This window comes from Eleutherodactylus coqui, chromosome 12 (assembly GCF_035609145.1).
Source record: "Eleutherodactylus coqui strain aEleCoq1 chromosome 12, aEleCoq1.hap1, whole genome shotgun sequence".
NCBI classification, from domain to species: domain Eukaryota; kingdom Metazoa; phylum Chordata; class Amphibia; order Anura; family Eleutherodactylidae; genus Eleutherodactylus; species Eleutherodactylus coqui.
This window is the reverse complement of record NC_089848.1, coordinates 88,028,351-88,150,246: the sequence shown is the minus strand read 5'-3', so window position 1 is coordinate 88,150,246 and position 121,896 is coordinate 88,028,351. Positions and strand designations below refer to the sequence as shown.

The following is a 121,896-nucleotide window of genomic DNA, read 5'->3' as shown; positions in this document are numbered from 1 at the left end:
AAGTTACATTACATAGTGGTGCACTTACTTTTCCACTTAGCATGAATAATCGAGTTGTAATGAAAACAAAGATCTGGTACCGTGTTAGCCAGTAGAGCAAAATGTGATTGTTCTCAGTAAGAGAAACGACGTAGTCTTGTAGATATGATACCTTTTAATAGCTAACAAAAATACATGATGTAATAATAGCGAGCTTTCGTACCAACGCAGGGTACTTCTTCAGGCTTATGGATTGGATCTGAAGAGGCATGGATATTTATACACACTTATAACATGCATACTTATGACAAGGCACAGATATGGATGTGATTGGTTCGCACTTAAAAGGAATTCTGCAACAGCAAACAAACTTTTTTTGTCTAGGCACTGATAGCAGAGTGAAAGTTTTATGGTCCCTGAATTACTGTTGATGGGGGTCTTATCTGTGCAATCAAGTCTCACACTTCCCATTCACGCATAAATCCTGGGGAATAATTTAACCCCGTATTCAGCGTGTCAAAGGTTGTTATCAATTTATATTCCCAAATTCTTCTGTGGCTTCGTGACTTGAAACCACCCTTCAATATCAAAACTCTCATATCTCCTATGTCATGTCCATGGTTAGAGAAGTGCTCGGCCACCGGTAATTCTCTTTATCTGTGTTCAATTGTATGGCGATGAGATCTCATCCTGGCTTTCAGTTTCTGTCCTGTTTCCCCAACATAAAGACCCCCAACAGTACATTTACTGCACATGATCAGGTACACAACATTGGACGAGGAACATGTAAATGTCCCTGGGATCTTATAGTCCTGCTGTGTGTTGGGGATCCGTATCCTGTCTGCAGTCAGTATATGTCAGCAGGTCTTGCAGCTCCTTACATTACAGGGATAAGTTCCTTTTTGTGTGTCAGAGGGTAATGCACTCCTGAATATAAAGTTCCTCAAGTTAGGAGGCTGCCTGTAACACAGAAGCGGAGGGCCTGGGAATATGGTTTTCAGACGGTCATCCTTGTGCAGGGTATGGTGGAGTTTTCTTGCGGTTTTCCTTAGTATCTCTAGTTGCGGATTGTAGGTCACTACTAGAGGCACACAATTGTTTCTTTCCTTCTCCTTGTATTGGAGTAGTTGATTTCTGGGTATCCTGGTGGCTCTGGTGATTTGGTCATCAATTGAGGTGGGATGGTAGCCCTGATTTATAAATGTTCTTTTAAGATGGTACAAATGTTCCTCTCTGTCCATTGGGTTGGAGCAGATCCGGTTGTATCTGATGACACCAAACTGAATCAAGACCCGACTCAGAAATATGTGAGGGAATTGAGAAGGGTCATTAGAAGCCTGTCTGTGGGCTCCACAAAACTTCTGGACTTGATACCGGAGGACCCCAAGGTGGGAACATTCTACATGCTTCCAAAACTATACAAAGTTGGCAACCCAGGAAGGCCGATTATCTCAGGTGTGGGAACCCTCACTGAAGGAATCTCAGGATGGGTGGAAGGCATCCTCAAACCACTGGTGAGAAACACAACCAGCTACCTGCAAGACACCACGGACCTACTGAACAAACTGTCAACCGTAGGTCCCCTCCCCAATGGCACCATCCTGGCCACTATGGATGTGGAATCCTTATATTCCAACATCCCACACGAGGATGGACTGACTGCCTGCCAGGCGCACCTTGAGGCCAATGGGGTCGCCTCTGATGCAGTGCTGCAACTCACAAGATTAATTCTCACACACAATTATTTCTCCTTTGGCAAAGAGAAATTCCTGCAACTCACAGGGACTGCCATGGGCAGTAAAATGGCACCGCAATATGCCAACCTTTTTATGGCAAAACTGGAGAGTGACTTTCTGGCCTCTTGCCCCAGCAAACCATTGGCCTACTTCCGCTACATTGATGACATTATAATCATCTGGACCAACACCGAACAAGAATTAATAAAATTCCATGAAAGATTCAATGCATTCCACCCCACCATAAAACTGACATTAAGCTACTCGCATACAGAAATCAACTTTTTGGACACCACCATAAAAATTTCAAACAACTCAATACAAACATCCCTATACTGAAAACCGATTGATCCGCCCACATACCTCAGATGGGACAGTTTCCATCCTAAACACATCAAAAAGTCCATTGTCTACAGCCAGGCCATCAGATACAACCGGATCTGCTCCAACCAAATGGACAGAGAGGAACATTTGTACCATCTTAAAAGAACATTTATAAATCAGGGCTACCATCCCACCTCAATTGATGACCAAATCACCAGAGCCACCAGGATACCCAGAAATCAACTACTCCAATACAAGGAGAAGGAAAGAAACAATTGTGTGCCTCTAGTAGTGACCTACAATCCGCAACTAGAGATACTAAGGAAAACCGCAAGAAAACTCCACCATACCCTGCACAAGGATGACCGTCTGAAAACCATATTCCCAGGCCCTCCGCTTCTGTGTTACAGGCAGCCTCCTAACTTGAGGAACTTTATAATCAGGAGTGCATTACCCTCTGACACACAAAAAGGAACTTATCCTTGTAATGTGAGGCGCTGCAAGACCTGCTCACATATACTGACTGCGGACAGGATACGGATCCCCAACACACAGCAGGACTATAAGATCCCAGGGACATTTACATGTTCCTCGTCCAATGTTGTGTACCTGATCATGTGCAGTAAATGTACTGTTGGGGGTCTTTATGTTGGGGAAACAGGACAGAAACTGAAAGCCAGGATGAGATCTCATCGCCATACAATTGAACACAGAAAAAGAGAATTACCTGTGGCCGAGCACTTCTCTAACCATGGACATGACATAGGAGATATGAGAGTTTTGATATTGAAGGGTGGTTTCAAGTCACGAAACCACAGAAGAATTTGGGAATATAAATTGATAACAACCTTTGACACGCTGAATACTGGGTTAAATTATTCCCCAGGATTTATGCGTGAATGGGAAGTGTGAGACTTGATTGCACAGATAAGACCCCCATCAACAGTAATTCAGGGACCATAAACTTTCACTCCCTTATCAGTGCTTAGCTAAAAATGTTTGTGTATCTCTTGTAGAAAGTCAAGCCTGATGACCTCCCCCCCTCCAACAGTAATTTAGGGACCATAAAACTTTCACTCCGCTATCAGTGCCTAGACAAAAAAAGTTTGTTTGCTGTTGCAGAATTCCTTTTAAGTGCGAACCAATCACATCCATATCTGTGCCTTGTCATAAGTATGCATGTTATAAGTGTGTATAAATATGCATGCCTCTTCAGATCCAATCCATAAGCCTGAAGAAGTACCCTGCGTTGGTACGAAAGCTCGCTATTATTACATCATGTATTTTTGTTAGCCATTAAAAGGTATCATATCTACAAGACTACGTTGTTTCTCTTACTGAGAACAATCACATTTTAATCGAGTTGTGAGACCTTTACTTTTCCTATGTAGTGTTAGGATGTGCTGCTGGAATCTGTTGTACTATAATGTTCCTAGCAGCACATCTCACAGGTGGGGTGAATGATTGAGCTAGCTGGGTGTGGTGATCTCCTGCTAGCCAATCCCCTGGGTCTGAGCTCACATATAAAGCAAGCTCCTGGCAGTGTCTGTCTGGGATCCAGGGTGAGCAGTCATGTTACTTCTGTTCTGTGCAACTTGCTGTCTGTTCTCTCTTGTGTAACTTGTTATCTGTTCTGTGCAGCTTGTTCCCACTCAGATCTGTGTTGCATGTAGGTTGGTTGTGTCTCTCTGCTTCTCCAAGATGGTTTGGACACCTGTAGTCCTTGTCTGTAGCACATACAGTGCCCCTTTTCCTTTCATGTTACAGGTGCGGCCTCCAAACGTCTTATGTCTCTCTCTGCATGTCAGTTGGTGGATCCCTGACACAGTTCCCTATGTCAGCTCGGTGGCTGACTGTCTATCCCCCCTGTATGAGGACACATAGACTTGCTGTGGAGTGTGATCTGTGCTCTGTTCTGTCCTGTTGCAGCTTGCTCTGTGATCTGTGCTCTGTTCCTGTCTTGTTGCAGCTTGCTTTGTGATCTGTGCTCTGTTCCTGTCTTGTTGCAGCTTGCTTTGTGATCTGTGCTCTGTTCCTGTCTTGTTGCAGCTTGCTTTGTGATCTGTGCTCTGTTCCTGTCTTGTTGCAGCTTGCTTTGTGATCTGTGCTCTGTTCCTGTCCTGTTGCAGCTTGCTGTGTGATCTGTGCTCTGTTCCTGTCCTGTTGCAGTTTGCTGTGTGATCTGTGCTCTGTTCCTGTCCTGTTGCAGCTTGCTGTGTGATCTGTGCTCTGTTCCTGTCCTGTTGCAGCTTGCTGTGGGATCTGTGCTCTGTTAATGTCCTGTTGCAGCTTGCTGTGGGATCTGTGCTCTGTTCTTGTCCTGTTGCAACTTGCTGGGGGATCTGTGTGACCTATGTTCTGTTCCTGACCTGCTGCAGCTTGCTGTGTGACCTGTGTCTGGTGCCGCTGGACTCCTGGTTAGTGTAGGGAATAGCGGTATAGCCAGGAGCCGTGAAGTGGCCCGCTAGCTTCCATGTTTTGTACAAAATGTCAACTAATACCTGGTATTTATATATAGCTTATCATCTGTTACTAGTGGTTGCATTTTGGCTGCTGTATGCTGTGTGTTCTGGCTTTGTGTGTCCTTTTATTCTGTCCCTGTCGTATGGTATTTGTATGTGTCCTGTTGTGGTGTGTGGTTCCTGAGATCAGCTAGGGCCCAGTTCCAAAGACCGCTGGGCCGCCCTTATTGGGGCGATGTTCCTGCTCAGGTAGGGCCATTTTGTCATTCCCCCAGTAGCACAGGGTAAGTTTGCCTGAAACCCGTGTGTATCCGTCCCTATTAGTCTCGATCGCGTGGGCACTGTGCTTAGTTTGTCCACACAATCATAACATGTAGGACCTAAAGAATGATCGTGCCAAATTTCAAGTCTGTACGACACTGGGAAGGTAGAGAATTAGAGTAGGCACATTACATAGGGGTGCACTTACTTTTGCAATTAGCATTGAATAATCGAGTTGCGACCGACCCCATTACTTTTCCTAGTTAGGACCTAAAGAATGCCCATGCCAAATTTCACAATTGTACGACATCGGGAAGTTACATTACATAGGGGTGCATTACTTTTGCAATTAGCATTGAATAATCAAGTTGTGATCCCTTTACTTTTCCTATTCATGAGCTAAAGAATTCTCATGCCAAATTTCACGCATGTACGACTGCAGGAAGTTAGAGAATAAGTGGCCAATCAGTCAGTCAGTGATATATACAGATTATGTAATAAGGCATACCATAATTGCATTTCTGCATCATCATAAATATGGCTGCTTCACAACATACGGTAGTTATAGAGATTTTCATGTATTCACCTTAGGGGGTATTCACTGCATAATTTTATAGCTACCACTGAGTTCAGTAGTAATTGTATAAATCTGTATGTAGTGAGACCCCCTAGTGGTGGATTCAGGCAGCAGCATTTTGAATGTATTTAGCGGTTTTCTGAGTTTTAGGGGAAAAAAAATGTACAGAGCGCAGGCAATGGTTAAAAATACCAATTACAAAAATAACAAAACGATTTTTTTCTTTTTTACGTACATCGGTCCGCATGAAGATGCACATCTGAATACACCAACTTACTTTGATGGGTCCATGAGCTGTTCATATTCAGTCAGAAAACAAGCCGCCTGTGTGAATGGGCACTCACCTTGTTATTTTTATCCATTGCCTGCTCTATGTATATGTCTTTTAGGTCTTGGAAAACCCCTTTAAGTGTTTGAGGCACATTTATTATTGGTTCTGGGCCAGAATGCCTTTTTTGGTGCAGACAGATTGACAGATTAGACAGATTTACATTTGTTGCAACCTCACCCCAGTAGCCAGGTGGGGTACAAAGTGACTCCACATCTCTAGACCTATGTAAAGATGCAACAAATGTATCAACAATGTGCAACATTAAATAGAATGGAACAAAAGTACGCCAGAAAAGGGGCATCGAAAATCCCCTTGATGGTATATTCCCCACATTGCAGTATTTGTGGAGCACCTGCAGCACTTTTTCTGCTGCAGACATTAACTCTCAGTGAAGAAGTAGCGCCCCCTGTGGTACTCTAAGATTTCTATGTAGATAATGAGGGCAGTGCAGCAATTTCTGCAGTGATCTCCTAACCAAACTCAAAAAAGGAGTAAAGATACCTGGTGGATGAAGTAATCAACAGTTTATCTCCTCTGTTGATGGAGATGTATGGATGTCTCTCATGGATATCATACAGCATTGTTTGTATACAAGGCCATACATAACAGAGGTAGCCAAGACGGTTGCTACAGGGTCCATGATGGAAGAAGACCCAAATCAGGTTGCACCATCATTCTTCTCCACGGCTAGTGTGAACACAAGTTTGCTCTTCACGTTAGCAAATAAGGAAAGAGGAAAGCAAGCAAAGGGTCACAATTCCCCATTGTTGTGCATGAGGGAATCCCAGAATATCTGTTCTCACCTGATCAGCAAGCAGAGTGGGGGCACTATGATACTGCTAACCAGACCCATCGGGTTACACATTAGCATTTTGATATTTTATTTGCACCTAAATTTTTTTTAAAAATACGCAACATTTTTGTTGGTTTCTGGTTTTATTTATGTTTGTATTCTGTAAAAGTTCACAGTGTTAGAATTAGGAAGGTGCAACGTTTCATCATTCACAGGGAAAGGAGCGTTACTCCAGCTGACAGTGCATGGCTCGATGAAATACAGTACCCACGAGGAGCTGCCCCTTGTATACGGATGCACAGGATCCCCCCTGAATCACGGACCCGTTGTTTGCATAGACTGTGGTGACGATGGGATTATCTGAGTGAATATTCTGCACACGGACCACCTGACATGGGAAACAATAGGGGAAAAAAGTGAGTAGACCCAGATAAGAAAGTAGATCAGAGACCACCTATAGCCTACATGTGCCTGATGGGGCTCAAGAGGAAGCAGTAGTCTAATGGTGGGGTAGATTTCCTATATGACATCCCCTCCTGACCATAGAGGGGGTGTTATATAGTTTTTTCCTCTCCTGAACCACCATTAGGGGGCAGCAGTTATGAGAACTATCTATGATACCACACAGCAGTGACTGCTAAAAGGTTAAATTACTTGTAGTAACGTCTTCATGTAGGAGAACAAGTTGGAGGAGGAAAATGTCCACTTGTATCTGGCTTTTGTTGGAGCTACTCTGGTTGTCACTGTTATGGGGGCACTGTGGATGACTTTGTTATGGTGGCATCTGTGGCTGGCCATGCTCTGGGGGCATTGGTTCTGCTATTGAGCTCTGTGGGTATGTTAGCTCTGTGGCTCTTGTATAGTGGACATTGTGACTGGTTATGTTATATAGGGTACGGTGTCTGTTATGGTGCTCTGAGTTTTGCCGTGTTATGTGGGCACTGTGTAGTGCTATGGGGGGACTTTGATGACCCTCATTAAAAGGGCACGGTAGCTTATGGAAAATGCTGTTTCATTTACCAAGATTGTCTTGTCTCCAGATTGTCAACCTGTGGTATGTGAACCCCAGAGGGCACACACCATGTCTTTAGGGGGTACCTTCACTGTCCTCATATTGTGCTTTTTAACAGGTGTAGTAAAATACATGACATAGCCAGGGGGTACTTGGATGTCATTTATGGCTAAAGAACATGAACAACTGTTGATTAGGACTGGAGCCGGTCTCTAAATAACCTATGTTCCGATTCTTCCAAGGATCTTTGGGGGGTTGGAAAAGCCTTGCTCTGCTATTATGTAGAAATGGTATCACAACTCGCCAGCCGCGTATGAGGATCGAGAGTAGGGTGAGGACATGGTGTCAACCCTGGCCCGTGTGATCCTCATGCTGGCGCATGCTCACTGACATTGGACGCCGATAGGGATGCTTCTCTGCCAGTATATTGGTTAGCTGGAAGGTGGGCATCCCAGCCAGCCAATCAGCTTTAGTTTGTGTACATTTAGTCTTCCTCATTGAGGATGCTGGTTATAAGTCAGGGTTGCTCCAGGTTCCTGATGTGGGGTCGCCCTTATCAGGGTGAGTGCTCTGCTGGTAGGTAATGTATTAATTTTCTAAGAATTTAGGGATAGTTCCTGTCCTCCTAGTTAGTGTTTCCTTATTACATTTTTGCTTTATCCGCATTTATACTGTGAGTGTGTATATAACCAGTATGTCCAGGTAGTACAAAAGACATGGTCTGTTATTTCCATACCTTCCTAAATTCCCACTTTTTAAGTGACCACTGTACGATATATTAAATGACAAATGTAAAGGCACAGAAATTAGATAACTTAGATCTTCGCTAATTTGCTAAGGATGGGGTTAAATAGATCAGACAGGCAGGACCTTTGCTTCCCACATGTCCACTAACCACTTGTGTAAGATCTTCCAACCAATAATGATGGCAGCACCCAATCTTCAGTGTACTTTATAGACTGTAGCCATTCAAGTATTTTGCTTAGCAACTACCTGACTTTTGTGTCTGGATGACCACTGGAGTACATGTTACTGCATGGCCAACTACATATACCACTAAGTAGTTACATATCTATCATTACTGATGGACTGACCTCTGAGCCAGGGAGATCTTCTGGATTGTACACAAAGACTTTAAAGAGGTTTGGATGACCTGCTGTCCATATATCCCCAGTGTCTGGATCCACTGACAGGTTATCCAGAAGCATATTCACTTTCACCGACTTGTATAGAAGTGGAAAAGAAAACTTTGTGAAAACTTACATAACTTGACTGTAGAGATTAAGATTTGCTATCATGTGTGATTGAAAGAAAGTTAGAGCGTGGCGTATACCGTGATCGCGAAGGAAGATAGGAAGGAAGGATTGATATTTTTTTACCTTCACTGGGGTGAGCGACCAATCTTTATGCTTTTCAAAGACATTAAGTGTATGGCTTGTGAGATCAACAGCATAGATGTATCTAAAAGAAGACACAAATGTTGCAGTGAAACATTGAAGCATTGAGTTTTCATCCTCGCGAGGCATCAAGAGCCATAACTTTATTTTTTCTCAACATCGCCATTTGTAGGCTTGTTTTTGAAATGGTACCATTAAGTGTGTTAGAAAACTTTAAAATATTTTGAAATGGGGTGAAATAAAAAACTAAAAATTGCAATTGCGACATTTTCGGAGGCTGGAGTTGCTTTTGCCACCATTTTTGGATTCATATGACTTTTTTATCGCTTTTTATTCCATTTTTATTTGGATACAGGTGATAGGAAAAAAACGCAATTCTGGCTTTGATCGTTTTGTCTTTTTTTTTTTACTGCATTCACCATGTGAGGTAAATAATGTTATTTAAGCCAGCTTCACACAGGCGATTTTCTTGTGCAAGATTTTTGCGTTGCGAGATCAGAACTTTGCTGAAGTGATGCGAGGCGGTTTTGTCACAAAATCGCCTCGCGTCCGCAGCAAAATTGTATATTGGCAAGTGTGATATCGGGCTGTGATTCACGGCTCAATATCGCACTCGCCCGTCTGAAGTTAGCCTTAGGCCTCGGTCAGATGAGCGATTTTGTAACACATCAATAGGTGCTAAAAAATAAGCTCTTTTAGAACCAATGCTTTCCAATGAAAGCGTTCACATGTCCGATTTTTACAATCACTAAATTGTCACACCTGTAAAAGATAGGACAGCGTTTTAAAAAGCAGAGCCTTCCTCTCTGTTTCCTCACATGAAAACCGTGTAGAAAATCCTACTGTTGAAGCCCTTAAATAAGCCCTAGCTGCAGGAAAAAAATAAAAATACATCACCTAGAAGCGCTGTCATCTCGAGTGCGTCTTCTCCACGGTCCCAGACATGGTTCTTCTTCATTCCTTCTTGCTGGGGATAGAAGTTCTGTCTCTGATTGGCTTGTCACTGTGTCACTGTGACCAATCACAGCCATTCAATGAATGAATGTGATTGGACACAGTACTCAGCCAATCAGAGGCAGCTCTTCCAGAAGGCGGGGATTTTTCAATCCCCGGCCAGAAGAATTGAAGGATAACAGTGCCAGAGACTGGGAAGAAGCCAGAGCCAGACAGCGCTTCTAGGTGATGTATTTTTCTTTCTGCAGGACTTATATTTCAAGCCCCTTCCCCCGGAAAATACTCGCAAGTGGTGAGCCTTGCAGGCCTTGTTTGCCTTCATCCCATCGCTCTCAATGAGGCGGCAGCAGTGCCAGTCCCATTGAAAGCAATGGGAGGAGATTGCGCTCGTCTGCCACTTCTGTGATAGCTGTGGCAGAGGATTCCTTCATTCCCATGGGGAGTCCGGTGGCTCTACCAAACTCCTCCCCAGAGGGACGCATACAGCCTGAGCCAAGGCACCGCTAGGCCTCTTCCAGGCAATGCTGGGACCGTTATTAACCAAATATAGATGGGTAGTGGACTGAAGAACTTGTCACTTGTGACACCACCGTTGATTGTCCGGCGGGAGAATAATAGAGTCCACACACAGTAATGTTTGAATACCTCAATAACTGGGAATGAGCAGTGACTGGAACTTTACTTCTTAAATGTAACTTTCACACACCAGTGCAGGGAGAACAGTTAGGATGGTCGGGTGGAGAACACAGGATAAAATCAGGCCTACAGTCTTAGTTATCTGTAGGACTCCGCTCCTGGGCACACACACTAGAGGAGCACAAAAACACCCCACTTACACTCAATTGGAATTAGTAGCTTGAATACTGCACGGCGGGCTCCTTTTTCCACTCACTCTATAGGTAGGGTTCCTGGCATGGGGGCATCAGGATACCTCTCCTCAGCTTCCATCCTTCACCACATGAGGGTTGAAGGTACCCCCATGTGGCCGGCACTCTCCCTCCACACTCTTACCTGTTGAAGCACTGGAACTCAGACTCCTCATACCAACCTTTCACTCATATTTATACCTTACATATCTACGTGACATGACAATTGGTTACAATTTCCAGACATTTACCGACATTAACATCTTACATGCTGCAGCTGTGCAATACACATAACTAAAGACAAAACTATTTGCACAGTGCATCCACACTGAAGACATGACCTGTATGACAATTATGGAGGGGCCAGATATATAGACTTCGGCCCAGTACACTGCAATTATTTGATAGCTTCTACAATGTACTGCAATACTTCAGTGAGGGCTTATTTACACGAGCATATATCAGCCAATATTTTCACGCCCGGCCGATATACGCTTCCATCTAAGCAGTTCCCCCCTTCCCTCCCCCTCACCGGCTCTCTGTCTCTCTCCTCCACTCCGGCATTTGCAATGGGAGGGGGCGAGATGGGGGCAGAGCTAAGCTCCGCTCTGTCCCGCCCACTCCTATTGCTGGCTGTGGACAAGGGGCGGGATCTTATCTCCGCCCCGTCCCACCCACTCCCATTGAAAACAGCCAGAGGGAGAGAAGAGAGGCAGAGAGCAAGTGAGGGGAAGGGAAGAAGGGGAACTGCTCAGATGGAAGTGTATATTGGCCAGCCATGAAAATGCCGTCCAATATACGCTTGTGTAAATAAGCCCTAATGCAGTATACTGTACTTTAACATTCACCTGTCAAGCGCAGCTACTAACCGAGCCTAATATGGTTAAATACATGACAGTCCTGGGAGCTTTCATGGGGCCCAGGGCTATCACAGCAACTATTGGCACCTCACGATTACATCACAGGGGCCCAATGGTGTGTTGGAGGTGGAAACCCTTCCAGCTGACATATGGTTAACACACCTAAGCTTTCAAACTGCCATGATTGGAGCCAGCGCTCACGGCTATTGGGGTGGGTATCAATTGTTTCAAACATTCAGTATCCGCCAGGTATGCAGCAAGTTTGGCTCCAAAGCCCACTCCATACCCAACCCCCACCTTTGGTCATAGAGGACGGACGGGTTAGGTGATATGCAGACTTGTGCACCCATTCTATTTGTATTGCTGCAATGCATTAAAAATTGAAAATAGTCTTGATTAAAAAAACTATAATAATATGTCTACAGTTCCTCTTCAGTCCTATGTGTCTCCATAACTACAGACTACAAACAAACCCTGTATAGTCTGATCCTGTAGTCCTACTCCTTGATATTTGCCATTAATTGCTGCGAACACACAGTACTAAGGTACCTTAGCAAGACTTAAGGGATAGATTGAATGATGTATGACTGCAGGATCATATTATGGACTTTCAGCTGAGGGGCTTGCACAGTAATCACAGGGATCCGTGGATATATTTACAAAAACTCTGCTCTTTTTGTAGCTCCGTTAGACCATTTTGCAGTCCACACTCTCTTGGGGTATGAAAATTGGGGCAGTAAGCCCCCACTATGGGAGTTACATCCTTTACATATCTATGGTGCAGATGTTGTCTCCCACTTGGACTTCCATGACTGACCAGCAATGAGAAGATGCAGTAGACGATCACTTACTTTCTGTCATTAGAAATTGCCATTCCATTCCCACTATAAAATCCTGTGGCCACATGTCTGACGTCACCAGGGCTGTAATACACAATGCCTGTCCACGATAGCCCAAGAAGAAATTCCACAAACTTCATGTTAAGATTGGAAAAGTAATAATCGTTGGTAGCATAGAAACTTTCGGGTCCAACGGCGACTATATCATTAACACTAAAGAAAGACAAAAGTGAAGAGCAATTAAAGAGGTTGTCCAGGAATAGAATAAGGGATCTTCTTTTCTTCCAGAAACAGCGCCACACTCATTGATAGGCCATGTCTGGTATTGCAACTCATTGGCTTATTGGGGAAAAGCTGTAACCGCAGACACAGTCTGTAGAGAAGAGTAGTCCGGTTTTTGGAAAAAATAAAAAAAATGCACATCCATTCTTTAAATCCCTGATGATCCCTTTAACAGCCATGTCATTAAAGTTCAGATGTCAAGTCAGTTCATTTATTACTAACTCATAACTAAACAGCTGGCGGCTCATGAAGTGGGCAGATCGATATCTGCAAATAAAAGGTTGTTGTCTAGGACTTTACCATTCATGACCTATCCTCAGCATAATACGAAGTGTTTTGTTTGTATTGGACTATCTGCAGGATAGGTCATCAATAGTTGATTGGAAGGGGTCCGCCGCTCAGGAGCCCTGCTGATCGGCTGTTCTCCAGGCCTGCTGCCATTGTGGACAGAGTGGGCAGCAGACAGGTTCCATAGAGCTGCGCCTGAAATACCAACCCAGGTTGCTGCACTACAGACAGAGCCGTCGTCTTCCCGCCCTGTCCATAATGACAGCTAGCCCAATATGAGCTGACCGGCGGGGAACCCAAGCGACAGACCTCTGCCGACCAATGACTTTTCCTGAGGATAGGCCATCAGTAGTAGAGTCCCGGAAAACCCTTTAATCCCAGCTTTATGAATAGTGATTTGGCTCCACACAAGGACTGCATCTGACAAACCAGAAGATGATGTCATTAGAATCTCTCAGTAGTGCAGCCTCAGGCTTTGGGCCTGTAACTTTAACAGATCGTATCTCAGCATACCCTCCCAGAATATCTGGAAGTCTCCCAGTTGTCCTGTTCTAAGTACTTACCTCTCCTTCTTCCTGGAATTCCCTTCACTCCTGGGCACTGGCGCAGACCACATTCTGATGTTGGTCTCAGCTTCAGGATGTTGGCCTCAGTGACCACCCAGTCTAGGAGCAGTATTTATTTAGGGGTTTTAATCTGGTTCTATATTAAGGTCTTTTTTTAGAGGGACGAATGATGGGTGCTTAAAGGGGTAATCTGGTTATAGGTTATTCTTCAAGTTTTCCCATGAACAGTTGAAAAGTGATAGAATGGGGGAACCCGTGTCTGTACTATTTCACAGTTAAAGATGCATTATCCCATTTCTGTAGTGTAGTGGAGGAATAGCTGTTGGTCGCACGTGTGCAGCAGCGGCTCCATTCCTCTTAATGGGGCAGACACATAGCCAAGTGTTGCACTAGGCTAGCTCTGTGTACCCCATAGAAACGAATGTAACAGTACCACTCCATTCATTTCTGTGGGGTAGACAGAGATAGCCTAGTGCAGGGGTCCCCAACTCCAGTACTCAGGAACCACCAACAGGTCATGTTTTCAGGATATCCTATAGTAAGAACCCCTGTGGCAATGTCTGAGGCACTGACAATAATTACATCACCTATACAATACTGAGGAAATCCTGAAAACATGACTTGTTGGCGGTCCCTGAGGACTGGAGTGGGGGAATACTGGCCTACTGCAACGCTCAACAATGTGTATTATACAAGCAAATATCGTCTGATGGGGGAGAACTTGCCATGTGATTGGTTCTTGTACCTGTTGAGAAGTTTGTGTCTGACCGATTTCAGATGGACGAGAGTATTTTCTTCCTGTTCAAACTTAAATATTTCAATAATGCTCTGCAACTGCGGATGATTCACCACAAAGAGGTAGACCGAACCATCTGAAAGAAGAACGACAGAATGAAGGACACATGGGGTTATACAATAGACGATGCTGCTCATGTATTCTGGACTGTCCCTTCCTCACCTACTTCTTCATCACTTGTTGAAATTGTAGCAAAAAGTCTCAAAATTATTGGGCAAATATTTGCGATTTTTTTCAAAAGCCAGAATTATGTTGCAAATTAAATAATGCATTTCCTGATGTAAGTGACTAATATATGTTACTAAGTCACATACATGCCCCTTACCCACTGTTTTCTACATATTATATGTAAGTGACCAAGCCCAAGCTTATGAACATGGGAAGATAAATTCATGTCACCATTACATACATACTACATGGGAAACCACAGGGTAAAGCTGGCATGGAAAAGGACTTAAAGGCGTTGTACCATCAAGCCTAAATGTTTTACGGGGAAGGAGGGGGTTATCGCTGAGACCCCACTAATCCTGAAAACAGAAGTCCCATTTCCCCTCTCCTTCTCACTGCTGGCTCACAGTGCCACCCGCAGAGAGGAGGAGGTTGAATGGAGCAATGGTGGAGCTAGCGGAGTACAAGTCCCACTATTTCCGTCAGCCCCACTGAAATGAATGGATCGGTACCAGCACATATGTAGTCATCGCTCCATTCAATCTAACGTCACTGCAGGTGGGAAAAGTGACCCCACAGTGGTGAAAAGAGGGGGGCACGGGTGCCGGGATCAGTGGGAGTCTCAGTGGCGAGACCCACACCGATTAGAGTTTTATCACCTACCTACCCTTTGAATAGGTCATAAAAGTTAATTCTGACACAACCTTTTTAATATTGGTTGGCAGTAAACTGATAGAGTAGCTGCACTTTAAAAACACTTGACACGCCAGAGCATCAACATTTTTGATCAGTGGGGGTCTACAGAAGTCTATGCGTCCATCTTCAGCTGCTGAGAGGAACTGACAGGGAACAATGACAGCCAAAGGGGCACATCCCTCACTCACATCAACCGCTTTACCTAAGTGATCTGACACATCACAAGTTTTTAAAAAGTGCAGTTACTGTTTAACCATAGCAACTAGTGTCAAGCAGCTACTGCCCAGGGGTAAAGGGCTTACCCTAAAAGGTCAGTGGGTTATAATGGTGATGGACAAAGATGTAACAAAATGTGCCACAAATTGGTTGCGTGCAACAATTTTGTGACAATTAGAACTAGCATGGCTAGAAGGACATTCAGTGATTGGCCAATAAAGGAGAATTGTTTGCTGGAACACAAGAAGAAGTAGCTGAGACTGCAGTATGTGCTGAGATGTCACATGACTCGGAAGGAGGCCGAGAGCGACAGTCTGCAGAAACACTATCTTCTCTCCTTAGAGAGAGCACTTAGGCGGTAAGTGAGGAGACTCAAATGGCCATGCACGCCCCTCTGGGTAATATGCAAATAAGGGAGATGGAATAATACCTCCACAGCACCACCTAGCAAAGCCAGACTCCTACTGAACACTGATGAAGGGCAAATACCCTGAAACAGCTGTCTATGCATGGAGTCTGGCTTTGCTTTTAATTCCCAGTCATTGTTACAACGTTTGTATAAAGGATCTGACTTTAGCTTGAAGGAATGCTGCCTTCCAATAGGTGGCGCTGTAGAGGTTTTATTCCATCTCCGCAGTCTGCAGAAATCACAGGGAACTGTGAGAGCAGGAGCTGCTCAGCATCAAGTCAGGACTAGGGGAATACTTGAAGCTACAGCCATGTCTCTTATCTCTGGAGGAGCCATTGGTCCGGGTTCAACAAGCTGTGGGAGTGAGAGGCAGCACATTCCCAAAAGCAATTGCGATTTTCCGCTCATGGAGGAAAAAAATTGCAGCATGCTCTATTCTAGTGCAGTGTCCGCATGGACGGCTTTCATTGAAGTCGATAGAAACCGTCAGACACTGATATGAACCTGCAGTATCACCAGCATTTACTGTGACCTGTACAATGATGATAATTAGTCCTAATAACCTGCTCAAGAACCACTAGCCTACCAAAAAATTCAGGGACACGTCTATTTTTTTCATGGACACCAGAAAAAAATGCCCTATTTTTATGGACCGTCCATGAATTTCTGGGCGGTTGGCATCCCTGGTCTGGAGCTATAGCTATAGCTTCTTTATGAACACCGATGTTGGTAGCTCCTCTACTTTTTACCTAGTTTCTCTACACGAGGACCTAGTCTTTACCCTCATTTGAACTTGACTTTGGCTAGTCTCCAGTGTTTGACTGGCTGCCCAGATCTGGGATATTGATGTGCCCTATGGTACAGTTTATCTTGAACACGTGTATAACTGGGGTAGGCAGTGAGATATGTTGTAATAGGCGCTCCAGCCTGTGAAGACATGTCTTCTTCTTCGCTCCTCGGATATTTACATGATTGCATTTTAAATACATTAAACAGGACCTTGCATCCTCCGGACATGACTGTTTCAGCAACTACTCTATGAAATAACATTGCCGAAGCGTCTGCCATTCCCTTGTTATTTCTCCTCGAAATGTAGAAATAAACTGACAATTGGTTCTGACCAACCAGTGAAAACACCGTGGGAGATAGTGTAAACCAAAGGACCGTCTCTATGACTTTGATATGGCCTAATAACATATGTAAAGGGGTCATCTAACACAGACAACCCCTTTAACTCGCATTATATATATGTTTTTTGCCTCCCAAGGTCTACCATCAAAGCTTGCAGAAATGTCAATTAGCATAAACCCCAGAGATCTCGCAGGACAGTCCTTGCCAAAATTGGGACTGTTGATAGCTACAGATGTAACATGAATGGCGCATTGTAATAACTCGAATTAAAGCTTTGTAGTATATTGTAGTTATCATAATGTATTAAATGTCAAGTTAATATTTGCTGCATCTGTATGCATCATATTAGACCACAATATGGTTAGCTAAAGGGGTTGACTAGCGTTAGAAAAACATGGCTGCTTCCTTCCAAGTACAGCACCACCTTGTTCCTTGGGTTGTGTCTGGTTATTACAGCTCAGTTCCCATTCACTTCAATAGAGCTGAGCTGCAGTACCACAGACAACCCTATGGACAAGGGTGGCGCTGTGTTTGGAAGAAAGCAGCCATGTTTTTCTAACGCTAGACATTTAAGGGCTTTTACCCCCTAGCGTTTTTTTTCTTGCGCTGCGAGAGCGAGTAAAAATACTCGCCTCGCAGCGCAAGAAAAACGCTGCAATATCACTCAGTGTTTTCAATGGGGCCAGCGGCAACAGCGCTAGCCCCATTGAAAACAATATATCGCTGACTTCTGCCACAGCTGTGACAGCTGTGGCAGGGGGTTCCTTCATTCCAGCAGGGACCAGGGGAATGAAAAAATCCTCTGCCACAGCTGTTACAGCTGTGGCAGAAGTCAGCTATATTATACCATTGCTTTCAATGGGGTTGGCGCTGCTGAAAGGGCTGTGCTGATTGGCTGAGCGCTCAGCCAATTACAGGCTGCGCTTAGCTATTCATCAATGAGAGCTGCAATCTGATTGGTTTCTGTCCACTTCTCCTTTGCACCAGTTTTGATAAATCTCCCCCCAGTAATGAACATCTTACCCTTCTCATCAGTGTATAAGCTGATCCCATGGGGGTTGAAAGAAGCCACATCAAACCCTTCACTGAGGCGCAGCGGAGATGCATTGAGGCTGCCATCATTCAGGTCTAAAAGTAATATTTCTCCAGGTTTATCGGGTGTAAAGCTCACGACGCCAGGATACTTCAGTCCCTTAAAAGATGTGGAAGTGATAAGTAGAAATTCCTTTTTATACAGAACCTCACCAAACACCAAAAATGGTAACATTAAAGGAGTCATCTTCATTTGCCAACCATTTTCTCAATTGAATTGGCCCAATAATCAGTTGATCATCATGGGCTTGGATACAAAAACTCCCAGCTACACATTTCCATTACAGCGGCCATTAAAAAGAAAATGTAGTATTAAATGCTGCTCATTCATCTAATTTAAGAGCTTCTCAATTAGGGTTTTTAAAGGGGGTGTCCAGGTGAGGACCATTTTTAAACATGGATACAAATGTGTTAAAGCAATAAAAGCAGCGTTTTTCACCTATTCATGCCCCCATTGATCCAGCGCTGCAGCTCCTGCGGTCCTCTGATTGGTTCATCGAGTGCCGCGTCTCAGCCAATCAGAATAATCACTTGCTGGAGGCGGGGTTTGCAAACCCCGTTACCAGCAAGCGATGTTCTGTCGGCGCTGAGAACTGCAAGCAAGCCTGCCCAGAACTGTGGAGACCAGCGGGAGGAACCCAGACGGCAACTGCTAGGTAAGTTTTTTTTTTCTTTTACATAGTGTAGTTAGGGCTTATTTTTGGGGTAAGGCTTATATTTCTAGCCCTCTCCCCAAAAATCAGGGTAGGACTTACTTTCAGGGGAAACACTGTACTGATCACCTACCACCATACAGCGCATATAATGAGCATTTTATCAACCAGGAAATATTCTATAGATAGGGATTAATAATTTTATCACTAATTGATGATGTTATTCTCTGGGCTGTCTATCAGGTAATGCCAAAAACTCACTGTACTTAGGAAGGCCAAACCATTAGGAAGAACATCAATGTCTTCAGAACCAGATTCTGGGAAGGAAAATTAAAGAAGATAAGGTTAGAAGGGATTCTATGATTCACTGCAAGTTGATCACATTTTTTACAGTTTACAAACACTGAAGAATGAATCTATATCTACAGGTTGAATCATTTTATGAATACATTACTTGTACTCATCCTGAGTTCTATCCTGTATTATACTCCAGACCTGTACTCACTATTCTGCTGGTGCAGTCACTGTATACAAATATTACATTACTTATCTTGTACTGATCCTGAGTTACATCCTGTATTATACTCCTGAGCTGCACTCACTATTCTGCTGGTGGAGTCACTGTATACAAATATTACATTACTTATCCTGTACTGATCCTGAGTTACATCCTGTATTATACTCCTGAGCTGCACTCACTATTCTGCTGGTGGAGTCACTGTATACAAATATTACATTACTTATCCTGTACTGATCCTGAGTTACATCCTGTATTATACTCCAGAGCTGCACTCACTATTCTGCTGGTGGAGTCACTGTGTACATACATTACATTACTTATCCTGTACTGATCCTGAGTTACATCCTGTATTATACTCCAGAGCTGTGCTCACTATTCTGCTGGTGGGGTCACTGTGTACATACATTACTTATCCTGCACTGATCCTGAGTTACATCCTGTATTATACTCCAGAGCTGCACTCACTATTCTGCTGGTTGAGTCACTGTGTACATGCATTACATTACTTATTTTGAACAGATGCGGAGTTACATCCTGTATTATACCCCAGAGCTGCACTCACTATTCTGCTGGTGGAGTCACTGTGTACATACATTACATTACTTATCCTGTACTGATCCTGAGTTACATCCAGTATTATACTCCAGAGCTGTACTCACTATTCTGCTGGTGGAGTCACTGTGTACATACATTACTCATCCTGTACTGATCCTGAGTTACATCCTGTGTTATACTCCAGAGCTGCACTCACTATTCTGCTGGTGGAGTCACTGTGTACATACATTACATTACTTATCCTGTACTGATCCTGAGTTACATCCTGTATTATACTCCAGAGCTGCACTCACTATTCTGCTGGTGGAGTCACTGTGTACATACATTACATTACTTATCCTGTACTGATCCTGAGTTACATCCTGTATTATACTCCAGAGCTGCACTCACTATTCTGCTGGTGGAGTCACTGTGTACATGTATTACATTAGTTATCCTGAACTCCTCCTGATTTGCAGCCTGTTCTATACTCCAGAGCTGCTGGTAAAATCACTGTGTATATACGCATGCAGCGCTGTGCAAAAGTTTTAGGCACGTATGGGAAAAATGCTGCAAAGTAATGACACTCTCATACATGCGTTCAGATAAATGCTGCTGGAGACCCTTGCATTTCACCAAGATATCGAGCGGTGTTTTGAATGGATGTCCCAACGTTTGACAGCGCTTTTTATCATTGTGATGGGTGATGAGGCGCTTTAAAAAACTCAAAAAACGCAGAAAAGTAGAACAGACAGCACTCGAAAATTGCAGCATTAGAAATGTCACATTCGAGTGCAGGTTTGTGAGGCCCCTCTGAAATCAATGGGAGTGTTATATCGCAATTAGGACGCCACAGTAATTGCAGTGAAAACCGGCCGGTGTGAGAGCGGCGTAAGAATGCTTTAAAAAATAGAAGTGATCACAAAATGCAAAGTGACTGAACAAAATAGAATTCCAAATCAAACAAAAAGCTGGTGTGACCCTCAAAACAGCATCACTGCTTCTGGGTGCACTTGTGCAAAGTCAGGGATTTTGTAGCATTAGAGCCCGATGTGTGAGTAGACCAGACAGGTGAAAGTGATAATCATTTTCATATGTAGGTTGAAACGCAGTCATTAACAGGAACAGATGTGTAGGAGGCTTAAGGCCTCATGTCCACGGGGACAGATCCGTAGCGGGTGTCCCGCACGTGTGATCCGCGCCCCATAGGGATGCATTGGACACCCGCAGGTAATTAAATACCTGCGGATGTCATTTTCCCCTAAGGCGCGGATTGCGTGTGCGGGAAAATACCTGCAGCATGCTCCATTTTAGTGCGGGTCTCCCGCAGGGACGGCTCCTGCAGGCTTCTATTGAAGCCTATGGAAGCCGCCCAGATTCGTGGCACACCCGCAGCCGAATTCCTGCTCTCCGGCGCGGGAGGGCAGGAGACCAGGAGTTCAAAAAGAGAGTGCATGGCGCATGCGCGCGGCACGCTGCCGTCGTGCCGAGCACAGCTACCAGGCCGAAGTCAGAAGATCCAGCCGCGAGGGCAGATCCGCAGCGTCCAGACAGGTGAGTAATTCTTTCTCTTTTTAGGCCACATGTCCGCGGGAAAGGAGAGACCCGCTGTGGGATTCTCCATGAAGAATCCGCGGCGGGCCTGATTTTCCCCGTGGAAATGAGGCCTGAGGGCTTCTACACACTAGCATTTTTTTAACGCTGCGATATCGCTGTGTTTTTTTTAATGCAAGTGTCAGTGGAACTTTCCGATGTTAAAATGGTTGCATTGCACAAAAATTGCAAGTTTGTTCTTTTGTGATTTTTGTCCGATGCGATTTTAACATTAGAAAGTCTCACTGACATTTGCATTAAAAAAACACAGCAATATCACAGCGTTAAAAAACCCTAGCGGGTAGGAGCCCTAAAACTGGGTGAGGAACAGCCAAACTCTGCTACAGAGGTGAGGTTGTGGAAGACAGTTTCATGTCACAAGTCATACACCACAGCAAGACCAAGAACTGCAATAAGACACAAGGTAGTTACAGTAAATGTGACACATTTCTAGGGCTCGGTCAGAGGAGCATATGCTTTGCGCCCGCATAATTCACGCTTCTAAAAGAACCAATAGGCTCCTACAGAAGCGTTCATATGCGCAGAATTTGAGGCGCAAAACAGCGCACACCTAAAGAAGATAGGAGATGGTGCGCACTGTTGGTGCGCGTTATGCAGGAGTTTCCATTGACTCCTATGGAAGCAGGAGTTAATGGAATCTCCTGTGAAGGGAATAGCTTTCCACGCTGCTTACAGCAGGACATTTAAAAGGTGATTTTGGCCAGAACCACCTTTTAAATGTCCTGCTGTTAACCCCTTAGTCCCTGCGTGGATAATGGGACTCCCAGAGGGTCCTATTAATCCCCATGGGGAGTTCCCTCATCACTGAACACTGTGACCTCTCTGTCACAGTGTTCAGTTAAGAGGAGACTGCAGCGGCGACAAAAGAATCCCCTGACACAGCTGTGGCAGAGGACTGCGATGCAATCCTATTGCTTTCAATGGGGCCGTTGCTGCTGCTGCCCCATTGAAAGCAATGGGATGAAGGACACCACTGCAGGGATGATTTTCAGGGGAGGGGCATGGAATATAAACCCTACCCCGAAAATCATTCCTAGCTGTAAAAGAAAAAAAAAAAGTTAACTCCCCTAGAAACGCTGTCCGGCTCTTCCTCCCGTCCCTAGCAGTCTTCTTCTGTATTCTGGTGGCCAAGGATTGAAAAATCCCCGCCTCCAGAAAGCACTGCCTCTAATTGGATGAGTGCTGTGACCAATCAGAGGCAATGCTCAGCCATTCATTGAATGACAGCTGAGCGCTGCCTCTGATTGGTCACAGCGCTCATCTGACGGAGCCCTTAAGCAGTTTGTGCACCACAATATGAATTATACTCAAGTTATGGACTGGCATAGATTTCATCTATAATTTCTTCCAGTTTTTGATGGCAATGATCAGAAATCTGACACCTCAGGAAGCTTGGCCTGTCACACCACAGCCCTCCACTGACCACTTTTCAGAAGCAGCAAGAAAAAAGTTAAAATTGCAAATTTGGGTGCACATATGCCGTGTGCCGAAATGGGCGACTTTTATACACCAGTTAAACTGGTGTAAATAGTTTGTTAGGTTCCTCCATTGTGGATTTGATACAAAGTAACATTGCAATGCTTTGCTGTTCACTTACCTAACCCTTTCAACAGCTGACAGTTTGGAAGTTCTACAGGATTTACCTCTGCGAAAATTCTGGCTCGGTGGCTGCCAAGATTAAAAAATATATATTAAATCATGTTTGGAAAAATGTCAGCATCTGCACTAAACAATTGCTAGTAGTTTCCGTATGTTGGGTCCTGACTGTACTATCTATTACATAGTAACATAGTATGTAAGGCCGAATGAAGACAATGTCCATCTAGTTCAGCCTGTTCAACCTCTTTGTTGATCCAGAAGAAGGATATAGATTTACAGGACACAGCAGCTACTTGGTCCTTTTTGTTCCCATTTTACCTTTTTTACATATAGAGGTTCAGTATTTGTAAGCTTATGCATATCCATGCTATTACATTATGGACTAATGGATCTATAGTGGAGAAGCTTATAGCACTCAATGTCAGTCTGCTGCATCAAAGGCAAACAAAACCTTATCTTAAATTGGAAATGGCATGGCTTTAACAGAAGAAAATATTATTTTATCAAGCACTTGTCAGCTCACATTTTCGCCCTTGTTTAGGGCATCAGATGATAAAAGTATTAGTTTCCAAAACACATAACACAATGTTATCTTCATCTGGTTAGTAGGTTATATTTACCCCGTTTGACTTGAAGGTTTTCAGGTTCTCAGGCTGACCGGGAGTCAAACGGCTTGAATAGCAGCGACAAAGGAGAAAAGCCGGCTCCTTTACCCCTTAACGCTGCAGGGCGTGCAGTTATGTCCTGCAACATCAGGATATGTATAGAGGGAGATTGCGGGGCGACCTGCCTTCATACAATGCGGGTGCCAACTGTTTCTCATAGCCGACACTCGCCCCCAACAGCTACGATAAGCCACGCAGCTCATCAGAGCTGTAAACCCTTTAAATGCTGTACATTTTGACAGCGGCATTCAAATCCCCTAACCAATGTTACGAGGTCCCGTAAAGCCCCCCGCGATGAGATCACGGGTTGCCGTGCGGGTATCATGGCAGCCAGGGGTTTCTGAAAGGCCCAAGGGCTGTGGCAGCACAATGCCTATCAAGCCATGCCTGTGGGGTGGCTATATAGAATGCCTGTCAGATCGCCGTATAATGTAATGCTATGGCATTACATCATACTGCAGGAGCGATCAAAGCATCGCAAGTTCTTGTCCCCTCTGGGGACTAAAGAAAAAATGGGCAAATAAGTTTAAAAAAGTTTTACTAATTTCTACAAAAAACAAAAGGTAATAAAAGTTAAAAAAAAAACACCTTTTGGCCATATTTGTAATAGAACAATCTAAATAACAAAGCAAAAATACATATTTGGTATTGCTGCGTCCGTAAAAGTCCGATCTATCAAAGTAATGCATTATTTACCCCCACGGTGAACGTCAGAAAAAAAATTAAAGAAACCCCGGAATTGAACTTTTTTGATCACAAAGTTGTATGTACTCCAGAGTGGTACCAACAGACATGCAGAAGCAGGAGAGGGCCTTGTTCCTTGCTGCTAAAGGTAGCAGAGAGCCTGGAGCAGTGACTGAGGGCTGCAGTGAGCGGTCTCTGGTCATGTGATCGCAGTTATCCAATGGGTAATGGCAATCACGTAAAAGTTAAAAAACAGTTGAAGTTTGATGCTCCTTTTGGTTTGGGCCCCGTTGTGCATACAGACAGAAGATTAGGGCCACAATGGGTGTGTTTCTCAACACAGGACAAACAGGGGTATCCATTTTGGGGTGAAAGTCTTCATTCATGTGTGTACTGTACAAAAAAAACGTGTATTTAAAATGACATCATTGACAAATCAATGAAAATTGTAATTTTTTCCTTCTGCTTTGCTACGATTCATTCAAAAACTGTGGGGTCAAAATACTTGTATGTAGTACACCCCTTGATGAATTCGTTAAGGGGTCTAGTTTTCAAAATGGGGTAATTTGTGGGGCTTTTCCATTATTTTGGTTGCTCAAGGGCTCTAAAAGTGGGCAATGGGGCCTAAAACACCTTCAAGCAAAATGTCTGTTCTGAAAGCCACCGGCTGCTCCTCTCGGTTTTCGCCCCGTTGTGCATACAGACATAAGATTAAGGCCACAATGGGTATGTTTCTGACCACAGGACAAACAGGGGTATCCATTTTGGTGTGTAAATCCTCATTTTCATGTGCACTATAGAAAAAAATATGTCTTTAAAATGACATATTTGCAAAAATAAAAAAATTTTTTTTTCTCTTCTAAATTGCATTAACTCCTGAAAAAAAAAACTGTGCGGTCAAAATATTCATGACCCCCTCAGTGGATACATTCAGGGGTGTAGTTTTTCAAATCTATCATTCTGACACCTATGAATCTTTGCAATCTTGGCTTGGTGTAGGAAAACAAAGTATTCCTCAAAATGTGGATATGTAATGTTAAATTTGTACGTCATCTTAAAAAAAACTAAACTTTTTCAAATGTGCATCCAGAATAAAGTAAACAGATAGATGTCTTATGAAAAATTTGTATAGTATGTTTGCATATATTTGAAATATTAGAGTTGAAAATTTGAAAAAATAACAATTTTTTCACAATGTTCCCAATTGTGACGCTTTAAATAAATATACACAAATTCTATCGATCTTTTTTTCACCACCTGAGTCAAGTACAACATGTGGCGAAAAAATCATTTGGATATGCAAAACCTTTACAGAGTTTTTCTATGCTAAAGTGACACATATCAGATTTCCAAAATCTGTCTCCGCCACTAAGGCGCAAACAGGCTTTGTCACTAAGGGGTTAAATAGTACCGTTGAAAAATACAACTTGTCCCGCAAAAAACAAGCCCTCACACAGCGACGTTGATAGATAAAAAAAAGTTATGATTTTTTAAAAGGGGGTGAGGAAAAAACGAAGATGAAAAAAAAGGGCTGCGTCCTTCAGGGGTTAAAGACACTTTTTTTATTCTTCTTTTATTACAAAAAATCCATAAAATTATAAATGGACACCATGTCTGAGACGCATTTTGAAAGACACTTGATTTAAGTGTTGACGTGTATTGACGTAAGTGTTGTTCCAACATTTGGCACAACCGGAAGGATATCCATCTAGATGAAGGCAACATCTCGATTCCCCTGAGGGACTGCTTGAATTGTGGGTCCAATTATATTACTTACCTATTGGAATGCCCATGCTGTTTAAAGTACATGGACCGGACCATTAAAGGGGTTGTCCCGCGCTGAAACGGCTTTTTTTTTTTTCAATAGGCCCCCCGTTCGGCGCGAGACAAACACAAGGGATGGGTTAAAAAAAAAAAAAAGTTTAGTACTTACCCGAATCCCCGCTCTGCGGCGACTTCTTACTTACCTTACCAAGATGGCCGCCGGGATCTTCACCCACGATGCACCGCGGGTCTTCTCCCATGGTGCACCGTGGGCTCTGTGCGGTCCATTGCCGATTCCAGCCTCCTGATTGGCTGGAATCGGCACACGTGACGGGGCGGAGCTACGCGATGACGCGTAGAAGGGGGCGGAGCCAGAACGCCGCTCGTGCCGAGACCCAAGAGAAGGGAGAAGACCCTTCTGCGCAAGCGCGTCTAATCGGGAGATTAGACGCTGAAATTAGACGGCACCATGGAGACGGGAACGCCAGCAACGGAGCAGGTAAGTGAATAACTTCTGTATGGCTCATATTTAATGCACGATGTATATTACAAAGTGCATTAATATGGCCATACAGAAGTGCTGAACCCCACTTGCTTTCACGGGACAACCCCTTTAACTCTTTAAGGATATGAGCAAATAAACACTGCTCAAACATCCCGAAGGGGTCCGCACTGCGCAGTGTTTCCAGACATAACAAGGACCCCTCTGAAATGCGTCTAATCCCCCTTCCCTAAAGAAGATCCCTCAAGGGGGATTCTCTAGACTGAGAACAACAGAGATGTTTTGGATGTCCTGGTTGAATGCACTTACACCTAAGGGCTTCAATGAGATACTGGAGAAGATATAATTTAAGTGGGGTGCGGCGAGGACCTGGCAGAGGGTATCTGTACTTATCGAGTCTTTTAAAATATCTGTATTCGTTTTTAATCCACTGATGTTTTCCAATATATTTTATGCTTTCTAAGGGCTATGTCAGACGAGCAATTTTTTGCGTGTGCCTATGTGCGCAAAAAAAGCTAATCTATTAGAACCATTGGTTTCCTATGTAGAGTTCACATGCCCGTTTTTTATAGGCGCAAAATCTTTGCACCTGAAAAAGATAGAACATGCGTACAGCGCATAGGTCTGTGCTGCGCATAAGGATTCCCCACGGAGAGTCCCCTCATCACTGAACACTGTTACAGCACTGTCACAGTGTTCAGTGATGATGGGAATCTCCGCAAGGACAAAAGAATCCCTTGCCACAGCTGGATGCGATAGTCTTCTTATGCCATCATTTTTTCCTGTTCTGATCTGTCCTTGTGGTTTTCCAGGGACTTAGAGTTTTTAGGAAGTTTCTAAAATAAAAGATTCTTGTTTGAAGCCAGAAGAATCATGTACAGCCCATTATATTATGATATCATCACTATGCGAGTCGCCAACTAGGCTCCTAACACATTCGCCCTTTGAGAGGGAAATCCCCGGCCAGACCACGTCCCACAGTGATTTTCGGGGAAGGTCTTGAAAATCATACCTAGCTGTTGCAAAAAAAGTATATTATATATATACACACAACTCACCTTCCACCGCTGTTGGAGCTCTGCTGGCCGGGGATATAAAAATACCTGTCTCCAGAAAGTGCTGGGTCTGATTAGCTGAGCACTCAGCCAATCACAGGCAGCGGTCAGCCATTCATTGAACGACAGCTGCGCGCTGCTTGTGATTGGTCACAGCGCTCAGCCAATCAGAGGCAGCACTCAGCAATTCTGCCTGCCTCTCTCCTCCTTCCCTTCTCCTGTGCTTCAGCAGGCTTCCTCTCTGGCTTGCACTGTAGGCTGCACCACAGCAATCATGCGTCTGGCAGTGCGACCAGCCGATAATGCACTGTATGTGCATAAGTTTATGGCTGAGGGCAGCCTCTAAGCCCCCTCAGTGCAGGGGCCCAGTCACCATTGTGACCCCTGATGATACGCCAGTAGGTATACCCTACAAGCAGAGAAGCCAAGAGTGTCACATGTACTAAAAACAATGCTGATGCAGTAGAGACTGCTCTCGTTTCTCCCGTGTTTCCTCCCTGGCGCTTCACGTGTTCTGATCCCTCACTGTTCTGCCGGTGGATGTAAAGAGGACTGTTGTACGTTGTTATTTCAAGTTACTCAGTAACCATCCGTTTACCGACCGTCCCCGGTTTGGCCTTTGAATTATACCCCGTGTGTAGACTCTTATTTAATCCCCAGAGAGATTACCGCGGAGGAAGGAACGGTGGCGTCACGAGTGACAAGAAGAACTCAGATAATCAACTTGTGGGTTTCCTTATTTAATATAGTCTGCCCACGCCCTTGGACGTGTCCCTGGTTACCCTCCAGGTGGGAGACGGTGGGGCCACCATGACAAGTGAACTACTCTACCCCGCTGTCTCCTAGGCTGGGGCCCGCTTCTCGGACGCTGCACAGGAACGTAAAGACCTTACAATACTTTGCTTGCTCTCAGCTTCTGTGTCTTTCTCCCTTTTATTTTCAGAACTGTGTTTGATACAAAATATACAGTGCTTACAAAACAAAAGGATAACGTCTACAACTTTGATAAATATGTATCTTGTGGCTCTGACCCTAAGCCTTCAGTGGTGTTAACTCTTTCATTGCTGGAGAGCAGTGTGGGTGTATGTATGCAGGTCCCTTGGCTTTCTCCAGGGCTAGTAGCAGCAGGAGTTGGGGGGTGTCTATAGACTGTGTTGGGGTGTGATTTATGCTCACTTGGCAGCCTGAGTGGAAGGTTTGCACAAAATTGAGTGGGTGAGGCAGATTAATCGCTTGCGGTTGCACCTGAGCCGTGTGTTGTGTGAGTATGTATGTGTCACCAAGCGTTACCGATTGTATTGCCAAAGTATTCAGAACTGTCTTACAACATTCTGAAACTGTGTCACAAGCTAAATTGACTATACCAGGTTGGCCAACCACCCAGATATTTCTGGACAGTATGCAAAAATCCGGCATTTTTTATCAGTGTTTTTTCACTGCGGAATTCGCAGCGTTTTTTTTTTCTGCAGGGGTCTATGGGACTTGTAATGTTAAAATTGCGAACATGCAAAATTGCGATTTTGCGGTAAATTGCGATTTTGCGTGATTGCGGACTCCGCAAAGCAAATGTGCCCATGTGCAGGAGGCCTAAATGAGTTCATATGACCTATAGCTATCTACTAGTAATATTTACAATCTTTATCATCCATCAGGGCTTTAAAATGTGTACACAAAAAATGTTGGCTGTCAGTGGTTTTTTGATAAGCTGTCCAGGTACAAAGAAAAATTTACACACGGAAACGCAGATGTGAGGAATGGCTAATCAGTTTTAAACTGGTTTACACAAGTTAGAGGAAATTTACATTTCAAACGTCGGTTCTAGTATGATTTTCGGCGCGCATAATGTGTCTAATATATGAAAAGGTGGACACCTCTTCATATATTAGCCGTATCTGGGCTCCTCCGTGCACTGACACAGATAACTACACCAGCTAGGAACTGGCATAGATATCTGGTATCATTTACACCAGTTTGAATTATACATAAATCTGTCAGACAGGGATGGCCACGCCCCCTACTGACATGACACGCCCCTTTTCAAGAAAGTAGTGAGGGTGAAGTAAAACAAGAAAAGTTGCAACATTTTAACGCCAGAATACTGGTGTTGAAGTCGTCATATATTCCCCCTATCGTTTGAAAAGTCAGTCCCTTGGAGGACTTGCATGGTAGAAACGGTAAACCACGGGTAGAGGGGAAGGGGGGCGGGTGGAATTTATTATGAGGGATTCTTTTCCTAAGTCAGTTTTGCAGGAGACCACGTTGCCCTTATTTGCTATAAATTTATCAAAGGGTTACACACTAATGATAAGTTAGTTACATCTTTAAATATATCGCGAGACGTGTTGTTACTTTTCGCGCCACGCTTTTACAGGAGTGTGATTGCAACAAATTTTGCGACGCTGTAACTCATGTCCACGGCACACGCAGATTTCTGCAGCGGAAGACTTGCGTGGCAGTGCGGAAATTATTTTTAGATGCTTGCTGGTGATCACGGATGCAATTTTTTTGTCCGCGTGCATGTATGCAGATGCATTTTGGATCGTCCGCATGGGGAAAATCGCAAGCCCAAAGTGCCTGCTTTCCCCTTCCTGCTCACATTCCTGCTTGGTCTCCAAGCAACCAGAAAGGTATCTGCCTGCAAATCTGCAATTGAAATGCAGATGCATTGCAGCTCGCTCTCTACCATAGAGCTCAATGGAGCCCATCCGCGGTAAAATGGAGCGTGCTGCGATTTCTTCTCTGCATGTGGCATCCGTATATCACATCCGCAGGTGTTAATTGAAGTGTGGACGCCGCATGCTTCCCTACAGGTGGCTTGAACTGCGGATCGTCCCATCATAAGTCAAAAGTTTTATAAAGATGCAGTTACACTTTAAAGAACAAGGAACATTTCCAAACTACCAGGGAAGAAAAGGTTAAAGTCGCCCATTTTAGGAGCGCAGAAGGCACCCCAAAATACACTTACATCTTATATTCTCTGAGAGGCTATGTTATCTATATAAAGCCTTCACTGACTGACTCGCCACCAATTCTCTAAATTCCCAGTGTCGTAAAAACATGAAATTTGGCAGGAGCATTCTTTAGGTCATGAATGAGGACAATGGGAGGGGTGGCACATTCTGCAGAGGGACATCGGTACATGCAGCCTGAGGAGAATCTAACGCTCTTCTATGTGTATACATATTTTATTCTTCAGTTCCTCTGAAGTAACCTTGACTTCATAAAATTTTCTGTTTAAACAACCCCTAAACACCTGCATCAAATTAACTTGGGCGAGGCTGGGTATATCAGCTAGTATTCCTATATAGTGGTCTTTCACTGGACCCTAAGAGCATTTAACCCCTATAGTACCAACAATTAGACCTAACTCTTCCAGTACCAGGGAGCTATGCTGCTCATTGTCTGTAAGTTATGGAATATCTCCATCAATTTTCCATATTCTGTGGTAGGAGGAGAAAATTTATCAAGGCATTTGTGCCACTTTTGCACTGCACTTGGCAATTTTTTTTAAAAGTGCGTGGGGCTTGGCTAGAGGGTGTGGCCTCCTGTGGCTTAACAGATTTGCTGTCATTTACGGCAAAAAGTGTCGTAAGTCATAGTATATATTTACGACAGCCATGATAGTAGATTTCCCTTTCATGTGCATGGACAAGCAAAAGATGCGCCAAATTTATGTGTCCCTAATAAATTATGTACATATTACCCACTTCGCCCTTTAAATTAAGAGAGATGGATGAAATGCCTGTCTTCGGGATCATTCATATCAGCATTTTGATTTTAATGGAATGGATAGTAAAACAGAAATATAGTTTCCGTTTTTTTTTTTTATGGCTCCAGTAGCCTCTCTAACCTTCTGCGCATGCTCACTTAAAAATGGATTTGTCAAGCGGACATCAAAAATAGAACCAAACAGAAGCCTTTCAGTTCAGTTCTGCCACCCATTGATGATAAATAAAAAAAACGTTTGATGTTCGTTTTTAAAAAAATGGAAGTAATAGTGCGGACTGCTGCGCTATTGTTTCTACAAAGAAATAGAAATCAAATGGAACGGAACTGAACCTCACTGAAGCTCAGAAAATCCCATTAGAATCAATGGGACTTGGGGGAGCTGCAAAATGGCAAAAGGGCTCCTTTTTGCCAAAAATGCCCTTGATAAATCTGGGCGGATCTCTATGCAGAGGATTTGAAGCTTTATATTGGGAAAAAAAGTGTAATGAACTCCCATCCACTGCTTGGATGGGAAAAAGATCCATTAATGGTGCTTATACCATCCATTATAGACTTCCTAGTGTCATCTCACACTTACTAGGAAGCACCATAGATACAAAAGAATTTCTTGGTAGCAGCCCTTGATACTTCCTCTATGCCAAATCCCAAATACCGTCCTGTCATTAATGATAGAAGATGGAATTCAGATAATATTGATGAACACTCCAGGATACGGTCACTATATGGCTGGGTTCACACAACGCGGATATGCCGCGGTTTTGCCGCAGATTGCCGTTGCATATCCGCACTGCGGCAAAACCTCTGCGTTTGCAGTACAGTGCAGCACAAATGAGACTTGCCAAAAAGCTGTTCTCACAGTGCGGATTTTTTCCGCACAGCCGCAGTGCGGAAATGCAACTGCGGTGCGGTTTTAAAAGACGCAGCATGTCCATTCTTCTGTCTTTTCCGCAGCGCTTTTTTGTCCATAGACCTCTATGGACGCAGCCAAATCCGTGGCAAAAAGTAAAAAAGCGCTGCGGAAAAAACCGCTTGTGGATTTTTCCGCAGAAAAATCCGCAAGCCCAAATTAACCTTTGAAGCAGTTTTGCCACAGAAGCGGTTCTTCTGCGGCAAAACCGCAACGGAAAAACCGTGGCACATCCGCCCTGTGTGAACCCAGCCTATATCTCCATGAAATCCCATAAACTTACAAGAGTTAATGCTACGAAGAACAGCAAAAACAAGGCACTTACCATAAATTCATTATCCTCTCCCCCAGGAGGGCCAGGAGCAGCCCAACAATGGTGATTTTGAGCAGTGTCCCCATGTCTCCGGTGCTGTCCCTGGTGTCCTTGCTGAACGTCAGTACATAAGAGCTGAAGAGCAGAGGCTTGATAACTATAAGAGCTACAGTTGTGCAAATGTCCTTGTACTTGTGGACCTGCTTGGCACGACTATTTTGTGCACTTTATTGATGGTTGTATATACAGCTCGCACTGCTCTAGGCAACTGGTCAGTTCACTGAATACGCCTCCTACTGACTCAATGAAGGACACGTATAGGAGTAATCAGAAGTGACTGCACTGCAGGATGAATGCCACATGTGAGAAAAAGAATACTTTTCTCTTGTGTCTTGGTGGTCAGTTGTGTGGGATGTGCTCCCTAAGGCCTCTTACACAAGTGTTGCAATTTTCGCCCCAAGTCGCGGCTAAATCTTGTCTTTTCTCGCTCATTCACACAGGCAAGTGTGGCGTATAGACTCCACAGCCCGGAATCCTTTCAGCTGACATAAGTACTTCAACTGGCTCAATAGAGCCAGCTGACATAGTTTAGTAGTACTAACCGCTAGTAAACTCCCTCCCTTTGCCAGCAGTTCCCATAGAAGCCAATGGGAGTTGCCTGCTGATCTCCGCTGAAAGATAAGGCACGACCTATCTTTTCCGGATGCGTCAGAACACTGGCTGGCGTATTTAGTCACCGATGTCCTACGCTGGCCGGCTATTTCTACAGGGCTAATAATCGGCCATGTGAATGAAGCATTGTAATTAGAGATGAGCGAGCGTACTCGGTAAGGACAGATACTCCAGTGAGTATTGTCCTTACCGAGTACATGCCTGCTCGCCCGCAAAGATTCGGGTGTTGGCGGGGTGCGGCGTGGGAAAGGAGGGGGGGAACGGGAGGGAGAGCTCTCTCTCCGCCCCCCGCTCCCTCCTGCAACACAGCGCTCATCGACGCCGGCACCCGAATCTTTGCGGGTGAGCAGGCAGGTACTCGGTGAGGACGATACTCGCTCGACTATCTGTCCTTACCGAGTACGCTCGCTCATCTCCAATTGTAATCCAATGCTTCACATGCTCGCGACTTCTTTTATTGCGACTCAATTAGCCGTGTAAAGATGTACGTGTGAATAAGGTATAAAGGTGGCTTTACACGGGACACATTTTTTTGAATAATTGCTCGAAATACTCTTTACACCAGACTATAAGTAAATCGACTAGTGACTACTTTTAGGTGAGCTGACTAGTAAACAAATTCTCTCACGCCACCTACTTGTTGGCCATGTTTGCACGGAATAACTGTTGCATATCTTCACTTCTTGAGCAAGTAATTGGACGATGGTTGTCCCACGTAAATTCAACCCAAAGTCACCTTCGCACACGCCGTCAATGCTGACGAATTTCTGCAGCAGATTTTTTTTAATGGAAAGTCCATAGCATTTGCACGTTTACAGTACGGGCCATATCAGCGAAATTGGAAAAAAAAAAATCTCGTCCACATAGAATGGGAAATTTTCACATAGAATCCTCGGGGTAGTTGAACTACAGATTCCAAATCTGCAGCACGTCAATTTAGGGCTCAGGCACACGTTTGTATGCATATTTGGTGCATGAAAATCGCACTGTTTTCACTGCGTATTTCGTGTATGTATATTACATGCGTGTTGCCTCCATATTCGCTGCATTTTTTCATGTGCACAAAGAAAAAAAAAAACAATTGATGACAGTATTTTTTACCCACTGGCTCCTGGCAACATGTGTAAAAACGCAATGAATATACAAGCAACTGTGTATTTACTGCATTTTTTGGGATCCCATAGGCTTTAATGGGCAATTTTGCTCCATGATTACGGAGCACAGTAGGATACGCTGCAAATTTTTTTTTCCCCATGCAACTGGTTGGTGCATTTAAAAAAAACAAAAAAAAACAAAACTCGCTCATCTGTATAACCCCAATGCAAATCAGTGGGGTTTATGCTGGCCATACTATGTCCATAAAACATATGGACAGAAAATATACCTGTGTGAATGAGCCCCTATGTTGCTGATTCTGAAATGCAAACGATCAAACCCACAGCAAATCCCCTCAAAAATCCACGACAATCCGCCTAAATAGTTCAGATTTGGGCGCTGTGAATTTGCTGAGTATTCACTGCTGTTGAAAGCATACAGAGGATATAGAGAGTATGAAGACCACTTTAGAGTTGTGGTCTCTGTTGGAGAACATAATGAACAGTATACAGTAACTTGACCTGCAACCTGTATTAACACCACCCTGTTAGGGAAATTCAATGTTCCGTCAATATGCTGTGAGGCTCCAAATCAGACGGCGGCCGTCGTGAGAAAGCAATGGACATCATGACCGTGTCTTAAAGCAATCTACCTTTATTACAAAACATCTTTCTTTATATAGTACTAGCTTACCCGTCGCGCGTTGCTGCGAAGACAGACAGACATACATACATTCGTTTTTATATATCTAGATAACAACCAATTACAGCGCAGCTTTCATGTTACCTCAGCGGTATGATATATAAAAACCAATCACAGCGCAGCTTTCATGTTACCTCAGTATAATATATAACAACCAATCACAGCACAGCTTTCATGTTACCTCAGTATAATATATAACAACCAATCACAGCGCAGCTTTCATGTTACCTCAGCAGTATAATATATAGCCACCAATCACAGCACAGCTTTCATACCTCAGCATTCTCAATATCCAGCAGTTGTCTTGCGAAACGGTCGGCGGATGCATCATTTTGTAGTTGAACACTCATCCCGTTGCTCGTAATGCCTTTTGCTTTCGTGCTTGAGATGGAAATCGAATGATCCTTGTCTGGGGGGCATAACTGTCGACAATGCTCGCACGCGCGCCACCTATCGTAGGATAGTTGTACTATGCCAGTAATCTTCCCAGGAGTGTACTCAACAACTTCCCAAAGTTTCATGGCGATCGGATGAATGGTGTAGTAATGCATAAAGGACGGACAGACATTCATTTATATATATATATAGATGACATCAGGAAGTGAGAGAATTAGATTCCATAAGTAAAATTTGGACGCTAATTGTTTTGCGCTTAGAATTGAATAATTGAGTTGGGACCCATTAGCTTTTCCTATTTATGACATAATCAATGCTCGTGCCAAATTTCAAGTTTTATTACACCAAGAAGTGAGAGAATTAGATTCCGTACGTAAAATTTGGACGCTAATTCTTTGGCGTATAGAATTGAATAATCGAGTTGGGACCCATTAGCTTCTCCTATTTATGACATAATCAATGCTTATGCCAAATTTTAAGTTTCTATGACATTGGGAAGTGAGAGAATTAGATTCCGTACGTAAAATTTGGACGCTAATTGTTTTGCGCTTAGAATTGAATAATCGAGTTGGGACCCATTAGCTTTTCCTATTTATGACATAATCAATGCTCGTGCCAAATTTCATGTTTCTACGACATCGGGAAGTGGGAGAATTAGTGGCAATGATGGAAATTGAACGATCTACATGGGGGGGGGCGTAACTGTCGATGATGCTCGCACGTGCGCCATTTATCATAGCATAAATGTACTATGCCTATAATCTTCCCAGGAGTGTACTCAACAACTTCCCAAAGTTTCATGGTGATCGGATGAACGGTGTAGTAGCGCATAAAGGACAAACACACAGACAGACAGACACGCAGACAGACAGACACACAGACACACAGACACACATACATTCAATTTTATATATATATATATATATAGATTTTAAAGGAGAGTGGTCTATTGTCAATAAGTGTACATTTAAGTCAGTCATATGTTTTACATAGATAGCAGTTACTCATTAAGGCCTTGTCTTTACTGGACACTATTCCGCTGACCTTTGAACAGTGTAACAGAAGATAAAGAAGAATGAAAGTTATATATACTTTTGCTGAGTACTATTCTCTATTTCTAATTCCTGTAACAATGCAATCTTGCTGTGCAAACAACACATGACTGTACAAGCGTATATCAAAGATGTTCATAGGAGACAGGATGAAATATATAAATATATATACACACACATACAAGTTTTATGCTCATAGCCTTCACAACCCCCAAAGAGTTAGCCCTGTCACAAGCACCAATCAATATAATACCTGTATACTATACTAATCTGTACAGGGTGTAGTCAAAAAGCTGAATCCAATGCTATATCTCACTACTGGGGTCCTATATTGAAATAACACTAGTGTACTATAATAGGAAGGCTACACGAAGGTATGATGCATGGGCCCTTATGGGTCCTGGAACATGGATTTCAATTTTGTGTTGTGGCCCCTGTAAGAGTGTAAAACCCAATTGCTAAGTTGGAGAGTAACGAGAGAAACAGAAATCTGCTTTCCGTATCTTTCATTCAGTTACCAGAGTCTGAGAGGTGGCGCATTATCGGAATACGAGAAGCTGGATCGTCGTATAGACAAATTGCCCCCCACCTGGGCCATACTGAGCAGGCTGTTAGAAGGTGTTGGGACCAGCGGATGTGTGAGGGCACACAAGGTGACCAGGCTCAGGATGACCCCTACAGACCACCAGTAGAGAGGCTCACCTGATCTTCTGACAACCACCAGCAGTTCACTTTCCTTGCCCGTCATCCATAGACAGGTGGCAGTATTGTTACACCCCTGTGTCTGTCAGAACTATTTGCAGATGCTTGACTGAAGGACATTTAATCTCACGGCGCTCATTACGTGTGCGGCATTGGACATCAAGAGTCACCTCCGTTTGCAGTGGTGTTGTGAACTAAACTGAACTGCTATGCACTGGAACCAGGTTATCAGCCATGAATCCCAGTTTAGCTTTGGTACTGACGACGGCTGTGTTCGTGTCTGGAGACTTGGGGGTGAAGTCATCATGGTGGTCTGGGCCTGATCAAGAAAAAAAAAAGCTAAAGTGTATGACTCCAGTCACGTTACTTGTGATCACTGGATGCAACTGTACTGTAAATCACTCACACAGTCTGTGTAGAGCTGGTATCTACTGTGATATGGCTGTCATATTTCATCTTTGTATAGTGGACTTTATTCGGTAACAGTATGGTGGTATTATTCAGTCACTGTGGTGTAATATGTGAGCAGTGTGTGACAGTATTATTTGGTCCTTGTACTGTTTTGTTCAGTAACTGTTTGGAGGTAATATTAATGGTGATAATATATCTACTGTATATACTCAAGTATAAGCTGAGTTTTTCAGCACCAAAAAAAAAAAAAGTACTAAAAAAGCCCCCCTCGGCTTATACTCGAGTGAGGTTAAAAAAAAACAAAAAGAAAACCCCTTAATACTCGCCTATCAGCCAGCGTCTGGGTCCCCAGCGCCATACTGTCCCCATCACGCTGCTGCAGTCTTCTCCCTGGCTTGCTTTTGAAATCCCTGCTGTCAGCGCTGTGATTAGTTCAAGCGCCGGCCAATCACAGCCATGGCTCGATAAACCAATCACAGCCATTCAGTGATGTCATTCTGAATGGCTGTGATTGGTTTATCAAGCGCTGGCTGTGATTGGCTCAATACAAGCACAGCGCTGACTGTGGGGATTTCAGAAGCAAGCCAGGGAGAAGACGGCGGGAAGAAGACTGCCGCACCATCGTAGACACAAACGCCGGGTGATAGGTTAAAAAAGAAAAAAAAAAGCAATACTCACCTACTATATATGCTCGAGTATAGCTCTGATTATACTCAAGTCAATAAGTTTTACCAATTTTTTGTGGTAAAAAAAAACAAAAAACAACACTTATTGACTCGGGCCGGCTAGTACTCCAGTATATACGGTATCTTGTTTGTAGTATTATATCCATGCCTAGCTGTTTCTTACACGATTCCCAAACCTGTAAAAGGTTAAGGATACAGCTACACCTTCAGGGAATTGTGTCCTTACATGACTGAGCCAATCAGGGGGCAGGTCTGACTCACACCCCCTTCATACCCACTGCCGGCCGCGCTGAACTCCGTCTGCCGGGACAAGGTAAGTATATATATTTTTTTTATTTTTACACATTTCTGGATGAATTGCAGGGAAGGGCTTCTATATTTAAGCCCTTCCCGACAATTCATCCCGCGATCGCCGGCAGCCCATTGCTTTCAGTGGAACCTGCTGTATTGCCGGCTCCATTGAATTCAATGGGCAAACATCGTTCTTCTCTGCCACAGCTGTTACAGCTGTGGCAGAGAAGAATGATTTGTCGTCTATATGTTCTCAATGGGGTCGGCGCTGCTGCCGCCGGCCCCATTGAGCGCATATAGAGAAGAGAACAGGAATCGCAGATCGCAGATAGGTGCGATCTGCGATTTCTGACTATGGCCTAAGAAGGACCGTTGGGGTTCTTGAAGCCGAAAATCACTCTTAATGCTCTCCCTATAGCAGCTCCGGCACCAGCAGCACTGTCCCTGATCTCTGTCAGAATGCATCTGTGGCGAGCCGCGGGAGGGGCAGATTTTAATACTCGGGTGACACCTGATCTCGCCAGCCACTCACTGCAGGGGGGTGGTATAGGGCTTGAACGTCGCAGGGGGAAGTTGTAATGCCTTCCCTGTCTTTCTATTGTCCAGAAAAGCGCGCAAATTTCTCAGGGAAGAAAATGAAAGTGACTCGAACACCGCGTGGTGCTCGTCTCGAGTAACGAGCATCTCGAACACCCTAATACTCGAACGAGTACGCTCGCTCATCTCTATTTATAACCAAAGAGATTGTCAGTAACCCGAATCCATTGCTTTAGATGCATGGTTCTGTTGTTCCAGGGTGAAGATCATCTCATTTCCCAACTCTTCCTTCTTAATGTCCACCTAGGCTTCCTGTGAAATACTGCAGGCAAAATGGTAAGAAATATTGTAGGTTTTTAAAGAATCCCTTCATATGGACCCCCGGAGAGCCACCATTTACCCCAAGAGTGTCTCGGGCTGTAAGGCAACTGGCTGCCGCAGAAGCCCTGCCCCAATGCTCCTAGCAGACCAGAAATGTATCTACTCGAATAGCTCCATCCAATGTACATTCTTCATCCATCTACGTAGTTTGCTCAGTAGAGATGTTATAAATGTGCTTTCACTGTCAGCAGCAGCCTGTGAAGAACTGGGAGGGTCAGGAAGCCTAAACTGGCTCTTTCAGTATGGCCCAATGTCCACAGGTGAATTTGAATTGGGAAATCCGTGTGGATGATCCGCAGTTCAAGCCGCTCATAGGGAAACATGGGCGTCCGCAACTGAATTAAACCATGTGGATTTGATTTGCGGACGTTTTGGTCCAGAAAACAAGTCGCAGCAAGTTCCATTTCAGTGCGGTTCCTGCACAGGCGGTTTCCAATAAAGTCAATGAAAGCCGTCCAACCCGCGGCCCATCTGCAAATGACATTATGGACGAATTGCGGGTTCTGCTAGAAAAGCAGGAGGTTATATATATATATATATATATATTACACACACACACACACACACACACACACTGCGCATGTCCGACAACGAGTCATGTGGACCATCCACGGTACAGATAGGCTGGAAGAGGGGCAATGCCAGCACACATAGGTAAGCAGGGTCTCCCGCTGCAGAATCAGACCTTCCCGTTCACATGAGGCTGAAGGGTGCATTCACATGGGCGATTTTCACGCACAATCTTTGACCAACTGCAATATGGTCAGATATCATACGAGAAAATTACTAATTTCTTTAGATATTTTTTTCCCCCAAACAATAGTCTGCATGTCCTATTTTTGGCGATTCTTGTTTAAGTATTGCCCATTATTTCCTATAGTGGGGGGTGAAAAAACAAACAAACCGCATAACACTTGCATGTAGATGCTAGTTTCATCTGAGTGCCATGCGATTTTCAAGCATGTGAAAAATGCAATAGCAGGCATAGAGCTCAGGTTTGTAAGTGCGATAACAGTCCGAGTTGCTCGGACCAATAGCTACATAGTAAGGTCAGCAAGGCCCCCTTCACACAGGCATATATGCATGCGCACTACTCAACGTATAGAACCCATTCATTTCAATTGGTTCGTTCACATGCGTGGATTCTACCTGTGCATTTCTGTTGCACAAACAAAAATACCCCAAAATGCAGCTTATTCCGTTTTCCTCTGCATTTGTACACTGGAAGTTCCCATAGAAGTCAATGGAGTTGCACAAATGTGCACAACACGATAGGCGATGTGTGAAACAGTCTGTAAAAGCTCATGTCCACAACTGCGTTTGTACCACATGTTACATGTGCTTTGTATGACTGCGTGATTCGCTGTGAAGTCAATAGGAGACCTCCAGCGTTTTACTGATAGCCCTCATGTCCACGAATGTAATTGCGCAAGGAAAAAGAACCCATCTGGAACTCATTAAACTTTGTAGCCATTTTAATCTGTATCTTTGTTTGCCACGCACAAATGAACATGCTTGGCGGGTGTAAAAAGTACAGTAAGATACGCCGATTCGTGCGCAAAAAAGCATTTATATGGCAAATACGCAGCGCTCAGGCATGTGCACATTCGCATGCGCTTGTGTGAAGAGGGCCTGAGCTGCCGCATCTGTGCACACTACATATGTCAAAGACGGGCAATTATGGGAACTATGGGAGATGGATACTTAACTGCCATATAACTGATGGGACAAACAGGATGTTCAGAAATTTAATTAAAAACTTGAATTTACAACCCAATTCTCCAGCGTTACAAGTAATTTATTTGGTTTCAATTAACAAAATAAAGCTAAAAATCACACATAATACAAGATATAAAAAGCCAGAAAAGTATCAAACATACAGAAATCACCGATCTAGAAAACCTGCTTAAGACAATCACTAGAAAAAAAATATAACAGGTCAGTATCAGAGCTGTAAAACTACCTGGTGTGGGGGGGCAGTGGGGGCTATTGCAGGGAACGCGGAATTTTAAAAATTCTATCCCGACCATGCAGATGAAACCTCATGTATGTACGGACAGGACTGCTATATGGAAAGCTACACAGACAGGCTTCAATCGTGATTTTTCAGTAGGGAGCGTGGCTTATTTGTCACAGCACTGAGAGGACTTTAGCAATGTCTAAACACCCCCCCTACCCCGCCCCGCACACACATTCAGTTTCAGCTCATTTGAACTTTAGGAATCACACTGCAAAGTGTAATGTCAGAGTTCAGCCCAAGTCTGGACCCATTAAAGTGAAGGCAGTCATTCACATGTTCAATTTTAGTCAAAGACTGATGGTTTTCACAAACCAAAAATCACCCATGGCACACTTGTACGGCTCCCCCCCCCCCCCCTCCTACTCGCACTGACTTCAATGGAAGCTTTAAATGGCAACAATTGGGCCACTTTTGTTTTTTTTTGACATGCGTGAAAAACTAATCACCCCCGGATGACACTCATAGTAATGCCAAAATTCATGTGGATTCGCTGTGAATATGGCCTGAAAGCGCAGCTGTACTGCAGCCACCTGACACTGGTGTTTTAAAAGTGAAGCAATGAGCTGCTGCAGAGCATGAACATGCTTGTAATGGTGACATGAGGTCATCCTCAATTTAGGGCACAATTCTGGTAAAGTTTTGATATAAACTTACTTTAAGGTTTCCCCAATGAGAAAAAGTTAGAGTAGCCACACTTTCAGATTTCTCTACAACAGGTCAAAAGTTATGTCAGAGGTATTGAACAGTGGGGGTCCCATTCCTGAGACACCCACAGATCGCTAGGGGGCTTCGGCACTCACTCGGATGCTTTGCCACCGCGGCTGTCTTTGCTGGTTTTCACATCCCTCCAGCAGCTGAAGGCGTCCATAGAGGTCTATAGGAAGCTTCCATACTCCTATGAGGGCCATCTTCAGCTGCAGAAGGAACCGAAAACTGTCAAAAACAGCTGAGGGGACCAGAGTTATCTGTAAGTGTAGCTACTCTTTACAAGTTACAGTTGATGATGACAAGGTAACTATAGACTTTCCTGTTATGTTACTGTGGGTGACGCCATAGCAGTGTTTAGAATGGATCATAAGACATTACTCTATCAGATATCATTGGAATTTACAGAACTGATAAACCTCCCCCACTAACCATGAGAAGGGCCACAAAGATGAAGAAAATTAAACAAACAGACTAGATCCATCATATGAATTAGCACCTATAGAAAAAATGTTGAAATTGTTAAAAAGTATTGGTTTCATACATTGTCAGCAGCACAATGATACACTATACATTCAATTGTCATTTTATCCTTCAGGATTATAGTAGGTTTTACCTTGTGACAACTATTAAAAACTGTTGATTTTTGCTTGCAGCACCAAATCTCACCACAAGGTGTGCTGTTATAAAAGTAGTATCTTTATGGGCAACTTAAAGGAAAGTCGTCAACCCCTTTTGAGCCCTATACAATATGATATGGGACTCAAGGTGAGGGCATGGGAAGGGGGGGCTGTATCTCATACTCACTGGGGCCCCTGTTGCACTACTGAACCCCCAATAAACGAGTGGGACTTTTTTTCAGATGGCTGTGTGAGCATTTTTACTAGGGGCACAGCATCGGAACAGGGGACCCAGTGAGTATGAGACATAGCTCCCCAGACCCCTCACCTTGAGTCCCTTACACTACATTAGAGGGCTCAAAAGGTGCTGACAGGTTCCCTTTAAAGCACTCATTTAGGCACATGTAACGCAGTACTCTATAGCACCAGCTAGTGGTAGAAAAATACAGTGCAAAACATAAAAACACCATAAAAAGTTTTCCTTTAAAGGAGTTCCTCCATTTTTGATAAACATTACAGTATAAAGTATTAGAACTATGTGTCAGTCGACACTACTTAACCCATTGTATTATCACCCCTTAAGGTGCTTGAAAGCTGCAGAGAAATGATGATGCCCTGTATTAGAAGATGACAATTTCATTCATGCTACATCAGTACTTGTTTATACTGACCTGATGAGCCTCAACTACAATCAAAATTGGATTTGATTTGGTAGGAAGTCCTACATTAAGGAGTCGTCCGGATTAGAAAAATATGACCGCTCTCTTCCAAAAACAGCACTACATCTGTCCACAGGTTGCATGGGGTATTGCAGCCCAGCCCCATTCACTTCAATGGAGCTGACCCGTAATACCCGGAGCAACCCATGGACAGATGAGGAGCGGTTTCTGTAAGAAATGTTTCCATTGGCCACTGGTAGCAATGTTCTATCTCTATACCACTATAGACAATGAGTGGTGCCAACCAGTTTAGGAATCAAGTATTGTATGTGCCCTCTTCATGCCATGCGAATGATAGCTTTCGGTCTTCGGTGCATTTGAAAAGGTTCTGGGCAAGAGTGGCATCATGTTGAATATTCCTTCCAATTACACAAATTGCATGTTCTCTGATCAAACGTGGTTCTTCAGCCTCCGGAGCAGCATTCTGGTGTCCAAGTCCTTTGTTACAACTGACAGTACAGAGCTTTGTGAAATACTGTACCCACAAGAAGTTTATTGTCATACACGGCCGCACAGCTTGACGCTTGTAGGACCGAGCCATTGTTGGCATATACTGTGGTCACGATGGGGTTGTCCGAGTGAATGTTCTGTATGCGGATAACCTGTAAAAGATAAAAAGTGATTAAAAAGTAGAGAAAATGATAAATCAAGAGAACAATATTACTGTTAGGTTGTGCTGCTGGGACCTGTAGTACTATGGTTTCTAGGAGCACATTTCCTCAGGTGTGGCATGATTGTGCAGGCTGGGTGTGGTGATCTCCTGCTAGCCAATCCCCCAGGTCTTTGCTCACATATATACCCAGCTCCTGTCAGTGTCTGTTTGGTGTCCAGGGTGTGCAGTCATATTTCCTCCTGTGTTGTAGCTTGCTGCGTGACTTGTGTCCTGTTGTTGCTTGCTGTGTGAACTGTAGAAATATGCAGCAAAGACTAGGCAGCATCAGATGGATCTTCAAAACAATTTTCCAATCTTTATTCCTCCAACAAAGGTAAAACCTGCGACGTTTCGGTCACAGTTGTGACCTTTCTCAAGCATGGTTAACCAGTACAAACTGACACATATAAATACACCCACTACACATTAACAAACACAATTCAGGTGTGGACAAACCAACCCACCATTTAACCCCATAAGTGTATATACATACCTCACATAATTGTGGGCTACTCCAAGTGAGGTATGTATATACACTTATGGGGTTAAATGGTGGGTTGGTTTGTCCACACCTGAATTGTGTTTGTTAATGTGTAGTGGGTGTATTTATATGTGTCAGTTTGTACTGGTTAACCATGCTTGAGAAAGGTCACAACTGTGACCGAAACGTCGCAGGTTTTACCTTTGTTGGAGGAATAAAGATTGGAAAATTGTTTTGAAGATCCATCTGATGCTGCCTAGTCTTTGCTGTATATTTCTACTGATTAGTTGGTCGTGATCCTGACTAAGCTGGGCTGTTGCATCCACCTGCTCCTCACCTGCATTGCTTGCAGTGGAATGACTGGGACTGGTCTGGAGTGAATCCATGTGAGCGCTGCTGTTGCCTTTATTATTCACTTGCTGTGTGAACTGTGTCCGGTGCTGCTGGATTATGTGTCTCTTTAGAGTAGGGACCGCGAGACACGAGGACCCTTGATCGCTGGGCTCACGGCTTAAGTGGCCTGGCCAATTCACGAACTAATCCCTTGTATTTAAAATTTCAGCTATGAACCAATCACAACCATTCACTAAGTGCTGGATCTAATAGGCTAAGCGTCAGCCATTTAAGGCAGTGCTTTGCGTTTGTGGGGATTTTGCAAGAAAGAAATGAAGAACAGTGCCGGGGACCGGGGAGGAAGCTGCAGTGGCACTGGACAGCGGTTTTAAGGTGATGTATACATTTTGTAAAATTTTTCCCTGCAGCTAGAGCTTAGGTTATAGCTTTGACAGTAGGATTTCCTACTGTAAAAGTTGCATTGCATGAAAACAGTGTTTCATGTGATTCAACAGCGAGGAAGGCTCCACAGGGAAACATGGGCTACAAAACCTTGCTTGTCGCATGCAACCAGTGAGGTTTTGGACTAGCAATGTTGCATGCTACAAAACTGCACAAAGGTGAAGGAACCCATAGGAAAGCATGGGCTTCACATACATGCGATTTGTAGTATTGTCGCATCACGAGAAAATTACGCGACTTTGTCGCACGTGTAAAGGAGGCCGTACGCTCAGCTGCCCAGCTCTTTTGAGGAAAAAAATTTAAAAAAAAAAATCACTGCATGCAGCACTTTTTCCTTATTTTGAGCCGGATCTCTGAAGGAACCTCCGCGTGGAGGTTCAAATGCAAATGTGAAACCAGCCTGGGATGATCAGAAACTGGCATTTTGTTTAATTGAAATTTTTCTTGCTTGACTAATCATATATTATTTTATAGCTTGGGCTGCTATGGATGTGGTGATACCACTTGTGTAGGTTGTTTTTTGTTCTTTTCATTTTTTTCTGTAAAACTTTAGATGCCATAGTAAGAAATAGTGTTTAAAAGTGATGATATGAGCAAGTCCTCATAATTTCACTCCTTTTCTGGGAAAAAAACCCTGTATGTGGCAATCAGAGAGCAAGTGTGCTTTTTGTTGATTGGGGAGGGGGTATATCATGAACAAAAATACATGTCATCCCTGCCACGGGGTATACAAAAGAATCACAGATCTTCTTTGCTGCCACTGGTGGTCTCTCTCCTTCCCTCTCCACACATGCTAAAAATAAGAGCTGTAAACGAAACCCAAACTACAGCTTCTTAAAGTAGAATGAGCTAGTCATTTTCCTACAGAACTTGTCCAAAACTGCTGGGGGAGGAGGGTTAACCCTTTCCAATCCAATGTCTGACGTCTAAAGACATTATGATTTAAGGCTGTACAGCGCCGATGTTGGAAGACATCCGTTGGGGTTTTCTTATTGTATGTTGCCAGCCTCTCTGCTGTCGGAGCCTATCCAATGGGTGACCTCATGCAGTACTGGCTTTAGCCAGCCGATAGTACCTTTCTATAACGGCAGAAAAAGAGTAAGCCCCCTAGGAAAACCGGGATCCAAAATTGAATTGGAAAGGGTTAAAGAGACTTCGGTTTAGAAAACCTATTGTATATACTATTAGGGAATTCTGGGTTAATAAAGGGAGATCCTCTGTTCAGGATCCTCATTAATTGAGTAGAAAAGAAAATGAATACAAAGAATGCCTTGTGTTCTGGAGAAACTGTACTGTCTATTGATAGGAATGGCAACCATGCAATACTTAATTTCTCCTGTGATGGCACTGTAGGGAAATCGAACACTTATTGTCAGGTCCCAGTTGACCGCTGGAGATCCCAGATATCATACTCCTATAGTTTCTACACTGACCTCTGATCCAGGAAGATTTTCGGTGTTGTAACTTAACAGCTTTAAGCCATTTGGATGAGCTCCTGTCCAGATATCTCCTGTAAGTGGGTCCACGAAGAGGTTATCAAGAAGTGTCTCCAACTGCACCACCTGGTATAGAAATCACAGACAGTATAAGGAGGATTGCTCCATTCATACATAATGGCACCAATCTAGGACAAGTAGGTATAACGCATGGTGTGGTGGGGTAGATGCACCACAATATCATTTCTAATGTTCTCATAAGGAAGATGGAACAATAACTCTGCAGCACCACCTATTGGAAGGCAGCATTCCTGCAAGTTAATGTTAGACTCTTTATACAAGCCTTGTAACAATGACTTATACAAAGTTAGGGAAGCGCCAAAGATAGTCTCACCTGGCACAGACAGCTTTGTACCCTAGGGTACCAGCGGTCTCACCTGGGAATCGTTCCTGGTGTGATCCTAGGCATGATGGCGTCCACTTGAACAGGGGAGAGCTGCAGGAGTTACAGGGGTCCTCCCATGGAGCATACCCCCGTACAAAGAAAGATATACTAGATTATAAAAAAGGTCCTGCGCTCATAGGATCCACCTTTTAGATGGAATAATATAATTGGAATTGGTCCCAAGTATTCAAGACTTACTTTGGAGGAAGGGGGTATGATGTCCACAGATCCCCCTCCAATGCCTAGTTGTCCCAATAGATATGATTAACCCCAAGGTTTAGGTATTCTTCCTCTTTATTCACGGTTTAAAAGATAAGGCAACGCGTTTCGGTGCCACAAGACATATTTACATATGCATAGTGTCTGTATAAATAGTCCTACCTGTTTCCAGGAGTGGTTTCCCGCGCTCGTCATCACGCCGCTCTCATGTGTGCGTCATTGACGTCATCACGCTACTCACGTCTTTGACGTAGTCGCGCTTCCAGTCATGTGACAGCGTCAGTGTTATCACATGATCGCGTCACTATATACTTCCGTTTAGGTGTTCCATTTGACTGATTGTGTATTCCATTAGATTTATGATGAGACTGGCGCCGTGGCTCTAGAGACAGACCCTTAATACATCAGTTAAGTTCTTGTTCATTCCTCCTGACTAGAGATGAGCGAGTAGTGCCTTAGCCGAGTATCTCCGCACTCGTCCCTAAAGATTCGGGGGCCGGCGCGGGTGACAGGTGAGTTGAGGCGGGGAGCGGGGGGGGGGGGGGGGGGGGGGGGGGGAGGGAGAGAGAGAGAGAGAGATCTCCCCTCCGTTCCTCCCCGCTCTCCCCCGCCGGCCCCCGAATCTTTAGAGACGAGCGGGGAGATACTCGGCTAAGGCACTACTCGCTCGAGTAATGTGCCTTAGCGAGTATGCTCGCTCATCTCTAGTTACGAATAGTTACTTTGATTTTAACCGTTGTCATGCAAAAAGTTGGAAGACTAACATTCCCTACGGCCAATTTGCCCGAATAAAACGCAACTGCACTGATATAAAAGAATATAAGGAACGAGCATTAATTTTGAAGAAGCGTTTCAAAGAAAAGAAGTATCCCCCACACCTAATAGAAGCCGCATATCAGAAAACTTTACAAACTGGACCTCGAGTAACAAGAACTAAAGAGAAGTTTGAAAAATCCTCAAAAGAATCCAGATTCATAACAAAATAGAATTCCCAACATAAAGAAATAAAAGCGGTTATAAAGAAACCTTGGAATCTCATTAAAGAGGATCCCTTTTTAAAGAAGACCCTATCGACAAACCCCATTACGTTTTGAAGGAACAAAGCCATTAAAAACTATATTGCCCACATTCCAATACAAATAAGTTACTAGGGAAGAGGGAAAAGGGAAATTTTTTAGATAAGGAAGCCTATACAAGGCTCGTATAGATGGAATACACAACCAGTCAAATGGAACGCATAAACGGAAGTATATAGTGAGGCAATCATGTGATAACACTCACGCGGTCAAAGACGTGATTAGCGTGATGACGTCAATGACGCACACGTGAGAGCGGCGTGATGACGAGCGCGGGAAACCACTCCCCCCCCCCCCTCCGTTCCCCAAGACCGGGATGAGAGGAGGACGCTGTGGTATCTGGAAACAGGTAAGACTATTTATACAGACACTATGCATATGTAAATATGGCTTGTGGCACTGAAACGCGTTGCCTTATCTTTTAAACCGTGAATAAACAGGAGGAATACCTAAACCTTGGGGTTAATAGTCACATCTATTGGGACAACTAGGCTTTGGAGGGGGATCTGTGGACATCATACCCCCCTCCTCCAAAGGAAGTCTTTAATTCCAATTATATTATTCCATCTAAAAAGGTGGATCCTATGAGCGCAGGACCTTTTTTTATTATCTAGTGTATCTCTTTCTTTGTAACAATGACTGGGAATTAACCCTTTCCCATCCACTGTCTGACCTCTGAAGACATTATGATTTAAGGCTGTACAGCTCCGATGTTGGAAAACGTCCGTCGGGGTTCTCTTACTGTATATTGCCAGCCTCTCTGCTGTCGGAGCCTATCTAACGTGTCACCTCATGCAGTACTGGCTTTAGCCAGCAGATAGCGCCGTTGTATAATGGCAGAAAAAGAGTAAGCCCCCTAGGAAAACCAGGATATAAATTGGATTGGAAAGGCTTAAAAGCCAGAATCCACAACAGATTGGGGTGTTTGCCCCTCAGCGTTCAGTTGGTTTCTGGCTTTACTAGCAAGAGGCCTGTGATGTGAGTCATGAATGCTATCTTTTCTACTTGAAGAGAGCACCTAGAAGGCGAGTGAGGAGACTTAGAAGACCATTCATGCTTCTCTGGATAATATGCAAATAAGGGAGATGAAACAATACCTCTGCAGCGCCACCTATTGGAAGTCAGCATTCCTGCAAGTCAGTGTTAGACTTATTATACAAGCCTTGTAACAAGGACTGTGGATGGAAAGCCAAGCCAGAAAGCTATACACAGACAGCTGTTGTGAGGTGTTTGGATGAAAGATTGAGGGTGTGCAGTAGATATTCTACATCAGGCATTTCTATCCAACATTTTACTACTAGAAAGAAAGTCAAAACTTTAGGGCTGTTTATCAGTAAGGTGAAGGGTCTCAGAATGGCCTGTGCTCTGGCTGAAGAGAGAAAGTATGCAGATAAGCAAATGAGCTTCCCAGGGGCCAAAGGTGACACATGACTGGTGTGGCGCCTACAGAGACAGAAGCGGTTGGCTTTGAGATCGGCATCTGCTATATCCATAACATCTATTACAGGTGGAATCAAAGATAGTACGCCGCCTGTTATACTCAGTATTACCTTCACTGGAGTCAGTGACCAGTCAGCACGCTTTTCGAAAATGTTAACGGTGTGACCAGTGACATCAGCGACATAGATGTACCTGCAAGGAGACAAATGCTACCGTTACCTGGTTTGTGGGACTCTAAGATATCTGCAGGCATCATGTACCTGCTGCTTCCCCCTCCAAACTGAGACTCGTCAAACTACAGATATAGAAGTGAGATACTCTCCATGTCTGATCTGACATCAGATGCAGAGAGACGCAACATCACTCTAGGTGCTACAGTTGTCCAGGCTATATCTTGCACTGGGTCCCCTTAAAGGGGTTGTCCCCTCGCCGAAACGGGTTTTTTTTTTTTTCAACCCCCCCCCCCGTTCGGCGCGAGACAACCCCGATGCAGGGGTTAAAAAAGAACACCGGACAGCGCTTACCTGAATCCCTGCGCTCCGGCGACTTCTTACTTACCTGCTGAAGATGGCCACCGGGATCTTCTCCCTCGGTGGACCGCAGGGCTTCTGTGCGGTCCATTGCCGATTCCAGCCTCCTGATTGGCTGGAATCGGCACATGACGGGGCGGAGCTACACGGAGCCCCATTGAGAAAAGAAGAAGACCCGGACTGCGCAAGCACGTCTAATTTGGCCATTAGACGCTGAAAATTAGGCGGCTCCATGGGAACGAGGACGCTAGCAACGGAACAGGTAAGTGAAAACCTTCTTAGAACTTCTGTATGGCTCATAATTAATGCACAATGTACATTACAAAGTGCATTAATATGGCCATACAGAAGTGTATAGACCCACTTGCTTTCGCGGGACAACCCCTTTAATTACATTAGGACCTGTGCAGGGGCACAAGCTAGAGATTCATGGGCCCTGGTGAAAAAGTTCAATTTTGCAACCAGACTGTTTGTTTAGGGGGAAGCTCCGGACTACACAGTCAGACTGTTATAGGGGGCACTCCAAACGCTGCAACCATACTGCTATTACAAAGGGCACTCTAGATTATGCAGCCAGACTGCTCTTACAGGGGGCGCCCCAGACTATCCAACCAGATTACAGTTATAGGAGGGCACTTCAGGCGATAGTCCCTTTTTATTTTATTGCAGACAAAGCATTGCATGAAACAAATGGCAGATCTGTAATACTGAAGGGTAGATACCTTTTGTCGTTTGACATGGCAATCCCGTTGGCGCTGTGAAATCCAGTGGCAACTTGTCTGACCGCTCCTGGACTGTAATACACCACATTAGTCCATTTTAAGCCAAAGAACATCTCGAAAAATCTCATGATGAAGTCTGTGAAGTAATGATCATTCGTGGCATAAAAGCTCTCAGGTCCAACGGCAACAATATCATTGACACTGGAAGACAAAAAAGAAACATTACTAAAAATGTATCAGTCTGAAGCTTCTTCATTCCTCCACATGTTCCTATAAATAAGTGCAGTCCAGGGTAAATACCCGGATACCATTGTAATACATGGTGAGCGCTGCTAAGGGTCGTTTCACATCAGCGGAATTCTTGACCGATCTAATGAGGTGTCGATTGGCACTGTTAATTTTTTTCACATGGGCCAAGAATCGGTCTATAGGGACGAATGATCATATTTACATTAGTTTGTCTCCATAGGCTGGCTATACATTTTCCCATTCACATGGGGAGATGTCCAGACAATCAGCAAGCATTTTCATGCTTGCTGAAAGTCACCGATCAGCCAATAAGCATTCACTTATCCGTTGGGTGAACTTTGGCAGTTTTACACGGCTGACTTGTAGAGCGAACAATAGGACCTTAAGTGTCAAACAAAGCTGTGCAATAGCTGAGCCTTTCAGCTTTAACTCTGCTGCATTTTGGGGCAAATAATGGAATACTCGACTTATTTCATTGCCATTTTCCAGAAGATCTATTGGACAAGAGTTTCTAGTAGCGCTCCCAGCAAACAGATGATTTTGCTGGAGACTACTGTAATCAAACAGGCATTTCGACTACAACAGGTGCTGCAGGCAAAATGTATTATATTACGCCATACAGATGAATAGTCATCCATGTATCATAAGGACAGCTTAGGTCTACAAGAAGTAAATGTCCTGGGTGTAGGAACATTAACTTGTACAACAGTTCCCACTTTTGCTGGTTTACAGTATTCTAGCAAAATATTAAATTAAAGGGGTTCTCCACTTTGGATAAAGCCTTGTTTAAAAAAGGTCACCAAAAGAGAGAAAAAAAGCCTCATCACTGGGAGTCCCATTGTCCTAATCAGCAATATAAGGAGGGAGCCTGGCAATAAGTGACTGATTCCTCTACAGCACTCCAACAGGGGAAATGAAGCATTACACATTGAAAACTAATGTAAAGTATTGATGAGCAGGGTCCTGCAGAGAGATGTTCTTTGTAACTATTCTCTACTCTGGCTAATAGATAAGAATGCAGAAAGGTGGATCCTCTTTCACTAACAGAGTATGTGTACAATACTTGAACATGGGCTTTCTAAACCAGAAAAACTACATTTTTATTTCAGTCTTTCCCGTACTTGTACAGCGCTGAGTGCTTAATGGTTTTCAGGTGCACAAGAACATTTTCCTCCTCTGCAAACTTGAATAATTCAACCGTAGACTTGTAATGTGGATGATTCACCACGAAGAGATAGACCGAGTCATCTGAAAATAGAGAGGAAGAATAAGACACCTCATAAACCACTAGAATATTAAAGAGCACATTTAGCTAAGGGAGCCTACAGGGCCCCATGCTACATATTATTTTACCACCACGAACAGGCCCTGGGTGGCACTTAACGAGGGGGGACCATTACCTGGGGCAGCCAGTGGCCAATTCCACGTTGCAGACTCCCCCGGCACACAATCTTCTCTTCCACTGAGAGACTGCAGCCTATCAGTGCAATGCCAGCTACGTGATTGGTCTGATAGCGGCGTTGGCTGATAGCGGATGAGGGGAGTGGACCATTCAGTGTAACAAGATATGTGCAGTATATACTTATAAATGTAAAGCTGGTATAAGCTATACTGTATAACTTATACCAGCTGTACATCTATAATTATATACAGGAGATACCCAGGTTATACCAGCATGCTCCAGATCACTATATAGAGTGAGATGTAGATCTCCCTGTATATAGTGATCTAGAGAATTCTGGTATGAATTTGGCATCTCTTGTATACTGTATAATTATATGTACAGCTGGTATAAATGTATACATCTCCTGTATATATAGTGATATGGACCACGTTGGTGTAACCTGGGTATCTCCTGTATATTATATATGTACAGCTGCTATAAGTTATAAATCTCCTGTATATAGATATCCTCCAGGAAAAGGGCTGATAACAGGGAACAATAGATTAAATTTATCTACATACTGTAGAAAAGAATATCAACTTTTGGTTCAGTGTTTCTTCTGCTTCTGTGTATTGATAGAGATACAAAGTATGAGTTGTGTCCCCGGACATGGGACCCTGTGATTTGCAGACCACTGGTCATGAGCAGGAGGTAATGTAAATAAAACCTGCGGTTTTACAGTTTATTCTCCACCCAATCTATAAAGATTTCGGTATTTGTCTGTAGGAACAGGATTTACACGTTCTGCAACTATGAGAGCCAACAATATGAAGTAGAAATCAAAGAAGACCGGGAGACCTTGGAACGCTGACAACAATCGCCTCACCTTTGAACAGCAATTCATAGTCTACATAGTGAGCTAAAAGAGTTGTGCCAAGACTTACAGTATCTTTGATATTGTAAGCCTCAGGTTAAAAAAAAGTTGATAGACCCAAGTCTTTCGTTTGGCACTTCCTGCAGTCAGCAGAGAAAGCCAAAGCCATAGCCAGTCTGACATCTCAAATGCTGCATAACAATGGCAGAAGGTCCACCAGGACAAGAGACGCTCTTGCTGAGTGGTTCTCCATTCTGGAACACAGAAAGGGGTAATAAGCTGAGGACTCTATCAGGTTTATATGCCCTTAAGGTGCGTTTAGATGGAATGACTATCATTCAAAACGAAAATGAACAATCATTCAGTCTAAATGCGAGCTGAGGACTGAGTGACGAATGAAAATGATGCGCTTTTTGTTTGTCGTTCAGTTTCTGCAGGACTATAAAAAAAAAATCATCGTTGGCTCATTTATTTATCGTTCCGTTTAAACAGTTGTCGTTCAGTGCTTCACATAGGAATGTGAAACCGTGAACGGGAAGTGAATAATTCTCAGTAACGAATCTGCCCGTCTTAATGAAAATCATGTAGTTCTCATTCAGTGTAAAAGGAGTATTATAGGGTATATGAACAGGGAATGCCAACTTAGAACAAGCCCTTTAATCTGCCAAAAAAAGGTTAGTATTCACAATTCTCCAGGTTTCAGAGTTGAAATATCTCGGCATTCCCTGCTTGTTCAGTGTCTGCAGAGCTTGCTATGCTGACTGGTATTGTCTATACAAGACACGGTAAAGTCAGTTAGGGATAAACAGAAATCTATCAATATAAGGCTGCAGTCATACAGCCGAATGAATCGGGCACAAAAGGCATCGAACAGCATACAGACACCATTCATTGGGTGTGTTATTCTGGCCCGTGAGAACAAACAAGAATACAACATAAAGCAGTTCTTTTTCATATGGACCTTCAGTCTGTGTGAGAAACCACCATGTAACTACAGAGGACACATGAATCAAAAATACCCCAATTGCAAGAGCATTTTTTGCGATATGTAGGGTTCTTACCCTTCTCGTCAATGTATGTGCTCATTCCATGAGGGTTAAATGTAGACAAATCAAATCCTTTACTGATTCGCAGAGAGAATGGATGGATTTTCTCATCATTCAAGTCAAGAAGGAATATTTCTCCATGCCTTTCAGGGGCAAATTGCATGAGTCCGGGATATTTCAGACCCTGGGAGAACATGCAATGGATTAGTATGTACCATACAATATTTTAAATAAGCTCACAACCCACGTCAAGGGTCCTCGTTTTCTAGTCCCTACACTGTCATCAATATAAAAAAAAAAAGGTCACAGAAAGCTGCCAAATACTTAAAACATCACATCTCTCAACATGCAGACAGCCAAACTGCTAAATGTAGGAGCCACCGCACAGGTGCAAGGTACCGATGGACAACCACTCACACTCCTTCCTTATATTAAGTGGGTGGCTGCTTAGTACTGTTTTTGCACAATGAGTTAAATGGGTATCCTAAGATTGACTTTTAGCAGACAGGTCGCGAAGAGTCACTTGAATGGGGTCCAGCAGGTGGGACTCCCACTATTGCCAAATATAAGCAGGTCTTAGAGTTGATGACTCTCAGATTCTCATAATAAACACAGATTCCCACTATAGGTAGCCATGTATTCGTTTTTATGTTACCAGGACCTATTCAGTCTCACTCACTAGATTGACCCCACTAATGTGACCCTTATACCATTTCTTATAGAGGTGTCATTAATGTGCATCTATTGTTACGAATTTTCTGTATAACTCAGTAGTACATTTGAATACATAAAAATCTGTAGTATCCCTTAGGGCGGTTCACACCAACCATGCGGTTGCTCCAGGTTTAGTTAAGCTGCAATCAGCTGTTGAACTTTGTTTAAGTTAAAGGCATTACACCAACACTCTGATCTAAGATTTGCAAAACCAAATTCACTTGCTCTACAATCAAAGGTTGAACCTAGAAGTAATGCATCGTGCACGGCGATTGGGGACTATAGTCAGGTGAGCATGCTACCATACATAGAGATAGTAAAAACCTGACCGCTACCAACACTAAACGTGGGTGTAATTTCACCACCCAGTAAAAGCCTATCAGGCCATCAGCTGAGTTCTTTATCTTGAATTTCGGCTGCTAAACTTTCAACTAGTTTGATCAGCCGAATTGGGCGATCAAATTGCACATAGATTTGAACTAAGATCACAGGTTACACCGTAGTAGTGCAAACTTTTCCTACTAGATCGTAGATCAACTCTTGTTGATATCAGATTAAATTTTTGGTGCAACTGGCTCTCTGAAGGCGAAAGTGGAATCTCCCAGCGGAACGTAGGTACAACACACGACGTCCTGGAAATCGTGGGCCATGTGGCCTCCTCTATGGTGGTTCTGCCACTGCTGAGGTTAATGAACATTTATAAAGAGGTTGCAGGAAGGGAAATAGGGACTGGTGTTTGGCTTCTACATATCAGTGTATAGAGCAGTGATGGTGAATAGAGATGAGCGAGCACCAAAATGCTCGAGTGCTCGTTACTCGAGTCGAACTTTCAGTGATGCTCGAGAGTTCGTTTCGAGTAACGAACTCCATTGAAGTCAATGGGCGACTCAAGCATTTTTGTATATCGCCGATGCTCTCTAAGGTTTTCATTTGTGCAAATCTTCAAAAGCTACGAAAGTGATGGCAATGACACAAATACGGATAGGGCAGGCGAGGGGCAACATGCTGGGCTGCATCTCAAGTTCCCAGGTCCCACTATTAAGCCACAATAGTGGCAAGAGTGAGACCCCCCCCCCCGCACTGTCAGCATAAAGATCGTTCTCCTCTGCCACAGCTGTGGCAGAGAAGAACGATGTTAGCCCATTGAATTCAATGGAGCCGGCAATACAGCCGGCTCCATTGAAAGCAATGGGCTGCCGGCGATCGCGGGATGAATTGTCGGGAAGGGCTTAAATATATAAGCCCTTCCCTGCAATTCATCCAGAAATGTGTAAAAATAAAAAAAAAATATATACTCACCTGGTCCCGGCAGACGGAGTTCAGCCGTGGCCGTTGGCAGTTCTCCTGAACTGCTCTCTGTAGTATTCAGCAGCCGGGGATTTAAAATCCCCGCCTGCTGAATGAGCTGCCTCTGATTGGTCACAGCCTGACCAATCAGAGGCAGCCCTCACTCACACCCATTCATGAATGACAGCTGAGAGCTGCCCCTGATTGGTCCCTGCGCTGAGCCAATCAGAGGCAGCACTCACTCACCCATTCATGAATTCATGAATGGGTGTGAGTGAGAGCTGCCTCCGATTGGTCAGGCTGTGACCAATCAGAGGCAGGTCATTCAGCAGACAGGGATTTTAAATCCCCGGCTGCTGAATACTACTCACAGCTGTTCAGAGCAGTTCAGGACTGCCGCCGGCCGCGCTGAACTCCGTCTGCCGGGACAAGGTGAGTATATATATATTTTTTATTTTTACACATTTCTGGATGAATTGCAGGGAAGGGCTTATATATTTAAGTCCTTCCCGACAATTCATCCCGCGATCACCGGCAGCCCATTGCTTTCAATGGAGCCGGCTGTATTGCCGGCTCCATTGAATTCAATAGGCTAACATCGTTCTGCCGGGACGAGGTGAGTATATATTTTTTTTTATTTTTACACATTTCTGGATGAATTGCAGGGAAGGGCTTATATATTTAAGCCCTTCCCGACAATTCATTCCGCGATCGCCGGCAGCCCATTGCTTTCAATGGAGCCGGCTGTATTGCCGGCTCCATTGAATTCAATGGTCAGTGCTTGTTTAATCGAGACGAGTACCGCGTAGTGCTCATCTCGAGTAACGAGCATCTCGAGCACCCTAATACTCGAACGAGCATCAAGCTCGGACGAGTATGCTTGCTAATCTCTAATGGTGAACCTTTAAAAGGCCAAGTGCCCAAACTGCAACCCAAAACACACTTATTTTATCGCAAAGTGCCAGCATCTCAGGGGCCGAGGGTTATCACGACGTATCATTTTACCTCCGTCGTTCTAAAAAGCACAGGGCTGCTTCAAAATAGACAGCGTGCAGATTTTGACAGCTTCTTGGATGCTAAAATGCTGCAATTTCTGTGAAAATCTGTAGCATTTTCGCATCCAAAAAAGCAGTCAAAACCTGCACCCTGTCTATTTTGAAACATCGCTGCCCATTTCTGCCACATATAAACATACTCCAGCGGTAATAGTGACCCCACCCCAGTGGCCCCAGCAGTAATAGTGACTTTCCCCCAACAGCGGCCCACAGTAGTAATAGTGACACCCACATCAGCCCCCAGTAGTAATATTGACATCCCACAGCAGCCCCCAGTGTAATAGTGACACCCCACAGCGGCCTGCCGAACCCTCTCTCCACCCCCTAAGACCCACATACTTACCCTCTCCTCCTCGTGGAAGCTCCGCTGCTCCTCTGCTCGGTGTTGCTAATCCTGGTGCACACTATGACGTCAGTGTGCTGCCGGATGCCTCATCCCCCTGCTCTCACAAAACCAAGTAGGAGACATCAGGGGAGGGGGGTTCCCGGCTGCACACTGACGTCACAGTGTGCGCCGGGATCAGCGCCGCTAGCAGTGCAGCTGAGTGAATGCAGGCGCTCTAGGGGTCAGTGTCCAATGGTGGCGCATGCCAGTAGGGAGGGCTCTGTGTGCCGCCTCTGGCCACACTGTGTGCCATAGGCTCACCATCAGTGGTATAGAGCAAGCTGCAATATGTTGATGTTCACTAGCACAACTGTCAATAAGCTACTCTGACAACTCAGTCACCAGGCCCTCTCTCTCTTGAAGCGGATTTATGACCACAACAAAAACTTTGATCTGGTCATAAATCCACTTAGAAATTCATTCAGGAGAGGAGAGAGAATGGCTGGAGACTGAGCCATCAGATAAGACCACCGACAGATGGATTAGTGAACAGCATTCTGCAGCTTGCTATAGATTTGCAGCTGTTACATCTATCACAAAGCCAAACAGCGCAATATTTATAATAAAATCTAAATGCAAGAGTAAGTTTAAAAAAAAAAAAAAAAGCCTCCGAAGGTTTCCATGACCTTTAATGTCACTACATGGATTAGTTTAATAATATAAAGTATCAGTTTTATTAAAGAGGTTGTACCCAAGTTACCTTTTATCACCTGTCCACAGGATAGGCGATAGAAATCTGATCAGTTTGGTTCTCACCACAAAAACCCACCCCCCTTTCCAGCAGTGGTGAAGGAGGCGGGTCCCATGAGGAGGAGAGGGGACTGAGGACCCCCATTCTTGGTACTAGTAGCTTTCTGAGTGGTTTGACCTCCACTGATTAACTTTTATCACCTTTCCACAATATAGAGGGTAAGTTTGATCTTCATTAAACCCCTTTAGCTCGATAAATGACAATTCTCGGTGCCTTCCCCAAAAAAAACAGAAATGCAGAGGACAATATGGTGGTCGCTAGTGTTTCATGGACCTTGGCTTCACGTCTAGAGGATCAGACTCTACGGATGACTCGGTGAGACCAGCAAAAGAGGGGATATGGAACCTCCGTTTTTTTAAATCATCTACCTCCCAGAGCGAGGAATGTGACACAGTCACGAGGAGAAACACAGAGGAGGACACAAACAATCGGACAGGGAGGAACCAAGATAGTAAGGAGAGCAGCATCCAGGGTGGCTCCTTCCCAACAGAGACACAATTAGTGGAAAATATCTCATCTAGATCTTTAACCGATATCAAAATGTCTGTACTATCAAAGGGTTTATCTTTCCGTTTCTGTCCTAAAACAGACTGGTTCCAACTTAATTTGGATTGTGAGTGCTTTTTGCGAAAACTGAGATGTAAAATGTTCTTCTGTAATCAAACAGAAGATGTGGTTAGCACTGGGGCACAGTCCAACTCCGTGAGGTTTCTACCTCGAGGGAGGTTGGACTGCGTCCCAAGAGCATGTTCCAGCCCCCTAATGTCGATCATACTATCGAGACTTATGGCAAACTAATCAAACATGATATAGAAAAATTAAGAAGAGCAGGTGGTAAACATCGGCCGTACTCTAACTTGAATAGAGCAGAAAGGAAAGCCATGTCAGTGCCAATGATGAGTCCATTGTGATCAAGCCCGCCGACAAAGACAGGGCGATGGTCATAATGGACTCTCATAAATATGTGAGTGAAATTCATAGGCAAATTTATGATCCTCAATTTTATGAACAGTTGAGGAATGATCCAACTCCACAGTTCCAAATTCAGCTCAAAATTTTGATTAATGAAGGAGTCTAAATGGGCATTATAGATAAATCTTTGGCTGACTCTTTTTGTACAACATCAAGTTGTCCCCAGTACCTATATTTTACCGAAGATACACAAAAATCTGAGGGAACCACCGGGCAGACCCATTATTTCCAGTAAGGGTTCATTGTTTTGTAACCCATCTCGTTTTCTGGACTGCGTTCTGCGTGGCTTCGCCAACGGTGCAGCCTCTTACATCCAGGATACAAGTGACTTTTTACACAAAGTAAATGAGATTGTGGTAAATGACAAAACCATTCTTGTCACGATGGATGTGGTTTCGTTATATACTAACATAACACATGAAAGGGGAACTAGTGCGATTCGTGAGCATCTGAGCGCTTCAGATTGGAGTAATGGATGTGTGAACTTTGTTATGACTTTGTTAGAGTAGATCCTACAAAAGAATGACTTTATCTTTGGCAAATAATTTTTTCGCCAAAAGTGTGGTACTGCAATGGGCTCGAACGTGGCCCCGACCTATGCCAACATCTATATGGATCATGTTGAATGAACATATGTATATACCTCCCCATCCTGGCAATTCATATGCGGATGGTGGAGGTATATAGATGATGGCCCCGACCTATGCCAACATCTATATGGATCATGTTGAATGAACATATGTATATACCTCCCCATCCTGGCAATTCATACGCGGATGGTGGAGGTATATAGATGATGTATTTAAGATATGGGAGGGGCCACGTTCAGAATTGCTGAAGTTCCAAGCGGAGTTAAACAATATTTATACTGAACTGAAGTTCACAATGACATACTCCACTACTGACATACAGTTTTTGGATGTTCAGGTCTACAAGAGGGGCACTGGGCTGGGTATCGACATTTTCACCAAGCCAACAGATCGTAACAATGTATTGACATATGACAGCTACCATCCCCAGGGAATGCTCAAATCGCTTCCCTGGAGTCAATTATTGAGGGTACGTCGAATTGTTAATGATGAGCATGTCGATGCCCGCCTAGATGAAATGTGCAATAAATTTACTGCACGAGGGTATCCCCCCCCCCTCACTCCTCTCTGAAGCTACACGGAAGATGAAGTTACTAACACAAGAGAGTTTACTGAATCCTAGTAGACAGAAATCTGAGGTTAAGAGAATTCCTTTTGTCTCGACGTGTGAATGCATTTCTAATATCTTGAGAAAATATTGGCCTATGATCACAAAAAATTGTTCACAAGTAACTCAATTTCAACAACCACCAATGATGGCATATAGACGGGCCCCAAATATGTGAGATCGCTTGCTCCATTTATATACCCGCAACAACATGATTGATAGACAAAGGGTCTGGGCCCCTCTCAAAAATGGGATTTTCCCATGTTTAAACTGCGGCAATATGAACAAGGGGAATACATTTTTCCATCCATGGAATGGACAAGCCTATGACATCATGGCCCGCTATACATGTAGATCTAGTTTTGTGATCTACTTGATTGTGTGCCCTTGTGGTCTCCCCTATGCGGGTGAGACCACAATGGAGGTACGTTCTCGAATTACAAATCATAAGTCTACTATTAGGACTAAAAAAAAATTGATCTTCCTGTTCCTAAGCACTTTGTTGATAAAGGCCATAGTGTCAGTCAGCTTAGGTTCAGAGTAATAGACCATGTACCTCTAAACATCACAGGTGGTGATCGTCTTGGGTTACTGAAAAAGGAAGCCAAATGGATCTATGAATTAGACACACTTGCTCCCAAAGGTTTTAATACTGAGTATAATATTGTTCTGTTTTTGTAAATAAGATGTCACTACAGCGCCCTCTCTTTTTTATAATTCTTTCCTTTTTTGTTGTTTACGTTTTCTCTATATGTAAACTGTATCTTGCTGTTATGTTTTTAGACTGTATTTACATCTAACTTTGTCTCCATAGGCATATGGAGACTATATTTCACTGCAATGGATTGCTCTCTGCTTGCGCCATAACCAGCTGACACACAGTGATCAAGCATAAAATTATTGCTACAATATTGAACATGCATATTGGTTCCCAAGAAATATTTTATTTTTGATAAGATTAATAAAGATTGGAAGGTTAATGATTATTGGTGTAGTGTCAGGTTTCATTCAGGGACTACAGGAGAACTATTACTAGACTGAGATAAAACAGAGGAGGTTATTGTATGAGACAGGGGTATGGTATCAGTGGTATAATGGCAAACAAACATTCAGGGGGACGAGTAGTGAGGCACATTATATATACTCAGATATATGTAGAATTTGGGGCACCCATCTATGGTTTATATGTGGTCCAGGATGGTTACGGACACGTGACAAAAGCCTTTTTTTGCCCCCTCTCCCCATCTCCATTTTTTTTTGTCTTTTTTCCTTTTCTTGGTCTCCCTCTCTCTTTTTCTATGTCTTCCCTTCTTTCTTTTCCTTTTCTCTTCTCCCTCCTTCCCTTCCTTGTCCTCCCCCCTCCCTCTCCTTTTCTGTCTACTTTTCACCTTTTCTTCCCTTTTTTTCTGCTGCATGTCTTTCTTTTTTGCTTTTTTCTTTGTCTTTTCTTTTCAGATCCCTATTTTTTTTTGTCCTTTTTCTTTCCTCGTTTTCTGTCTCCCCCCCCCTTTTCTTATATACCACACAACTCCTACTACATAGAAGATGTGTAGTATTGCTCTAATTTATCACAGTATCTATTACTATTTGATTGGGGCTGCTGGAGTATAGAGGGCTGCAAGTAGCAGGACATTGGCGGTCTGATAAATGGATCATCAGTGGTGTATCTATGGTAACCGGACGCTAGCCCCCGTCTCCTCACGCAAGCACTTGTGTATTCCCACGCATGCGCTGAAGGGAGATGACAACGGAGGGGGCCGAGAGTACTGTGTGAGATGCAGGGTGATTCCTCGCGATACTTTGGGATCCCCATACATGTCAGTGTCACACAGCAGATGCTGGCAAGATGGAGGACGGGGAGTGAGAGTGTTGCACGGTGGAGGTATATCTACACATATGTTTTTAATTCATTATTTGTATGGGATACTAGGTGATTGGTGGAGGATTATGTTAAAGGGCAGACTGTACACTATTGTGGTGAGCTTGACAAAGACTGCGGCTGTGCAGTCGAAACGTCACCTGTTTTTATGCCTTTGAAGAAATAAAGAGACATCCTTGGGGATGTAAACTTTTATTATTGCACCCAAGTTGTGCTGTTCATACTTTGCCTTACTTGGAAGTTTTATTAAAGAGGTTGTACCCAAGTTACCTTTTATCACCTGTCCACAGGATAGGCAATAGAAATCTGATTGGTTTGGTTCTCACCACAAACCCCCCCCCCCCCCTTTCCAGCAGTGGTGAAGGAAGAGCGGGGTCCCATGAGGAGGAGAGGGGACTGAGGACCCCCATTCTTGGTACTAGTAGCTTTCCGAGTGGCGAGACCTCCACCGATCAAACTTTTACCCTCTATATTGCGGAAAGGTGATAAAAGTTAATCTTCATTAAACCCCTTTAGCTCGATAAATAACAATTCTCGGTGCCTTGAGCCACCACTAGGGGGAGCTAATTGCATACAGTGAATGGAGTTTAGGGCCACGTTCTTTCCCACAGGTACTATAACAGTCATGTGCCCTACCTCTATGCTACATATATCAATCCTACATTGAAAAAAAACCCCAAAAAAACATATTGGTTTTCACTTTTGAAGGAGCTGCTAAGAAACACAACTGATTGCCATTTTAACGTTTTACCATCAGTTCTCGAATTAATTGAAAGGTGACACAAATATGGCTGCCCTTCTTTATGGACTTCATATAAGCAGATTGTTCCCACTGATTGGTTGCCATAACTTTTCTGAGAAGACCCTGTATACTTACAGAGCTGATCAAGGCCAGACCGTTGGGCAGAATCTCTATATCTTCAGAGCCGTATTCTGCAAAAGTAATCAGGGAGTAACAGTCATCAGCGATATATTATTATACTGGTGGATGAAACATCATATCTAGCAGAAAGAAAATGTGTCCGTGTGGTTTACGGTGAAGCTCCACCTGTGATTAACATTGACTGAATCATTAGCAGTTATGAAGTTCTGCACCTCCGTAATTCATCTCCATTGTGCTTGTTTTACTATGGAAATAGTCAACAAGTAGGACGGCAACAAACCAACCTTATTATGACTAATTGTTTATTCTAACTCTGTAACCTCAAACATCCTGAAAAATCAGATGATAACGGATAACAAAGGGGAATAGTAGCTAATATTTGCATCTCTTATCCAAACCTTGTATTCTGGGTGTGCTAGGTTACAGCAGGGTATCTAGAAATTAATAAGACCTACTGCTGGGACCACCACCGATCATAAAAATGGGGGTCCTGTTTACTCCTGAATGAAAGGAGTGGCGGTTAAGCATGGGACTGCTGGATATAGTCAAGTACAAGTGCTCTGCCGTCTCTGGCAGTCCCACTGAAATGAATGGGCCACACCATGCATAGTCCACTCCAATACATTGAATAGTATTTCATAAACTTAAAACTTAGAAAATACATTAAGATAATTGGATCAGCCAACATCAGCTTACTGATGGTTTCCAGGTGTCAGATTTTTCTCTCTCTACTGCACAGTAAAAATGAATATAAATGAAGGGATGAGTGATAACAAAAACCATAAGATAGATATATCACAAAGACAATAACCAATTGCTAGAATGAATGAGCAAAAGCACTTAGCTTTGCACTGTGCCCATTTGGTTTTCATTGCAAGTGATGTATGGCCTCCATGGATTTCTATGAAGCCCATGCACCACTCCGAGCAACAGAAACTTCTGAACAGGCACAGTGCTCGGATCAGTGCTTCTGCCTATTCATTTTAGCGGTGTCAAAAGTTTTTTTTTTTTTTAAAGTTAGTTTAAGTAAAAAGAAAATGCATTTATATTTCTACTTTGAGCAGGATCTTACATGGCAGCCACCATGAGGCAACACTTTTGCTATAAGCCCCAAGCTGATGCAGTCTGCTAGTGAGTTGGGTTGGGGCTAATGAAGTGATTGTTCAGCCCTGTGTAGCTTTAGGCAACGCATGCTGCCATTAGCAATGCAAATCCAAAGAGTTAGATGAGGTCAATTAATCTCTGCTACATTTTGATAGGTCAGTGGGAATTTTACATACCGATCCCTTTCAACAGCTGACAATTCGGAAGGTCCACAGGGTCTATCTCCCTGAAGAAGTTGGCTCGATGGCTATAGAAAGAAAATAATTAGAAGTAAGAAATGCTTGGGAAATAAATTAAGTTTTTACAATGTTTGGTCCCGAAGATACTTTAGATTCAGCTGTACATTTGTATGCCTTGCCCCTTCAAGTGGTTGTCCAGGACTTCACTATTGATCAGCTGTCCTCATGATAGGTCATCATTACTTGATTGGTGGCAATTAACCATTCAGGATCCCCACCCATCAGCTGACATCGGGCCAGCTGTCATTACGGACAGATCTGGAAGCAGATAGCTCTGTCCTTGCTGTAGCTGCCTGGATTGGTATTGCAGGTGCAGCTCCCATTGAATTCAATTGGAGCAGTGTCTGCAAAACTAAACTGCAATAGTGCACAGAGTTATCGGCTTCTGTCTCTGTCCATAGGATCAGCTGATCAGCAAGAGTCCTGAGGTGGACCCCTGCTGATCAACTATTCATCAAAAGTAAACTTCTCGGAAATCCCTTTAAAGTATCTATACCATAGCTGCTCCAGAGTACTATAAATGACACCATGGCTGCATGATTGCAGGGGATCAGTCCCCAAAAAGACTTCTATATCTCTTGATATTAGGACACTGGTGCAATATCAGCCATCTCTAACCAATCACATGACCAGCTAACCTGCTTTCTTTGTATGATCAATTCATTGGTTCTGGTCAGCTGATCACTATGGGCAAGAAGGACATGCCATGTAGATACAACACAAAACATATTGGTAAAGGGGTGATCCCATCTAGTAATGTTATGGCATATCAGTTTTTGATCAGTGGGGTCTGACTGCTAGGGACCCTTTCCAATCCGTAGTATGAAGGGGCTCGGGGCCCTTTGTTCTCAGGATCAGTGAAGTCCCAGAGTTCAGATCCCACCCATCACAAAGTATTGCCATATTCTAGAGATGTGCTATTATCAGGAGGGGATATTCTTCAAAGTCCGCTGATGGGAATCCAGGGCAGGGATTTTAGCAGGTGCTGTTCTATCTATTAGTTTGCACCAGGAGGCCATCTTTTAGATACTGTTATAAAAGGTTTGCTTGGGAATAAAGCGATTAGTGATGGCTGTTTAAGGTGAATCTACACGGAATGACTGTCGGGTACATAAGCGCCCAACATCTGTCCCATGGACTACTGCTCTACTATCGCTCCTGCGCTCTACATAGGAGCTATAGTTATTGAAGTGAATGGAGTCGGAGCAGCCGGTGTCGTTTTGGCCACCCACCTCCTTTAACAGAAAACGCTCAAAGAGTGAGCGGCTCCTATTTACGCAATCTATTACTACCCAGGACTGTAACAAGGGGGCGCCCTCTATATTTAGAGTAAAGAAGGTCTCTACATCAACATAGAAGAGGGTTCTTTACTGTAAGAGCAGTAAGACTATGGAACTCTCTACCAGAGGACGTGGGGATGGCAAATTCGATAAGAGTACAAGAGGGGCCTTATGATATTACAGGTTATATCACTGATCCGGGGATTATTCTGATTGGCAGATTGGAGTCGGGAGGGAATTTTTTCTCCTAAAATTGGCTTCTACCTTATTAGAGTTTTTGCCTTCCCTGGATCAATATTGGAGGGGGAAGGAGATATATAGCCTGAACTGGACAGACTATCTTTTTACAGCCTTACTCTATGATCTTTCCTCCTGCTCTCGCTCCTCCCACAGGCTCAGAACCGAGAAGTAGAATTTTTTATTCTGCACCCCAATTTTTGTTTTAAGTTCATATTCTGTACTTTGGCCCTTATATTCTAGCTGTGGAAATAGATATATTTGTCCTGTTTAGTCGGGATGTTAAACCTACTGCAGAATTGCATATTTATTTAAACTGAAAACATGTTGAAACAGTCTGTTGGCATATTCCCCGAGGGCCCTTTTATACGTGATAACCTGTAGGGCGCAGATGCCTGGCAGGTCGTCCCAGTGATGATCGATCCTGTGCCTTTACATAGGAATGAGCATTGCTGACTGAATAGAGGTGAAGCAGGAGGGGAGGAAAAACAGCAAGACTGAAACAAAACCCGCAATAACAGATATATACGTCCACATTGGAGCTGTATACATAAAACAGGTGATTTTCACTTAAAGGGAACCTGTAGGGTTCTTTCTGCTGTGCTCACTGAGGGCAGCACATTATAGTGACAGGATGTGATTGTTCTCAGTAAGAGAAACCAAGTAGTCTTGTAGATATGATACCTTTTAATTGCTAAACAAAAATACATGATGTTACAGCAAGCTTTTGGGAATATCTCGCCCCCTTCATCAGGCTAACGAATGAAATTAGTTTGGATGGCACATAAAATATGCAGATGCAGAGGGGAGGGGAACACACTCCTCGATCTAAATAAATGTTCACACACAGAATTTGAGACTGTTTTGCACTCAAAACAGGCAAACTGAGCTGAGAAATCGTAAATCAGTCCACTGAGCTCAGGACAGTTTTATGATGGGTCTTATCTCTCCTTCAACCTGCACATGGAAGGAGATGCAGCACTACCTATTGGATGGCAACATTACTACAAGTCAAGTTCTGAATTTTTATGAAGTTTTAAAGAATTATGATTGGGAAGAGGACATCTTTCTTGACCTCCTTCAGACTTTTCATATTTTCCACTTATGCAAGAATCCTAGGCTGAGGTTATTGCCATTCTTGAAGGTATCAAACATGGCCATAAATTTGTACTCAAAAATTCTTCTGTGACACTGCGACTTGAAATTGCCCTTCAGTATAATAACTCATCTGCTCTATGCTGTGTTCCTGACCACAAAAATATTTTGCCACAGTTAGTTCAGTCTTTCCCTCTCTAATTGAGTGATGATGAGAGCTCATCCTGGCTCTCAGTTTTTGTCCTGTTTCCCCGATATAAAGCCCCCCAACAGGTCATTTACTGCACCAGATCAGGTACACAACATTGGACGTGGAACATGTGAATGTCCAAGGGATCTTATAGTTCTGCTGTGTGTTGGGGTTCCATATCCTGTCCGCAGTCATCAGGTCTTGCAGCTCTCTACCTTACAGGGACAATTTCCTTTTTGTGTGTCAGATTGCCCTCTGTTTTTAAATCCAAATGGGACTCCCTTAACCCTTTTAGTGGCACGCCCAGAAAGTCTTTAAAAAAAAAAAAGTGTTGAAATGTGCTATAGACTACCTAAACCTGCCACTAAAGGGGTTATTCTTGTTAATTCTGCCAGAGGTTCCATAATCATTATGAACAATGAAGAAAGAGGATAACCCTGGCAAGTACCATTTGTAATGTAAAAGAAGTGTATAAAGCCCCATCCACGAGAATGCTAGCAGACAGTGAGGAGTATAAGGCTTGAACCGCTTGCAGGAACGCATCTCCTATTCCAAATTTCTCAAGGGTAGTAAACGCAAACCCCCAGTGAAGTCTATTGAATGCCTTCTCTGCATCCAGGGCAAGGAGGAGAGGAGGTGCTCGACTCGACCCCAGAGATGGAAGCAGATTCAATGCCCTCCTCGTACCTTCTGCAGCTTGTCTTCCCTTAGTAAAACCCACTTGATCTTTGTGTATTATTTCTGGGAGAACTTCCAAAATTCTTGTGGCTAAAATTTCTGAGTAGATTTTAGTATCTGAGTTAAGAAGAGATATTGGTCTAAAATTAGCCAGGGTAGTAGTCGCTTTACCTGGTTTAGGTAGAGTAACAATGGTCGCTTGAAGCTGGTAGGGTCCCTCCTGTCATTGTACCATTAAATGTAGATACCAGGTATGGAGAAAGGATGGGAGAAAAGAGTTTATTATATTCATTTGAAAACCCGTCTGGCCCTGGGGATCTAACATTTTTTAGACCATTAATAACTTTGGATACTTCTGGAAGAGAAATTGGTTTGCCTAGATTCTGTACTTTATTACCTATGGTGAGAAGGGACATTAAAAAAAAAAAAAAAAAAATTATAGAGCTGGGTTTGCACGTAGACGAGTCATCCTTTAGATTGTACAACTAAGCATAGCTGAAGAATTTAAAACTTTGTATCTGCTAGGGATGTGTAATTTTTGTTGCAGAACCGTTATCTGTAACTATGAAAGGTATTTTAGCTTTAATGAACTTTTTTCCAATGCCTGCCATTAATTTCGAAAGTTTGTCCACATAGAATACAGATTAGCTCTCCAGTAAATGGAATTTCTATTATTTTCTTCCAGTAGGGTTGGTCTCAAATTTTGTCTTTGCGCCATCAAATCAGACTGATAATTGCTGGCCAAGGAGTTCTGCAACTCTTGTTCCTCCTTTTGTATTTTATGTAAGTTAATCTATGTGTTTTCTTTTGTTTCTATTTTGTTGCGCACCAAGCTTAATCAAAGTTCCTCTAATAACTGCTTTATGTGCATTCCAGAGAGTAAAAATGCTAATTTTTGGGTTTGAGTTTAGGTTAAAATATTAATTTATTGCTTCATTAATTAGTGATTGATAAATGGGAGATTTAAGTAGAGTTATATTGTTTTGCCAGATCTTGGTTGTATTATGTGAAGGGCCTAAAGCAAGTCTCAAGTAGATTGGTGAGTGATCAGACCAGCTACAACTGGCATATGTATAGAAGGTAAGCTAAATTAGCTCAAGTAGGAGGAACGTGACCCCAGGATCTGGGGGGGTCTCTTTCTTGAATCAACATTTATTGACTTTCAAATATTATACAGACAGACACTTCACAGTATCGACATCTGGAGATCTAGGGCAGTGATAGCGAACCTTTTAGAGACCGAGTGCCCAAAGTGCAACCTAAAACCCACTTATTTACTGCAAAGTGCCAACACATCAGGGGGCGGGGCTTATTACGACGTACTATTTTATCCCCGTCGTTCTAAAAAGGACTGGGCCGGTTTTGACAGCGTGCAGATTTAGACTGCTTTTTGGACGCAGAAATACTACAGAGTGTCCTCAGCAGAAATGTCAGTCGCAAATTCTGCATCCAAAAAGCAGTCAAATCGGCACCCTGTCTATTTTGAAACAGCTCTGCACATTTCCGCCACATGTAAACATATCCCAGCAATAATAGCAACCCCCCACAGCAGCCGCCTGTATCAGTGACCCCTCCCTCCCAGCGGCCTCCAGTATGACAGTGCCCCCCCCTCTCCCAGCAAGTCCGCAGTATCACAGTGCCCCCCCTCCCAGCAAGCCACCAGTATCACAGTGCCCCCCCTCCCAGCAAGCCCCCAGTATCACGGTGCCCCCCCCTCCCAGCAAGCCCCCAGTATCACAGTGCCCCCCCTCCCAGCATCACAGTGCCCCCCCTCCCAGCAAGCCCCCAGTATCACAGTGCCCCCCTCCCAGCGGCCTCTTGTATCACAGTGACACCTCCCCCCAGCGGCCCCCAGTATCACAGTGCCCCCCCCCACAGTGGCCCCCAGTAGCAATAGTGACCCCCCCCAGTGGATCCCGTCACAGTGTGCGCCGGGATTAGCGCCGCTAGCAGCTGATGCCGGCAGGGGAGCCGCAGCCCTTGCCAGTATTCACTATCGGGGTGAGCGGCCAATGGCAACGCGTGCCAGCAGGGAGGGCTATGCGTGCCACCTGTGGCAAGCATGCCATAGGTTTGCCACCACTGATCTAGGGTCTCTATAACCCCCATGAGAATATACTTTTAGCGATAACCTGCAATAATACTAAAACCCTTCTATCAGGGGGTGATGGAACCGCGTCATTGACATACATAATTTCTCCTACATGCGATACCAGAAACTGCCAAATAAAAACAGAATACAACTAGACAGACATGGAGGAGGGGGTGGGTAGGAAGAAAGGGGAAAGGGGGGAGGATAACACGTCTGTGATAACACGTCACCAAATCACATCACAGGTGCGTGTCACTCCTTCCAACACATCCCATGACTGCTACGTCACGACCTATCCATGTGACAGTACGCTACTATATTCCTTGACAACAAGTCATTACATTATATCCACTCCCCCCAATTAATCACGTGATTGCCATGTTACTTCATACGCGATCGCGTGATAGGACGTCATTACGTTCATGGCCGCTTCATATGACCTGTCCGAATGACGCTCCAGTAATTCTCCTATGAGACGCAACCACGCGACTATACGTCACCACGCGCGTCCTAGCAACTTCCCTATGAGACGCAGCCACGTGACATCGGCACCGCGCAGGACGTAAGCGTCACGTGACGCCTCCGGTGAATCCGGAAACCCCATCTGTTACACTTGCACTTATCCTGTCAGGTAATTTTACATTTTTATATATATGTGAACGATTTTAAGCTTAATGCAAACTTGAAAAAGGCCTCTAGGCCGAAACGCGTTTTACATCATTGTGAGTATTAAACTGTGGAATTTTCATCGCTACCGGTGTCCACTGATCCCTTGATACGCCATCCTGGATTAGGAGGCGCCTACGCATAGGCGCCTCCACGAAGTAAGTTATACATCTTATTTCTTTACTTTATCCAATCTTCTTGCTTGGTAGAGCGCTGAGGACTTTTTCTCTTTTATTTGTAAGTAATTTATAATGATTTTCCTGCGATAAAGTACAGGGAGAGTGTCCGAAAGCGGTCCTCAGGGTTAGGCAAGTATCATTCGCGGAGAGTGTAATGCCGAGCTCCTCCCACGAGATTATGAAAGTAGGTTTAGAAGTAGCTGAAGGGGTAACAAAATTTTTCCTTAGATATGCAATTTTCCTCCAACTTAATCTATTGTCTTCCAGAATTTTCTCAAAGGGAGTTAATGGTCTGGTGGACTTGGAGACTGATAAAGTCTCCCAACACCCTAGTAATATGGGACACCTGTAAGGACAGATTATGGCAAGGCAAAAGGATTGGTAAAATTTAGAGATGACCGAGCGTACTCGTTAAGGACAGATACTTGAGCGAGTATCGTCCTTTTTGAGTACCTGCCTGCAAAGATTCGGGTGCCGGCGGGGGGCGGCAGGGGAGAGCGGGTACGCTCTCTAATCTCTAGTAAAATTTCTTCTGCTTTCAGGTGAGCAAGAGCTTGTAGGTCTTTAAGCTGAAAACCATCAAATTTACTCCAAAGAGCTGTCGTACAGGGGTCTAACTTCTTCCCTACAATCTTTAAGGGGGTAGCTGGGGAGGGGTTGTCTTTCGATGAGGCAGGAGTTTCACTGGGTCCCCCATTTTGTCAGAATGCTTTCTCCATCTGACAGTGTTGTTATAACATAAAGGGCATTGTGCTTGTGGATAAGCAATTTCGTGGGGAAACCCCATCTGTAGGGAATGCTAGCCGCCCTTAGGAAGCAGGGTCCTCTTGAACACGTGGCCTGCTGCTGTCCCATGGTCTTCATTCCAAAGAAGTTGGAGACTCTCTGTGGCTGCTGTTTTGATGGCCTCCTCTTCGGCATGGTGGGCACTAGGTAGGACTGTGTTACTGAAGAAGTAGCTTAGCAGGCTGAAGGACAGCGGAGCTCATGGGAAGACGTCCGTCTTGTCTGGCTGTCAGGCACTTAACTCCACACACCCTGTAGCAGGGCGGGTAGCACCTAGGACTGATTTTGTCTCATCAAAGCACTTTGTTTCCGCTCATATGCTGCCAGTAGAGGGATTTCCCAACTGTTAGGCCTCCTGCGTATTTGCATTGCCGAGTCCGTGGTGGGCGTCCGCCGCTGCACTCCACAGTAAACACAGCCCAAAGTATTCAATAGCAAAACGCCTTTTAATCTCCACGAGCGGAAATAGATGGCGATTTTACACCTGCTAAGAATAAATCGCAGTATGCTACAATTTTGTGCGGGTTACGCACGTCCGGCTTCTATTGAATGGAAGCCATCCATTCCGTGGCACTTCTGCAGTGAGCACTTCGGAAGTATCACGGGATACATGTCACCCCCCCCAGCGCCAGTGGCTACTGCGAATGCGTAACGGAGTGACGGCTGGCACAGCCACAACATGTGCAGAAGCCGCTAGACAGGTAAGCTGGGGTCACCGGCCAGGCACCGGGTTGAACTCCGCTGTGGGAAGATGTCTAAAGTTGGCCATATACCTGGCAGTAGTGAGAACAGAAGATTCAGCATACTGAAATCCAATCGGCTTGATCCTTCTTTCCCACTAGCATTTGTCATGGTTGGTCAGTCCCATCCACACACATTAGAGGGATGGTCAGTCCTGCCCAAATCAGTAGGTCCAGCCAATATTCATCCAATGTGTATGGCCATTCCACTTTAAGACGTGTGCAAGAATGTGTGCTGCTGGACGCCCAGCTCATTCCATATCTCCATCTGTGACCTTCCATTTGTCTCCTCACATCAAGGCAGGCTAATATTATTGCACAAGTGGACAAGTCATTGCCTCCAACACAACCAGCACACTAATTTGCTGAAATAGGCCGCCTGCAGACAGCTGGGTTGGATCCTGCTGCGAGAATTCGCCAGCAGCTGCATAGGATTGCATTTTGTAATATAAGCCCTACCCTGAAAATAAGCCCAAGCAGCGGTAAAAAAAAACAAACAAAAAAACCCCAAAAAACAAAAATACATCACCTAAGAAGAGCTGTCCGTCTCCGGTGCGGGTCCCCTCTTCACCTCCGCACTTGTCTTCAGTCTTCTGCCAGCCCTTCCTGGATTGGAGGATCAAAATCCCCACCTCCAGGAAAGGCTGGCTGTGATTAGTTGACGAGCTCCGTGGCGCAGCCAATAATTGGTGGCTCTTGATGAACCAATCACAGCCGTTCATTCAATGGCTGTGACTGGTTCAATGAGCACTGGCTCCAATTGGTTGAGCCACAGAGCTCGTCAACCAGTCACAGCCAGCCCATCCTGGAGGCAGGGATTTTTATCCTCCAATCCAGGAAGGGTTGTGACAAGACTTCAAACAAGTTCCTGGGAGCTTCAGGGGAGACCCGTGCTGGAGAGGACAGCGCTTCTAAGGTGATGTATTATTATTTTTTTTAAAATTTCTGCAGCTTGGGATCAATTTAGGGCTTTGACAGTAGGATTTCCTATTGTTAGGCTGGGGTCACACAGGGCGGATTTGCCGCGGTTTTGCCGCGGATTGCCGTTGCATATCCGCACTGCGGCAAAACCGCTGCGTTTGCAGTGCAATGCAGCACAAATGAGATTTGCCAAAAAGCTGTTCTCACAGGACGGATTTTTTCCGCACAGCCGCAGTGCGGAAATGCAACTGCGTCGCGGTTTTAAAAGATGCAGCATGTTCATTCTTTGGTCGTTTCCGCAGCGCTTTTTTGTCCATAGACCTCTATGGACGCAGCCAAAACCGCACCAAATACGCGACAAATACGCGACAAAAGTAAAAAAGCGCTGCGGAAAAAAACGCTTGCAAAATCCGCAAGCCCAAATTAACCTTTGAAGCAGTTTTGCCGCAGAAGCAGTTCTTCTGCGTCAAAACCGCAATGGAAAAACCGCAGCAAAACCGCAACAAATCCGCCCTGTGTGACCCTAGCCTTAAAGTTGCATCACACCACATGAAAATAGTGTTTTCATGCAATGCAACAGGAAGGAAGGCTCAATAGGGAAACATGAGCTACAAAATTTCGCAAGTCACGTGCATATTGTGAAACCTGCAAGGTTTTTGACTCGCAATGTCGCAGGCTACAAAACCTTGCAAATGTGAAGGAACCCATAGAACAGCTATTTGTAGCATTGTCGCAACGTGTGAATGAGGCCTTAAGGGTGTATTCACATGCGAGATATGCAGTACACTGAATGCTGTACTTTTGTGCGCATTTACACACCAAAGGTCTCCACGCAACGCGCAAATAGATTCGCTGTATGTTGCGCAATTCTGCAGGGAAAAGGCTAAATAGGCTCATTAGGTTAAATAGCCTTTTAAAATTGGACGTTGTGTCCTGTGTGCAACAACATGCTCTGCGAGCACGAGAAGTACAGAAAAATGTGCTGATGTGCAGGCAAAAAAGCCTTACTCATAGCGCAAATACATTTTGAATATATAGGTGAATCACGACCCAATTTCGCACTCACCAACATGCGATTTTGCCGCGGATGCGAGGCTTTTGTCGTGCGATGCTGCTGCGGCCCCATTGAAAGCAAAGGGAGATGTGATGGAGGGCACGCATAAGATAGGATGTGCCGCCATTTGTTTCTCGCATTGCGATACAGGAAAGCATCGCTCATGTGTTTGATGCATTCGAAACAATGGGGCTCATATTCGTGCGGCTCACAACCCGCGATTTTCTAGCTGTGAGAAGACGGCCAACATTCCATATTGCAGTCTCAGACGACCTCTGTTTTTCAGATAGGTGGAGCTCCCGGAGGTGGCAGCATGGGCTTCTGGGATGCCAGAATATTTGGTAATCCAGCATCTAAATGTACTAGCGGACTCTCTGATGCCTCGGGGGCTCAAATTCTCGCCGTGTTCTTGCCCACGTAGGGAATATAAGACGCAAGGATAAGACACCACTTGCAATACACATGTGGGATATACACGGGGGCGATGAATCACATGTCCATTTCCAAGGCATTGAGCATATTCGTTCTGACGGTCGCCGCGGAGATCTTAATCAGCTCCTCTTACAAAAAGAGGCAAACTGGATCTACAGACTGCGCTCTGTCTCTCCAACTGGATTAAACGAACAGTTGTCGTTCAACTGCTTCATTGATTGATAGCATGCATGACTGCCTCTACCGACGTGTTGAGTATTAATGCAATATCTTTTCATCAGAAGAACTAAAGACGTTTATTATTTTTTTAAATAGTTAGCTATTATGCTACACACCACCTATGAGAAAATTTCCACGTACAAGATGTCTCATAACTATCTGTGATCATATTTGTTCATGCTAGTCCGAGGCATTTTATAATACTGATCATTAAATATATATTCTCATCAATGGTGCAAGGGTAGTGCGGGATAACTAAATCTACTCCAATTAATATTTATCGGCGTGTACATACGCTCTGATTACTCCCTTACTCGGTTTACGTATCAGAATCATCTACGTGATGCTCCTTATATCCGTTAGAGTTTATTAATACTGGATACATCTGATGATCCTGGCAGAATGTACTGCATATAACTATCCTTAAAATGAATCATTATATTCAACTCTAATGGTTTACATCCACGAGTATTGTTCCAACAGCGACTACCAGTGATCTTGTTTCGCCACTACAGCATCATTTTTATGCTCCGAGTTTTGTACACTACCGTTGCCATGGCTTTGTCTCCAAGTACGCCGCTGCCGTCACTTAGTCCGCCTCCTTGGGTGTCACATGACGCCTTCATCAACGTCTAGCGTCATGTGACCACCGGCGCCGTCAGTGGAACCACGCCTCCGTGGTCCTCATGCGGTCCGCCCCCTCGGGTATCATACGATACTGTCAGTGACGCTCGGCGTCATGTGACCAATACGCGGTCGATGACGCTTAGCGTCATGTGACCTCCGGCGTCGTCAGCGGAATCACGCCCCCCGCGCTGACGTCGCTATGCCATCTACTATACCTCCGGGTTACGGAGCTAGTAGCGACGGTATAGCGCGATCGGTTGATACATCAGTCACACATTACAGCAGCGGTTGCTGGCCCCCTTCCTTGCACCTGTTATCCTTTTTTTTTTTTTTTTTTCTCTTTCTTCAGTATGAAACATATGTTTACCTGTTACCTAGGTTACATAGCATGAGTGGTACGCCTCCCACTTTGCCTCTCATTGGCTCAGGGGATACACACCCACCAAAAGGTGTTCCCTAATGAACCCTATTTAAAGCTCCTTGGACTAGCTCACCATTATGCTGTCACTCCACCACAAGGACTGACATGCCGCCGGTTTGTCTTTATTTTCTTTGATTTTAAGTTCTTTGTCCTGACCTAGGGGCTAGTCCCCTTCAGCTACTCACTCGAGTTGCATTATCAGTCTATTTAGCAACTTCAGATAGTTTCTTATCAGTTAGGTAGCTGCAAATCTATCTTGAGGACTTTAAGGGCTTAAGTTATTGATAGCATCTGACGGGCTTATATATCTCTTTTTGATCTCATCTTGTACTTTGAGGATAATTTTGTCCTCTTAATGACCATTACCGTGACCATCATTGCCACGTCATAGGTCATTCTTTTCTGACTTTTGTAAATTGCGGTGCACTGGAATTCTTCGCTGCATTGCATTTATATTTAGAGACAGATCATTTTGGCGACCACTGGTCCATGATTATCAGTCCTGGACTATGTGTGGCTTCCACACTTTATAAAAATTTAGCCACAACCCAACCTTTTGGTTGGAACTAGCGCATTGTAACCCCTGAGGAACCCACCTGTTGGGAGAAACGCGTTGGGTAACGCGCATTTTTGCTTTAAGAGCAAACTCCTTATGTGCAAGTCCTTCCCACTATACGACGCACATTAGGATACCAGATTTAGAGTGATTCTACTTTATTTGATCACTTTTCTGGATCTATGATCAATGTTGTACATCAATTGAGCTTCATCACATGACTCGATTTCCCATTGTTCATATTTCAGAAGTGGCGGTTGCTGTCGTTTTTTAAGGTTGAGTCCTATTATACGACTCCAACCTGTTTGGTCACTAGTGGCCTTCTTAATCCTAATCTTCCCCTTATTTGTTTGTATTTGTTTTGTTCTTCTTTTAAAGGAATTTAATAAAAGGTATTTTTTAATTTTATTAGTTTGGAAGGTCCTAGCAGTAAATTTCCCTCTGATGCCTCGGGGGCTCAAATTCTCATTGCCTTTGTGCGCTCTGGATAGAAGACCCTTTACGCTGCACATTCCAGCTAACAGATGAGATGAAACAGTTTCCTGATCTGCAAGAGACATCAGTGACTTCAGTGCGGATTTCCAGGAGGAATACGTCTACCCTTGAACTGCTAGATGTTTGATCCCGAAGGGAAATAACCGCCGCCAGCAAGATTATCTGCAAGGGAAGAGCTAGACAACCAACAAGGTGCTGCAGCAGGCGGGGTGTGCCCTGCACAATACTCCCTGCAACCTGCGGCCCTGCAGACTATGCGGGCAGAGTAACAAGAAAGGTTGGACACTATGCAGAATGACTGTAGGACAGGCTAAGACTTGTAGTTCCACAAAGCATAAAGCCTGTTTCACACAGGCGAGAAAAATCGTGCGATTTTCCTGTGATACGACAGATGACATCTATTTGAAACCCATGCTTTCCCATGGGTTGCCTCACATTAGCGATGTTTTGTAGAATGTGACATTGTGAGGAAAAAAAAAAAAAAGTTGCAGGTTGCTAGATATGCCTGCGAGTTGCAATGTTTTGTATCCCATGTTTCCTTATGGAGCCTTCCTATGTATTGCATGGCACGAATGGCTCTGATTGGTTCTCGAGTGCCACGGCTCAGCCAATCACAGCCGGCGCTTCCTGGAGGCGGGGAATTTGAACCTCCAATACAGGAAGCGATGACAGAAGACTTCAAGCAAGCCTGCTGGAGCTTCAGGGGAGATGCGTGGGAGCTGACAGCGCCTGTATGGGGATGTATTTTTTTTTCCCCCCTTCCCCAATTTTGCTCATGAGATGTTGAGCGTCAATGATGCTTTTTCTTGCAAAAACATCACTGCCGCTTGTGATTTTTCTCAAGCGGTTATCTCAGGATAGATAATAGGAACTTCTAATGTTAAAAACACATCGCACAAAAATCGCAAGTCCATGTTTTGCCATGCCATTAAAAAGGGGGCTCCATAGGGAAACAGGGGAGATAGGAAAAGCAAAACCGCAGATAGGACATGCCGCAATTTTATTTTTAATGCCACATCGAATGAGCAAAAACATCGCAAATGAGAATGAAACCATTGAAAATCATTGAAGGCGGCCTTAGGAAAGACCATTTCAGTTATATACCAGCTGGAAGGACATGCTGGGATTTGTAGTTTCGCAACCCCTACAGAACCTCAGGTTGGTACTCACTATATGACATTCTGTGGAGAGAGGACTACGAGTCCCAGCCTGCCTTGCAAGCCAAAGCACAAAAGTCGGAAAGCCAATGACTACCAATGCCTACTCTTGTGGCGCGCCAGCCAGAATGAGGGCTTATGGCGATCATTTTGCTTTCCCCAAAAATGGCAGCGACCGACAGATTTCGGTGTACAACTTTTCCCAATAGGAATTCTAACGACCCATTCCTCACCCAATCACGGGCCTCCTCTGTCATCCCACTATATGGCCACTCTGGGCCACTAATCCGTTATTAAAGGCTAAAAGGTTTGACGAATTGCCACAAGAACACGATCTTCGGCAATAGAGATCTCACGAGCAGATTCACTAAAGCGGTCTAATAATGTAACAGCATCTCCTTGGCGGTATATGTTAGACCAGTATTTTGCGCTACAACAAAAAGTGCACAATAATAATATATCTGGTGCATGTCAAAACCACGCCCCCTTTTGGAGACACTGGCACACTGTTGGGCATGGCACACCCTTCTCTGACACGCCAACAATTTGTCTAAAATGACTTGCACCAGAATTTTGGCACAACTTACGACAATTCTTGCAGACTAATAAATCTGCCTCAGTTTATTGGATACGCAGTTACAAGTTGTTCACGGCAAGCTGGGACTTGTAGTTTTCAGGAGTATATACTACGCATGTGGCTTTCTAGCTGTACTGAAACTACAACTTCCAGCACATCTAAACATAGGCCGGTTTCACACGGCCGAGAAACTGGCGCAAGATTTGTGCGTTATGAAACAATGCATCAGAGGGGCAGCGTATATCGGCTGGGCGCGAAAACGCGGCCGATATACGCTCGTGTGAATCCATCCTAAGGGCTTATTCAGACGTGCGTATATCAGTCAGGTTTTCACGACCGTCTTATATATGCTATCCCTCTCTGCAGGGGGAGGAGGCGGGCCGGGAGCAGTGCACTGAGCTCCGCCCCTCACCACCATTTTCAATGGGAGGGGGCAGGAGGGAGTGGAACTTAGCTTTGCCCCCATCCCAGGCCTCCCACTGCAAACAGTGGTGAGGGGCGGGAGCTCAGTGCACTGCTGCCAGCCCGTCCCGCCTCCTCCCCCTGCAGAGAGGGACAGCGTATACTGTCCGGGCGTGAAAACCCAGCCGATATACGGACGTCTGAATAAGCCATAAGGCTGTATGTACACAGACAAGTACAATATAGGTCCAGGAAAAATCAGACCTGCAGCATATTGCACTTTCTATTTCAGCGATTGCGATGCGTCTTGGCTTTAACACTGCATGGCTATACATGCGATTTTTACATGCGTATTTCATACACATTAAAGAAAGAAAACGCATGCTGTTCTAATAGGTAAAATGAAAAGACAAAAACCCACATTGCGCTGGCATGCAAATTATATGGCATGCAGATGAGATGCAATTTTCTTTATGCACCCATAGAAGATAATAATGGCAATGCTTTAATAAGACTTGTCCCCAAAAATAGGATGTGCTGCAACTTCTCTTGTTTAGATCTGAGATAAGTCACCTAAGTGTATAAACCCATTGTAAATCCCTCAGGCTGTATTTACAAGGGAGCAAAATGTGTGCGAGTTCCATCCAATCTGATATGAATCATGAAGTTGCACAAGTTTCTTGCCTCTGAGAATACAACGTAAGGAGAGACATAACAGCAGCATCCTGGGATTCGGAGTCTCAGAACAGGTGAAGAGCTGCAGGTAGAAGATGGTGCCCTATGGGGTCACTAAGGTGAGAGCTGCAGGTAGAAGATGGTGCCCTATGGGGTCACTAAGGTGAGAGCTGCAGGTAGAAGATGGTGCCCTATGGGGTCACTAAGGTGAGAGCTGCAGGTGGGAGACGCTGCCCTATGGGGGTCACTAAGGTGAGAGCTGCAGGTGGGAGACGCTGCCCTATGGGGGTCACTAAGGTGAGAGCTGCAGGTGGGAGACGCTGCCCTCTGGGGTCACTAAGGTGAGAGCTGCAGGTGGGAGACGCTGCCCTCTGGGGTCACTAAGGTGAGAGCTGCAGGTGGGAGACGCTGCCCTCTGGGGTCACTAAGGTGAGAGCTGCAGGTGGGAGACGCTGCCCTCTGGGGTCACTAAGGTGAGAGCTGCAGGTGGGAGACGCTGCCCTCTGGGGTCACTAAGGTGAGAGCTGCAGGTGGGAGACGCTGCCCTCTGGGGTCACTAAGGTGAGAGCTGCAGGTGGGAGACGCTGCCCTCTGGGGTCACTAAGGTGAGAGCTGCAGGTGGGAGACGCTGCCCTCTGGGGTCACTAAGGTGAGAGCTGCAGGTGGGAGACGCTGCCCTCTGGGGTCACTAAGGTGAGAGCTGCAGGTGGGAGACGCTGCCCTCTGGGGTCACTAAGGTGAGAGCTGCAGGTGGGAGACGCTGCCCTCTGGGGTCACTAAGGTGAGAGCTGCAGGTGGGAGACGCTGCCCTCTGGGGTCACTAAGGTGAGAGCTGCAGGTGGGAGACGCTGCCCTCTGGGGTCACTAAGGTGAGAGCTGCAGGTGGGAGACGCTGCTCTATGGGGTCACTAAGGTGAGAGCTGCAGGTGGGAGACGCTGCCCTATGGGGTCACTAAGGTGAGAGCTACAGGTGGGAGACGCTGCCCTATGGGGTCACTAAAGCAGCAGGTGCTTAATAAATACAAATAAAGCTCAGTATAGAAGGGTATTAATCTACAACAGGAAATACTAATGGATGCAACAAAGCCCCCCTCCCCATCCCCCTCCTACTACATTATATAAGGGGCACTACAAGATCCCACTTTCCTTGCACAATAGCATGTTGGGGCTGCTGATCCTACAGACACGGATGGTTTTGTTATATTGTGACAAATCTGGTAAATAAATATTAAGGAGCAACATAAAATAACCAATGTATCATAATAGGAGTATCCTTCCCCTCTAGTACTGTGGGAAGCAGCTACAAGTTCATACAAAGTAACTACTTACATGAACTGCACCAGTCTCTCCCCCAGAACAGCCAGGAGCACCCCAATAATGGTCAGTTTGAGTAGAGTCCCCATGTTTGTAGAGCTCACTGCAAGGTCCACCTGTAGCAGATAAGAAGAAACAAAGATCTATGATAGCAAACACATGTAGTGGGAGCTGCTGTGAGTGCTCCGCCTGTGTGTGATCAGCGCATGGCAGGAATGCTGCCTCCACAAGGGAATTCTCCAACCATGTGCATACATTACTATTAGAGATGAGCGAACACCAAAATGTTCGTTATTCGAAACGAACTTCCCGCGATGTTCGAGGGTTCGTTTCGAGTAACGAATCCCATTGAAGTCAATGGGCGACCAGAGCATTTTTGTATATCGCCGATGCTCGCTAAGGTTTTCATGTGTGAAAATCTGGGCAATTCAAGAAAGTGATGGGAATGACACAGTGACGGATAGGGCAGGCGAGGGGCTACATGTTGGGCTGCATCTCAAGTTCCCAGGTCCCACTATTAAGCCACAATACCGGCAAGAGTGGCCCCCCCCCCCCCCCCCCTCCCAACAACTTTTACTTCTGAAAAGCCCTCATTAGCATGGCATACCTTTGCTAAGCACCACACTAGCTACAACAAAGCACAATCACTGCCTGCATGACACTCCACTGACACTTCTCCTGGGTTACATGCTGACCAACCGCCCCCCCTCCCCCCCACAGCGCACACCAAAGTGTCCCTGCGCAGCCTTCAGCTGCCCTCATGCCACACCACCCTCATGTCTATTTAGAAGTGCGTCTGCCATGAGGAGGAACTGCAGGCACACACTGCAGAGGGTTGGCACGGCTAGGCAGCGACCCTCTTTAAAAGGGGCGGGGCGATAGCCCACAATGCTGTACAGAAGCAATGAGAAATATAATCCTGTGCCACCGCCATCAGGAGCTGCACACGTGGGCATAGCAATGGGGAACCTATGTGCCACACACTATTCATTCTGTCAAGGTGTCTGCATGCCCCAGTCAGACTGGTAATATGTATCTTAACAGTAACCGCGTTGGTGGTAATGTGGTGGTGACTGCGGACCTAGTAGCACGGTTGTATTTTGTTGGTTTTCGGAATGCGGCCAGGATTAAGTAGGCCGTGGCGGGGGGATGGTGTGGGGGCTCTCTTGTTGTGTCGGTAAAGGTGAAATTCTTGGACTGCCACCAGACGAACCAATGCAAAGGCATTTGCCAAGAATGTTTTCCCTGTTGGAGGAGGAGGGGGATGTTTTTGAGGCACTACGTGTCCTCTCCACGTGCCCGTGGTTATATGCACCTTAACAGTAACCGCGTTGGTGGGAAATGGCCTCGCCGCCATCATGTCTTTGGGAAGCCTCTGTTTCCACACCCCAGAGACATACCATTAGCAGCGGTATAGGCAGAGCCCAGAATTCGTAACATTTCAGCCGTAGCATTAGGACAGGCCCCACTAACATATCAGTAGCAGCATTATAGGAGGAGCGCAGTCTTCGTTCCATGTCAGCAATAGTAGCACTCAAGACAGGCCCCAGTAACAATTCCGAAGCAGCAGTATAGCGGGAGCGCAGTCTTCGTTCCATGTCAGCAATAGTAGCACTCAAGACAGGCCCCAGTAACAATTCCGAAGCAGCAGTATAGCGGGAGCGCAGTCTTCGTTCCATGTCAGCAATAGTAGCACTCAAGACAGGCCCCAGTAACAATTCCGAAGCAGCAGTTTAGCGGGAGCGCAGTCTTCGTTCCATGTCAGCAATAGTAGCACTCAAGACAGGCCCCAGTAACAATTCTGAAGCAGCAGTATAGTGGGAGCGCAGTCTTAGTTCCATTTCAGTAGCCTTAGTATAGCCAAGGCCCAAGTTACATTTATGTAGCTAAAGTGTAGGCCAACCCCACACACCTTTCTGTACCATGAGTGCAGGCGAAGAACATACAAATTGCTATGATTACACTGTAGGTGAGGGCCCCAAAAAATTGGTGTACCAACAGTACTAATGTACCTCAGTAAAAATTGGCCATGCCCAACCAAGATGGCAGGTGAATCACTTTGGTTAATGTGGCTTAAGTGGTAAGTAGGCCTGGAGGCAGCCCAGTGTAACGAAAAATTGGTTCAAGTTAAAGTTCCAACGCTTTTAAGCGCATTGAAACTTATAAAAATTGTTCAGAAAAATTATTTGAGTGAGCCTTGTGGCCCTAAGAAAAATTGCCCGTTCAGCGTGATTACGTGAGGTTTCGGGAGGAGGAGCAGGAGGAGGAGGAGGAGGAATATTAGACACAGATTGATGAAGCAGAAATGTCCCCGTTTTGGATGGTGAGAGAGAACGTAGCTTCCATCCGCGGGTGCAGCCTACGTATTGCTTAGGTATCGCTGCTGTCCGCTGGTGGAGAAGAGAAGTCTGGGGAAATCCAGGCTTTGTTCATCTTGATGAGTGTAAGCCTGTCGGCACTGTCGGTTGACAGGCGCGTACGCTTATCTGTGATGATTCCCCCAGCCGCACTAAACACCCTCTCCGACAAGACGCTAGCCGCAGGACAAGCAAGCACCTCCAGGGCATACAGCGCTAGTTCAGGCCACGTGTCCAGCTTCGACACCCAGTAGTTGTAGGGGGCAGAGGCGTCACCAAGGATGGTCGTGCGATCGGCTACGTACTCCCTCACCATCCTTTTACAGTGCTCCCGCAGACTCAGCCGTGACTGGGGAGCGGTGACACAGTCTTGGTGGGGAGCCATAAAGCTGTCCAGGCCCTTAAAGACTGTTGCACTGCCTGTGCTGTACATGCTGCTCGATCTCCGCACCTCCCCTGCTACCTTGCCCTCGGTACTGCGCCTTCTGCCACTAGCGCTGTCGGCTGGGAATTTTACCATCAGCTTGTCCGCCAGGGTCCTGTGGTATAGCAACACTCTCGAACCCCTTTCCTCTTCGGGAATGAGAGTGGGCAGGTTCTCCTTATAGCTTGGGTCGAGCAGTGTGTACACCCAGTAATCCGTCGTGGCCAGAATGCGTGCAACGCAAGGGTCACGAGAAAGGCATCCTAACATGAAGTCAGCCATGTGTGCCAGGGTACCAGTACGCAACACATGGCTGTCTTCACTAGGAAGATCACTGCCAGGATCCTCCTCCTCCTCCTCCTCCTCCCCCTCAGGCCATACACGCTGAAAGGATGACAGGCAATCAGCCGGTGTACCGTCAGCAGCGGGCCAAGCTGTCTCTTCCCCCTCCTCCTCATCCTCCTCATGCTCCTCCTCCTCCTCCTGTACGCGCTGAGAAATAGACAGGAGGGTGCCCTGACTATCCAGCGGCATACTGTTTTCCACCGCCCCCGTTTCCGAGCGCAAAGCAGCTGCCTTTATGGTTTGCAGGGAATTTCTCAAGATGCATAGCAGAGGAATGGTGACGCTAATGATTGTAGCATCGCCGCTCACCACCTGGGTAGACTCCTCAAAATTACCAAGGACAAGGCAGATGTCTGCCAACCAGGCCCACTCTTCTGAAAGGAATTGAGGAGGCTGACTCCCACTGCGCCGCCCATGTTGGAGTTGGTATTCGACTATAGCTCTACGCTGTTCATAGAGCCTGGCCAACATGTGGAGCGTAGAGTTCCACCGTGTGGACACGTCGCACAGCAGTCGGTGCACTGGCAGCTTAAAGTGATGTTGCAGGGTGCGCAGGGTGGCAGCGTCCGTGTGGGACTTGCGGAAATGTGCGCAGAGCCGGCGCGCCTTTACGAGCAGGTCTGACAAGCGTGGGTAGCTTTTCAGAAAGCGCTGAACCACCAAATTAAAGACGTGGGCCAGGCATGGCACGTGCGTGAGGCTGCCGAGCTGCAGAGCCGCTACCAGGTTACGGCCGTTGTCACACACGACCATGCCCGGTTGGAGGCTCAGCGGCGCAAGCCAGCGGTCGGTCTGCTGTGTCAGACCCTGCAGCAGTTCGTGGGCCGTGTGCCTCTTATCGCCTAAGCTGAGTAGTTTCAGCACGGCCTGCTGACGCTTGCCCACCGCTGTGCTACCACACCGCGCGACACCGACTGCTGGCGACATGCTGCTGCTAACACATCTTGATTGCGAGACAGAGGAGGAGGAGGAGGAGGAGGGTGCTTTAGTGGAGGAAGCATACACCTCCGCAGATACCACCACCGAGCTGTGGCCCGCAATTCTGGGGGTGGGTAGGACGTGAGCGGTCCCAGGCTTTGACTCTGTCCCAGCCTCCACTAAATTCACCCAATGTGCCGTCAGGGAGATGTAGTGGCCCTGCCCGCCTGTGCTTGTCCACGTGTCCGTTGTTAAGTGGACCGTGGCAGTAACCGCATTGGTGAGGGCGCGTACAATGTTGCGGGAGACGTGGTCGTGCAGGGCTGGGACGGCACATCGGGAAAAGTAGTGGCGACTGGGAACTGAGTAGCGCGGGGCCGCCGCCTCCATGATACTTTTGAAGGACTCCGTTTCCACAACCCTATACGGCAGCATCTCAAGGCTGATGAATTTTGCTATGCGGACGGTTAACGTTTGAGCGTGCGGGTGCGTGGCGGCGTACTTGCGCTTGCGCTCCAACAGTTGCGCAAGCGACGGCTGGACGGTGCGCTGAACTACACTGCTGGATGGGGCCGAGCACAGCGGAGGTGAGAGTGTGGGTGCAGGCCAGGAGACGGTAGTGCCTGTGTCCTGAGAGGGGGGTTGCATCTCAGTGGCAGGTTGGGGCACAGGGGGAGAGGCAGGGGTGCAAACCGGAGGCGCTGAACGGCCTTCGTCCCACCTTGCGGGGTGCTTGGCCATCATATGTCTGCGCATGGTGGTGGTGGTGAGGCTGTTGGTGTTGGCTCCCCGGCTGAGCTTTGCGCGACAAAGGTTGCACACCACTGTTCGTCGGTCGTCAGGCGTCTCTGTGAAAAACTGCCAGACCTTAGAGCACCTCGGCCTCTGCAGGGTGGCATGGCGCAAGGGGGCGCTTTGGGAAACAGTTGGTGGATTATTCAGTCTGGCCCTGCCTCTACCCCTGGCCACCGCACTGCCTCTTGCAACCTGCCCTGCTGATGCCCTTGACTCCCCCTCTGAAGACCTGTCCTCCTGAGTAAGCGTTGCACACCAGGTGGGGTCAGTCACCTCATCGTCCTGCTGCTCTTCCTCCGAATCCTCTGTGCGCTGCTCCCTTGGACTTACTGCCCTTACTACTACCTCACTGCAAGACAACTGTGTCTGATCGTCATCGTCCTCCTCACCCACAGAAAGTTGTTGAGACAGTTGGCGGAAGTCCCCAGCCTCTTCCCCCGGACCCCGGGAACTTTCGAATGGTTGGGCATCAGTGACGATAAACTCCTCTGGTGGGAGAGGAACCGCTGCTGCCCAATCTAAGCAGGGGCCCGAGAACAGTTCCTGGGAGTGTTCCCGCTCCTGAGCAGGTGTCATTGTAGTGGAGTGAGGAGGCTGGGAGGAAGGAGGAGCAGCAGACAGAGGATTCGGATTTGCAGCAGTGGACGGCGCAGAACTGCGGGTTGACGATAGGTTGCTCGAAGCACTTTCTGCCATCCAGGACAGGACCTGCTCACACTGCTCATTTTCTAATAACCGTCTCTCGCGTGGACCCATTAATTGGGCGATGAATGTGGGGACGCCAGAAACGTGCCTCTCTCCTAATCGCGCAGCAGTCGGCTGCGACACACCTGGATCAGGAGCTCGGCCTGTGCCCACACCCTGACTTGGCCCTCCGCGTCCTCGGCCGTGTCCACGTCCTCTAGGCCTACCCCTACCCCTCAGCATGCTGTATTACCAGTGATTTGATTTCACAGGCAGGAAATAAATTGGCGCAAGACTGCAGGCCAAATATAATTTTTTCCCTTTTTTGAAAACGAAAGGCCCCACTGCCTCTAGTGAATGAATAATCTAAGTTTAATAACTGTGCTGTGGCCCTGCTAATGTGTCACAGAACGTGAGGGTAGCAGAGTTATTATAACTCTGGCAGAGCAGGTATTTTTTTCCCAATTAAGGAAAGCAAATGGCGAAGCCAGCAGTAAAACGTAGCTGGGTGCGTCTGATTTTTAAACGTTGCACACGCAGCCGACACGTACACACAGCCCTTAGGACGGACAGAGGCAGGAGAAATAGATTTTTTTTCAGTTTTTTTCCACCAAAAGGCAGCACTGCGTATATTCAATGAACATGAGAAGTTTAATAACTGTGCTGTGGCCCTGCTAATGTGGCACAGAACGTGAGGGTAGCAGAGTTATTATAACTCTGGCAGAGCTGGTATTTTTTTCCCAATTAAGGAAAGCAAATGGCGAAGCCAGCAGTAAAACGTAGCTGGGTGCGTCTGATTTTTAAACGTTGCACACGCAGCCGACACGTGTCCACAGCCCTTAGGACTGACAGAGGCAGGTCAAATAGAATTTTTTTCACTTGTTTTACAAGCAAAAGGCCGCACTGCGTATATTCAATGAATAATAACTGTGTTGTGGCCCTGCCTACACAATTCTTTCCCTGCAGTATCAATGGAGGGTGCAATGCTCTGCAGAGGCGATTTTGAGAAGAAAAAAAATATGCAGCACAGCTAACAGCAGCCAGCACAGTACTGCACACGGTTAAATATGGCCCTAGAAAGGACCGTTGAGGTTCTTGAAGGCTACACTCACTCCTAACACTCTCCCTGCCTATACACCACTTCTGTCCCTAATGCCGGGTGCAACGCTCTGCAGAGCCGATTTTGAGAACAGCAGCCAACACACAGCTATCAGTGGCCCTAATAAGGACCTTTGGGGGTCTTGAAGCCTACACTAACTACCAATTCTTTCCCTACAGCAGCTCCGGTACAAACAGCACTGTCCCTCATCTAACTCACAAGGCATCTGAGGCGAGCCGCGGGAGGGGCCGACTTTTATATTAGGCGGACACCTGATCTCCCCAGCCACTTACTGCAGGGGGGTGGTATAGGGCTTGAACGACACAGGGGGAAGTTGTAATGCCTTCCCTGTCTTTCAATTGGCCAGAAAAGCGCGCTAACGTCTCAGGGAAGGAAGTGAAAGTAACCCGAACATCGCGTGGTACTCGTTACGAATAACGAACATCCCGAACACCCTAATATCCGCACGGATATCAAGTTCGGACGAACACATTCGCTCATCTCTAATTACTATACATTACTATCAACTGCCTGAAGTTTTCTTGTAAACTGGAGATGGAAAATAATTGCAATAATAATCTTTATATATATAGCACCAGCATATTACGCAGCGCTTTACGAAGTCAGACGTCACATATAATACTACACTAAAAATAGGAACTCACAAGTGCTTATCTATGGAAGAAGAAACATGTAAATTCTAATAATGCATTTAGACGGGACTAATGTCAGACAAACGATGCCCGACATTCGTCCCTGTGTGTCCTTGGTCCCGTGCTGTTGCACGGGAGCAGTAGCGCTGGCTCGCTCACAGAGCGGCCAGCAGGGGTTGGGGAGGCTGCTGGAGATTTCTCTCCTTGCGCTCCCCCACCGCTTTCCATTGACTTAACATAGTGGCTGTTCAGTACTAAACGGCAGCTATTTACACTGAACGATGATTGTTCAGCTCATTATCCATCGTTTATGTAGCATAAGCAATGGACGATGAGCAGATCACTGATCGCTCAGTGTAAACAGCAGCCATTCAGTAAGATGTTAAGTCAATGGAGAGGGGCGGAGGAGTGCGAGGAGAGAAATCTCCTGCAGCCTCCGCACTGTGAGCCAGTGATACCAGCTCCCATGCAGCAGCACAGGAGAGTGTATGTGCAGGGATATACGTTTGCCCGACATTCGTCCCATCCAAATGAGCCTTAAGTCCCTGTTTACTATATAGTAGTGATTGGCCCGGTGATAAAGTTGGATTGGATCATCCCAACTCAATTTTTAGCAAAAATCAGCTTTCCCTTAAACAAAGATGTAGGTGTGTGCGTGCATGTCTTTAATGAATGTGGTTACCTTCCGGTTGTTACACCAAAGCATTGGTTTAACAACTGAGCCATCATGTTTTCTCTTTCTTCACTGGAGAAGGAAAAAAAGAAGAATAAACGTAAAGAGAAAATAAGTCGCAGTTATGAACCTAAAATATTACTTTTATTCATATAAAACTAAAATAAAGCATGTGGCCACCAATAATATTTATGACTTCATTTCTCTCATATGATAGACTGTTGTGTATCCTATCCCGTATCAGGCATCCAAGGGTACAGGGCCCAAACAAATAAGAACTAATCTAGATGGAAAAGAGATTGGAAGGATTTCTCTCTTCAGACACTCCTCTAAAGGCTGTTGAAATAGCTCAGAATATTAGTTTCCCCAACCAGTTGTTGGTGCGTGTGTTTCCACTATTGGTGAAAAATAGACCCTTTCACCAAGAGTTAAATTAGTTGAGTGGACCCCGTACAGATATGTGGAGTAGCAATGGAAGACTGACGAGTCGGTATACGTAATACAAGTAGTACTATATCATACAGAAGGGATTGACAACTGGTTGGCCTTGGTGAGAAAGGTGACCAGGAACCCAATGGTTTCTCTGAAAGAGCGCCAAAAATCCTGTGTGCAGATGGGAGAAACTTCCAGAAGGTCAACCTTCTGCCTACATCTGCCTGGTGGCCCCCTACAAGCTAACTGGTGGCCGACAACCTGTGCGACCACACGAGTCACACAGAATGAAGGCTGGCTATGAATGTAGTACCCCAGAGTTGGGTATTCCAGCACTTTCTGTGTTCACTATAGTGCTATAATTACGTCTTAATGTGGAGTATGAAAAGTTCTGATGTTATTGTTCTTCATAATATTATCTGACCCTTCTGTGGTGCAGAGTGTTAAGGCAGCAGATTGCAGTCCTAAGCTCTTGCTCACAACCTGATAGTTGTGGGTTCAATCCCTGCATGGTTAAGGAAGCCGGCTCAAGGTAGACTCAAACTTCCATCCTTCTGAGGTGGGTAAAATGAGTACCAGCTTGGGTACTCATTTTACCGACATGCAAAAGTCCCAGCAAAAGTGCTGTGGAAAAAGTTGGGGCTATACAAATAACAAGATTTCTTTCTTTTATTTTTATTCTCCAGCCCCTGGTGAGTACAGGTCGCCTAGAAGCAGTCAAAGAAGTGGTTAGCCAGGCTTAGCAAAGAGTAGATGGCAGCCTAGATCCTCGTTACAGGTTAAGTTATTGTGGCAGTATAAAAAAAAGTAGTGGGCAGAGCTAAGTCAGTCTTCGAGGTACAGAGCTAAACTCAAGCTTGAGAGAGGTCAGGGAGGAATAAGGAGAAAGCCAGTGCATTGGCAAGTGTTCTGAAGAGTTAGAAGTAGAGAGAGAGAGAAGGAAAAGAGTTTGGCCAGGAGAAAACTCCCAAACCATTTTTCAGTTCACAACTAGAGATGAGCGAGCACGCTCGGTAAGGTCAGTTACTCGAGCGAGCCTTACTCATCTCGAGTAACTGCCTTCTCCTCTGAGTGTGCTTGGGGGGGGCAGAGGGGAGCGGGAGGGGGGGGGGGAAGTGAGAGAGATCTTTCTCTCCCCCCCCCCGCTGCCCCCCCAAGCACGCTCTGAGGAGAAGGCAGTTACTCGAGATGAGCAAGGCTCGCTCGAGTAACTGACCTTACCGAGCGTGCTCGCTCATCTCTATTCACAACGTCATTAAATCCGTAGTCCCCATGCAACTTCAAAGACTCTTGTATGCCGAGCCATTTTTTTGTGCTGACGTGGACCCTGGCATGATGGAGTCAGCCCAGATGTAGGTTATTTATTATGGTCGATGTGCCCCAAGACTGTACCAGGGGTGATACCAAAGAAAGACGTGCACTTTTGAATTTATGGCTATATTCTCTATCATTGTCCAGCATCGTTTCCTCCAGAACTTATGAGATTGACTATTGTGAGAACTTTACAAATAATTGTTGCTAAAGACGGCATAATAATGTTTATTGGGTTTAAGAATCGCTCTGCCATGCCTTATCACAGCGATCATAGGCACAGTGCTGCAAGTCCCTCAGAGGGACTCAAATAGTGTAAAAAAAAGAAAAATGTAAAAAAAAAAATATTAAAAAAACCCTTTTTTTATGCTTTTTCTAATATTAGCATAAAAAAAGAGAAAAAAAATTAAAACCCCACATATTGGGTATTGACGCATCCGTAACGACGTGTACAAAAAGTTGAACATGCTTTTTATTTTGTACGACAAATAGCGTAAAAAAAACCCGCTAAAAAACAGAGGCAAAATGCAAATTTTTAGCATTTTGCCTCACAAAAAATGCAATAAAAGTGATCAAAAAAGCCGTACATTCCCCAAAATGGTACCAATAAAAAACTACAGCTCGTCTCACGAAAAAAGCCCTCACAGAGCTCCGTACATAAAAAAATAAAAAAGTTACAGGACTTTGAATGCAGCTATAGAGAAAAAAAAAAGATTTCCAAAAAAAGGGGGTTTTATTGCAAAAAAGTGTAAAAACCTAAAAAAAATATAACAATTTTGGTATCGTTGTTACCGTATCGACCCGTAGAAAAAATTTAGCGTGTCATTTATGCTGCATGATTAACGCTGTAAAAAAAAGAAAAAGAAATCTATGGCAGAATTGACGCGTTTTCTCTCCCTGTTATCATAAAAAAATAAATAAAAATTTTACGATATTGTCTATGTACCCAAAAGTGGCACAGATAAAAACTACAGCTCACCACGCAAAAAACAAGCCCTTATACGGCCACGTCCACGGAAAAATAAAAAAGTTATGGCTTTTGAAAAATGGAGATGGAAAAATACCAAAAAATCGCTTGGTCCTCAACGCCAAAATAGGCCATGTCATTAAGGGGTTAATTCTTTGCACACTAACATTTCTAAAAACTGTCGCCAGAGGTGAGGCTTTGAAGTTCATACCAGAGTGGCTTTTTTTTATCCGAACAGTAAAGGGAGGAGTGTGGTGGGTTAAATCATGCCCTCGCTAGACTTGTACTCGTAAGTGATTTTACTCTACTATGCCCCTTTAATTGAACTAAAACTTTACTGGGGATGTTAGGAGGTGACCAATGGGTTAAGAACACTGTAGTGTACCACTATTTTTATTTCACTTCTGCTGGTACGGAGCGCACCGAGGATGTCTTTCTTTTAAGTAAGGGGGAACTGTAGTACCCCAGAGTTGGGTACTTCACCACTATCTGTGTTAACTATAGTGATAAAATCAGGTCCTAATGTGATATATGATAGGTGTGAAAAGTTATGTTATTGTTTATATTTCTCCACTGAGTTATGTTCTGGTAATATTCTCCACCCGCTGGTATGTACAGGTCACCTAGCAACAGCCAGGGGAGTGGTTAGCCATCCTTAGAAAGTATAGATGGCAGCCTGAGATTGGCAGCTTAGATCCCCATTACAGGTTGAGCTAGTGTGTCAGTATGAAAGAGAGGAGTGGGCAGAGCTAAGTTAGTCTTCCAAGTGCAGAGCTAGGCTCAAGCTTGACAGAGACCAGGGAGGAACAAGGAGAAAGTCAGGGTGGTGGGAAGTGAAACATCAAAGTGTGAGTAACCATGGACAAGTTGTTCTCAAGAGTTAGCAGTGGAGAGAGATCAAGAGAGAGAAGGAAAGGAGTTTGGCCAGGAGAAAACTGCAGCAAGAAGTTAGTACAGACAAGCAAGTCAGAAACAGTCAGTTCTTTGTGATCCCAGCTAGAGAAGTAAAGCTGGAGTGTTAAGTCAGGAGGTCAGGAAAGGGGAAATTCAGCCCTTCCCTCTCAGGTCAAGTTGTCTTCATCTACCTCAAGGAAATGTAATAAAAGTTGTGTAACTGCTGCCAAGTAAAAAACTCTCTCTCTCCCTGCCAATAAAGTGTTTTACAAGCTAAATTCTACTTCCCGAAGTAACTTTTGACCATCTACACTGAGGTACCAGACTACACGCTCCAGAGGCAAGGACTAGTACCACCATTTTTATTTAATTCTCCACTTTTCTATATATATATTTCTTGGTTCAAAACGGTTCCATACCCATGGACGGAGTGGCATCACAATAAAACAACATCTTACCGTACCCGACTGGTGTATCACCATCTTACCTTGCCCGATCCTGCAGGTAGCACGCAATAAGAGCTGCTAAATTTTACCACTGTGTAGTACCCTGCCAGACCACATTTACCACCTTGCCAGGAGGAACAGTAGAGCCACCATGGCCACCATGTTAGTTCCCCTCGCTGCTTAACCCCTTCTAGGTTTGGGTCGCTGCAAATAGATCTACAGTATATGTTCTCAGCCGACTACTATATATTACCTAATTAGCCATACAGTGAGTGCACAGAGCTACAATATTGCGTTAACTGCTCTACAATGTAAACACACTCCATGAAGCTCCCAACATACATTTCTTGTACCGATTTCACTTCCCGAAGCAGTTTGGAGGTCTGTAGTGCGTGATACAATGGAGGATAGGTGATTTTTATACTCTACGCTCTTCAGTACTCAGCAGCTCCGCGCTGTAAGTTTGTGTGGTCGGCGACTTTGTGGCTGAGCTGTTGTTACTTCTGGATGCTCACAGTAATAGTATTTGTAGGAGAGCAGGGCAGATCAGAGATGTTACAAACTGACTTGTGGCCAAACACTGAGATATAGCAGCACCAAAGTTATAGGTGGAAGTCTCCCAAAGCTCCAAACAAAGCAAATAACGATGAGGAGCCCACACATGTACTGGGTGACGACCTCTTTATGTCACCTTGTGCAATGTTCCAGTTTGTTAGGACCTTTCTCAACCATTTGCTTAAAGGGGTGGTCTCGCGAAACCAAGTGGGGTTATACACTTCCGTATGGCCATATTAATGCACTTTGTAATGTACATTGTGCATTAAATATGAGCCATACAGAAGTTATTCCACTTACCTGCTCCGTTGCTAGCGTCCTCGTCTCCATGGTTCCGTCTAAATTCGCCGGCAGCTTGCTTTTTTAGACGCGCTTGCGCAGTCCGGTCTTCTCCATTCAGCACGAGCCGCTTCAGTGTGCTCCCCGCTACAGCTCTTCTGCGCATGCGCAGACGAGCTGTCACTGCTCGGGAGCGCGCTGCAGCGGCCATTCTGTACCATCCTCTGTTAGAGGAAGGTGCAGAAACTGGAGCTGCCCAGCGGAGAAGACCAGCCCAGCCCAGCCCAGCAGCCCCGAGAAGCCTCCCAGGTAAGTGATGGGTCGGGGGGGGGGGGCTGCCGCTGCGCCGGGCTGCGCCGGGGGGGCTGCCGCTGCGCCGGGGGAGCTAGCGCTAAGCCGGGGGGGCTGTCGCTGCGCCGGGGGAGCTAGCGCTAGGCCGGGGGGGCTGTCGCTGCGATGGGGGGGGCTGTCGCTGCGCCGGGGGAGCTAGCGCTGGGGAGCCGGGGGCTAGCGCCGGTTACCTGCTGTCTGGTCGGCGGCTGCGGGGCGTCTGGTCGGCGGCTGCGATGCGTCCGGTTGCCATGGAGACACAGCTGGCGGCGTCTCGGGAGCGCGCACGTCGGGCTGCAGCGAGCGACTGGGAAAGAGCCGGCGGCCATCTTGAGGAAACTTTTATAACTTGCTGAAACGCTGGAACGGTAAGTACGAACCAGCTAGAAATGTCATTTACAGGGGGGCTTAGTAATGTGTACTTAATGGGGGGGACTGGGCAAAAAAAAAAATTAACTGCTTCCTCGAGACATCTCCTTTAAGTAGTGAAAAGTTGGGTAGGGTGAAATAAAGCAGTTGTCTACTGAGTTGTGGCTACAGTGGCATCCTATGACAGGGTCACCACTGAAGGCCCTTTTACATGGAACAATTAGCCTTCAAAAAATTTGTTCAACCGATCGAAAATGAACAATAATCGTTCAGTGTAAACGCTGTCAATGATCGAACGATGAATCGTTTGCTTTTCGTTCATTTTATGCAGGCATGGAAATCATCATTCTGTTCAATATATTTATCAGTGACCTGATAGAGGGGCTGCACAGCAAAATATCAATATTTGCAGATGACACAAAATTATACAAGATATTTAATGCACCTGAGGACAAGATATGGCTACAAAAGGACCTGGATAAGCTGGGGGCTTGGGCAGAAAAATGCCAAATGAAGTTCAATGTTGATAAATGTAAGGCTATGCACATGGGCAGGAGAAACGGATGTCACCAATATACACTAAATGGGGTACTGCTAGGGAAAAGTGAGATGGGAAAAGACCTGGGGGTACTAGTGCATTGTAGACTGAACTGGAGTAACCAATGCCAGTCAGCTGCTGCAAAGGCAAATAAAGTCTTGGGGTGCATTAAAAGAGGTATAGGGGCGAGGGACGAGAACATTATCCTCCCACTATATAAGCCACTTGTCAGGACTCACATGGAATACTGTGCAAAGTTCTGGTCACCGGATGTTACAGTGCTGGTGAGGATTACAGTGTTACAGTGCTGGAGAGAATCACAAGATGTCACAGTGCTGGAGAGGATTCAAAGAAGGGCAACTAAACTAATACATGGAATGAAGGGACTGGAATACCCAGAGAGGCTATCCAAATTGGGACTATTTACTCTAGAAAAAAGATGGCTAAGGGGTGATCAAATAACTATGTATAAATACATGAGGGGACAATACAAGGATCTCTCCCAGGATCTGTTTATACTCAGGACTGCAACGGTAACAAGAGGGCATCCACTACGTCTAGAGGAAAGCAGGTTTCATCACCAACACAGAAAAGGGTTCTTTACTGTAAGAGCAGTGAGACTGTGGAACTCTCTGCCTGAGGAAGTGGTGATGGCAAAATCCATAGAGCAGTTTAAAAGGGGACTTGATGTCTTTCTGGAGAGGAAGGATATTATAGGCTATAAATCTTACGTTAATTGTTAATCTAGGTATACAGGCAGGTAGAAAATATTAGGGGTTGATCCAGGGAACAGTCTGATTGCCATTAGGGAGTCGGGAAAGAGTTTTTTCCCCCAAAAGGGCTAACTGGCTTTTGCTCTTGGTTTTTTTTGCCTTCCTCTGGATCAACAACACAGGAGGATAGACAGGCTGGACTAGATGGACATTGTCTTCATTCGGCCTTACATACTATGTTACTATCATTGGCTCGTTCACTAATTGTTCTTCACTTAAACAGCGAATGAGAACGATTTATCATATGAACGAGCCAACGATGTATCGGCCTGTATAAACTCTGACATCGTTCACTCGTTCAAACGATAAATCTTCAAGACACTGAGCTCTTCGGTACGACCCATACTGCAACCAATACTTGTCCATGGTGATTGGTCTTACTGACTTCCATGGACCTGCTTACAATGGGTGTGGCTGAGACACCGGAACACCTAGTATGATGTAGAATGTAGTGCAAATATACAGTGCAAGGCTTTCAGGTGTTAGCTCTATATTTGGTCTTTAAAGCCTTCTTTTCCAAGACAAACCTATAACTCACTCAATATAAACATAGGACATGAAACCAGGATGTAGCTCAGCTAACAGCGCTGCTTGTTTAATAGGAGTGACGTACGGTACTATGTGCAGACATATCAGTCATGCAATCATGAGCTGTATTATAAAATGATCTTGGGCCGGTCTCACATCTGTGTTGGAACATCCGGTTGGAGGTTCCGTCGCAGATCTGGCTCACAATACTGGAAGAAAAAGTGCTGCATGCGTAATTGGCCGCTGAATTTTCTGCGACTTGTTCCGCATCAAAATGCAGCTTTTGGCGTGGATCCGCATGCGGAATTTGCCGGGTCAATGAGCTAAAAACTGTGTTTGGATTTCTGATGCAGAAAATTCCTTTTCCACATCAAGAAGTGACATGTCACTTTTTCTTTCATTTTCGCGTCACAATTCCATGTGTGGATCGACGCCAAAAACCGTGGAAGAAAGCCATGCATTTTGATGCGTTTTTTTAAGATGGAAAATTCTGCAGCGAATTCCGCTGTGTTACCATGCCATTAGATTTGTATTAATGTTATAGTATCACACAGAGATTGAGCTTTACTCACATTTAGAGATGAGCGAGCACGCTCAGATAAGGCAGTTACTTGAGCCAGCATCGCTCTTCTCAAGTAACTGCATTCTCGTCCGAGCAGGCTCGAGGGTGTTGCGGCCCCTCGAGCCTGCTCGGTTGAGAATGCAGTTACTCGAGAAGAGCAATGCTCACTCGAGTAACTGCATTATCCGAGAGTGCTCGCTCATCTCTACTCACATTAAACTTGAAATACATAACTCTTGTAATACTGCATTCAGGGGCAGATTGGAAACCCAAAGTGGTCATGGAAAAGAAAATTAATGTGGCCCTACATTGGAGCTGGGTCCAAAGTGCAGCCATGTTGGCAGTAGGCGAGGAGAAGCCCATGCAGCATGCATAGTTCGATACAGCAAATTTTCTACAAAGTACAGAACAAATTAGGACTGGAGGTACTAATATACATTAAGGGGCCACTTATTTGTAACCCAATAAACCTCCATGACGTAAATGAACATTATAGACTAACTTGCTTTAAGTCTCTATGACAGACATTTACATCATGGGTCCTGTGTCTGCATGATCACTACAGGAGCCCCGTGTTGGCTGACAGCCAAGTTCTCTTGCCAGGGTCAGAGAAAACTAAAACTTTGGTTATTTAACTCCCTAGATGCCGCAGTCAAGAATGACCACAGCATCTAGGTGGTTGTACAGAAGGAGGGGGAAGTGTAAATGTAAAAAAAAAACATGGTGTCACTATTCTATACTGTATTTTACTGAACAAATCCCACTATACCATGACCAACATAAAGGCCAAATAATGCTGCTACACCATAATAACATATTACTACCACACAGTGATAGCCTAATACTGACATACTGTTAATTAATAAAGAGCACTACAAAGAACATTACCAATAATAACACTAACAACTAAATAATACCCCTAGAGTCTAGGGCCTAGACCCTGACCAGCTAATACCACTGTACTGTTTCTGAAAAAAAAAACTATAGAAAGACCAATATCACTCTCATACAGTTACCATATAGTGGTATGTAACAGCTCTACACAGGCACTCTGCAGACTGCGTAAGTGATTACAGTGCCATAATATCCAGTGATCACAAGTGATATTGTCTGTGATTAAAGTTGTTCACTTTCCCTTATCTATTCCATCCATCCCAAACTGCCATGATTACTTCTTCCAGCCACAACCTGTCTATGCAGAATTTGACACAAATAAATTTTTGGCTCCTCCCTTTTCTAGCCACTTTTTGTGATTTCCACACAGTAAACGTCACCCTCACTCTGTAATAATGCTTTCTTTATTCCCTCCGCTCAGTAATAATATACCCTTTTGTCCCAATTCAGTAAGAATGCCACTTATGGTCCCATTCTGTAACAATGCCTCTTATATACACTAACATAAAAAATATACTAACCTCTATTGCTTCTCATGGCCTCTGCAGTCTGCGCCTTACTGACCACAGTGATTGCATGTGATTGTGCTACCTAAAAGTCAGTAGGGGACCAAAGCAGCGCTTATTGTAGAGGCCAGGAAGAGCAACAGAGGTAAATATTTTTATATTAGTGTATATAAGAAGAATTATTACTGAATGGAGGCAAAAGGTTATTGTAACATCAAACTGGGACATGAACACTCTGCAGAGTCTTACCGGCACATGAACTGCAAAATTGCGAAACTGGACTCAAATCTCACAGACATGACTGAAAAACAGACATAAATGTTACGCCATTCACACTCACAAACTGGCAAAACCAGATCGAACAGAAGAACTGATTTCATACTTATGGAAAGATAGAAATACAGCTGATTAACGCCCAAAACACACATCAAGCATTCCTGCATGTATAAACAGATGGAATAGATACAATATGAGGTGTTAGTTCATATTTTGGCCAAGATACTTAAGCCTGCGAGCCCACTTCATGGGTTCTAGTTGTCTTGCAGATCCCTATGCTAATGAGACAACTAACCCCAGGAAACCTGCCTGCAATGCTGAGCGATCGTCCTGATAGGGACAATGCAATGCTGGAACCTAGGGAGCTACCTCGTTCTAGATGATAAAGGATCCACAGCAAGACACAGTTCACACTACACGTACCGAGAGCCACACAGACACGCAGGAGCATGACACTGTTCACACTAAACATCCTGAACGCTGCATATACACCATGTCCAGCCACATGCTCAGACACCTCATGTCCAGCCACATGCTCAGACACCTCATGTCCAGCCACATGCTCAGACACCTCATGTCCAGCCACATGCTCAGACACCTCATGTCCAGCCACATGCTCAGACACCTCATGTCCAGCCACATGCTCAGACACCTCATGTCCAGCCACATGCTCAGACATGCAGGAGCATGACACTGCCAATACTGAATATACTGAACAAGCAGAGAAAAGGCCAGCAGCCTCTAGTAGAAGAGCTGGTATATATAAGCAACAGATCTTGGGGATTGGCTAGCTGGAACAAGCCACGCCCAGTCATCTCAATAAACCACCACCTGTGGAGTTGTGCTGCTGGAAAACCATGTAGAATAACAGATCCCCGCAGCAAGCCCTAACAGTACCTGCCCCTTAAAGAGGGCCCTCTGGAGATACGGGCACCTAAAACACAGGGGTCTGATGCACAGAAATACTGTGCAAATGCATACACAAAACACCAAGAGAAAGAGAACAAGTCACAGGAGCAAGCATAAACAAATTACTGGTAAAAAAACAATCAAGGCTCTAGGGTCCTACCAAGGGACGAAGGGATCAGGAACAAACTCAGACATCGACCCACCAATAGACTGGTAGAACAAACAAACAAGAACTGGGCATCCAACAACCAGTGGACGGGTGGACTTGACATAGGACGGAAAACAGACATAAGCCAGACCGACCGAATGATGTTTAGGGCTTATCCATACAGGCCTAATACAGATACACATGTATGACAGACAAGGAGAGGAATCATCTGTTGTCAAACTATTTACTTTACTTTCTTTTTTTGTATAAAAGTTCATCCTTCCCTACCTTCTTCCTGTAATCTTCATACATTAACCTTCAATATATATAACCCTTCATTTATATCTTTCTTCTCTTAATACCTTCCATTGTTCTGTATACTTCTTCCTGGAATCTTCATTCACTAACCTTTAATATATATATATTATATATATCCCTTCCTTTATATCTTTCTTTTCTTAACACTCTCCCTATACATCCAAACACTGGGAAGGGCTCTACCTGAAAGCAGGGCAATCGCACTGATAAGGACGGCCCTGACCACGTGCCTTGGCCCCTAGTTCCCTATGTGGGGAAAGGAAACAACACAAGAAAACCAAAACTAGAAATAAAAACGAATGCAGTACTTAGCTTGAGATGCAGCAAGTAACTGAACAATCCAGGAGACTGAAAATCAACCGCAGTTCAAGCCAGTATCAGGCCAGCCTAAATAGCCTTAGTAATTATCCACAGGTGCGATTAAGCATGTCACACCTAATACCACACCCACTGAGCCAGAAGATGTAGAAACATATCCAAAACCGGTACCAGACTTATCAGCAAGGCAGCAATTCTTAGAACCGCTACCACAGTACCTCCCTTTTCAGAAGGGGCCCCAAGACCATTAGGACCAGGTCGATTTAGATTTAATCTGTGTTTTCACAAGCTAGTCCGCACGTACATCTGCCGCCGGTACCTATGTCCTTTCCTTAGGACCATAACCACGCCAACGCACTAAATACTGTAGTGCTCTTCTAACCAGACAAGAATCCACAATGCGACTTATCTCAAAATGAATATCCCCATCAACCACAATCGGGGCTGGCGGAGATGAACCACTTCCTGAATCAACAACTTCTTTACCAGAGATTTATGAAACACATTATTTATTCACATCGAACTAGGAATCTCCAAACGAAAAAACACAGGGTTAATTTTTTCAATGCTTTTGAAAAGGCCAATAAAACATGAACCTAACTTAAAAGACTGCTGTTTGATTCTCAGTTGACAACCACACCAAGTACCCCACCAAGAAATTAATCCCCTCAGGATGTCTATTATCCACCATCTACTTGAAATTTGTAACCGTCCTTTGAAGATTCTTCTGAATATCCTTCCTCACCGCCTCGATGTTAGAGAAGAACTCATTCTCCTGTAGTACCTGCGACAACTCCTTAGAAAAGGGACCAAAACATAGATGGAACCCATAACTACAAAAGAAAGGTGACGTCCCTGTAGATACCAACGATCTATTGTTAAGTGCAAATTCAGCTTAAAGGGGTTGTCCCACGCCGAAACGGGGTTTTTTTTTTTCAACCCCCCCCCCCCCCCCCCCGTTCGGCGCGAGACAACCCCGATGCAGGGGTTAAAAAAGAACACCGCACAGCGCTTACCTGAATCCCCGCGCTCCGGTGACCTCTTACTTACCTGCTGAAGATGGCCGCCGGGATCTTCTCCCTCGGTGGACCGCAGGGCTTCTGTGTGGTCCATTGCCGATTCCAGCCTCCTGATTGGCTGGAATCGGCATGTGACGGGGCGGAGCTACACGGAGCCGGCATCCTGCACGAGCGGCCCCATTGAGAAAAGAAGAAGACCCGGACTGCGCAAGCGCGTCTAATTTGGCTATTAGACGCCGAAAATTAGACGGGCTCCATGGAAACGAGGACGCTAGCAACGGAGCAGGTAAGTGAAAAACTTCTTATAACTTCTGTATGGCTCATAATTAATGCACAATGTACATTACAAAGTGCATTAATATGGCCATACAGAAGTGTATAGACCCACTTGCTGCCGCGGGACAACCCCTTTAAGGCAAAACCCCGACCAATCCTCCTGATTCTCTGAGGCATGACACCGCAAATATTGTTCCACACTCTGGTTACATCTCTCAGTTTGCCAATTAGTCTTTGGATAATAGGCAGAGGAAAACAAAAGCTTAATACACAACTAAGAGCAAACAAAATGCTGGAACCTGGAAGCAAACTGGATCCCATGATTGGAGACGATATTTGCTGGTAAACTGTGCAATCTCACGATAAGAGTAATGAATAGAGATGAGCGAGCATACTCGCTAAGGGCAATTACTCGATCGAGCATTGCCCTTAGCGAGTACCTGCCCGCTCGGAAGAAAAGATTCGGCTGCCGGCGGCGGGCTGGGAGCTACGAGGGAGAGCGGGGAGGAACGGAGGGGAGATCTCTCTCTCCCCCCCCCACTCCCCCCTGCTCACCGCCGCAACTCACCTGTCACCCGCATCGGCAGCCGAACCTTTTCTTCGGAGTGGGGAGATACTCGCTAAGGACAATGCTCGCTCGAGCAATTGTCCTTAGCGAGTATGCTCGCTCATCTCTAGGAATGAACAATCTGAACAGAGTTTTAGCATTTGGAAGACTGGGAAGAGGCACAAAATGACACATCTTGCTAAAATGATCAACTACAACCCAGATAACAGTATTGCCCTCTGAAAGCAGCAAATCCGTTATGAAGTCCATAGACAAATGAGTCCAAGGTTTTACAGGTATTGGCCAATGCATCAACCTCCCGGCAGGGAAATTACGTGTCAATTTAGTCCTAGCACAAACCTCACAGGACGAGACAAAGCTGAGTACATCTCATCACAAAGACAGCCACCAAAAAAGTCTTGTGAGTAACTTATAGGTGTTATTAATCCCCGGATGACCAGCCAACAAGGAACTATGTACTTCAGACAGCACTTGCAGCCTCAAATGAACTGGGACAAAAAGTTTTCCCCCTGGAAGGCTCGACAGAGCTAAATCCTGTCCTTTACAGACCTGCTCCTCCAAATCTAGTGAAACCGTGGACACCACAACCCCCTCTGAAAAATGGGCGGAGGAGGTTCGTCCAAAATCACTGGAACAAAACTCCTGGAAAGAGCATCGGCCTTAAAATTTCTACTGCCAGGGCGATATGTAACAAGAAAGTCGAAACGCGAAAAAAATAGTGACTACCATGGCTGTCTCGGGTTAATTTTCTTGGCTGACTCAAGGTAAATCAGGTTTTTGTGATCCATACAAAACCTTCACCTTATGCTGAGCCCCTTCTAAGAGGTGGTGCTACTCCTTAAATGCCCACTTAATTGCCACAGCTCCCTGTTACCAATGTCATAATTTTTCTCAGTAGTACAAAATTTACATGAAAAAAAGCACAAGGACGAAGCTCTTGCAACGTACTTGTTCTCTGGGATAGCACCGCCCCAACGCCAACTTCTAAGGCATCAACTTCCACCACGAACGGTCTGGATGAGTCTGATTCACTAGAATCAGAGCCATCGCAAAACATCTCTTCAAGGCATGAAAAGATTGTAATGCCCTTGGTGACCATTTAGAAGGAAAACAAACCTTCCTTGACATATCTGTCAAAGGTTTGACCACCACCGAAAATCCTTTGACAACCTTTCGACAATAGTTTGCAAACCCGAAAAACCTCTGAAGTGCCTTCACATTCTCTGGTAATACCCAGTCCTGCACCCTCCGGACCATCTCTGGATCCACCTTGAAACCTCTCGGGGTAATAATGTGTCCCAGAAATGTGATCTCCTGTATGGAAAAAACACATTTTCCTTTTTCCCAAACAAATTATTATCGTGCAAAGCTTGGAGGACCCGACGAACATGAAAAACGAGTGAATCAAAATCTGATGAAAAGATAATTATATCTTAGAGATATACCACAACAAAGCGGCCAATAAATTCATAGAGGACCTCATTAATTAAGAAGTGGAAAACTGTAGGAGCGTTTGTTAAACCAAATGGCATCACCAATGTCACGTCCATGCGGCACACAAGCAGCATGCTCAACATGGATGCAGGGTGACGTTCACAACTACTGCAGTTGATACTCCTATGCACCGTAGAACAGTGTGCACCACAACAGGAGTGTGTAAACCAGTAAGAAAAGACCATGCGACACAAAAAGTACTATGCTCAGCGAGGCGTCAGAGAATGTACACAATGCTGGAAATAGACACACACCATACTATGCTGAATAGTAGCACCACTCCAGGGAGAAGGAAGCCTGGCCCTAACCTAGCAGGAGGGTGAAGGGTCCCTGCCTAGAAGCGGAGTAATCGCCTCAATAGAGGTGGCCCCACGGTCTTCATCCTGGGTCCTGAATGTCCCTATAGAGGCCCCCAGAGAGATGAACCGAACAGCAAATAAATACAGAAATGAAAACAGATATATAACTGAAAAGGCACCAGCAGCAATTTATCTGCAAGTAGCAATACACCCAGCACAGAAGAGCTCCAAATTCCAAGTACTCAACTATGGAACGGAGAAACGGCCAACACATTCACTGAACATCCCCACATGCCTAAGTAGATGGAATTGCTGTAATAAATATGAGGAATTAGTTTGTGCATTGGCCAATGAACCTAAGCCATGAGCCCAGCTCCAAGGTTCCTCGTATCTCACGGTCCCTACTCTTACGAGAGATTATGAACCAGAACCCTGCCTGCAAGCAGAGCAATCCCCTCGATAAAGTCAGCCACAATAGCCTAGAGATGATGCAGGATCCAGCAGCACAGGACACAGTTCACACACCAACACACTAGGGCTAGCATGCCATACAGAACAGGACTGTCCACACCTGATGTCTGGCCACCTACACAGACACTGGACAAGACAATGTTCACACACAACACATATACAGGCATGCAGGACCAACAGACCCTAGAGTGAAGGGATACCAGCTTCCTCCTTCAGAGGGGCTGGTGTATGTATATATGCAACAGACCCATGGGGATTGGCTGGCAGGAGGAACTCTACACCCAGCCAGCTTAATTATCCCTCGTCTGTGCTCCTGGAACCCTGTAGTAAAACAGATCCTAGCAGAAGAACCTGACAACCAAAGCACTGCCTGTGATTGGCTGAGTGCTGTGACCAATCACAGGCAGCACTTAGCTGTCATTTAATGAATGGCTGAGAGCTGCCTGTGATTGGCTGAGTGCGTAGACAAACAGATACAGCCCTGCAGAAGTGCCGGTCCTATTGAAAGCAATTGGAGAAAATCGCGAATTCGCGATCCTCTGCCACAGCTGTCACAGCTATTGCAGGGGATTCTTTACTCCCCGCAGAGATGAAGAAATCCTTTGCCACAGCTACCACACCTGTGACAGCTGTAGCAGGGGATTCTTTACTCCCCGCGGGAAGTCCTCAGGGCGCTGATCACTGTGACAGTGCTTTCACAGTGTTCAGTGATAAGGGGTCTCCCCTCTGAGAAATATTGATGGGCACCACGGACCTATGGTGCACGCATATCCTATGTTTTGCAGGTACGTGCGTTTGCATGCCTGTAAATCACGAACATTTGAACACACCATAGGGAACCAATGTTTCAAATAGGAGCGTGTTTTTTTGTGCACAATTGGCAAACGATGGTAGATGATTTCCTGGATGATCTGTCCCTATCGTAGCAGAAGGAGGCGACTTCGAGTACACTTTCCTTACTTCAGTCCTAGCAGCATTCCAACAGGATTTAGAGAGACGTAAAAAACGGATTTCTGCTTTTCACATGCCATTCTTCAACTTTGCAATCTGCAAATACACATATAAGAAACATAACCGTTGCATCATACTGAATGCTTTAACTTTTCATTTGACTTGGCTAATTAATTGTTCATGGTTTGTCTATCCAAAACCTGTACAGTGGGTTTGCTACAATTGTATGTTAACTGCACTGATACATTGCAACAACCTGCCAGGACAGGAGAGAGATTTATGCTGCACAAACATGGCTGCAATGTAACTGCCACATTTATATGTGATTCCCTTCATAACAGTGACAGCTACAGACCCTCAAGAAAGTGGCTATACTAGTGTTCCTGAATTCTGTTCAGCCCAGTAGAAAACTTTAAATGTGCTTGCAAGTCATATTTATTACACTCTGTCATAATCAAAAAGCTAGACTCAGAAAGCAACATTCACCGTTAGTCTCCGTACACCGGGAATGGGTTTATCCTATATATAGGTAACCGGTGAGTAGGAGTTGTGTTTATAGGTATTGCCTTGCACACACCGTGAAGGTGTGAAATGGAAGTTACACACTGAAGATAGTCTGACTCCGGATCTTACACTCTGTTTTGGAGGCACTGGGGTTGGCTTATTTTTAAGTAGGGGGGGAACTGTAGTGGCCTAGTACATCTATTCCTGACCCCCTCCATAAATATCATACACGTCATGTCTTTTGTAGGTGCGCTGTGCAAAAGTGTCTAGTTATTCTGTTATGTGGATTGCACAGCTGCAGCAAGTGAGGAGTTAAGTGTTTGCATGAGCCTGGGATATGCTTGCAATGTATGGATTTGTCTCATCACGTGGTGTGAGTGAGAATATAAATAGGAGTGTGTGAGAGCAGGAAAGGAGTTCTGTTCTGAGTTCCTGTGAGAGAGTGCCAGCCACATGGGGGTACCTTCAAACCTCATGTGGTTAAGAATGGAGGAAGAAGAGAGGTTCCCTGAGAGTGTATGTTCCAGAGATGAGAAAGGATTGAGCACCAATTGAAGAAGAGAGAGAGAGAGCGTGAGAAAGAAGCAGGTGCCACTTTCAAGGCCTAGTGCAGAGGTACTCTTTATTCATCTTTTCCTACGCGACCGTCTGGATCTAGTGGATTACCACGTCGAGGTACACCCATTTGTTTTCACATCTGGCCGTCCTGAAGTCTGGGATCACGGGGTGGAGGTACTCTCAAGTCTGTCTAATACCTGCACTGCAAATTATTGTCATTTGTGCCTTGTAGACAAGAAGTTATTCCAGTAAAGTTTATGCCAGGCCCCGACCTTGCGGGGGATTTGTAAAAAAGAAAAGTCACACTGCACATGTCTGTGGCGTCATGCACAGCGATCTCTGCTGACTCTTCTGCCAGTGCAGCGTAGGGGCTGTGATTAGTACAATGCTGCGAGATTCACAGCGTTGTTTCAAATGTCCGTGTGAACGAGCCCTAAATATGCCCTATTGGGGGAAATATATGATATGGGGAATTTTTAACAATGATGTTTAAGATGTTTGGAAGGCAATTTCAACAATGTGATCTGTCCAATTTAACGTCCACAAATCTGAAATACTTAATGTCAGTTCTTTGCTGCCACCACCAGAGGGCGATCTTATCTTACATTGCTGCTGCACCGATATAGATGCAACACTTTTGCCTAATTTTGGTCCTAGAACTTTTTTTTTCTTTAAGATATAAGCATGACAAAAAAATGTACTTCAGGGATATGGAAATGTTGTGTTATATCATACTTGCTTGAAGTGTCATCTGAAAAAGGGAACAATGCTGGTAAAGGCCAAGCGACAGCATGCCGCCTGGTACCTGGTACAGGGCACAGGGTGCCAATGGGGTTGCTGGTTAATTATCAGTGTCAACCAAATAATAAAAGCTGAAAATCCCCCCCGTCCATAAAAGATAGACTCTTTTTGTGTCTGTTATACCTCGTTCACACAAGCGCTGTTTTAGTGCTCAAATGTGCGTGGTGCGTGTTATCCAGCTGCCATAGGAGTCTATAGAACGCACGCACCACGGATAGGTCAGGTGCTATCTTTTTTCGCAGCGCGGACCTTAGATGCGAGCTTTCATTCTCATGTTCTATTTTTGTGATGCGGGTAGTTCGCGCGTCTAAAATTCCTTCATGTGAACGCTTCTATAGGAAACCATTGTTTCTAATAGAAGCGATCTTTCACGCGCCTCTAATGGGAGCAAACGTCGCTCTTGTGTACGAGGCCTTATTCGGATATTAGATAGCCTTGTCTGGGGAAATTTGGGTTCTGCTTGATGCACCGCAACATGGGGACGAACTAAGGGAACCTTCATATGTGCACATCTACTGTGAGGTTACTGCAGTGGAAAGCCTGCAACAAATACACTTTGAAGAAGAGTCAAGATGGGGTGGATTTGCCGCCAAATTTCCATGCAGACCCTCCACACAGAAATCCAGTGGCATTTACACTAGCGACAGAGTGCATCAGACTTTAAAAATGTCATCCGAAATTTGCGAAAATGATCTGCTCAGAACCCGTATGAAAATTGACTTTTTTTTTTTTGGTGCGTAAAATCGTCCGCAAGGAAAAGATATCGCATATGGTGTGCATTCCGGCTGGCTGATATTACGCACACCCGGAAAAGATAGGTCACCGGCCATTCCCATATACTCCTATAGAAGCCTATGAGAGCTGTCGAAAAAAAGAAGGTGGCTGAAAGTTTAGCAGTGGCTTGCGTTGCTAAAGTCCCTCCCCCTCTTCATGCTAGTAGCTCCCATAGGCTGGGGATGGGTCGAGGGACTAGCTCTGCTAAGCTACCGCCCCGTCCCGCCCCCTCCCTTTGCTGGCAGCTGGCAAGGGAAGGAGATGGGGAGGGAGTTTAGCAGAGCTGAACTCTCTCCCCCGGCTGACGGTATTACGGGCTGCATCGTATATGCATGGGCAAGGAAATGGGAGATGCAGCCATGACTTGGTGGCGGCTGCCTCTCGTTCATGCGATTTTTCGGCTGCCTAAAATTGCAGCGCTCGTGTGAAAGAGCCCTAAGGCTGCTCTCGCACATGCGTTCAGGAAATGCAGCGTGAAACAGCGGCATTCTACCGCGATTCTGCGCTACATTTTTAGCACGTTACGATGCTTGACAGAGTTTAACACACGTGATGAGTGCTGTGCATTAGGAGGCGTGAAAATGTGGGAAAATAGAGCAGAGAGAGCTTGAAAACAGCGGCATTTGAGAGCTGTTCTGAGAGGCCCCATTGAAATCAAAGGTGATGTTGTCCCGCAGTTAGCACTGCATTCGGTACGCCACGATAGTCGAGGTAAGAAGCATCCCGTGTGAAAGTGACCTTAGAGCTCACTCACACGATCGTGAAATTCAAGCCGAAGTTAGCTGCGCAAAACTATCATGGCTAACTGCGAGAAAAATAGTGTGAATGGCTGATTTTCCATTCTCAAGCCATAAGCATAATTAGCGGTGAAATTGCCCATTCACACTATTGGGAGCTGCATAGTGCTTTAAAAAAGCACTGCTGATCTGGGAAGAAAGAGAGAGGGGAAGGAAAGCCCCGGGGAACCCCCTTCTCTGCAGGGCTTACCTTCATCTCAGCAGGGCTGGAGGGATATCCCTAGGAACAGCTAGACTGGGCTTTGCCTACAGGAGAGAATAGGGGAATTCCCCAACTGCTGGGGTTTCCTTATTCTCCCCTGCAGGTAAACTCCTGTCTTGCTGCTGCAGGGGTTATCTCTCTAGCCCCGCTGTGAGTAAAGGAAGCCCCGCAGAGAAGGAAGTCATGCCCGGGCTTTCCTTCATCGCTCTCTCTCTCCCTCTGCTATAATGGGGTGATTCCCCTGCAGCTGGGATAAAGAGGGGCAGGGGCTATAGGGCTTTCCCGAGGATGGAGCTAGAGAGAACCACCCTTTAGTCCACCCACACTCTTTGCTATGGGGTAATCCCTGGGGGAGCCCCTCTAACCCTGCCCTCTCTTTGTAGCCCCGCCTTCTCCCTGCTATCGAGGAATTGTCTGTCCAGCCTCTATTTGAAGACTTCCATTGAAGGGGAACTCCCCACCTCCCGTGGTAACCTGTTCCACTCATTGATCATCCTCACTGTCAGAAAGTTTCTTCCAATATCTAATCTGTATCTTCTCCCTTTCAATTTCATCCCATTGCTTCTCTTTCCTTGTACAAATGAGAATAGGGCTGATCCCTCTGCACTGTGACAGCCCTTCAGATATTTGTAGGCTGCTATTAAGTCTCCTCTCAGCCTTCTGAGCCTTCTCTCAGCAAGCTAAACATTCCCAGATCCTTTAACCGTTCCTCATAGGACATGATTTGCAGACCGGTCACCATCTTGGTAACTCTTCTCTGAACTTGCTCCAGTTTGTCTATGTCCTTTTTAAAGTAGGGTGCCCAGAACTGGACACAGTATTCCAAATGAGGTCTGAATAAGGAAAAGTAGAGGAGGATAATTACCTCACGTGATCTAGACTCTCCGCTTCTCTTAATACATCCCAGAATTGTGTTTGCCTTTTTGCTGCTGTATCACATTGTTGACTCATGTTCAGGCTTTATTCACACAAGCAAAATAGCTGTGATAAAACACCGGCCGAAAATCACGACCATCTGAAGCATTGGATTTCAATGCACTTCTTCAGATGGGTGATTTTTTTTTTGTGTGTGGGGAAAATCAGCTGTCCGAAAAAGATAGCGGTCGTCCGAAAAAGATAGCACTGACTGGACCTATCTTTTGCTGGAATACACCGACCAGTCAAATAGACTCCTATTGGAGCCTATGAGAGCTGCTGGAAAAGCGAGGTAGAAGGGAGTTTAGCAGCGGCTCTGCTAAACTACCTCCCCCTCTCTGCCTCTTGCCATCAAAGGGAGGGGGCAGAAGATTAGCACACTAGCTCTTCTACACTCCCACCCCGTCCCACACCCTTCCCTTTCTGCTAGCTGGCAAGGGGCGGAGAGGGGGTGGGAGTTTAACAGATTAGCTCCCACTGTAGTCAAGCCATCTGAATGGATGTTAAAACGGGAGATGCAGCCGTGACTTGGCGCCGGCTACCTCTCATTCATGCGATTTTCAACTGCCCACGAAGTCTGTTATCTATTATAATACCCAAGTCTTTTTCCCATGTGCTGCTGCGTAGCTTAATTCCTCCCATTCTGTATGTGCACTTTTCATTTTTCGGGCCCAGATGTAGTACCTTGCATTTCTCCTTGTTAAATTCTACTAGTCGCCACCCTCTGTTCAAGCTTTTCTAGATCTTTTTGAATACTTCCCATCTCTTGGGGTATCCCACTTGATACATTCTTCCACTTGGATGTGCAGCCATTTATGACCACTCTTTGAGTACGATCACTCCATCAGTTCTGAATCCACCTAACAGTTGCCTTGTCAATCCTATATTTGGTCATTTTTTTTTAATAAGTATAGTATGAAATGCTTTGTCAAATGCTTTACTAAGGTCAAGATAAACTGGATCTTTAGCATTAACCTCATCAACCCAGTCGGTGATTCTGTCATAGAAGGAAATTAGATTCGTCTGGCATGACTTGTTTGATACCAAGCGCATGCTGGCTCTGGTTAATTACTCCATTTTCATCCAAGTACTTGCCTACATGCTGTTTAATAATTTGTTTAAAAATCTTTCCCGGTATTGAAGTCAGGCTCACAGGCCTGTAGTTTCCTGGATCCATCTTCTTCCCTTTTTTGAAGATGGGGACTACATTGGCCCTTAGCCAATCTTCTGGGACTTAAACTGTTCTCCAAGAATTTTCAAAGATTACAGCGAGTGGTTCAGCAATGACCTCTGCTGCTTCCTTTAGTATCCTAGGATGTAATTCATCTGGACCTGGAGACTTGAATTCATTTAAGTTAGCTTAGTGTTCCCTCACCATCTCTTTGTTTATAGATAGCCTGTATTCTTTTATTCCTCCAATATCACAGAGAAGATCAGTTGACATTACTTCTACTTTCTGAGAGAAAACAGATACAAAATAGAATTTTCGTTGCAATTCCGGCAGGGAAAATAATGCAGCATTTCTACTGTGTGTGAAGACGGCCTAAAAGTTTACAGAAAATTTGATCTGAAAATGTGGGATGAAAAGCAGTGGTGTAGCTATACGAGGTGCAGACATGGCAATTGTACCCGGGACTGGGGCCTGAGATACAGACAAAATCCACAGCATGTCCAATTTTGATCCCTCTGAGTGACCAAAATCGCCCATGAAAGTCTAAGGGGGTGTAGAAAGAAGTGGAAATGGATGTTACAGGCATATTCCCTGCTTTTTTGTGCATGTTGCCAGGATACAGTGGGGATAAAAAAGTAATATCAGTTGGGCTTTCTTGCATATATATATATATTTGCGCACGTGAAAGACATGGTGAATATGGATGCAACAGAATAGTAAAAATTGCACAAAAGCATCTTTTATGGATGAATATTGTGAATGCCCAGGATTGCCAGCAAGTCTAATAAATAGATTGTTTTAACCCCCTAGACCAGAGGTCCCCGACCTATTGTACGGTGAGCCATGTTTATTTGAGTAGTGGTCAGGATTAATGCAAAAAGGGAGGAAATAATTTTTTCATCTGCAGCTACATGATGCAGTCACAGATCACACTAAGGGCTCTTTCACATGTCGTTTTCACATAAAATAGGTGCGCAAAAAAATAGCGGCTAACTCAGCTATCAAGTTTCAAGCTTAAGTAGCTTAAGTAGCACATGATCGGGAGCTGTGTGGTGCCTGTTATCGAGCTCCTATAGCCGTCTATGGAAACTCCAGCGCAGCATGCGCCGAGTTTTTCGTGTGTCTAAAATTTCTACATCTAAACGTTTTTATAGGAAACTATTGGTTCTAATAGATGCGATTTTTTTTGATGCGCCTATGCAGCGGCTGAGTGGTGCCTAGTCGTTGCGAGGGGAGGCCTCTTTGCAGACTTTAGTTCACACTTTGCAGATTTTAGTCAAGCATTAACTTTCACAGTAGTCCCGAGGGAAGGAATATCACACAAACTTCCTTTAACTCTTACTCTAACTGTTAGTAAGGATGAACCCAGCAGTTTCAGTTATCTGGGGGTTTTCCTCCAAGGAGTCATTTGTAGAAGTATGAGGTTGACTAAAGCAGGCCGACTGAACTTAACTTCCTCTGACTATTTCAGGGGTAAGTTACACTCACAGTTGTGAAGACTTTGTTTAGTCCTTTTCCACTTACTGTGGCTTGTTCCTGGTGTTTTCCCTCCTTGCTGTAACCTCTGTTAAGGTAAGGGTCTTCTGCAGTTCTGCCAACTAACTCCTCTTCTCAACACCTCCATGCCACCCCTCTGACTTCTTCACTTCCTGCTGCTTTCCCGCACTTTTCTCTTTTTCTGACTCACTTCCTGCCTCACTCTGCTCATTTTCACGGGCTTGCTTCATCTCCTCCCCCTCCTACCAGTCAAGAATTTAGTACAAAGCAGCCAATCGAGCAGTTGTTGGGCAGACTAGCTTTAGCCTGTGATTTAGGATAAAGACAGAGTCTTCCTCCTGCAAGATACCCTCTTTGTCTCCACAAGAGCTCATAGCGAGGTATCAAAGATTTTCTGACTATTTGACTACCCTGTAGTACCCTCCGGGCCACTACAGTTCCCCCTAGTTAAAACACAGCCATCCTTGGCATGAAGTAAGGTCTGTAGGAAGGAGCAGTTGACCTACTTGAATTTTTGACAGCACATTAATATTAACCCCTTAGTGACGAAGCTTGTTTGCACTTTAGTGACGAAGCCAAATTTTGGAAATCTGACTTTAACATAGAATACCTCCGTAAACGTTTTGCACATCCAAGTGATTCTCACATTGTATTTTCACCACATTTTGAACTTCATTTAGGTGGTAAAACTAGACCGATAGAATAGTGTATATTTATTAAAAGCGCCAACATTTGGAAAATATTGAAAAAAATTACGATTTTTTTCACATTTTCAATTACAATATCTCAAATATGTGCAAACATTCTGTATACATTTTTGATAAGCAAGATTGCAAAGGCTCATAAGTGTCAGAATGATAGATACCCTCACAAATAGCCCCATTTTAAAAACTACACCCCTTAATATATTCACTGAGGGGTGTGCTGAATATTTTGACCCCACAGTTTTTGAATTAATTAAGCTAAGCAGAAGGAAAAAAAAATACGATTTTAAAAACAGGTTTTTTCGTATAGCACACATATGAATGAAGACTATCACCCCAAAATGGATACCCGTTTGTCCTGTTTTCAGAAACATACCGGTTGTAGCCCCAATTTGCTTATAGGACACATGTCCCGGCCTATAATGGAGGAAACACCCATTGGATTGCAGGGCACAACTGAATAAATTCCTGGCCCCATTGCTCACTTGTGCGGAAAAAAAAAATTTGACTCCCTAAAAATAATCCCCCCCCTCTCTGCGCCTTTTGGGCCTTCTCTAAATCTTAGCTAAAAGTAATGATGTAAACTGTGTGGTATGTCCGAAGACAGGGGAAATTATGGAGGCCTGGTTGGGATGGGCACATGGGGCAATAAAACCGGGTATCTCTCCTCCACCCATGTTTTTTTGGGGGTATTTCTTGACTTCAGCGGCAGGGATTGGGTGTAAAAAGTGGCGCTCTGTGAGGCTTGCTGAGCTGCGTCGGTCTCACACAGAAGGCGTTCAACAAGCTGCTCCTGGAACTGCAGGAAGGTGAGCGTTCCCTGCGTTTCATGTAAATTCCGTATTACAGGTAGCGGTCTGAATAAAGCTCATACGGCCGTATGTGGAATCCACTTAAAGGGGACCATAGCAGATGCCAGCTGTAAGCCCGGCCATGTAATGTACTGCGTACTTACACACTACGGTCATGCGCAGTTCCCTTTTTTTTAGTTTATATTTCCCACGCCATCGCTTATTGATGACGTGGGTACCGCAGCATGTATACAATGTAAGGCCTCAGTCAGACGGGCGTTTTTTTGCGCGATTTGCGCATGCGTCCGGCGATTTTTTAAAACCATTGCTTTGCAATGGTATCGGACACATGAGCGCTTTTTATGCGCTCGGCCGATAAATTATAGAACAGAAATCGCAAATCGCACTTATCTGCGATCTGCGATTCCTGTTCTCTTCTCTATATGTGCTCAATGGGGCCGGCGGCAGCAGCATCGACCCCATTGAGAACATATAGAAGACAAATCATTCTCCTCTGCCACAGCTGTAACAGCTGTGGCAAAGAAGAACGATGTTTGCCCATTGAATTCAATGGAGCCGGCAATACAGCTGGCTCCATTGAAAGCAATGGGCTGCCGGCGAGCGCGGGATGAATTTTTCGGGAAGGGCTTAAATATATAAGCCCTTCCCTGCAATTCATCCAGAAATGTGTAAAAATAAAAAATATATATATACTCACCTGGTCCCGGCAGACGGAGTTCAGCCGCGGCCGGCGGCAGTTCTCCTGAACTGCTCTCTGTAGTATTCAGCAGCCGGGGATTTAAAATCCCCGCCTGCTGAATGAGCTGCCTCTGATTGGTCACAGCCTGACCAATCAGAGGCAGCTCTCACTCACACCCATTCATGAATGACAGCTGAGAGCTGCCCCTGATTGGTCCCTGCGCTGAGCCAATCAGAGGCAGCACTCACTCACTCATTCATTAATTTGGCGATTAGTCTTTCTGCCTCCTCCTTAGCAATTTTGATCTTTTCTTTACATATTTTGTTTTTTTTCCCCAGTATGATTTTAGTACTTTTTGCTGCCTTCTTCTTTTAATAGTTTAAACGCTTTCTTTTTTTCGTTCATTGCCCCCCTTACAGTCTTTTTGGAGCCACATTGGTTTCCTTCTACTTGTAGTTCTTTTGTTTTTAAAGGGTATGAACTGCTCACATGAGGTAATTAGGATGTTTTTGAACTTCTCCCAGTTGTCGTCTGTACTGTTATTTATAAGGATTTTGTCCCAATTAATGTTGCGGATAGTAGTTCTGAGCTGATCAAAATTTTGCTTTACTAAAGTTTCGTTTTTTTTGTTGTTCCCAGATAAGGCTTCTTATTGAAATTATATGGTGGTCACTATTTCCCAAGTGTCCCTCAACCTCTACCCCCATGATTCTGTCTGGTTTATTAGTTAAGAATAAGTCCAGAGTGGCCCTCCCTCTAGTAGGCTCCCACATCAAGTTGGGTAAAGTAGTTATCTTTAATTGTTCTCAAGAACTTATCACCCTTGTGAGATTTGCAGGTTTCATCTTCCCATATTATATCCGGATAATTAAAGTCCCCCATAATAAATACTTCATTGTGGTTTGATACCTCTTCTATTTGCCTTAATAAAATTTCAGTTTCTTCTGTTGCTTTTGGTGGCCTATAGTAAACCCCTATCAGTATTTAATTTTTTTTCTCCCTGTATTTCTACCCACAGAGATTCAACGTGTTTATCTTCTGCACCTATATCTTCTTGTAGCATTGGCATCAAGTTGGATTTAATGTACAGACATACCCCTCCCCTTTCTGTTCCCCACAGTCTCTTCTGAAGAGATTGTAATCCTGTAAATTCACCGTCCAATCACACTTATCATCAAACTATGTCTGTTATTCCCACTATATCGTAATTTTCATCAGTCATTCGTGCTTCAAGCTCAACCACTTTACCGATCAGACTTCTTGCATTTGTTGCCATACAATTTATACGGTTGTTATTGTTCTTTATATTCATTGTGCTACTAATGGTACTATTGGCTGTTCTGTCAGTACTAACTGTACTATCCCCACCCCCTGTTTGACCCCCATTCTCCTTACTTGGTTTCAGGTTGCTATCTACACTGTTTACCCCCTGTTTCTCTTTCACCCTCCTCCCAGTCCCTAGTTTAAACACTCCTCCAGCCTTCTAGCCATCTTTTTCCCCAGCACAGCTGCACCCTCCTCATTAGGATGCAGCCCCGCCCTACGTTACAGCCTGTAGCCAACAGCAAAGTCAGCCGAGTTCTCCAGGACCCGAAATCCCTCCTTCTTACACCAACTCTGGAGCCACTTGTTTACATCCCTAAGATCCTGTTGCCTTTCTAGTGTGGTTTGTGGTGCAGGTAGTATTTCCGAGAAAACTACCTTGGAGGTCCTCACCCTATGCTTGGATCCTAGGTCCCTGAAATCGTTATTGAGGGCCCTCCATTGACCTCTAATTTGTTCATTGGTGCTGATGTGCACCATGACCGCTGGATCATCACCAGCCCCTCCCAGTAATGTCAATCCAATCTGTGATGTGTCGAACTCGAGCGGCAGGAAGACAACACACCATTTGATTCTGGTCTTTGTGGCAGATTGCCCGATCTATGCCCCTTATAATTGAGTCCCCCACCACTAGGACTTATCTAGCCTGCCCTGCACTCCCTGACCCCTTCTCACTGGAGCAGTCATCTCCCTAGCGTTCAGTGGGCATGTCGTGCTGCAGCGGTGCTGGCTCAGTAATGGCATCCCCCTCATCTGCCAACTTTCAAACTTGTTGGAGTGTGCCAGTTCAGGACCAGCCTCCCTAGATCTCTTTCCCTTACCCCTTCTGTCACCCAGCTAGCTGCCTGCTCCCCCTGCTGTTCTGAACTACCATCCATCCCTGCCTCTACCCCAGCGAGTGCCTGCTCAGTGAGCAGCAAACTCATTTCCATGTTCTTAATTGATCTCAGTCTGGCCAGTTGCTCATTTAAATCCAGGATTTGGGCTTCCAAATGTGCAACGTGCACACATCTTGCGCAACAGTATGCATCCTTGATCGGCTGATGAAGGACTGCATACATTGCACAAGTAGCACACTGGATGGCATTGTCAAGCATGGAGTTCATCCTATTGAGGATCTTCAATTTACTTATGGGAGTAGTGAAGATTGACTAGATCACACACCTCCGCCTGTTTCCAACCACTCACACACCTCCAACCGCTTACAACCGCACATGCGCCTCCGCCTGCTCGCAACCGCTCACATTTTTTTTCTTTAAAACACAAAGCATTTACTGCTTGCTCTCGCTCAGTCACCCAATTCTGCTTCACTTACACCTCACTCACAGGCACTTACATTGATTTTCTTCACTTAGACACACAAAATATACTTATCCTCTCTTGCCAGCAGTTCCTCTGCAGTCGATGATGTCACCTTCAGGCTCAGTGCCGGGATCTCTCTCCCGGCGGCCGCATTCTCTAGTCTCCTGCCACTTCGGTACCAGTTCTCTTTTCCTCTTATCCCCACTGGACGTATCCTTCTAGCGGCTATTATCAAGAGGCTCTCCTGGTCTTCTTGCAGCTCTGATGCTGCTCCGGCGTTCCCCTGCTCCATGGACTCCTGCTGATGTCACTTCAATGTGAGCGGAATTGTGTAATCCAATGCATGCGGAATCCAGAATTCCTATCTGGTCGTGTGAGACCAGCCTAAGGTAGGTAGCTACATTTTTACTATGTGACTGGGCACCGCTCCACTAGTCCATCAGTCACTGCTCCAGGCCGTCGGTGCCCTTTGGTAGCAAGGAGATTTTAAATTTCCCGGGCCTTTCCCGCCTCCTGCCCCTGTGTCCGTCATTCTGCTGGCGGGCACATTCACAGAAGCAGGGAAGGTCGGTGGCGGAGGATCGCAATGGGGTTCAAATATGGAGGTCTCTGGTAAGAAGTTTTATCTCCTCTCACCGATCGCATCACTGAGGGGAGAAGAAGCTTCAACTTTGATTTTTACTGTTACGTGATCGCCATTATCCGTTGGATAACAGCGATCATGTGACCAGGGACCGCTCACAGCAGCCCCCTGTGAAATTTTCTTGCTCTCTGCTAATTTTAGTAGCCAGGAGCAGAGAGATTTAAAATTTCCTGGGCAATCCTCGATTTTTATGCATGCGTCCGCCATTTTACTGACGAGCGCACGCGCAGATTCCAGGGAAAGGTCCGCGAAAGAGATCCCATTGTGGGACAAATTTGGAGATCTTAGGTATGTAATGTCATCTCCCCTCATGGATACGATCCAGAAGGGGAGATGAAATTTTAATTTTTTTAACTTTTTAACCTTACATAATCACTGTTATCCAATGGATAACGGTGATCACGTGACCGGGAACCACATACAGCAGTCCCCACTCACATCTCCCTGCACTCGGCTATCTTTGACAGCCCGCTGCAGGGAGATTTAAAATTTGCTGGACTGTCCGGCCTTCTGCGCATGTGCACCACATCAGCGCATGCGCAGAAGCCCATGGCAGGTCCAGTTTTTCGTGATCGCAGCTATCCATTGAATACTGGCGACCACAGTCTCAGGGACCACTCAAAGCAGGCCCCAGTGCTATCTCCTGCCTCCCGACTACCTTCAGGAGCCTGGATGCAGGAGATTTCAAATCTCCTGGGCGATCCAGGCTTCTGTGGGTGACTTCATACACCTGGCGCACATGCACAGAAGACCGGTGTCGGGTCCTGGAGAACTAGATCGCCAAGGGACATCCCGGAGGACGGAGGTGGGTACGCTCAACTGCCCTCATGGATCCGATCCGTGAGGGCAGCTAAATCTTTAACTTTTTATTTACTTTTATATGATCAGCATTATCCTTTGGATAGTGCCGTTCGCATAGGCGGGGGGAAGGGGGGGGGGTTCCCTGCGGGCCCCCATGACTGCTACAGGTTGTCGGCTACCTCCAGGAACCAACAGCATAGAGGTGTCACGTCCACAGCCCACGAGGCTTTAATTCTCAGGGGATGCATGTTTTTATGTCTGAGAATTAAAGCCCATTTAGGCAGGACAAAAAAAGGCAATGGGCCGTCACTAAGGGGGTTAACCCTTTCCAATCCAATTTGTATCCTGGTTTTTCTAGGGGGCATACTCTTTCTGCCATTATACAATGGCGCTATCTGCTGGCTAAAGCCAGTACTGCATGAGGTGACATGTTGGATAGGCTCCGACAGCATAGAGGCTGGTAATATACAGTAAGAGAACCCCGACGGATGTCTTCCAACATCAGAGCTGTACAGCCTTAAATCATAATGTCTTCAAAGGTCAGACAGTGGATTGGAAAGGGTTAAACGAATTAGAGTACTTGCAAGTATAAAAACGTTGGGCTAAGACGGAGTCTTAAGTCCCAGCTATATATGGGGCCTCTACATTGTTCTCCCCACTGTCAAACCAATTGCATTCATCAATTAAATAACATTTCAAATATGTACGGTAAAGTAGGTAACCTGGAAGGGAAGGAATTCAAGGGTTAATTGGTAGACCAAAAATCATAATTGTGAAGTCTTTAAGAACAAAGTCCATACAAATGAAAAGAACCTGGAATATGGTGTTGAGTCCACGCTTGCAAACCTTCCAGATGACCACTTTGCTGAGGGAAGGTAAGAATAGGTCCAGCGGAGCAGAGGAGCATACAAACCGGCAGTCTGGGATGCACCTTGCTGTACCCTAGTCCAGTGTATATGAAAAACAGACCAAGGTGAACAAACCAAAAGCAAGAACAAGAAACACCAACATATAATCTTCAAGTAGTAACATTCAAGACTGTGCCTCAAGAAACTAACTCCTGTGCGCTGAGAGACTGCTCAATTTTCAGTATTTTGAATTCCATAAGTTAAGGAGTATTTACAATCCAAGGGCGTAACGACAAAAACACGACCGTAAAACGGGCAAAAAAAAAAGAAAAACCGTTTTGCACACAAACTAAAATGAGGGAGAATAATTATTCCTGATAACAGTGGTTGTTGTCCTCGGCTAATTCGAGTAGACCATCTATTCACAAGTACTAGAATTCCTTTCAGTCTTCTCCTATTTGCAGAAACTGGTTGTAGAACTGGAAGTGGTAGTTATTGCGGTGTCTGTGGGATTGCAGATTGCAATCTAGCGAATGGTACTGGTACCACAGCATCAGATTATTCTAAATCAAAAGGGGATGGACACTGAATGTCTTGAGATTCTACTGTCTAAGCATCAGACTGTCTGTGGTCTCAGAGTCTCTAGATTTCGGGGACGATGGAATTGCAAAGCGTAGTTTGAGCCGATTGCGATGTACCACTTGGGATCTTTTGTTAGGCTGTTCAATACAATACTTTCTCTTTAGAAGGTACATCTGAGATGATGTAGGGTTGTAGTTCCCAACGAGAGTCAAGTTTTCCTGTACAGGGTTCTTTACGGAGCCAAACTTTGTCTCCAACTTGTAAGATAGTAACATGAGCATTTTTGGTTTTCTCCCTACATCTTCTAGACTGGCATCCACAATGAATTGGGCTTCTTTGAGATGACCTTGGACCCATTCAATTGAGGGCAAAGGATTAATCTCTTGTGGGACTTGGATTCCCAATTCCAAATCTGCAAGCAATTTTCCTTGTC

At 45.0% G+C, this 121,896-nt stretch overlaps 2 protein-coding genes across 2 annotated transcripts; both read right to left on the bottom strand.

The window, feature by feature from the left end:
• Positions 1 to 6,609: 6,609 nt before the first annotated feature.
• LOC136586408 (serum paraoxonase/arylesterase 2-like) lies at positions 6,610 to 32,719 on the bottom strand. Its single transcript, XM_066584475.1, has 9 exons — positions 32,587 to 32,719; positions 22,954 to 23,024; positions 18,950 to 19,005; positions 17,967 to 18,135; positions 14,273 to 14,399; positions 12,404 to 12,604; positions 8,855 to 8,936; positions 8,570 to 8,698; positions 6,610 to 6,851 (listed from the first exon to the last, which is right to left on the bottom strand). The coding sequence occupies exons 1-9, from the start codon at positions 32,658 to 32,660 to the stop codon at positions 6,690 to 6,692; spliced, it is 1,071 nt and encodes a 356-aa protein (XP_066440572.1). The 5' UTR covers positions 32,661 to 32,719; the 3' UTR covers positions 6,610 to 6,689.
• A 9,276-nt stretch (positions 32,720 to 41,995) lies between these two features.
• On the bottom strand, positions 41,996 to 82,337 carry LOC136586975 (serum paraoxonase/arylesterase 2-like). The gene is made up of 9 exons (XM_066585346.1): positions 82,187 to 82,337; positions 65,316 to 65,386; positions 64,030 to 64,085; positions 54,928 to 55,096; positions 52,730 to 52,856; positions 51,360 to 51,560; positions 50,218 to 50,299; positions 46,925 to 47,053; positions 41,996 to 44,165 (listed from the first exon to the last, which is right to left on the bottom strand). The coding sequence occupies exons 1-9, from the start codon at positions 82,258 to 82,260 to the stop codon at positions 44,007 to 44,009; spliced, it is 1,068 nt and encodes a 355-aa protein (XP_066441443.1). The 5' UTR covers positions 82,261 to 82,337; the 3' UTR covers positions 41,996 to 44,006.
• Between the last annotated feature and the right edge of the window lie 39,559 nt (positions 82,338 to 121,896).

Coding starts and splice junctions, on each gene's coding strand:
- LOC136586408 (XM_066584475.1), bottom strand. CDS start 32,660: ATGGGGACACTGCTCAAAATCACCATTGTTGGGCTGCTCCTGGCCCTC. Junction 18,136..18,949: donor GTTTGGCCTTCCTAAGTACA/GTGAGTTTTTGG, acceptor ACATCTTTTAAG/GGACTGAAGTATCCTGGCGT. Junction 8,699..8,854: donor GGTCGCTCACCCCAGTGAAG/GTAAAAAAATAT, acceptor CTTCTATACAAG/TCGGTGAAAGTGAATATGCT.
- LOC136586975 (XM_066585346.1), bottom strand. CDS start 82,260: ATGGGGACTCTACTCAAACTGACCATTATTGGGGTGCTCCTGGCTGTT. Junction 52,857..54,927: donor CACATACATTGACGAGAAGG/GTAAGAACCCTA, acceptor CTCTATTTTCAG/ATGACTCGGTCTATCTCTTC. Junction 51,561..52,729: donor AAGCACTCAGCGCTGTACAA/GTACGGGAAAGA, acceptor TTTGTCTTCCAG/TGTCAATGATATTGTTGCCG.